The sequence below is a fragment of the Coloeus monedula genome (genome assembly GCF_965178545.1).
Source record: "Coloeus monedula genome assembly, chromosome: 3".
NCBI classification, from domain to species: domain Eukaryota; kingdom Metazoa; phylum Chordata; class Aves; order Passeriformes; family Corvidae; genus Coloeus; species Coloeus monedula.
In genome coordinates, this window is record NC_138783.1 from 29,032,894 (window position 1) to 29,161,367 (window position 128,474).

A 128,474-nucleotide genomic window follows, 5' to 3' on the forward strand; every position below is an offset into this window, starting at 1 on the left:
AACAGTCATGATGATTAGCAGAAGCTGGAATGGAAGATGAATAAGAGAAAATAAATTATAGTGGAGAAGAAATGTACTATTGCAAAAGAAAAAAAAACCTCTGTGCTAATTGCAGGGAGAAAGAGGTTGACAGGAGACTGGATAAAAAAAATACTAATTTGCTAAGAACTGCTTTCAGTTTCTGTTTTCCCACTTCACTCTCCATACTTTTTTTCTGATTTTCTGTGTTTCCTTCCTTCCATCTGTCAGAGCAGAACTCGTTTTTTTCATGTCTTGATCTAACATGGGTTAATGTTGCTCTTGCTGTTTCTAGCAGAAGAGGAAAAAAGCCGCTAACCTTTACCCAACTTTCAATAAGAGAAAGTAATGTTTCCCCAGGCCCAACATCAGTTAGAGCACATACATTTTCTTTTCAACCAGTCTGATGTTGTAACTTTTCAGCAGATATGACTGCATTTAAAAGCATGTAACAGATGTTAAAGAGTTGTTTTCTCTTAATGTATTTCTCTCTTAGTACTCATGAAACTGTTTAGACCAAGAATTTATTTTCAATAATTATTCAGTCTTTATAGAGCATGCAAAATCACATATTATTCACTTTTTCTCCCTGAACTAGGTAGATGAGGTGTTTCAACTAGAAAGAAACAGTAGTAAATAAATTCTGTAGGTCTTTAGTTCTACTATTACAGAACAGGTGTGGACTTTGAGACAAATAATTGTGTGATGTTCTTGAGCCATTTGATGCTGCCATCTGCCAGAACAGTATTCAGCCTGGACAAGAGAAAGCTCCTAGGAGACCTTATAGCACCTTCCAGTACCTAAAGGGGGCCTGAAAGCTGGACAGGGACATTTTACAAGGGCATGGAGGGATAGCACCAGGGGCAGTGGCTTCAGAATGGAAGAGGGTTGGTTTAAATTCGATAATAAGAAGAAATTCTTTACTGTGAGGGTGGCGAGGCACTGGCACAGGTTGCCCAGAGAAGCTGTGGAGGTCCCATCCCTGGAAGTGTTCAAGGCCAGGTTGGATGAGGCTCTGAGCAAACCTGGCCTAGTGAAAGGTGTCCTTGTCTGTGGCAGGGGGGGTGAAACTAGATGATTTTTAAGGTCCCTTCCAACCCAAACCATTGTGTGGTTCTATGAATATTTTCCATATTCTAACACTCCAAGGAAACCATCAGTGGGCTTGTGGCATTGAGAGCAGAGGCTGAGTGTCATTTGCTGAACTTTGAGGCTGTCAAGTCACTTGTGCTGAGCAGGAGGCTCCTCCTTCTTTGGCTGGGGTGGAGGTGTCTTTGCAGTGCATGCCCAGAATGGTGCTGCAGCCTGTTTGCAATGTGGGCCAGGGTGTCTCTAGACTTACAGAAGGGCCACAGCATTATGCTCAGAAAGAGCTGAGAGTACAGGAGGAAGGCTTCAGGTAAACGGAGATGAAACAGGCGTGACACTGTTACCTGCACTGAAGAGTTCTGAGAAGCTGCCTTCTGCTCTGGAGGGGTGACATCTCTCCTGCCTCTCCAGCATCCCTGTCTTGTTCATCTCTGTGGCAGCAATGCCCCAGCTCTCCCCTTCTAGTGTGAAGGGTTGCAGGTGGCGGGAAGGAGCACAGACAGGAAGAGGCAGCTGGATCCCAGCATGCAGGGGCAGGCTCCCACCCTGCTCTTTGCACCAGTTTTTTCCTCCCTCTGACCTGTGCTGGTCCTTCAGCTCACCCTTGTAACAGTCAACCCCTCTACTCCTTCCTCTCCAGGTTTGCACTTGCCAGTAGTGCTCCCTCCTTCTTCCCTTTGCCCCTTCCCTGTTCAGGGGGACTGAGTACGAGATATTCCATTCCAAGCCACAGCCAAACCTTACAGCTGGTGCACCTGGCACTGTCAGCTGGGCTTTCACAGCTCTGCCTGCAGCTTCCCTTTGCCAGAGATGATTCTAGTCCTAGAAGGTTTGCTTGGACCCCAGATATAAGAGGTTCCCAGCCATGGTGGTAACAGGCAACTCACATGTGGCCCATTAAGCCGTTGCTCCTCTTGCTTGAGTACAGAAATCCCCAAATCTCCCTCTCTTGCTTTGCTGGACTGAAGGTTGCCAGTCCAGTCGGTGGCAGTGAAGCCAGCAAGAGCTATGTGAGGCCCAATACGTGCATGTGCTTGTCAGGAAAACCAGTTAGGAGGATCACAGCCCTGGAGGGTGGTGTTTGTCATGCTCATCATAGCCATGTCCTGCCTCCTCCTGAAGTCTGGCTGTGTCTGACCTCTGTGCTCACCTTTGTAGCATACAGTACAGGAATCCTTTTTCTTTTGAGTTCCCTGAGTTGCGAGGAACTGCAACTCAGAGAACAGCAGCTTTACTCAGCCTGCTTAGAAGCCTGTGGAGGATGCTGTTAAAGCACTTGGTTCTAATGATCCTGATGAGCAGAAACGTACTTTGGATGTGAAGGAAAAAACATCCCTTCGTTCTTTCAGAAAGGGATCTTCCTGCACAGCATAAATTTGAGATGTGAAGGTGTGGTGGACCCCACAGTATGCAAATAGCATTGTCTTTCTGATGTTTTTTGTATTGCTATGTTTAGCCTTTTTAAGGGACAAAATCAGGATTTTTGCATTTTGAATTCTAGCTGATGAATGCCTCAGGCTTCCCACCCTTAAGTGCCTCCATGGCTCTTGCAGGCCTCTGTGGGGTGGAGTGCAGCATCTCTCACTTGTCAGAAGATTTCTACCTGGGAAGTGCAGTGATGAGCACTCTATAAATGTGCCAGAGCTGCTAGAATGAGCGAGGGGCTTTGCATATGCCTGTGGAGGAGAAATTTGCTATAAAGAGTAAAAACAAGTTAGAAGATGATGAAAGTAGAACCATTTACATTCAATCCAAACAGAGCAGACACAGCTGAATTGATCCCAGGAAGAGATGATCATTTGGGGGTTACATTTCTTGACAGATTCTAGGAGCTTCAGGTGTAAGGACAGTACAATTGTTCCTCTGTGACATGGGAGCAAATAACTTTAAACCTAGTTTGAGGATGGCACCCAGGCTGAAGGCACAGTAAATTGCTGATTGCACAGAGCCGTCCTGGTTACCTGGCTATCGATATTTAAAATTTGAAGTGTATTAAAAAGGTCTTTAATCTTGCTGAGAATGGCAAAGCAAAAGAGCCAGCAGCTCTAAGCTGATGTCAACCAATTCAAACCATAACAAATGTCTTTTTAAGGGATGATGGTTTGATATTGAAAGGGGATATTAAAGGAATTGGTTCTTTCCCAGTCACGCATCATGACTGGATGAATCTGTACTTTAGCCAAGCATACATCATGCTTGAGAAAAACACAAGTGACTGGTCTTCATATGGAGATATCTGTGTGAAATATAATTGTTGATGATGTATAGGTGGTCTGATTAAAAACGGAATGTCTGATTTAAGTCTGTTGTGGCCTTAAACTCAATGATTCTCCTGCTTGCTTAGCTGAGTTGGCTTAAGACTGCTAGAACAAATTGTAGTGGCATTAAGAAGCCTGACCAGATGTGTTCCCACAGGAAACGAGGTGATTGCAGTAGACTGGAAGGGACTGAAAGATGTGGACCAAATCAATATGGACAGCACGAGTTCACTGCATGGCAGCAGCTTCCATCGACCTTCCACTGAGGTGAGTGTGTGGCCCAGAGCTACTTGGCCAAGGGGATCAGGAAGTTTGAATTCTGAGTTCAGAAATGGGTGTTGTGCATCATCTGCGAGTGGATCAGAATGCCAGCGAGCTCCTGAGGATCATACCTGTGTAGTTTGGCTTGCTCTGAACAGAGCTGAGTCAGTCCCTTCACATGATCCATAGTGAGCGAGAATTTGCAAATGAAAGTACTTTTTAACCACTCATGAAGGGAGTGGAACACAACATGAGAAAAACAGTGACAGTTCTGAGAAGCCTGTAGTCTGCATTCCTTGAACAAGGGATTTGCACTGGGATGTCCAGCACTGTGTCTGTCCCAGCTTCAGCAGCACATCCATGAAATCTTTTGAAGAAGCACATTTGTCTTCATGTTGAATTTTAGAGCTGCATTCACCTGTAACTCACTGCCAATTGACTTACCATGCAGTATCTTAAGGGCTGATTCATTGAATTATTGCAGCTTCTGCATTCTTAGATACCTGAATTTTCAGCTTTGTAAGGTTCAGGGTATGCAATGATGTTTAATTAAAAAAAGTCTATTTTGAATGCGTAGTATTTGAAGAATCACAAATAATGTTCACAAATAACCTTAACAAATGACATACAGTTTGCAAAACCTTGGAAAACGTTCATAGGTGTGTATATATATATATATAGGTATTTTTATTTTGTTTGTCTACCTTGCTGGCTTGGAATGTAACTTCAAGACACTTAGAGTTTCATGGAGTCTTGGCAGAAATTGTTGGGCCTGATCTTGTATGGAGAATTCAGTCAAATCAAAGCAGATCTAAAAGTCAATGAGCATAAGCTACACCTCAGTGAACATTTTGATTTATATGAATGGATACCATAGGTATAACATGAGTCATCTAAATTTCCTTGAGTGTCTCCATCCCCAAACTCAAGATGCTGAGATGTGAGTCCTCCCAGCTGAGGGAAACACACTGGGAGTTGGTACTGTGATGGCTGATATGGGAAATATTTCTGGTTTGCAAGGGGAGGGGTGAGCCAGAATGGACAAACCGAAACACTGCAGGAGGAAATAATTTCAGCAGAATTCTGTTGCTTGCTGTAGGACACTCAAAATTCAAAGGTGGTGTAGCTCCTCCTTGTGTTAACCTCAAAGTGGTGCAACCCACACTTGGGAGCCTTGTGAAAAGGTGCTTTTCTCTTTCTTACTCTGTCACTATTCCACCCATTCACTATTCCACCTTCAAACACCGTGACGCCTACAGGGCACCATAATCACCAGCATGGAATGAAACCAGCCTGAAAGACACACGTTTTTTTATAACATACCATAAAGCAGTGCCTGTTGGTTATGGCAAACTAGTGGAGTTGAATGGCTGCTTGCAAGTTCTTCGTTACACTAATGTGGTGCCATTCTTTGCTTTCTTTAGCAAACACGGACAGATTTCTCCTGGGATGGTATCAATGTGAGTATGCACTGTGTCACTTGTCAAATTTTTAGTCACAGGAAGACCAGGATTTGTCTGACATTGGATACAGTGGAGGCCAGAATGGGAACATGACTTGAAGTCCTTAGTGCCACTGAAATTCTGGGAGTTGTCTACGATTCAGAGGATGGTGATAGATTTTTGTTTGCTTCTGAGTCTTTTGCTGTCTGGCAGGTATTTCAGTCTGCAGTTGGCTATTGAATTGCTTTCATCCTTTTTGGGGCAAATGTGTGCCATTTTGTATGTTCTGTTCTTGAGATTTCTGGGCACTGCTACATAAGAAAGGTGTCTGCCCAGCATGTTTTAAAAAATCAGTAGTCCTTGATAAGAGCATCATTTGATCTTCTCCAGTAGTATGGGAGAAATGTCTCCCTCATTTTCAGTTGCACACAGAGGTAAAAGTATTCTTAATGTCTCCTAGGGTAGATGGTGAGTACCAGTTAACTTCAGTTAAAAAGCAGATGAGAAACAATCAAACATTTTAATTATACGTGTTCCTTTTGCTCTTAATACCTGTGCCATGAAAAAAAATTTTTTTTTTCTTTTTCACTAATGCAGAAACAGCATCCTGAGAAAGGATTAATAAATATTTGTTCTACTGGACTTTTTTTAAGGGTACTTAAAAAATACTTTCACGTAAGTTAACTTTATAGTTTTGTACACTTAAGGGCAGGATTAGCAGCTCCATTTTGAGTAGGATAAATATTTTCTAATTCCAGATACTTTGAAAACTTTTAAAATACCTGTACTTTTCTGGTTCTTTGTGATTTGAAAGCACTTGGGACACTGAATATCAAGGGGACATATTTTTAACTAATTCTCACCCTGCTGATATCTCTGTCTTTGTGGCACTTACAGCTTGGAATCTTTTGCCTAGGATCAATTATAGGAACAAGTTGTGTGGGATAATAATGGTGCATGCAGCAACTGTCTGGAAGAAATTTGTCATTTGTTTTTTCCTCGCTGCACCTCTGTCTAGCTGAAAGCAAAGTACACAAGGTCATATTTCCTTAAAGAAAGTAGAAGACAGTTTCCTTACTTGCAGTTTCCCATTTTCCAACCCATACAGAATCCATGGAGCTCTTTCATAATGCAGCTCTTACCCAGTGTAATTCCATAGATCTTCTTTGGTACAGAAGCTGGGTCATGAGTTTCCTTCCCTTCCCATTCATTCCTGCCTTCATGTCACAGCTCTCCAACCTTGCAGTAGTAGGAACCCTCTGCAATTTACTTTCTTTTTTGGATGGGTTCCATGAAGCAGCTCACAGCACAGCCCCCAGGCCATCTTGGAACAAGTGGGTGGATACTGAGCAGCAGCACCCAGACAGGAATAACCAGTGGGGGCACAGATGGATTTTCTCCAATGAGCTTCATCACCAAAGGAAATGCATCATGGAACAAGGGCTGTGTTCTCACTTTTTACTGTTCTTCCTCTGCTTTCTGATTTCTTCAGCTCACGTTACACATGGCACATTCCTGGCTCCACAGTTACAGGAGCCTTAGCTGCTGCATTTATACAGTTTCCAGAAAAAAGCACCTCTCATATTTTGGCAATTGACTGGAATTCTATGCAGTTCAACATCTTTACAATGCCTTCCTTTGCCTCCAATTATTTCACTGCCCAGTTATTGCTCCACGCGCTTTTTATGAAGTGTGCGCCTCTGACCAAATGCTTGCTTTGTGTCAGGATTTAAAATTTCCAGTGTCATAGTCACGACTTTGGAGTAACTTTGTGTTTGAAACATTCTGGCCTTGATTTTCAGAGAGGTTGAAATGAAGAGCAGAAGCAATGCTTATTTAGCCATTGTGAAAATTAAGCCTCATATGCAATGCCTGGCATCTCTGAAGAAACCTGATGAATTCATCTTGAGAGATTATTTTTGTGATGATGTTTGTGATGGCTGCCTGTCCCAGTAGTGCCCTCTCCTTGTGATTCAGGCTCTGAGGATAAACACAGAGAAGACAGTCAAGAAAATTAAGCAGAGCTGTAGACCGCATTTCTTTGCAGATGTAGGTGCTTGAAACAGGGCCCATCACTGATATAGTCATGTTCATTTTACTAAGAGCATATAGGAAGAACAAAAACCCCAAAGTGACATAAAAAGATTGGTAGTATGATGCATATATGATACATTGCTGTGTCTTGCCTATTGCACTGACAACTCCCCACTGTAAGATCCCTGAATTGTCCCTCAGCCATGCCTTGCATCTCTAACAAAGAGTTGGGAATGGTGCAGCATGTCTGTGGAGGACGGGCAGCTGCCCATGGGAGGCTTCTCACAGTCTCTTTCTGCCTCTCCCTCTGTCCTTGCCTCAGTCCCAATGCTGTGCAATACCCAGTCCTGGTTAAATAGCCTCTAATTTTTCCTTTCTTTCTTTTGTTCTTGTTGCTTGCTTCTGCTCCTCATCTTCCAACTACCTACTGTTTTCTCACTTCAATTCACTTCCTTTTCTCCTTCCTGTATATCATTTCTTCATATTCTCTCTCTTTTCAGCTCTCCATGGAAGATACGACCTCCATCCTCCCCAAGCTGAAACGCAACTCCAATGCTTATGGGATTGGGGCTTTGGCTAAATCATCTTTCTCTGGTGAGGTCCTCAAAATTTGACTTTATCCTTGGCAGCTTCTCTCCACAGGCCTTTGTGCCTCTTCCCATATCTCTCTGTTGCTCTCACAACTGCTCCTTTCTGGCTCTCGCCTTTTCATGGCCTTAGAGGAGTCTCCACCACCATGGTTCTAAATACAGAAATCTCACAGTTGTTGCCCTTTCAAAGAACAGATTTGTCTTACTCCTGTTGGCTTCTCACTGTGCACCCCTGCTCAGACATCTTCAGTTGCTTCCCCTCAGTCTTGGGTTTAACCCCATTTTCTTAGTTTGTTCACTTCCAGGCTTCATCCTTCATGCCCAACTCTAACCTAAATGGATTCTAGGCAAGGAAGGAAATGGTCTTTCATATTTAGGGTTCCCCTTTTTCCCCCTTCTGAGAGTTTGTCCAAGGAAAGATGGAGAAACTCCCCTGGAGAGTGATGCAGTGAAGGGTAGGAGATACCCAGCCCTAGTCATGCATCCTGCCCAGGAAAGGAGGGGAAAAGCTCCACTTCTAAGAGAGGTAAAGAGCATGGCAGAAAGCGCTGGAGCTGTGTAATAGCCCTCCCTTGTTTTCCAATGTCTGGTCCCTTAGGGATATCTCGCAGCATGAAGGACCACGTCACGAAGCCGACGGCGATGGGCCAGGGCCGCGTGGCGCACATGATTGAGTGGCAGGGCTGGGGCAAAGCCCACAGCCAGCAGCAGCAGCACACGCACGAGACCGCGCGCAAGGACGCCGACGCCTACTCGGACCTCAGCGACGGCGAGAAGGAGGCCCGCTTCCTTGCAGGTAGCGATGCCTTTGTGTTGGCACGTGGATTGGATTGGGTTGGGATGCCCCGGAGTGGAGAGACCAAAGTGCAGAAGCTTGGAAAAAACCACCCAGGAGAGGCTATGGGTGCTTCAGGTGGCCGAAGTAGAGGGAGACTTTGATGGTTGGAGTATTGCCAGTGGAATGCAAAGTGGAAAGGGTGAGGGCCAGTTGTGGGTGATGGGTGTTGCTGAGACAGGACCAGAGTGGGACAGTGTAACCAGAAGATGGGGTAAAGGACGATGGTGAGAAGTGGAGACTTTAACACATCTCTGCTTCCCTTCCCTGTCTCCTTTGGCACAGGAGTGATGGAGCAATTTGCTATTTCTGAAGCGACTCTCATGGCCTGGTCCTCCATGGATGGTGAGGATGTGAGTGTAAACTCAAATCAGGACAATCCAGCAGGCAACTACTCTGAGAACTATCAGGAGCTGATGGAGAGCCAAGGTGAGCTCCAGTGCTTCTTGCTAATCTTAAGACACCCCTTTCCTGCTCTTGTTGTCATGTTGCTCTCTTTTGTTCTGCCCTGTTTTATTCTGTAGTCCCAGTCAGATCTGTTAGAGTCATCCCAGTTTGTGGAGCTGTCCAGGGAATCTAATCTTAACACTGTGGCTCCGAAGCCCAGTTCCTTTTGCCTTTTTAGAGCACAACTAAAGCTACCAGCTCTTACAGTCAGTTGTGGGTATAATCCAGGTCACCCGCCTACTGCCCAGAACTGTGTTTTCTCTTTGCCCTCCTTCCCTGTAAAGGCTTCATCTGCCCTGTGCAGTACAGTGCCTTGAACAGGCACACAGGCTACCTGGATGAGGCAGCTCGGCCTAGGGAGAGTGTGTGACTGTGTGTTGTTTGTCTCCTTTGCTTGCAGAGCATATGGCCCAGACGCAGTATGATAGCTGGCCTCACTCCTACGTCTCGCAGGGCATGTATTGCTTAGGTTCATCCGACGCCTGGGAGGCCAGTGACCAGTCCCTCATCGCCTCCCCAGCAACCGGCTCCTACCTAGGCCAGAATTTCGATGAGTCCCAGACAAACCTTCAGGAAAGCATTTTGCTTCAGAGCAGCTTTCTCCAGCAGCAACAGCTGCAGCAACAGCGGCAGGAGCAGAACTTCATCCAGAGCACGGGGCTGGTCCACGTGTGGCCCCTGCAGACTGCTCAGAGTGGGGGTGGAGCTGAGTCCAGCACGTACATGGAGGACCACATTGAGGATGAAGGGAACCCACGGCTGGAGAAGGCTCCTCTCCTAAACAAGAAGCCCTCTCCAGAGGAGGATGATGCAGTGTGCCGGGACCTGGAATCTTTGTCTCCTCGAGAGGAGGTGGAACATGCTGCACTGAGCCGCAAAGTCTCAGATGTCACCTCCTCTGGGGTGCAGTCCTTTGATGAGGAAGAGGGAGAAACAAACAACTGATGCTTTCTGTGAAGTTCTCATCATTGCTGAACAAAGAGAGGGGTGGCAAGGAATGCAATTACAGGGATTCTTCTCTCCATCTCCCCATGTTTCAAAGCAGACACACCTTCCATACCTGACATTTAATTATTTTTTTAAACAAGAGGAAAATCTCAAAGTGATTGAGACATAAAAACCTTTTCTTCCCCTCCCCCATGGACACATATTTTGGATTTTCATTGCTCTGGGCAACATGTGATGTGCTTGGAGAGATCTGGATTGGTAAATAATTTCTAAATCTTTTTAATACAAAGTCTTGGCTGTGGATACAAACTCTTCTGGTACTGGGGATGTGGCTGATGCGACAGGCTTGGTGTAGGGAGCAGCTTTGTGGCTAGAATTCATCTTGGCAGAATGGATGTTGCTCTGTGGACATGACCCCCTTTGATAGAATATATGAATATAAACTGGTTTAAAATGAAGATGTGGCTTTGCAAATCTAGCTTGCACTAGTATTGCCATTGTGGCTGCTGCAGAGGAGCAGGCCGTGTTCGATACAGATCGTACTGAGATGAGAGATGTGCTGTGTAACCAGATCCTCAATAGCACCCCGATACAAAGCTGTAGGTTTGATGGATACGAACTGTGCTCCGTGGGCCCGGGCTGTGCTGCCAGTGTGGCTCTGTGGGCATGGCTCTGCTGTGGTCTGGAAGAATGGATACAGATACGAATCTAACCCTGCTCTCAGATATTCATGCTTTAGTCTCTTTCATTTATTTGTTTCTCTCTTTGACATTTCTACCTTCCCAGGAGCTGGCACGAGTGGTGTGTCTTTTTGGCAGTGGGCACTGGAGGCCAGTGGAAAGCGCATTTTCAGCTACGGAGACAGTCAAAAAAGCTGACTCTTGCAGGGGGCTTGAGAACATGTCCATATTGGTGCATCTTGGTGCTGCTGCTGTGTCCTGTCTTTTTCTTGCCAGCAGTATGGGGAGACCCAGAGAGTAGGCAGCAGATCCAGGAACAGTGTGTACAGCTATGAGATCACAGATACGTAGTTTACATTAGGGTTTTCAGTTTTTGTGCTTTTTTTTTAACCTTTTTATATGCTGGATAAGTGTTCATAACAAAGCAGTTAGTGATGGGAAAGGCCTGTACTCCAGTCATGACTTAACAGAAATACTGCACCTTTCCCATTTCTGCCACTCCTGCAGTGCCAAATAGAGCTGGAGGAAAAGGGGTGAGAGGAAATTTTCTCCTCCTATTTTTCTTCTTCTTCCTGCCTATGTTTTCTTCTTTCGTTTTCCTACCCCCAAGCAGTGTAAATAACGCTCAGTACTTGATCTGTTTGTTTTTCCCTCCCATCTCTTTTTCAGGTGTGGAGAAGGCTGATTTCAGGAGTTTTCCCTATTTGTACGGGTTATATATTTTTTGTTAAAAAAAACATGATTCTCTGATTAGGGGGAATTTGGTCTCTTGCAATTCCTCGCCTTTTTTTACAGACCTCCTTTTGGGAGGGAGAAGTTTTGAAAGGAAATTGTTTCCTTTCGGCTCTCACCAGAAAATAAACAGGGACAAAAGCAAAAACTGTATAAGGTTATTGATTTTGCTGGAGGACTGAATAGAACCAGCAGAGATTACCCAAGTGCAGAGTTTTAATTGCAAGACCTCTTGCAAGGAAACATCAGCAAAGCTGATGTAGATCAGATGCTGGATCTGATGAGCTAGAGAAAGGAATTTGCCTGGACACTGCCATACTGTTCCAGGAGCAACTCTTTCTCACTTACTCTGACTCATATTTGCTCTGTTTAATTCATGATACATTTGTATCTTCTTTGCCTCCTCTTCAGGCTTGGTGTGGTTTTTGGATGACAGGAGAGTGGTACGTGCTCCTTTCCTGCTTCAGGTTTAGTTCCTGCATATTTTCAGGGAAGAATGTCTAAGGAGAATAAAATGTGACTGAAGGAATATCATCAAGTCTCAGAGTTCAGACAGCTCCTGGCAAGCAAAGCAAACGATGTCCAGGAATTGTGAAAAGTAGGAATGGGACTCTCAGGAAGAACTTCACCCCACTCAGCTTTTTCCCACTGACACAGCTGCATAAAGAGGGACTCCTTTTTCAATACCCAAGTCTTTCTAGCCAAGTCTGCTTCAAGCAGATATGTCTTCCCTGTCCATTGCACCTCTAAATGAAGGACCTTTGGGATGTTTTAAGTAAGACTTGTAATTTGGTGTAGGTAAGCGAGAAAAGTTTTTGAGACCCATCTTTTTTTACGCATTTCCTTGGTCTTGCTTACATCTCTCTAAGGAGGTGGCTCTTCTCCTGAATGATGGCATTTCAATATCCCTTCAGAGATGTTTGCACGTTCAGGTACTAACCTCCCCTGGGCAGCAGGACTTGATAAAAATGATCTCCTATAGTTCTTGCAGGGCCAGTGGGGCTCATTGTCCTGGACTGGCTTGGGTCTAGCCATGGAGCAGGGCCTGGGAAATCACACTAGCCAGAAAAGGGAGATGAGGCAAGTGCCAAGAGCACCTCAGCAGATGAGTAAATGAGTAAGTTTAAAGCTATTTCTTTTCAAAGAGGTCTTCAGGGAAACAAAAATGGTTGGGGTGTGTACCTTTGTGGAAGATTTGGGTGACTTGTTTCTTTCTCCAAACCGTTTTGTTCCCATGTGCCTCTCCAGGACCAATCTGGATGTTTACAGTAACTTTCAGAGTAGCTTCTAATGATCCCTCTGTGTTGTTTACAGGACTGGGACAAGTAGGTCAACTTGTCCAGGGCTTCTTTTTCTTTAATATGGACGTATGGTACATTTACTAAGATGTCTGATTGATGTCTAAAAGATATTCCTTATCTCCATGGAAGGCAGTGATAGGGGGTTACCTACATAGAGAAAAGTGTGAAAAAATTGACCTTATAGAAAATTCTCTGGAGTCCAATAGGAAGAGAAAACCTATCTGTAGATTCTTCTAGCTTCTGTGGAACTGGGATAGAGAATTATACCCTGCTGTATAGTTCCATGACCTGCTGTCTAGAAACCTGTAGATAGCCTCATTCTCTGTGAATACAGACTGGTTTGAACACTCTGTAATAACTTTCCAGCTTACTAAATTCTGTAATTTTTTTTTCATAAATGTCTTAACTTTCTGTGAATAATAAAATCTCAGCCTTTTCCTGAAACAAAGAAAAAGGCTGTTTTCCATACCTCTCCACAATCCAAAAGAGCTATTTGCTAGGAGTTTGACCAGAGAGAGCAGGTCTTCCTGTCCACACTTGCTGAGTGAGCAGCCTGAGCTGAACTGGAGAGGCAGTTTGAATCTCTTTGAAAGTGCAAAATTGTTTGTATAATCTGGCCTTTTCTTATGTAACAGGCCTGCTGCATGTGTGTATCCAGTATCAGAGAGAGAGACTTGGAACCTACTGTACGTTTCCCAGAAAAGCTGTTATTATATAGATACACCTATTCAAGCGTATGGGAGGCACAGGTGCTCTGTGAGCAAAATTTGGCCTGCAGTCCCTTTATCCTGGTGAGGAGGGATGAGTTGGACAGAGTCCAGCCAAATAGTCAGAGCCCAAATTGTGTTTGAGAGGCTGTAAATAAGGAAGGGTAAGCTCAGTATCCCTGATCTGCAGTTACTAAGAAACTGAGCTCTGCTGTTTGTTTCCACAAACCCTGTATAAAACAAAGCTTCACTACAGAAAATTTTGGATATTCTTGAAGTAGTGGAGGTGGAAGATTCCCATCTTTACCCCAAACCTTTGTCTTCGGTAGGAACTTGTCGACATTATTGTGCTAAACATCAAAGAAGGCTTATACAGAAGTGACCCTAATTTAAAATCTTCCACTGCAAGAAAATTCTCTCTTGTTCCTTTTCCCATGATTGCTCATACCTGATTAGTTATACTATTGAATAAGTTTTTCTTTTATATAAATCTGATGCTTTCTTTACAAGCCTTCTGAGTTCTCTCCAATTTCATTACCTCAGGCTCTGGGACAGAAAAGTTAATCTGCTTCTTTCAGTTTCTGTGCCTCTAAATCATCATCTTCTGGAAAGCTGCTGACAAGTCATCTACTTGCTTTCCCCCTTGAAAAAACTGTAAGATCACCTTTCAGGACAGGCTTGCAGCAGAGAACAGTTTAGCCATGCTTCTAAGCTGATCCAGTGGTGAACTGCTTTGAAGGAGGAGGAGCTCTGCTCTGACCGTGCTCACCTTCCACAACCCTTGTGCAGGTGCTAATGCTCAGCTGACCCACACCAAGCCGGGGACTTTACCCTGCTATAAAAGTGAAGAGGGAAGAGTTGTGAGCAGAGGGAGAGAGAGTGCTGTTCTCAGCAGCTGGCCCTCCTTTATATCAGGTTAGAGAAACTGGGAAAGTGCGCTTTGAAATAGCATCTTCATGATGAGTCTAAGCTGCTCAGAGGAGCTGTCCTGCCTGCCTTCTTCCACCACCACCAGCTCTGTACTTCTACTGCCTAAAAAGCACCAGCACTAACATTCATTTGGCTGCTCAGGAACTGGCCCCACTGAAAACTAACCCAGTCCCCTACCTAAATAAAACTTTCAGAGGGATGAGCTCTTCATATTGCTTCACTTGGTGAGGCAGGCATCTCTGAGGGCTGGTGAAACATGTAGATGGTCATGTGGAAGACTGGTTGCAGATGCAACTTGAATTGGCTTAAGCTGGTTTTGATATGTCTGTCTGAAAAGAATAAGTCCTGCTGGGGTACCAGGAAGGACATGTTCCCCATATTCTTCCTTAGTGTTTTCCTTGGAATTTCTAGTATGCTCTTATCCAATTTGGTCTTCGTTATTTGTGCCCTGTTGTTTCCCTCACTGCTGCCTTCCATGGGCCTCTTTGAGGTAAACCCTGGAAATTGGGCAGGACGACATGAGTAACTTGATATATGCATGAAATTAATAAAATTAGCATGCACAAATCGTGTATGCACTCAGTGATTACACTCTGTGGCAGCTAAAGATACTGATAAGTCTTATCCTGTAACTGCAAGAGGGGAGACTTTTTCAAGAGTGAAGCATAGCTGTTGGAAGTGATGTTTATCCCTATTTTCAGGCCAGCTCCAGTCTAGTGTGAGACCCAGAAGAGTACTTCACACCTAGGCAGAGTCTGTGCATGCTGTACTGTGTACAGCAACAATGAGAAATGTTAATTGCAGCCTCGGAGAAGAGAACTGGAGAACAAAACTGATCTCTTTGTTTGACGGAGGTGGGTGGGATGGTGGTGAGGCAAGGTAGTGTGCAACAGTACGGGCTTGTGGACAACTGTGTGTGCCAGAGAGGGAAAGACGTGGTGAGAAAAGCTTGGAAAAAGGTCAAGAAAAGCTTCATGCCTTTTGTTTACACAACACAGGTGAGAAGCTTCATGGCAGAGTCCCAGCAGATTGAGGTACAGAATTGCTAAACAAGCTGTAGATCCAGGATTGTTGCAGCTTATGGTACTCCTTAGTCCAAGCCACGCATTTTTTGGGTTTTTTTTAAGACAGTGATAGGAAAGAGACCTCCCTGAATTTGGGTACCTGCTAGCTTCTTTTTCATTGTGAAAAAACAGTTCACAGTGTGCTTAGTTCTTCAGGGAAATCAAATGAGAAATACACCAAATAAGAACTTACTCCGTGCCCAAATGAAGTTAATGTGAGTTCTGATCTCACTGGAAACCCAAAGTACCTAAATTCAGCTTAGTTTGCCTTAACTGTTATATTGATAATTGCCTAGAAGGAGAAGGAAACTCAGATAATCTGCCTCTAAATGCTATAAAAAGCAGAGCAACATTGGCAAAGTCTAAGCTCTTCCTTCTAATTTCTCCCAGGTGGATTTTCCAGTGTTCCTTGTGCAGACAACTCTGGCATATCTTTTTAACTAAATGTTTGACTTTTTCTAAAAGAAAAACAAGAAAAGAAAGGAAAGAAAAAATAATTAAGTCCAATACAGAGATTATCAGCATTTTACAACTAGGAAAATGTAAATAAGTAAGACTTTCATCTTTGATTTTCCTCCCCTGTATCAATCTGACAGGGAAAGATTTCTATGCCATGGCTCAGGGAAAGGAAAAATAAACAGGGAAAATGTGAGTAAAATAGTGCCTATTAGAACTAAATGTATGTGTAGGACAGCCTACAGTCATTAAAGCACAGTCCCAAATATGATTGCAAGCTGTAAAGTTAATGTCAGGTGCCTCTTTTGTACCACAGGTTTTTCCCAGGCTAAGTCATAGTGAGCCTGTGCAGAAGCAGAACAGCTGGACTTCTGTGCCAGATCAGTGTCTCTCTCTGTCTCAGAATATGTCATGGAGCCTGGGGACACTGTCCTCTCTCAGCAGCACAGCCAGCTCCATGAATTGACTGGGGTAAGGCATGAAGGTTGTTTTGTTAACAAATGGCCGTGGAAGATCTGCACTTGGAACATCAGGGTCTGTTTACACTTGCACTGACATTTTTTCCCAGCATAGGCAGATCAAAGTGTTATTTTTTCCTTGGAAATGAAAAGCTCTATGATTGTCAGTGTTGGTCTGCACAAAAGAAAATAAATATATGATGTATTTTTTCAGTGCAGGTACAAATTGTTGGAAGAGGAAAAATTTAGTCAGTCTGTGATCCTGAGAAAGTGTGTGTTTACTAAAACTGTAAAGACCTGTTCAAGAATGTTCTCAGTGCAGATACCACAGAATCACAGAATGTTTGGAAGGGACCTTAAAGATCATCAAATCCAACCCCTCTGCCATGGGCAGGAGTTACCTACTGATATGTAGTAGCTGCTGTCTTCTAGGAAGAGAGGGGTTGCAGTGTTCTGTGGAAAGAATGCTCCTGCTAGGATCTTCCTCATCTCCTTCAGCTGGGGACATTTTAAATGCCCTCTGAAACCTAGTCTTGTTTTTGCTTTCCCATGAGGGATCAAATGTCCATGCTTGCAAGACAAAAACATCTAAAAAGGCTTTTGTCCATTATGGAAACAAGATTGTGCATCAAGATTTGCTTCTAATAAGATAAAGGCATGTAGTCCAGATTCATTGGCCTTCTGGATTCATTTTCATTGGGCATGGAAATCTAGTCGTGATTGGATTGGAGGCCACAAGGTTAAGAACCTTCTTCCAGAGCTCTGCCACGTTCCCATGAAGCAGGTGTAGGTGGACTTCCCTTCCCTTCAGACACTGCATGCTTGAGCAATGTAGCAAGCCAGAAGCTCTTTTGCAGGTATATATTCTTGTTTGGCTTTAATTTTTCTTCTCTGATTTGTGGATGTTGTGCATGATTGGAGGTCTTTGGGAATCCCTACACTATAAAATTGGGACTTCATGGTACTTTTACAGGGAACAGGATTTCTCTTGTTTCAGCTCTTTTCAGGTGTGGGTGGGTACAGGCAGAGGATTTGGGAGGTACAAGGGTGGTGGATGGGAGTCTCAGGGGTGGCATGTGGAATGGATTCCTGAAGCATGTGTAAAAATAACTAAAGGCTTGGCTCTTCAGACGTTGTATTCTCAGTATCTGAAACTACTTTAGCATAAGCGTATGGGACAATGGAGGTTGCTGCAAAGCAATTTTCAAGGGCTTCCCCCAAGCCTGTATGTGTTTTCTGTAGTGGGGAGGCTGCATGATTATATGTATTCTTTCAAGCTAGTGTTTGCAGGGGTGCATTGATGTTTGGGGAGAAGGTACTGAACGGAAGTAAAACAAAAAGGGAAAGGGACCCACTACTGAAAGCTTTCATCCTTACATTGTCCCACACTAGCCCTTAATAACTAAAATAAGTCTGATTTGCCTTTGGTCTTCCAGCTCCTCCAAAACATGTTTGCCTGAAAATTTTTGTTGGATATACTTCGCATGTTTTGATAATGTGACTTACGAGATAACACTTCTACAAAGATATATATAAATACATACACGTGCAACCACCTACATCCACGTGCACACATTACATTTAGACTTAGAGAACTATATGGCACTACACACCTCCATGCCTGTATGTGGCAGCAACCACAGTAAAGGAGGGGAGGTAGCTCAAAATAGCATGTACAGTCCTTTATGGAGTTGTTATTAAACAGAATGTGGTCTTGCCCTCCTGGCTGGTGGAAGTGTTTTATTTCTGTGGGACTGGTTCCAGGGGAGCTGCGTCTGAGGAAGGAGGATCCTAGGAAGAGGGGGTGGGTTTCAAGGAGATAGTCTGATGGAGCACATCGAAAAGGATCCACGGTGGCTTGGAGAGGCACCCCAGAGTAGGAAATATCTGATTTCCCATTAAGAAGATGAGAACATCACCTGTTTGACTTTACAAGGCTAAAATCTGAAGTGTGTCTGTGACTACCAGGACATGAATCCCAGGGCAGATTTGAGGATAGAAAGCATCACATCAACAGAATCCTCTAGTTTAGGACAGAGTGAGTTTCCCTGTTCTACGGAATAAGCATTTTCCAGGTGATACATACAAGTTTCGTCCCAATACTGGTGAGATGCAAACACATCTGGCACAGAGTTGGACAGAAATTCCACAAAAGCCCTTTAGGACAGTACACAGAAAGGCATCTGATGCTTAGGTTGTAAAAGGCACTGACATTGGGTAGCACGACTCTGGGTTCACATTTCAGTTTTAAATGCTTCTCAGCCTGCTGTCCTCGTAGCAGAGTGGGGAATTGGTTCACCAAGAGGGAAAGAAACATCTCTGCACTTCCAACATTGTTGTGTCATCTGCTTCTGATGTAGGACATTAGGCAGATCCAGTAGCTGTTTGTTTGCCATATGATTCTTAAATTCTAGCCATAAAAGGTGTTATTTCCTTGTCAAGATACTTTTGCTTTTCAAGCTCTGGTTTTTCCAGGAGCTAAGCAGTGTCTCTTGCCCTGCTTAAGGCATAACGTATTTTACAAACAGAGCTATTTGACTGATCTTTGCTTTCTGTGTTCTATTTGAAGTTAATTTGCTTCTTTCCGGTTTAGCTGCTTTTCCTACTGAGTAGATTGCCACCCACCACTTGGTATGTATGTCTGCATAACTATGTTCATATAATTAATTGTGACTTGCGTAAGACACACTTACTTAACTCCTTCAGGTTTTTGGTTGGCTGTTTTTTGAGGTTTCTTTTAATTTTATTTTTGTCAATCCTTGTAAGTCCCCCCTTTACTCTCTCCTTGGTTTGTTTGTGGTTTTTTTTGTTTTGTTTTTGGGGTTTTTTGATTGTTTGCTGGTTTTTTGTTCAGCTTTTTTGTTGGGTTTTTTTGTTTTGTTTTGTTTGCTTGTTTGGTTTTTGTTCGGGTTTTTTGGTTGTGTTGTTGTAGGTTTTTTTCTAAATGGCCTCTAAACTGTCACTACTTTCTTTTTGAAATGTAGTGTGTCAAATGAAATCAGTTATTCTGCATATGTTTAAGACTTGAGTCCCTGGGGGAATGAAATGTCTCTGGGCCTGGAAGCCATACTGATGCCTTTTCTTGGTCTTAAAATCAAGAGTCAGACACGGTTGGAAGGGAAAAAGGGGTTTTACCTTGGTATTTATTTTAAGGATCCTTAGGTGCACACATCTAGGTCGAATGCACCTCAATGCACACCACAATGCACCCCCCCCAAAAGATTGGGTATAACATTTTAGGTCTTACTAATTAGCATATCTATCAAAAATTCCCCAATGAGAGGCTCAAATGAGTCCCCCTCCCCAAGGAATCTTCCCTTGGATGGTTCTATCTTAGTTTACAAATGTGTTCTGGAGGGGACCTTGGGGTCTGGGGCACACTGATCCCTAGCTATGAAGCTTCTAAAATGTTTAGTCTCCTAGCTGAACAAACAAGGCCAAGAATGTAGGCAAAAAGCACTAAGAATACAGAAGTTGTAAAAAGGTATAGCAGGGGTATAAAAGAAAAGGCAAAAATCATCATGGCATCAATACCTCTGCATAGGAAAAATGTCTTTTTTTCTTAATTTCACATTATGCTGCAAAGGTGGTGTCCAGCTGCTGAGTGCTTCTCCTAAAAGCACTCTTTTGTCATCATACTAGGCTAGACTTACCCCTCAGTTAAATTCATCTCCACTGGATTTAGCTGCTTAGCCCCAGCATGAACCTCGTTCTATGGTATCTGCCTGAGGCTCTGATCTCCACTTTGTGCTTATTTCTCTGTTTAGACTAGATGGCAAACCTGCCATATGTTTCTCTCATGTTACTGTTCTACAATTTCTCATATGTTACTTCTAAGTGATTAATGAAAACAGTAACTAAAAAGGGCATAAGAGCATTCTTGCTGCACACCTCACTGGATCTGCACTTTGCCAGCTGCAAGGGTATTTTCTACACAGTTCCTCAGACAGCTCCTATCTTCTGTGCCGGAGAAATTGCAAATTTGAGTTAAGCATAAGATTCTGTGACATGTTTGGTCATAATCCAGCCATCTCAGTTCCCATTTCTTTTCACAGCCTGTTTGCTTAAGTGCACTACAGAAAGGGAGAGAAAAGCAGATTTTTTTTTCTTTTAATGTATTTCTCATCAACCTTCCATTACTGTCTTTTGCATTTGTTTCTGTGTGGAAAAAACTGAAAAGCTTCTAACTTTATGTGACTTTATGTGACTTTAATTATGAATATATCTCAGTATGCCTTGTAGCTTTACCTTCTGTTCTTCACACTGAGTAGCCATTCAGTAAATAGTCAGATACTAGCAGTGCTTCGATTGTTGTTCATATAAAGTAGGCAATTCACATTTTAATTTCTCTACATTCTGTGTCCGTCATGAATTTGCTACTGGACTTCCCTCAGCTGGACATTGTCCTCCATATCAGGTGCAATTCTTCAAGTTGTTTAGATACGTTTCAGTAACTGGTTTTACTACAGAGCACAAGATATTTGCACTAGCAGCACACTACAAAAAGCTGGAATGGGAGCAGATGCTCATTTGAAATGCTGCTGCTTGAACTAGTAATAGGTTTGGGTGAGATTGCCTCATTTAGCCATCACACTAATCCCAGCAGTGTCCACAGCAGTGTCCACAGCAGTGTCTTTAGTTGTTTGTCTTACCATGAGGCTGCACTGGGACTTGGTGACATCCAGCAAGCTGTGGGAAGGGGAGATGTGGCTCAAGACACAGGAAACTGAGTTGGAGGGTTTTCTGCTACTGCACAGCGTGATTTGCCTGAGGTGATGTTTGTGTGTGTGAGTGCACGTGCACAGGGTTGTCTGTCCAGTGGTGGGGGGGACAGACAAGAACAGCCTGTGGCTCATGGTCAGGACCAGTTTAAGCTTGTCTCCCACAAACTGAGCATTAAAAAGTTTTGCATCACATGTCTGAAGACCCTAACCCTAATGCTCAGGCATGGCTTTTATGTGCAAATTTTAATTATTGGTCTCTAGTGTTGATTAAATTTTTATGAGAGCTGTGCCCAGACATCTGCTTATGTGGCCGTGAATAACTTAGTGCTTGCTGTGACCATATATTTAATGGCGTGTTTTTAATTATACCCTTCCTGGGTTTGGATTAGTTTGGCAAAGAGGGATCTTTACTTGCTTGGCTGGTTATTGCTGGTCTTACACTTCTTTGGCCACAAAACACACACTTCTATATGGTGTTTGCATAAGTGGGGAGAAGGGGGATGTTAAGTTTATGAGCTCTAGCTGTCTCTCTATTTCTGCCTGTACTAATTGGGTTTTGTCCATAGGCTTAGAAAACGAGATTTTTTTTAGTCTCAAATAATTTGGCAACCAAAAACATTACTTTGTTGAGGCAGATTTTTCTTGTTCAGTAGTCCATCTCCATGTGTTTTCTCCTTTATGCAGCTCATGGCCAAGTCTCTTAGCCTTGTCATCACTACCTAAAGCCCTACTTGTCGTCTCACCAACCTTAAGTCTTCCCTATTTTTTCAATTCTTTATATTGATGCATTTAAAAATAAGATTCTGCTTTCACCCCTAAGTGCCATGTGAAAGGAAGAATTCAATTTTTTGCTAGGTGTGAATTTCTATCTGAAAGGGACGGCTTCACGGCTGATACAAATTCTAGGGATATTTTGGGCTGTGAAAAAATGATTTTTCCCTGTAGGTAATCAAGTCTGTGCTGTTTGGATAGGATGGGAGATGCAGGCTTTAGAGTGACAGATCAGTGTGATTTTGTTTGCTGGACAAAGGTTTCAAGTTTAAACTTTGAGGGGGTGTAGTGGGATAGCCTGAGAGGGCACAAACTTTAAGTTCCCTTGACAAAGGTAGGTTTAGTATTATTTTACTGCACATTTTGCACCTATTAATGTACTTGGCATCAGCTCAGTGAAGATTTTATTGAGAAGATGGAAGTGGAAACAATTCAGCCTTTGCAAACCGTCTTTGCAGAGTGTTTTTTTGTCCCATCCTGCTCCCTGTGCATTTTCATGTATGAGTACAGGTGAGAAAATGGTGCAGATGAACACTGCTTCTGTTTCATGGGTGGAGGCAATACCTGGAATGGATCTTGAGTAGTGTCTACAAAGAGCAGCAGTTGCCCCACCTTTCAGCTGCCCTCCAGAGAGCAGTCCAGCTCCTCACAGTAACCCTGGGAAAGCTAAAGGCAATAGGAATGGAGAGATGCCTGTGTGTGCATGTATGGGCACACGTGTTTTCTTGTAATCTCAAGTGACGAGCCTCAAGAAGCTTTGCAGGTTAGCCAGTGTTTCACTCCAAGCTCCCCAAGCCTCTCCATGTGCATCATTTTTGTTCCAGCTTCATCTCCCCCAGCTCACAATCTGTCTGTCGTGACTCACACGCTCGCTGGCTTTGATTTAGACTCCCATCTGCTTTCTCAGCCAGTCACTTCCCAGTTCTTCTGTAACACACCGTAGGAGAAGTGTGGGACTGGAGGAGAGTATTCAGGAGAGAGGAGGGGGAGGTGTACCAACTCCAGCCTTAAAGTTTCTCCTTGTCTCATCTGTCTCAGTGGAAGCATGTGGTTAAGCTGTAAAATGTAAGTCTGCACAGTAAGGCTGGGGATGACTTGGAGAAACTCATCCTTCTTGAGTGTGCTTGGACCCTCAGATCAGATTTGGTCTCAGTGTTGTCACTCACTGCATATTTATGCTTTTGTAAAAGGAATGTCCTTTCTCCTCTGCTTATATAAGGGACTACCACAGTTCCCCAGGAAAAAAAAAAAAAAAAAAGCAGTTGTTTTGCCTCTTCCCTGCAGTCAGCAGAAGGTGACACAAAGGTAGTGGGGAGGCTGTGCTGATGCCTGGCAGACACAAACGTGCCCCTCTGGTGGAGGCAAGCAGCTGTCGTGTGCAAGAGACTTGCCCTCAGATCAGCACTGTCTCCTCACAAGGACAGGGTGGCTCCTGGAGGACCGACGATCATGAAGGCAGGGAAAGGCTGTCCCCAGTTCGCTTATAAAGGGGGATCATGTGCCAAAAACAGAACAGACCTGGTGGGCTCTGAATTCCAGACAGCAAAAATAAATTTCTCTCTCTTCAAGAGACTAGCGGGGAAGATTTCCTTCTACTATAAGCTTGTCACAGATTCTCCCGCCCATAAGCATCATCAGAGAGGAACTGGTGCAAGGTCAATCCTTGGAATTAAAGCCAGGAGGGAATTTTCCTTTGGTGACTGGGTTAGAGGTAATGATATTTTTGACTTGCTCGTGAGACAGTTTATGGAAAATTACGTGTTGAAGTGAAACTGGTCACTCTAAGTTAGATAATGATTTACTAATACCAGGAAAGGGAATGAGAATACCCCCAAGAACGTATTTTCAGAGCCTGGATTTCTTCTCTCTTGCTGTTAAGTGGAAACACATCTAATAGGCTGCTTGGGACTGCATCTAAGTGCCATGAGACACCAAAAATATGGTAGAAAGAGATGTAGACTGTTAGAAGAAGCTGTAGAATACACAGAATTTGGTTTTGCCTGTTTACTGAGAAAACCTCACAAGAGCGGTGAATTAAACAAAGCAGCATCTTATCTTTGGATGCCAAGGTTTTGCATGCATGACACGAACTGACAAGATGTCTTTTTGCAAGATGCAGATCTGCTCCAGATTTAGAACTGGAATACAGAGGGATGCTGCAGACAAGGGTTGAGGTCTCTGCTGTTAGTCACAACAGAGACAAGCTGGCAAAAGTGAGAGCTGGAATTCTCAGATCTGAGGTATGCAGAAATATGTGGAAAGTAGGCAGGGTAGAATTACCAGAGAAGAGAGCAGGAGTTTTCAGAAAGAAACCTGTTTTCAAAGTGTAGAAAATGTGTCTTCCCTCTGCTGTATTTCTTGGCAGCCTGCTAATACTCCATAATTATTTTTTTTCTTGAGTTCTTATATTTTAAGACTATAGCTGTGGAAAATTGTGAACAGTGATTCAGAGAGACAAACACAGTTATTTGAAATATAGGTACATATATATGCTATTTTACTCCTCTTCCCCCAGCACTGAGGATGCCCTCACTTAAGATTTTCCCATTCTGCTTAAAAAACCCAAAGATGATGGGAAAACAAACAAGCTTTTCTCCCTTCCAGTGTTTTCTAAAGTCTTGGCTGAATTCAAGACATGAGCCATATACCAAATATTTTCCTGCCATCTGTTTTTAGGGCATGGCTCAGCTACAGGACAGAGGAGAAGCTCCTAACTGCATCCCCATCCAGGAAAATCCCAGAGTAAAAATTGAGAAAGAATAAAAATGTTCTACATGGGAATGTTTTGGGGGGGGTGCAAGATAAGGGGCAGTGAAAAGGAGCTGCAGCAACGTGGACAGGGTGGCAGGTAGAAGCAGCAGTATGCTTCTAGGCTGGAGGTCTGGCTGTGTTACACTGCTGCGTGCAGGCCTGGTGTGACTGGAAGGATGGCACCAGTGAGCAAGTGAGAGCTGATCCCCCTCCACTTTCCACATGGCACATTGATCCTGACTGTGTCCAGCAGTGTCCATGTCCTGTTACAGTGCACGCCACAGGCACCTTGCAGTCCACATCTGACACCTGCACACGCCCAAATAGTCCAGCAGCCTAACAGTCTGCACAGAGAGAAAGCAGCAGAAGGGCTCAGTCTGATGTCCCTCCTCCCAGCTGAATCATCCCTCTGTGGGGATTGCAAAGAACATCCAAAAGCTTCTCTTTGAGGAGCGAACACAAGAAGACTGGCTCACTGAAGAGTGTGATGGACTACTACCCTCACACCAGCTATAAGGGAACATCCTCATCCTCATCCTCATCTTCATCCAGGTCAGTGGTGCGTAGGTTTATGTCCTTGAGGATGTCTGAGATGTTTTCAGCGACTGGCCCTGTCAGCTCCATCTCTTCCAACTCAGTATCCGTGGCGTAAGCGGAGCTGGGGACTTCCCCCTCTTCCTGTGAGTGTGAGGGCTGTGGGGAGTGCGAGCAGGGAGGCAGAGGGCTCTCAGTGCCCAGGTTTGCTGCTGGCTGTGCTGCCACCGTGCCGTTCTCCTCCCGGCTCCACGCCTGAGGGCCCTGCCCGGTCTGATTGTTGGTGGAAGTCCGGTTGATGTCACGGAAACTGGCCAGGGGTGGTCGGAGACGAACGCCAGAGCGGGTGGAACCCTCTATTGCCTTCTGGAGCTGGAAAAGGAGTAAAATTTCAGAAAAAAAATGAAAGGGAGGCTGGCCCAGCCCTACCCAGGAGAAGTTCGTCTACTTCCCATGTTAAAGGGATCACAAATAGAGTCACAGCTCTACTGCTGGGGCCTCTGGAGATAATCTTTTACGCTGGTGATGTAATGAAAAATTCCATGGTAAATAACAAATTCCACACCAATTTCAGAAGCAGTAATAGTCACTCAGTTAAGAGTGGCTATTAAGCCTCAGTTAAGAGCCCTACACTCATGATAAAGATGAACCTTCTAACATCCCTGTAAACAACACCTGCTGCCTCCTCTGAAATGCAGTCATCCATTCCCCTACAAAGCTTCCAAAGAGCTGACTCAGAATTCAACCCTGGATTGAAAATGTAGCACTTGCAGTTATATATATTCCCAGCTGGAACTTGCAGCACCTGTGAGTTACTGCAGTGATCCACAGGACACTTGCAGTTATTTAAGAGGCTGGCAAAGGATCTGTACTCACCTCTTCCAAAGCCAGCACTCCCCTCAGCTTCCCCATGCTGGTTACGTAGGCATGGCTGAGGCCCAGTAGCGAGAACAATGTGTGCGTCTAGGAGCAAAACCACAAAAGATCATTGCAGGGACTTTGGAAAATGGTAACACAGTACTTGGTGCTGGAGCTGGGACTTGGGATTAGGAAATGGAAATCAGAAAGACACACAACTGTGCAGTTATGCCAGTGAGAAATTACGCCTTCCCTTCCTTCCCTTTTGTATCTGCCAAATACTATGCTTTGCACCTTCTGCTGTGCAGCTGTAGTTGTGAGTGTGTTGGTGATGGAGAGCACATTCTCAAGGTCATTCTCATCCTGCATCTGGTGGAGGATCCCATACAGCACCCTGTGTTGTGCATTTGGAGGCCTATGCAGATCCTATTTCATTTTGGTGCTGAAAACTGAACTATCGTATAGTAATATGTAAAGTCAAAAACCACTTAGGTTATTTATTCCAGTGCTTTCCTTAGCAATAGAAGATTCCTTTTTTCCTGTCCCAGAATATTTTCTGTGAAAACTTAAGCTTGTTGCTGCCTATCCAGTGCAGTGAGAACACTAAGAACAAGTTATTCCCTTTCTCTTACAAAGTCTCCTTGAAAGGACAGATATCACACTGCTATCAGTCTTCTTTTCTTCAGCCTAAATATACCCCATTATTTTACTATTATTCACAGATCTGGCTTTCTAAAACTTTCCACATTCTCAGTGCTCATCTCTGGTGTATTTCCAGACTTTAAGTTCTTGAAGCCAAGCTCTAGCTGGACTTTTACCTGTGGCCTTACATGAAATCATTCTGTCACAGCTAGTGTTTGACCTTTTTTTTAGCATCATTTGAGATACTGAATGTCATGTTCAAGTGTAAACTAGGAGAAATCTGATTTCTCATGAACAAGACATTTTACTCTAGTGTAAAAGAAAACCAGACTGGTTAAATATGGTTTGGTCACCATAAACTGTGATATTCTTGCCATTGGCAGTAGTCTCACATTTAGCTCTAACTGTTCATACTTCAGATAGTTTGATTATTTATTCCTGGGGTTTTTGCGCATTCAAGTTAAGTTGATTTGTCTGCTATTTTAGAGTTTCTCACTTACTCTTTTGTATGATAAGTACAAAACTTTCCCCATGAGCAGCCTTCAGGTATGATTTCTTGTAGGCCTATATTCTCAAAGATAAATGCTAGTGGTTTTCAGATTACTTCAGCCACCCCTTTAGAAAACTCATCTGGACTATATGCTAATCTGTTCTCATTTTGCTCAAGGCTGATATCTTAACAGTAATTAATTATTTTAATGTAAGGCCTGTGCTGACCATTCACATTAAATGAGTATTGATAAAAGCATGCACTCTGCACTTTTGCTTCAGGAGACTGCTTTCCCTTTCCAGTGAGTGAAAGCCCAGTCCTATCTTCCTCCTGATATACGATTGCTTTAATTCCCAGTCATCCTGTGCCGACTCTAGATGTTGTATGATCCAGCTTCCTCTTTCCTTGTGCTTCACTTCAATGAAGAGCCTATGCTACAGGCAGATTCTACACCCTGACAGAACACCCTGAGAAATCCAGGAGTGCTCATTCCAGTGCTGCACACTGACAGGGCAGAGTGTAAATCTCAGTGTAATGCCCCAGCAGCAAGGCACACAGTGCTACTTTTAATGCAGCAGATTTTTTTGTCTCAGACGTCTTATCACAAAGCCTTTCATTTTGCAGGAGATTGGAGGTACACACAGAAGATTACCGGAACAAGCTCACTTCTGTAGCTGGATGGTGATAGTAGTTGTAGGTGGAGACAAGGGGAAGAAATAAGTCATAGACTGAACTTGGAATGATAGAGTGGAGAAAAATGATGTATACCTCAGGGAGACATCTGCACTCACCTTGTGAAGGGAAGTTCTCTCCACCAGTTGGAAAGGGGAGGGATCTACGCGGCAGCTGTCAAAGCACACGTTCTTGTTCAGCTCCTCCTGTTCCCAAGCATCTATCTGACACAGGAAAGAAGAGCAATCACTCTTACAGCTACCTGCAGGGTTGCTATCTTGTGTACCCAAACTAGTCCCCTCCTCCTGTTAATGCTTCTTCCTTCCTGTGTACATCATTCATCTCATCCATTATGTCTCACCCCTCAGGTATCCCATCCCTTTCTTGCCAGATTTCCAGTCCCTGTGGAAACAGGGCAATTCAGAGATTTTCTGAGAAGGTGGGGTTTTGCTGCTTCTTAAAGAGGGAGTGAACATCTTTAGCTTTCCTTTCTGAGTGCATCTTCCCCTTGTTGTTGCAAGATAATTGATCCTTTGTGTAAGAAATGAAGAAACAACATGGGCTCAGAGAAAGATTAAGATGAGGGGGCACCTGTGGAGGTCTCTAGTCCAAAACCCTGCTGCAGCAGGGCTGACTTCAAAGCTAGATCAGATTAGTCAGAGTCTTATCAGCACATCTAGCCAAACAATCTCTTCTCTTATGGGTGAGACTTGCCCACTGTGCCACTCCAAGAAGAAAATGGATTTGGCTATGGCTTTACGTGGCAATCACTGCGGTTCCTGGAGTATTGCAAGTGATAGGAAATGGGTAAAAGAAGCACTTACTTGACCTGACTCCCTTTTTGCACTTGGTCTTACCTCTTCTGGTGTCATTGTCTCAATGACCTCCACAGGCTCCTGTAGGAGAAAACACTGTTCAGGACAGCCAAACACCCACAGTTTCACAGAGTACAGAAGGGGAAAATCTGCACAGCCTCCTCACCCCATGCAGTCCCCTTTTTGTTCCAGATAGTGTATTACCAAGGGCCTAGATTTCCTTTATACTCATCCACAGCCCTTGCTGTGCTTCCCTTGCCAGTGACAATTCACCATGGAGTTCTGGTGGAGCAATTCAGGTGCCTAAACATGGCCATCTAATAGTGATTTAGATGCTCTCAGGGTATCCCACATGGGGTCCAACCACTGCCCTGGAGTGGATGGGTCTCCCATAAGCTCTGTCTGTTATCCCCAAACCTTGTGCAGATGTGTCAGATAACCAAGGGCATTTAACATGGCAAGAGCCAAAAGCATTTTTTTCCTTTTTATCCATCTGTCCAAAACTGTTTGCCAAATGGAATAGAACTGCTCTTTATTACATCTTAGCCAAAATATCAGTAATTTTTTTCACTGAGAAAAGGTGCCCAAACTCAGTCATGGTGGTAGCCTGACAACTGAGCACAGGTGACTCTTTAGGAAGATGCACACTCCCTTACAGTAATCACACACTTTCTCCTTGGAGGGAGTTCCCCACTGATGCTGTCAGAGTTCGTAATTATGTCCATGCTTTAGCCAAATACTGAATGTCTTGAGTAGTAGTTTCTATTTCCAGTGCATTCCCTTCCTTCTTCAGGGTACTACCAGGCTCTCTGTAGCCCTAACCTGGATGGTGCTCTCTGTCTCATGTGGACGGCTGCAGTGGCACAAGAGGTGCTGAATCAGTTGCCTCAGACTCCTGAAACTGCCTGAAAGATGAGAACAAACACATGGATAAGAAAGAACAAGTGAGAGACAAAAATACAAAGCCCCACACCTATCCCATCCTCTTACTTGAGGCAGGCTGGGAAATACTATGAGGGACACAATAGAACTGAGCCAGTTTGTAAGATGGTGTCTGGGACATTCCAGAATGAATATTCCCATGCAACAAAACATATCAACAAACTGGGTGTGACAGGTGCCAAGGGGTGAGGAGTCCATGGGTTCTGCCAGCAGTGGAATGATGGGAATAGAAGAGACCAGAATTATACTCCCAGGCAGGGAGTTAGCAAAGAGGAGGAGACAGAGCCTGGTGCTGTTGTGAAGAAGGCTCTGGAGGAAGTTTGATCAGAAACAATGATAGCTGGATAGCTGTGAGCCAAACTGAAAAAGAAGGGAAGGTCTCATGAATTCATTCCTGTTTCACTTCCTCTTGTCATTCCTGGGTCACTCAGTTCTAGCTTCACATAAAATGTTTCACATACCGTCCTTGTTTTCATATGTGGTTCTTTTTCTGCTTTGGTAAGATAGGTGGATGGCTGCCCCACCACCCCACTGCTCTGGAAGCATAAAGTGGATTTTTTTATGCCTTAGAGGTTTACAGTCATACATACATGAGAGGTGTTAGTGGACCAGAATGTGCTATATGCTCTGTTACATGTAAGCTTTGGGTGCCTAAAAGCATGAGCTAAAGCCCTCATTCTCAAGACTGGGCTACATCTCTGTGCTTACTCACTCTCTGCATATTTCAGGATGCATAAAGGACAAAACCAACCCACCATCCTGCCTCAAATATACTTATGAATCAGAAATGAGCTATGAGTACGGTCTTGAAAGCAAAGCTAATACAGACTGGGGTGTGACACAAAAGAACACAATACATCAGTGTTTGTCCATCACATTAATGCAGCTGAATCAAAGACATGCGTGTCCAAGGGAGGAGCCCTTCAGTTTTGGAGATGGCTGAGCTAAGCCTAAGCTACTCAAAAACTTAGTGCAGATGTTTAGCTTTCAGATACTGGGCTTTCTTCCCCAGGGAAATTCATTCATGTGGTGAAGGAGCCAAGAGATGGAACCCTTTCATGCAGACTCTCCAGAAAATGTCCAAGGAGTTGTTATTGCAAAGAATGGAGCGGGGAGACAGAGAGAGACCATCCTTAGTGGGCCTAGTTTTGCCATGCTCTCTGAGGGATCGTGACAGAAGGTATTTCCAGGTACATTACACTAATGCTGAGGTGCACTAACAAAGTGTCTTTCATACAGGAACAGCAGAGAAAGCTCCCTCTCTCAGTCTCTGGGAAACCAGCACCTCACAGGGGCAGGTACACAGAGTTAGCATGAAAGCTTCCCCAGGCTGGCTAGGATGTGGTTGAGCCATGACAGAAGTTAACCATACCTGAGTGTTGCTGGGGCTCCAAAGTTTCAGACATTTGTTTAAGAGGACTTGTTGGGCCGTTTGGCTCTTCTGGGTAACTGGGAGTGGGACTTGGGGGCCGAGGCAGCTGTTATGGAAAGGAGAGAAAATAAAGTCCACCTTAATGCCATTTATTTCTCAGCCTCCTCGAATGCCCGACTGCTTCTAAGCAGTCTCCGTGTTGCAGTCTGCCCACTTCTCTCCCTCACCTCTCCCTTCTCATCTGTATCCTCATCCTCATCAACATAAGCGAAAGATTCGTGCTTCAGCTTTGGCAGGTTTGCCCAGGGTCCATCGTAGGGTGCCTCATTCAGCTTCTGCTGCGTTTCTCTGTTGAGGAGCCGTCGCCGCTCTGGGCTGATGTGCGTCTGGAGGAGAGCCTGCAGTTCCGATCGCTCCACAGACCCCAGGAGGATCATGGTCTCTGCACAACACAGAGCAGGGAAGCCATCAAGCCACCTCAAGGTTTTGAAGGTCCCCTTCCACACACCACACCTTCCTCCTTCCAGCCTCTTCTGAGTGCTTGGGCTCGTACTGTCTAATGCTGTACAAGAGTCATTGACCAGCCCTGTGGTGGCTCCTAGGCTGGGGGAAGGGAGCTCACTGTCCTGAGCTGTGCCACCCCTCAGTGTCACAGCAGAGGCATGCTCTTGGCTCATGCAGGATCCCAGGAGGGCCCTGCTGTCACAGTTCAGCCTACAGACTTCCCACACACCTCCCTTATGTGCTGGATCTGCTTCACTGCCCATGCTACAGCTTACCTGTCTGGCCAGCTGAAACAGCCTTCTGCCATACATCATCCACAGCAGGAGATTTTTAGGAATTATTTTTTTATGTGGCAGGTCACACTGCCTGCTTCACGCCGTGCAATTTGAAAGCTAGTTTCTCCAAGATGAGGCAGTCTTCAGGAAGGACCAGTTTCTCCACATTGCTTACCTGGCGAGTCCACCAAAGGCAAAGATTTCACTGTGGTGCTTTGGAGTACCGCTTGCAAGTCTCGGTATTTACAGTTGGAGGAAACAAATTTCACATCTTGGACCATAATATCCTCAACAAAGATATTGTATTTGCTGTGAATTTATGGACGATAAGAGGAAGAGTTAACATATTAAAAATGTCAAGCAGATAAATTCCCTAAAGAAATACATAAATGACCACTTTTTAAAAAACTGTTCAAAATACAGCTGCCAAATGATCTCCTGTGAGAGTAACCAGAGGACTTTCCAAGAGTATAAACAGAGATTAACTGGATTTCCATTACAGATGTATTCCACTCCATTACCCCTCACCGTAAAATACACACCTGTATAGATGGTTTTTGTATACATACCTATGTGTGTGATGTATACTAGAGAGAGGAAGACATATATAGGAATAACTGAATTTTGCTTCAAGCAAAATATCCAAATAAAGTGTTTAAAACATTTGCTGGGGAAAAAATATCCAAACCCCACTGAATTTAGATAAATGAGATTACTGATTTTTAAATTTTTAAGCTGAAGCAAGTTGGAAATATTAATACAAATTCAGTAACATTGCTGGTCATTCAAACTTGTGCTTTCAGTGAAAAAAAAAAGAAGAGGACTTTTCTCCATTTTTGTGTATGAAACCCAATTCTACTCCAATACCTTTTTTTTTGTTACTACAGGCCTTTTCTGCCTTCTTAATTCCTTTGTAATACTGTCTCCTTTTCATAACCTTTTATTCCCCTGAGGTCTTAACCCTCTCCTGCTTTATTTCTTTGCCACTCCCTGTTTCCACCTACTATACCTTATGTGATTCCAGCCCAGGTCTGGCAGGTAGGGCAACTTCTTCACCTGGATGATGCTGTCGTAGAGGCTGGGCTGCAAGCTCTGGGCCACCATGTTGGCAAGAATGACAGCCACCATCATGGGCAGGATGTGAGAGATCTGGCCCGTCAGCTCAAAGCAGATAACAGCAGTGGAGACAGTGTGGCTCACCGCTCCTGTCAAAGCTGCTGCACCTTTCCCAGGTAGGAGAAGGAATAGGGAGAGGAGGAGACTGTCATATAGAAACAGCATGTCATGTCAACCAGGACAATTACAGCCGTGGGACCAGGTGAAGAAAAGGGAAGACATGGAGGCTCACCAATGACAGCATATCCTCCAGGTAAGATTTGATAAAGAATATCATCAAAGAGGATCCCGTTGGGAAAAAGCAATGCCATGATTTCCCCAATGAGACGTCCAAATGCAGCACCTGAAAAATATCGCTGACAGTTATGGAGTCCACATTTAAGGAACATCCAGTCTGTGCTGTGCAGATGTGCTGGGCAATCACTTGGATATTTTCTTACAGAAACGAAGCCAAAACTTATGTCAAAATGAAACCAGGGACTAAAGAGTAGTTCTCAGTTACAAAACACAGGAGTTAGACTCCAAGAGGAAGAAAGGGTACTAAGGTAAATACAGTTGACCCCTCATTCATTCACTTGGGAACACCAGGCACAGCAGTACTTGTGATTCCCAGGCTGGAAGACATATTTTCAGACTGGGTACCGTCTCCCCAGGTGTGGCTTTCCTTATGTAAAAGGATAGGGATTTCCTACTTGGCATTTGGTTATGGGGGGTTGGGGAAATGTTAAAAGCAGAGACCCAGAGGCCGGTCTGTGGACTGCTAATCAGGTTTTCACAGACATCAAGAGATGACTCTTCATACACCAGATGAACCCTACTGGGTGTGTAGGCAGTGTCTCTCCTGTTCTCTCCACCTGCCAGATGGATATGCTGCAACGCAAAACTGAAACTCACCTAGTACGAAAACAGGCATGAAGCCTCCACAGGGGATTGGCATCGTGGTGGCAATAACAGCCATGCAGAACTAGAACAGAGGCAGAGGGTGCAGTTGTTACTGAACAGCAATAGCATTTCTTGCTGCCCCACTCTGTGCCCAGCCTGGCTACAGATACCAGAAAGCTGCAGAGGCATAGTCCTGCTAACCAAGCTCTGTCTCTGCAGTACCAAACCTGGCCAAATACAGCTGAAAACTGACTATACTGCAGTGGAGAATCAGGCCAAGCCTTTGCCCAGAGTAAAAACAGCAGTTTCTTGTTGATGTGGCCTATCCCAATGCTGAATATATGCTGAAGAAAACTGACTGCTCCGAGCAGTTATCTAGTGAGTAGGGAATGCCTTTAGTTAGGACAATGCCAATGCATCTAGTGACTGAGGATACAGCTCTCCCAAAGGCAAACAGATGGACTCAGGCCAGACACAACATCTAGTCCACCCCTCTTCCCTTCAAGTAAACAAGACCTTTTCTGCTTGGTACACTGTAATAAGAATTATCACAGAAGGAGAACCCTTAACTACCTGTCAGAAATTTGATAGTGTTTTACTTTAGGTGGAAATAGTTGTGTCAATCAGTCATTGGCAGCCATTCTTCATCTACTGAAATGTTCAACTGACCTTGCAAGATGGCATCAGCTCTTGTGCTCCCTTGCAATAAATAAATAATAAAAGAATTAGCACCTATTCTGTGATATTTTTATCCTTTTATATATAGATTTTTTTCATCTTAGGAAAACCTCTTTCTTGCTACATGGAATATGACGGGTTTTTTTCTTTCAAATGTCTTTTTTTCTTTCTCTGTCCTGTGTCAGTTACACAGATGATCCTTTCAGAGGCTGAGCAGTTGCACAGACCATGAACTCCCATAGACCATGTCAGGTCAGAACTTTTAATCTGCTGTTGCTTTCTGAGAAGTGAGCAAAACTGTTTCCAGCTGCATTTCTCCATCAAGTTTTGATGTACTGCTAGCAAATCCTTAAGCATCACACTACTATAGATTGTGCTTGCATATTCCTATTTGTCTCCTATCTGAAGTCAGGAATATCAAATAGACTGTATCAGACTTCATTTAGATCAAACAAATTATTGGAGAGCTTTTTAGTCAAGTATTTGTTTTTGTGGAACTTGAGAAATCTTTCACAATTTAGTCCTCCCTACCAGCTACTATACTGTAAATACCAAAGGTCATTCAGCAGGAGGCTTGAGGAGGATCACCTAGGGAGCAGAAAAGGAGGCCACTAAATTAAGGAAGCTATTCCCTAATAATTTTGGTAATGTTGCATTGAAGGTAGACAGACATCACATCAAAAGATGTAGGAATCCATTGCAGCTGTAGTGCTTCATTCAATACCCAGCAACTCCTCATTGGCACTTCACAAACTGTTTTACAGAAGGGCAAGAACATTCAGTCTGAGTGGAGAAGGGCTATGGTGAGCTGGGCTTCCTACCTTCACGAGGAAGAAGAGCAGGATGGTGACTAAGACGCTGACTTTAGGATGGATCCAGGCAGCAGATTTCCCTAGGATCTCGGTGTCCCCTCTGTGTTTGATCCAGGTGTAGTTATCAAAGAGAGTGCTGATGGCTTCCCGTGGCATCAACTAAACAGTAAAAAAACAGGTATGAGTCATAAGATTAGATGGAGTAAATATTCTACTTCTGTTACAAGGAAACAGAGGAGATTTTTACTGTGGTATTTCATGACTATGGGACTTAATCCACATTTTAAATCTTCAGGAAGACAGAGGCAACTTTACTCAAGCAGGTGAAAAGATAACTGCTTTTACACATGGGGTAACATCTTCCTTATTATTTTCTTAGAAGAGTGGATCTTTTTCAAGTTTTCTATGAAGGAGGTAGCAGAGATCATATAGTGCCTCCTCAATCCAAACTCCTTCCATCTCATTCTTCCCTTTTCCATGACACAAGGTTATTGGGGCTCAGGATAAGGAGATAATGTTCCACAGAACTGAAAAGAGTTGGTAATATGCTTTCCAGTCTCACCTCTCCTGCCATGAACTGCCCAAATCCATGAGGAAATGTCACAGACGCTATACAGAAGGTTATAACCGCAGGGTAGATCAGTCGGCTGTAAAGAAGGAAAAAGTTGTATCAGTACGGCCTCACGTTCTGTTCTTGTAACACCATCAATCCAGGACTAGGAATGCTATCACTGTGAAGCCTCTCTGTATTTGTACCCATGGCTTTGGAGTGCTGTTCCTGGCATTTTAATGCCCTGCTCCACTGATCATCATAATTCATAAAGTTCACCTGTCAGCAAAGCCCTCTTTCCTATCAGAAGGAATATAATGGGAGGGATGGAGGAAGAGAGGGATGTACAACGTGCACAAACTTGAATATTTGGGAGGAATGTGTGTTTGCAGTGATGTGTTGACCTATTGCCAAAAGCCTCTACTTTCCCCATTTGTCCTGATTGTGACAGTCTTCACCCTCCATGCAACGTATCCTGTCCTAGTGGATTTAAATGTAGGGATTTTTCATACATTTCTGCAGGCACCCCCTGTTGGATTAATTCTTATGGGAAAAACTGCTTCTCTTCCCACTGAATTCCTGGCTGTCACAATTTTGGAGAAGGTGTCCTTGGTAGCCAGTGAGTCTAGCAGTGCCAGGCCAGTGGGACACAGCTGGACAGAGGCTGAAGCCATCTGTGTTTTCCTGCTGCTGTGTCCAGTCCCAGGATGGGTTTCTCGGTAAACTGTGACACTTCACAAGCACTAAGACAACATGAGCCTAAACTGCTTCCACATGCTGGGCTAATCCTGTCATGTGTCACTTGGCAAGTTACTGTTTCCTACAGGAAGTGTTGGCTGAGGTTTAGGAAGACAAAATATAATGTTTGTTTCAGTCTAAGGACTTAAAAAATTCTGAGAAATAAGTGAAAAGTAAATTCCCACTTTTTAGGCTTTGCTCCACTTCTCTATTAAATCGATTTGATAGCACTGCTGGTGCTTGTGGGTAAGGCTACATGATGAAGAAAGACAATTTTTCTTCCACATAAGAAACTAAGTTAGTTTGAACTTCTTTTTATCTAGTGGTTTTCTTCTGCTCAGGTCTGCAACTTGATAAGAAATAAGGTCCTCCACACCTCTCAACATCAAAAATTCTCATAGCATCAGATCTTTTTCTGTAAAGAGACTGAAGACACTTACAGTTATCCACCACTTCGGGTTATAAAGTTTGGAGGCTAGGACTTTATTAGAGAGGGGAAAACAGTATCTTCAAGTGTCCTGTGAAAACTTCATTGTCAAGACTTTGATTTTATTTTGCATTTCTCTTCCATGCTGCATTTCACACCATTTGGTTACTATGTTTCAGGTTTTGGTTCATAAGTATGCAGCACATTCCTTACATTTTTGCCAAGACTTTGGTGAAAAAACAAATATATAGATTTTAAATACATAGTTAGATTTCAGCTGTAATTAATTTTCCTGAAATATAAATGATGTAGAATTTTTCACAGATCCTAAAAAACCCAAACAAGCCATAAACATCAGGATTTTAAGAAGCATGATCATTGACTTTCTAATTAAAAACATCTTCTGTCCAATGAATAGTTTCCCTTGTCCTCCTAACAAATATTGCAGAGTATTCCTTCTAAATCAAGAAGCCATTTGAAACTATTGAGGCTGATCAAAAAGAAAATACAGTGTGAGAAAAATTCTCTTGATGGTTGCAGAGATCTTACTCTGATATAGGAGCAGTTTCTCATATTTTTACGATCTTACACTTGAAATAGTTCTACTATCTCCCAGAAAGCATTTGTTACTATGCAACACCAGTGGAGTGTAAGGATCTGGTCCCTAAAGAGAGTATCTTCACAAGCACTCACTATTTGGTGAGAAACTGGCTCAGAGCTTTATGACGTCGGATGCCCAGGACCACTTGGCGGTTGAGATAAACAAAAAAGGCTCCAAGGAATCCAGAACATATGCTAAAATGGAGAAAAAGAAGTAAAAGCATGACAAACAACATCAACCAAGCAAATGAGTTTAAGTGGTTTAATCTTCAGCTGTTTGTGAAGCCTTTAAAATGTCACCTAGAGGATTACTCCTACAGCAGCTCCTTTGAAGATATTCCCTATCTAATGAAAGGGGAGAAATTGTTTTGGACCTCTTTGTCATACACACTACCATTTTACCAATTTTCTCTTGCTGAGAGGGGGAAATCTCATCTATAAAAATCTGTTAAAAAATCCATAAAAAGAGACTGACAGTTCTCAGTGGGGGCTCGTGAAAAGCAACTGGGCAAAGACCAGTATTGTCAGTACTTAAACATCAGGTTGGAAGAGCAAATAGTAAAAATGAAGACAGTTATAAGTCTGATTCAGTAAAATTATATGCCTACAATAAATACTAGTAGTAATAGGAATTCTTGTGCCTAAAGCAAAGTATATCATCTCTATGATCCTAATCACTTAGGCTTATGTTCCTGATCTTAATAAAGTAAGAAAAAAAGTGTAGTTGTCTAAGAATTGGCGTGATCCTTAGGCTCTGTAGCTTAATAAGACTTGGATAAATAGGGCCTAATACTCGAATGTGAAATAAAAAAAAAGGAAGAGTGAAAAAAGACTGCATTTAGAATTGGTAAGGGGAAGCCTTATTGTATGTGGCAAGTAATTAACCCACATAATACAGAGGATAAACTGTTAATGTTTTCATTCTATTAATTTCTAAAATTAATGGACTTTTGCTTTGTTATATGTCATGCATGTTTTTGCCAAATCTCATTAAATGATTAATTTAGTGTACTTAAAACATTGTATGTTGAAAATTATCCTGCTTTATAATTTAAAAATTGCAGAGAAACATGCTTAAACTAAATAGAAAGCTTTTCACAGAAAAACATGTCCAATGAATTACTCTTAAGTATTTTGATTAGAACAGTGTCTAAAATAGACCAGTCCCTTAGGCAATATAAGCCTAAAGACTGCACCGTGAACTGAATTGCTTTGTAATACTTTATATTAAAATATAGATCTCTCCATTCATGTCTATCAATTTATCAATAAACTGGAAGTGCTCCTCTTGTATAGATTATGCAAATTAACATTTGCTGACACAGAAAAACAAGATCTACCTATTGGCAGTGCTTGCCCTACCTGAAAGTGAAAAAATATGTTGGGTAGAAGCAGAGTTCAACTTTGAGACTTAATGTTAAGAGAATTTGGAGCATTCCAAGTTGGCATCGGGACTTTATCCAAGACTATCCAAGTCTTTAGGGTTGTTTTTTATTTTAAATACCATGTTGGACATGCAGGCATTTGAAAGCATTTTGCAGTTGTCATATATTCCTTTCCCAGCCTATGTGCAGGGCTGAAAAATGCCAGCTCTGTCAACTCTGTCCAAAACATGGTGACAAGAAGTTTTGCATTCTAACAACCAGCTGTAAATCACAAGGATTACATTTTTTTCCTTGCAAATCTAAACCAATAGATTCTGCCAAGTTCATTAGGCAAGTCTGTTTAAGGGGAAAAACTAAGTGAATACTTGTTACTAGCAAAAACTCCTGTGTATTCATAGACTTTTCAATATATCTGATGTCTTCAAAAAATCCCACTTGAGTTCATAGTCAAGTAAATTAATAGGAGGGCAGCCTACTAAAAGAAGCTAAAACCCCACAAATATATTTCTGGTCTTGAATGCAGGTCTTGCAACAGAGTATGTTCACAACACCAGCACAGGCTTTTGTTCCTATAGTGTTTTCCTTTCATTATGCTCTGCAGTGACTTCCCTGGGGCCTCTCTCAAGCTCTAACCAAAGATGTTTCCTCACAGTAATTCCATACTCATCTTTTCTCTAGTATTTCCCAATTTTCATTTTTTTAAAGTTCATTCTTTCATTTCCTCCAAATTAACCATTGTTCTTACTGAGTCCAATTACGGTTGGCTACCCTTGTCACCATGTTGGGTGTACCAACCTCTCTCAAAAAGGATAATAATTCTGACCTTGTGAAAAGGAAACTTCAGGTTAAATCTTTTGTCCCATTTTGGTCATGTGAAAAGGGTACCTGTTGGATCTGTTCTTTTGGGGATAATGTCAAAACAGTTAAAGGGCCATTCAGTAAGTCTATTCCCAGTACTTTGACCAACTTAGACTTACTTTTTTTTTTTTTTACCTCCAAGCTTAATTTCTGAAAAAGATGCATGGAAAGGAAATAACAAACAGCTTGATAACACCTGTATTTCCTTCCTTAGCTGTTGTGATACGTGGGCACCATTTCTGAAGGAAGAATTCCAACAAACAGAAACCCACTTTGTTACAACCAAAGTGACTAAAAGTGATGTATGGAAACTTTTTGGCAGAAGAATTCCTAACACAGATCGTACTATAACCTTTGTAGAGCAAGGAGTCAGTTTCCTGGGAACTTACCCTATTATAGCAAATGCTGGCAGCTCTTGCAGATCAAAGGGGAAATCCATACGGAAGTTTGTTCTGAACAGCGCTGTGATGGTAACTGTGAGAGAAGAAAGGTAGAGGAGGAAAGAAAACAATGAGCTGAGAAGTTAAAGATAATAAAAGCTAGGGGTAGGGACAAGGAAACTAGTTCATACATGCTCCTGTGTGGTTTCCTGACATTATATACATTATTACAGATTGGCAGACTGCTCCGATTTAGTAGGTCCTATTTTTGAGCACTTGCAATCCTGGCACTCTAGATGGCCTAGGTTTGTTTTCAGAAAATTTATGCTTTTTTTTTTAGCTACAATCCCTGATTTTTTAAAGGGTTTTCTTTTCTTTCTTGTCTTCTACCATCCATTCCCTATTAAAAAAAAAGCTCTTCCCAGTATCCTTACTGAATGAGAGGTCTCTTTGCCGAGGTGGGCAGTGCCTGCACATCTGAAGAAGCTGTGTCACTTCTCATAGTTGTGATTGCCTTCCAGAAACAAAACACAGATCCTCTCTGAAGTTACAGCTTCAAAATTTTTGACTGGTACCAAAACAATGAAAGGCTTAGAAATCAGAGATGGAAAAGATCAGCTAAGCCCCATCTTCTCCAGCTCACCTCTCCTGGTAATGCTGCCCTGCTACAATGAAACGTTAAAACCTGTCCTGCTTTTCTCTGTAGGTGCATTATTGTGTGGAAACAGTAAACACCTGTATGCCAACAGGTGAAGGATAAATTAGCAATTTAATACAGGGTGGAAGTGCAGCTGGATGAGGATGGATATAAATCCCAAATTGCCCTTGCTGAAGGAATTATTTGTTCAATGAGGAAATAAAAGAAGCAGTGAAAATCTAGCATTATATGATAATAACAGGAGGCATTGACTACTCGTTATTTGGTCATACAGAACTAGGTTTAGAGTAATGATTTAATGAGGTCTCAGTATCTTACATTACCTAAGATAGCTAAGCCTAAAACTACATTCTACTATCCAAATTGGGATGATCTTGCTCCCTGTCTCTTTCCCCTGTTCCTTCCCTCCCGGCTGTACTATTGTTCTCCTCTCCCGTTAGGCCCACTCTGGCACATCACAGCCTTCTCTGAGTTCCTTTGCCTCATTAAAACCTGCCAGAAAACCTATCTGCTCTTTCCCTGGGTTACTCCTCTGCCAAGGAAGTGAGTTGAATCAAAGGGAACAACAAACGCAGAGATGGTACAAGGCAGGGGTAGAAGAACAGTCAGGGATGGAAGATGATGAAAAGCAGGATGTCCTCTTTTTTGTTAGATCAGCCCAAGAAAGGGATCATCTCAATTTAGTTTAAGGAAACAGATAGTCCAAGCCACTAAATGGCAGAGCATTAAAAAAATGTAGTAGGGCCCATTTTCAAAGAGTTTTGCCACAGGGCAGCATAGATGACCAGAGCAAAGGGAAACAGTCACAGTGCTTAGTCTGAGTCTTTCTAGGTTCCCCCTCTACTCCCACAGGACAGAAAAAGATTTCCACAGAAAGATTCATCCCACCTATCTTCATCCTCTTTCCCCAGTGACTAAGCCATTCTGAAACTGAATGTCTAAGCCCTTTTCTCTCCATTGGCTACAAACTGTACTAGAGTATCTGTCCAATTCTTACAAGGTTAGAAGTAGAAAGGAGTGGGAAAGTCTTCTTAATGGGGAAGTCTACTTAAAAATAGATTTGAACTTTAAGATAACAATGAGCCATGTGTAGGAGAGATCAGAAGGAGCAGGAGGAAGGCAAGGCATGAAACCCTATGGCAAATAAGATGAAAGTCCAGGACATGGTAAAACAAGAATCCTGCAAATTGCAGAACTCGAGCCTTCCATGACTGGCAAAGAAGGGCTCAAGCTGCAGCAACCAACCAGAGTGGTTTGGCAAATAACCAGATGTTATTTGGAAAGTACAGATAATGGTGTAATGCCAGCTGACAAAGCCATGAGTAACAAGAAGCCAGTAAAGATTATGTGGGTCTAAGAAATAAAAGAATTTTGGTGAGATACTACACAACTTATTTGCATCTGTCACTCTGATGTGATCACTTCCCTACCTGCTTCTTCCTGGTAGCAGGCAATAATAGAAGAACCTTGCATAATAAAAGACTGAAAAGACCAGGTGTGTAACTTTCCAAGGGAAATAAATGAGCAAGAAAAGACATGAAAGACAAGTTAGAGCAGAAATGATAAAAGATCATAAAATAATGAATGACTTAGCTAGGTAAACGTTTCTAGTTCCTTAATGCAAGGACAAGGAGACTGACAACACAAAGAAAATACAGAACTGTGAAAAGGAACAATTTTTCATAGCCAATTGAATCATGGAAGTTTTTAACCTAGACTGTCAATGAAGAAGAACTTGAGGAGCCATTAATATCGGTATTAAAGCTGTCTGGATGATTTTGAAGAAGGGACAGGAGTCAAGAAGTTTCAGGATTAAGCGAATTTCTAGTCATTTGAAATTAAACTAATTTCTAGTGATTTCTAGTGATTTGAGAGATCAACGAGGGAGTCAGAAAAGACAAAGTGAAGGAAGTTATCTCCTGTTATGTCTTTGAGTTTCTTATATTTTTCTCTGGAAAGAACAGACAGATATGGGGTTTGGGTTTTTTGTGACAGACCTAATGGTTAAATACCCCAGATTTACTTTTAGGCAGTGCTACATAAAGAAAGATGTAGCCACTTTCTACATTCAGGTAGAAGGTGTAGTCATTTTCTATATTCCAGAGAATATTCAACCCCCCAAAAAATCCATCCCTCTGAAGTCAAGAGAGACATGTTATAGCAGTTTTAAGTAAGTAAACTGCTCACATGGAGCTCAATAAAATAGATGCAAGGATAAAAGATAAAGGTATTACAAGGAAGAAGTTTACAAAGAAATGGCAGCCTTCTGCACCAGAGTTCTATTCCCACAGTGTTTGAGATGCTCTACTGAACAAGCCTGACTTGTGCTCTTTCTGTCTGCACAAATGTCACTCTTACGCTTTTCAGTCACTTGAGACACTTTATTTTTTCAGGACCTTCAGTCAGATCCTACCAAACCTGTAGCCTCCTAATCATTTAATCATCTCAATTTTCTTGACTATCTGTTTTAACATTTTCAGTCAAGAGGTGACCAAAGCAGACCATGGCTTTTCCAGCAAGGACTACATCCTCTGTGAGAGGATATCTCTGTGTTTGCAGCCTGGACACTATCCTGAGCAGAAGCAAAAAAATCCCACCTCAGGGTCCCTTTTGCTTGCTGAGGACTCATATTCTGTCATTTGTCAGTTAGATACATCCCAGAACTCCTAGGAATAGGTTGGGCTAGACAAGAGACGAGATGACAAGACACTTCCCTTTCTCCTTCCTTCTGTGCTGCTGGCAGTCACATGTTGTGGCAGACGTTTCAAGCATCATAAAAATATCGTGGTTTTGAGGAAGATGGAAAATAATGCATTAACAGAGGAACTTTCGTACAAAGAGAGCAGGAACAGCTCTTAGCTTACCTGCATCCTTGTTCCAGACAGCAAGGACTCGGAACACGAAGGCACTAAAGGTAGCTGCAAAGAAGCCTCTCCAATAATTGCGCACAGCAAAGTAGGTAGAGGTGACCTCGATGCTGAAAAGAACCCCTAGAAAGAGTTGGAAAGGGAGCAAAGTTAAAATAAGAAGTGTAATGTTAGAAGCATGAGAGAGGATTCTAACTAGCTTTCTAGAGCAGTGGTCTCCACACTTCTTTGATCACACACCCCTACCCATAAAAGGTTTTTGAGCATGTACCCTCTCCCCTCTATGTGTATTTATTTAAATATAATACGCATGTACTACTGTACTAAAATATTGTGTACAATATAAAACATGCACAAAAATAGAAATTAAACAAGGATGAGATAAAGATGAAATAAACATAATTTTAAAGATTATTTGTTTTATTTATTAATGGAACAAAAAAAATTGTTCTCACTGAAATAGTAATATACTTTATTTTTTAAAATCTGGGTTTAGCGCTTTGTGACACGGTGATTCAAAGGTCTGGTTCTATGTTCAATTTATTTTGATGCTTGGTCTTAATGGCTGTCATATCTAAAAAGAGGATCTCACAAAGACACATAGATCCAAATGCAAGAAATGTATCACTGGCTGTGCTGGCTAAATCATGATACTATTTTTTCAATCCCACCCACCACCTATGCAAAGAATTTTGTGAAAGTTGGATAGTAAATTTTCATCCTCCCTGATGTCAATCAGTTGTTCTTGCAAAATGATCAGAAGATGTTGAATTTTTATATTTTTAACAAGTGGGTTTAAAACCCACTAAAAATCATAATCTTGATGATTTTTAAACAGGTAGAAATTCTTGTTTTCAAGTTTTTTGAGTATATCTATAATGAGAGCATTTTTGTAGCCAAGACACTTACATTGTATTTGGCAACAGAGTCACAAAACCTCCACAAGTTTCTTTTGAAAAGCAGTTTCTCACCCACTGCTAGAACATCACTTTCACCTTGAAGTACATCAAGTATGTCTACTTTTTCAGAAATAACTACTAGGTAGCAATCTACTGACAGAGACTTGTCATCACAGAAAAAACCAGCAAATTCAGAACACTTGTCTTTTTGTAAAAGAAAAATGTGCAACTGGACATTAAATTCAGTGGCTATGAGATAACCAGCAAATGCCTGTAGGATTTTCTTGGTCACTTCCCATCTCATTATGAAGTACTGTAAAGATTCTACTGTTTCAGGGTGTTGTTTTTACAAAATGAACCACATCAATGACATCCTGTAGCACTTTGTGCATGTCTGGATCCCACTTCTTTGCTGCGATAGCTCGTCTGTGAACACTGCAGTGCACGAATCCCAGGTGTAGTTTTGTCTAGGTAACCTTACCACCCAGTCCTTCTCTTATTCTGCTCCACCAGTTGTTACACTTGCACAGCTCTTCTATAGAACATTTTTTATTGAAGAAGTAATTCACTGTTGAGAATACAGCTTCTGTGATAGAGCTTCCTTTCAGTGTCTCACAGAAAGAAGTTCTGCCTTTCACTATTGAAACAGAATCTGGAAAATACCATCATCTGAGGCATTTTAGAAACATCTGTGCTTAATCCAGCTGCACAGGAAGCCGCTCCCACTGTGTAATTTGTACAGATGCTGGTTTCTTCAAACCTTAAGCAATGTCTGCTAGGTGTCTTCCAGCAGTGTTTACATTTTAATTTGCTGCTCTCTTGCTTTCTGTGCTTTATTGTTATGTTTAATGGCAGGAAGTACAAGTGTTTCTCCTGTGGGATGTGGCATTTTCTCTTTTGCTGTGAAGCAAGAGACCTCAAAGGAGGCTTCTACACGTTTGTCATTAGGTCCAGTGAAATTTTGTAAAGTACTGAATTGAATGTCACATGGCTTGAAACATCGCTGAAAAAACGTAGAGGTTTGTCTTCATGTTCTGGGTGCCTGGATTTTAAATGTCTTGCTAATTCTGATAGCTTAATACCATCATTCTACTCAAAGCATGATACACACATAGGGTGAGGTTCATCGTTAATGATAGCAGATATAGATCCATATTTAAAATAGCCTTTGATAATTTTAATTTTTTTTTTTTGTCCAACTTCCTCTCAGATCTCATTAGCTGGCCGTTATTTGTACTGTATTATTTGTAATGGGACTGAATAAGGGCCTGTACTAGAAGTGTCAGCTCTGCCACTTTCTTGTCATTTCTCTCGCTCACATTATTAGTATTATCTTCAATCCATAGCCTCTTTGCAGGAACCTTTTTAAGCCACTTTTCCTATTTGTGAGGATTAGTGTAGTTAGCACTAGATAATATAATCCATAAATCCACTTAATCCAGCGTGGGCACATATTGATTGCAATTCATTGGAATATGCTGAAAGAGAGGAAATGATTGAGGGCACCATGGTCAACCCTCTGCATTGGGAGTACCTCTACACCTCATGCACTGCATGTGACAAGTGGCCATGTGACATATTAGGGCCCCACTGCCAATACATATACTTAATACTAGTGAAGCTCAATTTATTTACTTTTTTATATAAAAAAAAAATAGAAATTTATATTAAAAAAAAAAAAAAGTATTTCCTTCCCACACCAAATAGATCACCTTGTGTATCCCATAGGGTACCCCCACCCCAGTTTGGAGACCACTGCTCTAGAGAGCCTTCTCCTCTTGCTTCCAGAAAGTGGACAACATGTGGAAAAAAGACTGTCAGAGATGCCGGGGAGGTTGAAAATGCTAGAGGTAGGTGTCTCTGTCCAAAGTAAATGTCACATCAAAAATGTGGTGCAGGAGAGTGGGAGAGGAGAAGAGGACTAGGCAGGAGAGGATTTAGATACCTGGGGAAAAGGAAACAGAACAGCCACTTGCCTCCAAGTGGTGTCCCAAAGCAGCAGCCAACACCCACAGCGCACCCCACAGTCAGGACATCCGTGTAATAATAGGGCTGCTACTGGTGAAAGAGACAAAGAGAGACAGACAAACAGAAGAAAGAAGGAAAGAAAGCAGAGAGTGAGTAACAAAATTGGCATGTAAGACTGCATGATGTCACCCAGCTCTGGCACCAGTCTCAGAGTTATAGCTAGGTTTATCTTACTTCTGGATGGCTTCAAAATATTGAAAAGGCAAGACCTGGCACAGGACAGGCATATACCTGGAATCACACATTCAAGACATGTGAAGAAGGCAGCATCTCATTTTCCTTTGAAACATACACATTCCTGTCACTGTAAATGAAATGTCTCATGGAAATTCCTCCAGAGGGTGGAAGGAGCATAAGTAGGTTTCGCTCCATCTCTTTTACTTTGGCAGGCAATCTCAGGATGCACATGTGCCACAGAATGCCTCCAAAAACCTCCCTGTGAGTCAGTGTGCACAAGGCACATGCATGTCCAGAGCAGAGTGTGGACTGGTCCTGAAGGTCCTTCCACGCTGGGTGGGTGAGTGGGTGACAGATCACCCAGTAAAGCGTTGTGCTGTCCTGGTGAAAACTGTTATTATAAAAGTAATTGGAAGGTATAAAAGGGAGAGTCTTTCTCAGAGGCTGGGCACCATTTGCTTGTCAAGGGCTAAACTGGCTTTTCAAATCCATCCTTCTTAATACAGAGGGTGGTGTTTACCTGCAACAACACCCAGAAATTATGCACCAGGGCAATATGATGTGAAACTGTGAGCTATATCTGGGACCAAGGTCAGATGAAGATCACAAGACTTCCAGGTAATGGAAACCACGTTTGGCAATTTGGTGTAAATCCAATAGAGGAACTAGGGCTACAGAAACTATGATAATTTTCTGTTCCCACACTACAATGTTATCACAGACTCACAGCAAGTTTTAGTCCTGTGTCTCTGAATGCTTCTCTATCTCTTTGTTCAGAGCTGGGCTAAATCCAAGGTTAGATCAAGGGCAGAAAGATCAGAGTGCTCAGGATCAGGGTACTAGGGCAGCCCTGAACACTTCCTAGGGCAAAAATTCCCCAGCCTCTCCTGACACCTGTGCCACCCTGAACCACTTTTGGGACAAGGGGAGAAATTCTTTTCATGCATAGACAGAATTTCTCTTGTTTCAAGTTGTGGCTGTTGTCTCTTTGTCCTTTCACTGTTCTCTGAGAAGACTTTGGCTATTTTGTCTGACATCTCCTTCAGCTCCCAAAGGCAGCAGCTAGATCACTCCCTGTTTACCCTTCTCTTTTCTTCTCTAGCATCTCCCAGTGAACTGTGTATGATGAATCCTGCAGTCTCTGAGACTATGTTAATTCCAGGTACAGAGAAGGGAACAAGTAGCACAGACTTCCACAGAGGTCTTTGGGTTTGGGGTTTTTTTTGCTTTAATTTTTTACCATTAAAACAGATACCATTCTCCTGTATACTACCAATGGTTCCACCTGACTCTGGTCTGATCCTTGGTTCTGAAACTGCTTTCTCTCAAGGCTTTTGGCAGACTGACAAATTTTGCCTTGAAGCCTCAGGCTTCAGCTCAGGCTGTCTACATCTTGCTAGACTGCCCACATACGCACAGTTCTCAGCCTCTCTCTTGCTTAGCCTGATTTTCTTCCTGGCATCTTTTCTCAAGTTACCAGCTGAAGAACCTCTAATCTGTAGCTGACAAACTATGTTCCTTCCTTGTTGTTTTTTTTTTTTTAATAGTCACCCACAACAAAGATCAGTATTACTGTTGATGCTAGACCATGTTACAGTTGTCAGCTAACTCATCCATTTGAAGGCTAACAGGAAAGTAGGGCATGGAAGAACTAAAGCCAGCTTAGAAAAAAAACCCACAGAATTTTAAAACTCCTTACCCTTTTGGGCACAATAACCATGCAAAGAGGTTCAGGGCAGCATATGGGGAGAGAGGGAAGTGAAATGAAAGACAAATTAATTATGAATATATTTCCACTGCTTTAGGAAGAAGTTATCATGTGCCCTTGTTTAAAGAAATTCTGTGAATCACAAGACTAGTATAAGTGCATGGGGGACACATAAATTTCCAGATTTCTCCTCCGGGTGGGATCATGGAAAGTTTTGAAGGAACCACTGAAGTTGTCTCCCTGCTCAGAGAGCTGTTAATTCTGCTAATTCCAAGGCTAGATCAGGTTCTTGTCCAGGTGAGTCTTGCACATTTCCAAGGGTGGAAATTCTCTGGACACTCTGAACACCTATGCCACTTCTGGACCACCCTTGGGGAGAAGAACATAATTTCCTTGAACAGAGTCAAAATTTCCCTTGTTGCAATCTGCGCCTGTTGCCTCTTGCAAGGTTTTTTTTTTTTTTTTACTTCTGTTCTCTACTTGATCCTTATTGACTTTGTGGACAGTGTTTGGTACTCTCCAGGTGGAACAATGTTCATGGCTGGCAGGGATGAACAAGCTGCATCATTAGAAACCTGCACTTCAACAGATGTCACTTTTCCTGTAACCTTCCCTTCCTTTCGCTGCCACCAGTTACACATGAAAAGAAAGAACTCGTGTTGCTAAAGTGGAGAGGTATCTGTGGAGAACCTTCCATGGCAGCAGGAAGTCTCCCAGCAAGAGGCTAAAGGAACTGTACATTAAATGTCACATATAGGAAGACACTTGCCTCCAAGAGGGGCCTTGAAGCAACATCCGACTCCAACTGCGCAAGCCGGCACCGGGAGGTCGAGCTGCCTATGCACATTCTGGAACAGGGAGTGCAGCCAGCGCCGGGCATGCTGGGGTTAGAGGGAGCAAAGCCGGGGGTTAGGACCCAGAACAATGAAAATAAGCAACAGCCAGCAGCACAGTCAGCCATTGCTATTACAAATAGCAGGCTCTAGACACTTTAGTGCAGTCTTTAGTACTGTCAGCTGGTCTTCAGCAGTGACATCTGGTCCTTGTGCACAGACAGGATCCCCTCAAGTAAAACAGCACCTTCAGTTGTATTACACAGTCATTTTCTGCTAAGAGCCTGCACATGAAGGAGTTCCTACATTTATCTATATGTGCAGTTAATAGATTTTTTATACAACCAGTCAATACAGTGATCAGCCTGCAGAGGCTGTTCTGCGATAGCAAGAGCGTAGGCGTCAGTGTCTATAATTAGCAATGCTGTATAAACTTGGCTTAAAGACAAATTGATCTTTGTCTGCAGCTATTTTTTTATACAGTCAATGATCACAGTGCAAAGATACCAATCATGAGATTGAAAACTTGCCAAACACATACTCCTAACCAGTCTCTGTGTACTTGCTGGGTAAACACTGGTGGTCCTGACCAGTTATTTGGACTGTATGTCTGGCCTTGCACTACTTTTGTTCAGCTTGTATTTTACTGCGCTGTAGCAGTATAGTGAACTTCAAACCATGTGTTTCCTCTGTGTTCTGTGGCCTATCCATACTATCCTGTGTGACTTAGGAGCTCAGCCTGTGGAAGAGCTGTGTGCAGAGACATGTGCCTTACCTCATACACCCCACAGAAGATTGACATGAACTTGCTGAGTACCACAGCACAGATACTGGCAATATGCACAAAAGGACCCTGCAAGAGAAGAGGAGAAAATCAGAGAGGGTTGCCTGCTGGTTACTGACAACCATTTAACTACTGCAGGCCTCATGATTTCTCTTTGGCCATCTCAGTTTGCAATAGAATCATTAAGATTGGAAAAGACCTCTGAGATCATTGGGCCAAACCTTTAATGCAGCATCACCGTGTTCACCACTAAACCAGGTCCCCAGGTGCCACAATCACACACACCTTTTGAACACTTCCAGGGATAGTGATTCCACCACTTGCCTGTTCCAATACCTGTGTCTTGGAACCTGACCACCAACCTGACCATTGAAGAAATTTTTCCTAATATCCAATCTAAACCTCCCCAGGTGCAACTTGAGGCCATTTCCTCTTGTCTTGTCCCTGGTTACCTGGGAGAACTGACTAATTCCCACCTGGCTACAACCTCCTGTCAGGAAGTTGTAGAGAGTGAGAAGGTCTCCCCTGAGCCTGCTTTTCTCCAGACTAAACAACCCTTTTTCCCTCAGCTGCTCCTCGTAAGACTTGTGCTCCAGACCCTCCAATCTTCCTCAGTTCTCTGATCTCCATTTAATTTTTTCCCTCTCAAAGACTACCTGACTTGAGTTCTTTGATGTTTCCTATATCATGTCTTTGAAAGTGGAAGGAAAATGGCCAGTGAAAGATAGGTGTTGCTGGAAAAAGCAGAGTTTTGAGAAGAGGAATGGTGATGAAAGTAAGAAAACATTTATAGATTCTTGTTCCACAGACAACTCCCACCTTCCAGACCCTGGTCACTACTGCACATGGAATCAGCAATATTTACCTCTTTCCCCACAGGCATGCCACTTCCAAGCCCAGCTGTGAGGGCCACAACTTTGGCCACAAAAGCTTTGAGAGTGAGATACTCCTTGAGGACCACTCCCCTCATAATGGTCTTGAGCTCTGGGATCCCAGACCCTGAAAACAACAGCAGAGCCGAGGATGAACAAAACCCGCAGGCAAATGGAACAAGAAAAACAAGACAGACAGAAACAGATCTTGCCATGCCTTCTGCCCTCACCAACAGCCTGTGGAGAGACGAAGTGGCAGAAACTGGCCGCAAACAGAATAAGACCAAGAGGGAATGCAACCCACACCACGTACTGCAGAGGGACATTCGGGTGCAGTTCTCTGTATGTCCACTTGTAGGCTGTAAACATATGAACAAAGAACTTGTCAGGAACCACAGCTGCTCCAAACTGGCTGGTAGACATCGGAGAATCACACACTTGCTAAACGTGCCCATGCTAAATCTCCTTCAGAAATGCTACCCTGATGCTCCTTTCCTAAGACAGCCCTTGTTACGTTTTTGAGTACGAGTTCCCCAGTAAAGCAGGTATTCTGCAGGAATGGATAGAAGACACTACTAATACCTGTGCACAAGCATGGCATAAAAAGAGGTGTGTTACATGCACTTGTGAGGACAAATCACTGTGCAGTGTCTTTTCATTTGGCAGTCTGAGGGTCTTGTGTGGGTCCTGGAGGACAATAAAGTGGTCCACCAAACATTTCTTCATAAAAACTAGTTTAAAAGCTCTGATTGTGATTTCCCCTCTAGAGCAGCAGCATGAAGGGAGCTGTGCCAGCAGCTTTTAAAACAGCAGCGGTACCATTGCTCAGACAGGTACAACAGCACTAGCTGCTGAGAATCCAAACTGAACTGCAGCTCCTCTGCAAGTGCATCTTCCCTGCCTGGGCTGGCTCCCCACACAGCCTCAGCAGAGGCTGAGACTTGGCAAAGGAAAAAAAACCCAAAGGACTCAGCTGCAGGGAGCATAAAGGACAGGAAACCTTCGAGTAGGTTATGCCAGTAGACTGGTAGATGGGGAAGCTCTAGAGGGAGGAACGCTGGGCTGAAGGAATGCTGGGGGCTGTGAGGAATTGCAGTGTCTGGTGGACATCAGCAGCCAAGAGGAAAAGGTTGGTGTATGTGTCTGCCAGTCAGGACTGGGACACTGAGGGTAAGGACAGGGGAACAGTGCAGTTAACAGGATGTGGCAGTGGGGGGTGTATGTGTGCACGCTGGGATGGGGGAATGAAAGATCTTGTAATTTTTATAGCTGGCAAAGGGAGACAGCTCACAGTAAAAATGCAGGGAAGGGATATAAAACAGGGAATATGAGATCTTTGTGAAAAGGGCAAAAAGAAAGAGCACTATGTGCCCAGGTAGCAGAAAAATTCAGGGCAGTGTATAAGTAAAAATTGGAAGAGAAAAAATGAGGTAAAAAGTAGAAACAGTGTCAGGAGGGCATATAAGAGCCCCTTCCTCTCCCCATCCCCCATGTTCTTAGTATTCCTGTGGAGAAAGGGAAGCAATATAACAGGAAAGGCCACAGTATAATTTCCCTGTGCTCCTCTATATTCAAGGAAGAAGAAAGGAAAGGGATTCAAAATAATTGTTTGCCTTTGACTCATCATACACATATCCCTTGTTTCTGCCCACTTACTTCTAAATTTTCCCCTGCCATCCCTTTAAAGAACCTCTCCCTAGCTAACCTTTGCTCTACTGTGTTGCCAGAACTTCAAACTTCCCAAGCAGCAAGGGTTGAGGATGGGACACTGATATTAAAGGATGAGCGACACTGGTCACTGGGCTTTGTAAAACATTTGTATCATTTACTGGCTGCTTTTGCAACATCTGAATGGGACCCACCCTGTACGGTCTTTGCACTGGCATAATCCACTCCCCAGCTCACCAACGCCATGACCAGACCCAACAGAACCAAGAAAATCCAGTCCTCTCCAAGCTTCTTGGTAATGTATTTCTGGACACGTTTAGCACAGTCTGTGGAGGGAAAAGTGGACCAGAAACATGGAGTGAGCATAGATAAAGTTGTGTCTGTCTCTCCTATGCTGAGGACTGATTACAACAAAGATTTATTTGGAAGCATCATGGGCTTCATGTTGAAGGCTTGGTACCCATCCCTCTCTTACACAGTTCTGTAACATCTTCTGTGGTTTAAAAAACATTTTAAAAAGGGGGTGGGTGTGTTTGCAGGACACACAGGGTGGAATTCAACATCTTGTACACTAGCAGCAAAAGTCTGACATAAGGAGGTCCTTTTCCTCCCATTACAGAGATCTGTTGTGGAAAAAATTATTTACTTGGGGTTGTTTTTTATTCCAAACATATCTTTTCTCTTTCTAGGATCAAAGTTCATTTAGAAAAGATTTTTCAACCCAATGAGGTTTGATTCCTTTTGCTTCCCTCTCTGCATCTCCCCAGTCACAATTGCTTAAATTCCTCCTCTCTTGCTGGCCTACCCAATATCTTGTCATAGGGTAATGAAAGATGAATTGTCCGTACCTTGACATTTGGAATAGTGCTCTTCTTTGATCTGGACTTGACTGTCACGTTTCAGGGCTCTTCCATTGTTCCTTTGGGCCTGTTTCTCCAGTAGTTTTGCTGCTTCCTTCTCTGAAATGTTATCCGTTATCTGATCTGTGTATCGGCCATAAAGCTGGAGGAGCAGAAAACAAGAGAGATCACAAGGAAAAGGTAAGGCAAATGCTCCTTCACAAACAGCATTAAGGATGACAAGGCAGATCTACCAACAGTCCGAGGTACAGACCCAAATGTACCCAAACAGGGAGCTTGAGACACAGAAAATCTCAGACAGATGCAGCTCATTTATTTTTTCTTTCTAGTTCCTTCTTTCCTAATCTCCCCAAAACCTTTTCACCTCCTTTTTTGGAGTACAAGATATGACCACAGAACATTCATTATTTTCTAATGTCCTGGGAAAAAAAAGGGAGATTGAACATTAAGAGACAGCATTTGAACATTAAGAGACAGCTCTCTGGAGGTACAAAAGAAGGTCAAAGTAGTTCACATGAGGCCACCATCCTCAGGGCTGTCTCACAGATTTCAGCAGCACTGTAAAACATCTCTGAAGGTTTTGAGAGGCATTACACTCTCAAACAGGCTGCAGGAATGTCCTGCATCTGTTCCTCCTGCTGCCAAGGAATGCTTAACTGGGCACACAGCCACTGATGGTGCCTGTGGAGGAAAAGAAGCAGCATCATCTCAGAAATATCACAGGCTGCTGCACACCTCCAACCATTATTTACCCAAATCAGCATTTTAAGCCCTCATGTATCTCCAATTCCTCTGAATTTCCTAATTGCTTAATCTAGTCTTTTTCTTCAGATACTAAACACAGTTGATTATATGCAATTCACAACCAGCTGCACATGCTTACCAAGGACATTTCTTACATGGGTCTGCAGTAAACTGGGCAGTTGTGCTGTCTTGTCAACATCTTAAGGGAGTTTGAAGAACCCTGACTGTGCCCCATGTTTGTTTACCAGATTCCCTTAAGAGCAGCTATCACACCTCACTCTTTCAGAGTATAGGTGGGGAAGACGTGCGTTTGAGAAGCAGAGAATAAGCCTCTCTTCCTTGCATGTCCTTCAGTGAACCCCAGTTTTGGCTTTACTTCAGACCAGGTTACCACCTGATGCCCTTCCCACCTGTGAGAAGGTGACCCTTTGCTCCCTCTGCAGTACAACATCTGCTTCTCTGAGATTTTCTGAGTGGCAGGAGGAGAATGAGCCATGTTTAGATCAGTAAAATCAGACACTTTAGCTGGAGAATGACGGGACGCATGACAGAGATAAAGCACTACCACACACTTAGGAGACATTTCTATTTGACAGTTCCTGCCTCCACCTTTCAAGGTAGCAAAAGTGATGTTCCCGTTCCCTTGAGATAAAATAGATACAGAGACTCACAGAAAGATTTACACTGGAAGGCACCTCTGGAAGTTTCTAGTCCAAGCCTCTGCCCACAGCATGCAAACTCCAAAGCCAGGTAAGCCAGATTAGGCTACTCAAGACCTTGTCCAGGCAACTCCTAAACGTCTCCAGGGGGTAGAAATTACCCAGCTTCTCTGAGCACCTGTTACAGTGCTCTACCAATTAATATTTCAACATAACAAATATGACTGAAGGTCCTAAGTATTTTATTTATTTGCACACATTCCTCAAGAGACACCTGAGCCATGTGACATAGCTCCCTTTGGAAATCCTAGTGATTTTTTTTTTCCACAGAACACGTATCTATGCTTTTTAAAATCATCCTGTTCTAAAGATGGCTCACCTGCTGCCTCTTAAACAGATTGACCCTATCTGAACAGCTGAAAGTATTCTTCCATTCATCACTGTATTGGGAAGATACACAAATTTAATGTAATTGTTAACCACATGATTACCAATACATTCTAGGTGAATTAAGCAGTGCAGACTCTTTGCAGTGAATAATGGCCATGCTCTGACCCCCTTAAAACAGACAGGACAGAGAAACATCAGGCTGAAGAATTTAATCTACAGGGTAAGCTGCCACATACAGAATGCACTCCTACCCAGCAAACTGCTCATTTCTTCTTTTCCTGTGTCTTTCAGACAAAAATGCCAAGTACTAGCAGATTTTAGACAAATACACCTTCACATCACCTTAGGCAGTGTTTCATTGCTGTTAAATGGTCATGACGGATGGGTTTATGTCAAATACAGCTAAAACCCATGTCAAGTATGAGATTCAAATTAGAATCTTCCATCTGCCAGATAGAACAGTGTGACAGTATAATAGCATGAATGTTGAAAGCCCTCCTATGGTATCCTAGTTCACTGCTTCTGCCTGGCTGGAAAATGGTGCACTCAGGATATGGGAGGAGTAAAAAAGGAATTAGCCCACAGACATAAAAAAGAAGTTGCTGTCCTGGCAAACCAGGTAGTCTCAAAGCATTTAAAGAATGCTTCACACATGTGCTTTGCTTCTCCAGGATTCTGGAAGTATCTAAAATGGTAGGAGATTGTGGGACAGAAAGAATCCAGAACTCAGCAGATAACCTTGCAGCAAAATTAGGTTAGGCAAGAAATATCCACTCCACTAGAAGATGTAAATCTAAAAATATAACACAGTAGGACTCTGACTGTTCCTTCTTCTGCTGCTCCCTTACACAAGGAGCACAGGATTTCTGAGCACCAGAAAAAATGAAGGCAATTTTATAAGTTCTCAGTTACCACCTAAGGATTGAACCAGAAAAGGTACTGTCATGCCTACTTGGCTAAATGATGAGAGAGAGCATCAAAATGGTGCAAAAACAGCTGAAGGTATAAATACCACTGAGGATAGACTGGAGGAACATATAGTTATCATGTCATTCCCCCCCCCCCCCCGCCTCACCCCGCCGAAACCCAAAAAAACCCCCCAGAAAAACCAACAAAAAAAACCCACCAAAAAACCAACCAAACCATCCAGGGAGAAAGCACAACCAGGTAAAGCTCATTTTCAGAGAAGAAGCATTTATCAATGCAGAGTTTGTCTTTCCAAAAATTGGGGAAATTTCATTGTTTGAGTAACAGAGGAAAAGCTGCACAGAATCTCAGGGGAAAAAATACACCACAATCTCAAGACGTTTCTGGGAGCTATTTTCTGAGGGGTCAGCACCTGTATGAGACTGCCCTCCTCCCACAGTCCAAAGCCTAGGATATTTCCCATGCCATTCAGACTGAACAATACATTCCCTACAGAACACTCCAGTCCTTAAATCCTCATTCTCAGCTCGGCCAGTGCATCCTGTTTATGATCCGCTGCTCCTGGCCATTGAGGCCACCTTGGCATGTACTTCTCATCCCTCTCACTCCTGCCTTGTAGATGTCTTGCTATTCCTGAAATTGTCTTCCTTAGGTGATTTTTTTTCTGATGGACCACCAAAGAGAAACCATATTTGACCTCAAAGGTGAAACCTCCCAAAATGCACTCTGTAAGTAAATTTAAATGTCAGTGAAATGTCTTGGTCAACGGCTTAGACATAAAGCCAATGAGGCTTAAGTAAGGGACAGGGGACAGCAAGAAAATAATAGTTGTTCCGGAAGAAAAGATGGCCAAGGGGAAATTTAACAGCATTTCCTCTACCTGAAGGGAGAGAGGGCTTGGAGGGAAACATCAGAGTGAGATATCTTGGAGGGGCACAGTGACAGACGAAAGGGAAAAAGCACAACTTGCAAGAAAGGAAAGCCCGTGCAAAGGAAAACGTCCCCATCCAACCCTACTTGAGGGTAGTTCAGCACAGGAGCAGGTGCTCAGTGGGGCTGGGGAATTCTCAGTCTTGCAGAGGTTCAGAACAGAAAAAGCTCTGGACAAGGTGACCTTCCTTTGGAGCCAGCCCTGCTGTGAGCAGGGGCTTGGGCTGGAAAGCTCCAGAGGCCCTCCCACCTACCTCTCGCTGTGAGCCTGCTCTTCTGTGTTCCTGCATTGCCTGATTTCTTATTGCACATCCCTCCCACTACACCCATCTGTGTATTGCTGAGTGAGCTCCCTGCCAGGAGCACCCTTTCTATAGTCACAAATAGCACAGCTTTTAAATACTTCACCAGCTGTAGCTTCTTTCTCATGCAGGAAGAAAACAATACAAAATCCTAGAGTGTATGATAATGCATATTTTTATCAAGGTAAATTACATCATCTATCATATGTCTACTATCTGTTATATTAATTGTAAAAAATATATGTGTATTATTATTATTATCCTACTACTATTATGTTATTATCTAATAACGACTATATGTTTCTTGACTATCAATTATCTGAGGGTCCCAGGCCAAAGACCAAGATTTCACTATTCTGGGCCCTGTGTAAACCAAACCAAATCCTGTGTACAACAGAAGGCAACACCTAGCAAAAGAAAAGAGCAAAACAGAATCAGAATCTCTGTCAAATGTTTTTTCACGTGACAGTGGGGAAAGAAATCTTAATGATTACTCTGCTTGGAAGTGGATGAAAACATGTGCAACAGGTTGTTCTTCATGCTAATAACATGCTAATAAGTGTGCATGTTTGTACAAAGTAGGCATGCATATTTATAATTTATCTGCATGTGCATGAATGACTAGCAAAATATACACATCCACAGCAAGCCTGGCTCAGCCAGAATATGTCTACATGCAAAGTTCCATGATAAATGTACATGCAGATGTGTACACGACTGTTTAAACAAAATATTTCTAGGACATATTTTTCAGTAAAACTATAAATACAACTGTCTGATTTTTAGATTGCAAATTACCTTCACAAATGCTTGCTTGCTTTCTTGGGGATGTTTCTGCCTGAAGATATGCATGGGAATGGGTTTGATGGCCTTCTTGTTTGTATGTGAGATCATCTATCTACATGCACTGACCATCACGCCTCTGGAACTGAGCACAGAGACACTCTGGTGTCAGGAACCACGAGCACAGAGCTGATGGTGTTGCCTCACTGTGTCATCTGTGCTGCTGGAGAGTGGTTTTAGGTGTGTGGGACTGGCATATCTGGTGAATATGTGCGAACTGGGATGTTTCTGTGCATGGATGTGCTCTATTGGAGAAAGGGTTTGCATCTTGCAGCTCCCCACACCCCAGATCCCTACTGGTTCATGGCACACGCACAAAGGTGCATTTCCTTCACCCACCTCAGCTCTCCAGCCCTATTTGCACCCCATGGGGCAGGTGTGACCCCAGTGGAGCTCAGCCCCAGGTGGGCATACCTACCTCTCCACCCCATCCCACCCCCACGCTCACCCTCTTGGCGTGGCTGCTGCAGCCAAAGCACTGCCTGCGTTGGTGCAGATAAAGCCTAAACTGCTCCAGTCAGACCTCTGTCCATCTGGGCTGCTGCTTTCAAACCTGCCAGTGGGGTGGTGTTGGAAGACTTTAGTGTAGGACACATGCAAACTCTCATATATTCTAGGCAGTTTCCGAAGAGAAACCCCTGAATATGGCCATGGAACTGATTCTCTGATCTTTTGCAGTGTGACACATAACAATCCTCATTGGGATGCTTATCTACTGGAAGAGATTGAATTGGTGGCAAATATGGTTTTTTGCCTATCACTACATCACGAGATCTTTAGGAGACAATTAATGCAATCTCCTTCATTCACCATCCATGTAAGAGGATTTGTATTCATTTAAGGAGAAACATCCACTTTACGAATTTCACATTCACATGCTCTCTTCCTCATAATTTGACTGGATTACACCACAGCTCTCTTAGGTCAGCTTAGTCAGGGCAGAGTGGTAGGAAATAAGACACCAGGACTCTGCTGTAAACCCTCTCCTTCACAGGAGGCTGTCCCAAAAGAAGAGGTAAAGGAGATACAGAGCATAGTGGAACAAAAAGCCATAACCAGAGTACATCTATGCCCCAGACATTTTTCTGAACCAGTGCTTATACGAACCAGAGCAAGAGTCAGGTCAAGTTTAAGGATTAGGAAATCCCTCACTTACAGCTCCACTAAGAGTTACCAAAAATACGAATATACCTGTATGGGTCTATGACCATGAAGTGCTTTATGGTCAGAGAAAAGTCACAAGAGAGCTTTACTTCATCTATACAGCTGTGCAGACAGATACCCATCTATACACCTCACTGTTCTCTTTGATTTTACTCACTCTTCTGCTCTACTTAATATCACTATGCAGCCAAAGGCAGCTGCAGCTGCTCCTTGCTGTTACAAACACATTAATGCTCTGGCTAATTTTCCCCATCCCAGCTTGCCCATTCCAAGTCTCATTGCATCCATGGCAGGTGACAATAACTCGGACTTGAATTACTGGTAGGCTCCTAGGTAGAAGTACAGCCATGAATGTCAAAGCCTGACCTGGGAGTCAGCAAGCGAAGGGGAGAGCCGGTAGGACTGGGGATGGACAGGGATGTGTGCTCGGCCAGTGCTGCTCTCAGAGCCCCAGAGCCTGTGTGATCCCAGGGAGACCTGTCTTGCCACAAATATCCCGTTGTCCAGCCCTACCTGTGGGTAGCTGAGGGAGTTCTCCGGGGAGCGCAGGTCGTCCCCTGTCGCCCCGGCCTCGTGTCCTGCCTCCACAGGTATCCCGTACCGGGTGCATCTCTCAAAGCAGACATAGTCGTATTGCGGTGTGCCCCCCCACAAAGCTGGCTTCGAGCTGCGCTGCTGCGTCCTGCTCTCTGAGCTCTCCATTCCTCTGCTCCTCCTCACGCTCATCTGAAACTGAGCTGCTGCTCTGGGCCTTACCTAGAACCACCTCGTGTTCTGGCAGAGAGCATGGCCTCCGCATTCTCTGCTGAGCCTTCCTTTCTCTCTCTCCTCAGACCACTCCAACTTGTCCTGTTCCTGTACTCTCTTTCTCTCTGCCCCTCCTCCTTGTCCTTGTGCCTCTCTCACTTTCTTCCCTTCCTGCCCAAAGGGTTCAACTATATTTATAGCAACCTTCCCCTGCCACATGATTCCCCAGTGCCGTGTTTGATCTCAGCAAAAGGCAATAACTCTGCTGGGATTGAATATCAGGTGTGAGCAACAGGGGAACTCCTGAAGGAGAGGGAGGGGGCAGGGGGAAGGAGGTGGTATGACAGACAGAGCTACAAGCACAGAGACAGAAAGCAGACAGGAGGAAGCAGAAATTATTATCCAGGATATCTCTTCTTTCACAGCTCCCCATCCCACGCACTCCCTGTTTGCAATGAGAACAAAGGTCAGTGGGCTTCCTCATTTTCTCCCGAGATACCAGGTGTCCGAAAGACTGAGCAACAATCATAAAAATGCCAGCAGCTATGGTGAGATGGAATGACATGGGTGTTCACTCTGTGTCCCAAGACAATTTTTCCAAGTCCACAGTCCACATCAGCAAGCCCTAATGGAGAAGTCAGGCATCCCTGTGAACTGCTGAATGTTGCAGTCTAATCTCAGCTTTCCCACGTGTCCTTATGTGGAACACTTTGCACTTTGAAGAATGTCACCAAACAACTCTGTGGGTACTCAATTATAGGTGTATGCACAAACGTAATTCTTCTTGATGCTCACTTTTCCACAGACTAGAGCATTCAACAGCTTCTCCTCTCCACTCTGCCACTTGTTGCTCAGCCAACACCAGTGAGCTACCAGCCAGCGACAGGAATGAGAAGCACGTTACAGCAACTTGGCCTAGAGACACCTCCCAGTACTGTCAGTGTGCTGCCTGTAACTATATGTCTTCTGAGGGCTATTAAGGAGGAGCAGAGAGTTCAAGATCCCAGAAACTGTATACAAGAAAAAAGAACTCACATGCCAAGCTACTCATACTGAGTAAGAGATTTGCAGGCAGGATGGGGTGGAGAGAAGGGCAAAACACCCTTTTTTGGGTCCAGAATAGCGGTCTCCTTATTTCATTTTGCAGACCCTTGTAAAACATTTCTTCTTTTGCTTTTTTTTAGTCTGCGTGGAACCTGAGAGTAAGGTAGAAAGAAAGTCTCCAAGAGGAAGACACACTTAATTTCTTCCACAAACCACCTTCTCCAATGTTCCTGCTAAGATATGGATATCCATTAGCAGTAATATCCATGTGGATAAGGTTAGTCTGTACAACCCACAACTGGTATCAGGCCAGGCAAGCACTGAATATTTACAAAAGCAACATCAGTGCTGCCCCAAAATTTACCAGCTGTCCTGTTTCATTCTCACCAGCACTCACTTTACTGTCAACAAGGACTATTTTCTGGGGGAAGACTGTGCCCCATAGGTAGGACAAAACTTGTAATGAATCACCTTAAAGATGAGTTTCTAAGTGACTGTGCCTATGAAATCAGAAAAACACATTTGGATACCCTCACAGGTTACCATCACACAGGCATTAATTGCTCCCAACCTATCGAGATGCTTTTGGAAGACCATTGCCACTGTGGCTTATATAAAAAATGATGCATTGCTCATAGTATATAGTGTATAAAATATAAAAAACTGTCTAAAATGTAAGGTACATCATGTATAGGAAGCCTAAAGACTGAACACAGTATGGCCCAGCAAACATCAAAGCTGTAATACAGCACCAGATCTTCAGTCACTATTATATGTACTGAGGAGAACACTCATCACAGCCACTGCAGAAAACTAATGAGAACCTTTATCTGAAAGTGCACTCCTCTTCTAGCTCTTGTTTTTCAAGAGGCAAAAGAATGGCACATTAGAAATTGCTGCAGTATGAAAATGAACCCTCTACTGCCAGCTAATCAAACACTACTGTCTGTCTTGCATGATATTGTTTGGCATTTCCATGGGAAATAATGATATAATAATAGCCTAAAATAGGATGATTCTACCCTGAAAGGCTTTTTCCAAGAACTGTCCCTCTCATCTTCCAAACTGGCCCCAGCCTCACTCACCTTATCAATAAAAGCATGAAGGACCCCAAGGCCAACATTCACCAAGCGACTCCAGATGCTACTTGAACGAGACACCTTTACTATCCTCATTAGCAAGACATCCTACAAACCTTCTGAGCCCTCACTCGTGCTTCCCACAGTGTAATACACTTCAGCCAGTGCATGGGATGGTAGAGTGATAACTACACAGCTGAACCTGAACAATCACTGTGTGCGTGGTGGTACCTATGCACTAGGAAAGACCTAGCTCATCTCTTGCTAAGGACCTAGTATTCAACTAATTCCCACTTCTCATCAAACAATATCTCTGCCTCTAGTCTCTGTACCCAGATATTGTCTACCAGGGAAAAGAAATTCATCATTTCAGTGCATGACAAAATATATGCAATCTGTAGAGATACTGGATTTATGTCACAGTATATCATGTGTCCTGAACACTAATCTTACTGTGCTACTCAGCTTATAAATCATCTGTCTCCCTAATTCCCCTAGGAGGTGAAAGTGCTTTGTGAGCTCTCTGGAAATTATTAACAATCCTTGCTATTTCATAATGTACCAATAATCTCTGTCACAGCCTCTAGCCTCACTAACACTACTCTAGTTAAATTCAAAGCAGCTATTCTCAACTTGTACTTGCTCTGAGATCTGCTGCTTCTATTTCACACTCAAAGAAGAACTTGTGGAACCAACAGCTTGTCCACTTTTTCCAGCTGGCACAGCTGACCTAATGAAAGGTAAAGTTCTGGCTCTGCTCATCATCTTTTCCATGTTTTCAGATCTGCAGAGTCCCATAAACACAGAATACAGAGCACATCCTGAAAAAAAATCTGCCTTTCTGCACTGCTGCTGCCCAGTAACTGCTGTCAAATCTCCCCTATCACTCTTCCTGTAATTTCCTGCTACAGCTCTTCTTTCTGTATTTTCTTTATTGCCTCTCTGTCTTGCTTACCATTTCCTTGCTTTGCACTTCCACCAGGACTCATCAATGGAGTACTGCTGTTGCTTCAGAGGTTACCAGCAGACTCGGGAGATTAGCACTGAGCTGGAGGAAGATGTGAAAATAAGAGGAAGATGTTGTAACCATCTTGCACTAGCCACAAACACAGATGAGTTGTACACATGGCTTCACTCCTCAGGTCCACCTAAGCCTCTTCTAAAAGCTCACAAAAGTTTCTAGGCTCCCCCATGGCATGCAAGAGGAAAGGTACGCCACCTGCTCATACACCTTTTCCTTTTCCTTTGCCCTAGTAGGACTCCAAAGTTGTGTTTCAAGAAGGACATGGTTGTGATAGATGAAAATACAGCTTTAGTCCAAATTAGGTTACTAAGTGACAGTAAAGGAAAGAACAGAAGTAGGAAGAACTGTCACCCAAGATGGGTTCTCCTCCAGTCAGCCATCTATTTTTCTCCCTCCTCTTCCCAGTTTTCTCTCAGGTCTCCCTTAATTAGCATTTATTTATTTCTCCTGAATGCTTTTCAGGATGCAGAAATATAATTCCTAGCCTTCCCATCCTACTGCCTTTATAGTGAAAGCTCTGAGAGGCTGGCAGGGAGGGGGGTAAGGATAACTGAAGACGCACATTTCCCCCCATGATCTGGTCCCAGGAGATTTATCACCTGAAATCCCAGTGCTATTGATCAACAGTGACAATCTCAATGCTCCCTATGCCCTGCCCACACAATTATCAGACACCATATTAACTTCTGGGACTTCTGCTTATGCTAGAGCTTTTTTTTGGTTTGTTCTGTAACAGGTTCATCCTGAAAGATCTAGACCACTTCATGACCTCAGTGTATACAAGCCTTACGGCCCACCAGCAGATTTCAGCTCCTCTGGAGCAAAGCACCACATCTATTTTTCAGCTGCCCCCAATACTGCATATGCAGACATTACAGCAGATGATCATGCAGAGCCCTCTGCCACCCCAGACTGACAGGAGTGGAATTTGCTGAGGCAGAGTTATTGTTACTTAGAACCCTGCATGCAGAATAGGGAAACAGTCATTTTAAGAACAAAGCAAAAATTATATTCTGTGCTTAAGAAAGCCCAGCCCAAGAGGTCCACATGTCTGCAAAGAAGATAATATAAAAGATAGTCTATGGGACAAAAGGAACTGTAAAGGTGAAAAAGGGAGTTTTAAAGGAGGAAGAGGAGAAAGGTGACAAAAGGATGACTACTTAACAGTAACAGTCTCCAAGAGAGAAACACAGAAGCAATAAGAAAAGCACTGAAGGGCATGAGGGGATAGGAATCTGGAAAGGAAAAGGATACAGCAAGCATATTTTGCTTCAAGCAATACCTTTAGATGGAGCAAAAAAGAGTGAAAAGGCAGGAAAAATACTTCAGTAGATGTCAGATAAGGCAGTGGCTTCTAGATGAGAACAAAGCTCTTGACTAGGACATTTTATTAGACAAGATACCCATGAAGGCTTCAAAGAGCTACAGGAGGCAATTAGAGCTTTGGGAGAGAAAGAATGCTGTGGAAAGGGTTAGGAAGAGGGAGGGAGGCTGGAAGAAAAGACAGCTTTTATAGTAAAAAAAAAAGAAACAGATCATGGACTGATGCTTTACCAGTAGCAAAAGATAGAAATTTAAGCTGTGCAGGGGCACATAGTAAGCCAGGCTGAATATGGAGACACAATGACAGAGAACTCTCAGAGGACACTTGAAAGAAGGGTTGAGTTCACAGTAAAAAGTAAAAGAAAAAGACCAGAAAGTTTAAGGGCTTTCATCATGGAGAAATAACAAGATAATATGATGATATTCAAGTGGACATGTACTGACTAATACTAGACTGAGTGGAGCAGAATTGACAGAAACAGGGCAGATTTTGAGAATCATCAGCTTTTGATAACTCAACTAGAAAGAGGCAGAATGGGGGAAAAAATCTCACAACTGAGATCAGATAAATACTTACAGGAACACAAGGACCTGAAGGAGTCATTGAAGTAGATGTTGGAATAGATGCATTCAGAAGGAAACTTGAAGAGATCAGGGTAGGGGATGATGGCAGTGCAGTATGACATGATATGACAATATGATATGCCATGACTTGTCAAAAACCAAATGAGCTTTAAAGGGGCAGGGTTATGTCCCAGTTGCAGAAACAACCCAACTGTGGCAGCGTGCACAGAGCACCATATCCCTGTCGATGATGCCACCTCAGGTAAGTTACTCGTTAACTTGAGATTCTCTTGTCCTACACCACAATGTGGTCACAGGTTAGACCTGAGAGCAAAAATAACAAGCAGAGAGAATTTAAACAAACCCAGCAACAAGAGTAAGACACAGAAAATCACAGATTTCACAGATGAAAGAGAAGACAGCAAAATTAGGTTTTATAAATGGATCCAAACATTCAGAGCTTTAAAGTGAATCTGACTGTCCTGGTGAGCTCTCAGGTAAAGACCATCAGGCTTCAAAACTCAAAACAGAAGAGCCCTTAGTAGAATAAAAATAAGATTATTTGATTCTTTTAAATAGAGAAAACTTCCCAGCATGTAAGTCAGGAAGCACAGAAATAAATATATAGTCTATACACAACTCTCCCTCACCCACTGTGACCTTGGTTGCAATTAAGTTGATGACCTTCTGAGCTGCTAAAATTTTGTGCTTACACTCTATTGCCTAGGAGATTGTTTCCATATCTCCTCAGCTTGGATGCCTCCTCCCCTACAGCTGCCCCTCTTCTTAAATTGCAGACCTCAATTCCCTTGGTGATTCTTTACCCTACAGCACCCCATAGCTTCTATTAAATAATTTCTTCTTCTCATCTGCTGCAAGGCTTTCCAAATGAAGAAGTGTATTACTGGTGGGGTAGAAAAGTGAATGTCTTGTCTTAGGACAAACAAGAACAAGTCAAACAGGCAGTGTGTATACAAGTACCAAAAGAAGAAAAAAAGTAATTACAAAAAAGTAGTATTAGACTGCTGAGAAGAAGAAAACATTTTCTAACTGGATTGTGCATCCAAAAGCAGCTAAATTCAGTGAGAGCTAGCAAACACTCAATTAACTGAAGTGAATTTGTGGATTTCTTATTTTCTAGGAGAATAATTTTGCATCACAAACATTCTCTGATGTAGTCAGCTTGAAGACATTTTTAGCAGAGAGGACCAAGGAACATCTAGGAAATACAGACTTACTTCTAATGATCAAAACTTATTAAGGATGCCTCTAAGACAGTGAATTTGTTATTATTCCAGCACAGAGAATCTGCAGCTTGTGCCTTTCTTCCCCTTCTCCCTGTAGATTGCTTGTTGCACAGGTAAAATGAATAATTGCTCATTAGATCTGTCAATCATGCCATGACAAAGAGCCTGACCAACACCATGAGGGTGGAAAGAAAGTGCAGTGATGAGCTGTGCAGAGCTGGCCTGCCACAGGCTCCTGGGCTTGAACTGTATTTGGCTAATTTCAAGTGGAGAATGATGATTCTTGCATGAAACGTGGCCAACTGTGAAGATGTGTGGTCATAGTTGAAAGGTTTAGGAGGAGGAACTGGCTCGCAAATGAAATTATTTGGGGAAGTTTCGAGGACATGTTTGTGGTGTGCTTGAGCTGGAGTTGGTTAAGAAGAAGGAACCATGACTATGGACAGAGTATCTCCAGGAGGCCATGACTAGAATTAGATGTATGCAAGAAAAATTATTTTATTTTCCTGGTATATGGTCAACTTTCAAATGCCTGGAAAGTAATTTCTCTGAAGCCCTATGATCTATAGATCTCTATGAAAGAGTGATCACATTACCTAATTTAGGGCACTTGAGGAGCAGACTGGTTGAAAAGGACAGTCCTAATTTTTTATGTACTGGAACTAGTGATCAAGAAGCTTGATGCAAGGAAAAAAAGTAATTTTCAGCCAGCTCAGCTCTCCATTCCTGCTGATGGATGACCATGTGAATGTCAGTAAAGAAGGGATCAGGAACACACCTAGAAATGAGGAAAGGGACTGTGTTTTCTGATTGCAGCAGAGATATAATCCACCATAAACCTTTTCTCAGCAACACTAGGGTCTTGTTTACATTTCAGACTTTTGTCATGATTAGAGCAAATGCTATGACCTGCTTGCATGAACCATGGTTGCTAAGTACTAGTTGTTGGCAGTGCTGGTTTGTCCCATTCTGTCTCAGATAACTGAGATACAGGATGTCAATAGAAGGGTTGTAGCATAGATGTGTTACCACTACCACTGAAGATTTTTTACATACCTTATTTACCAGGACAGTTATACTAGTAAATCCTGAAAAGTTTTGACTAAGCTTCCTCTTTTCCTTCTCCTTTCCCCATCTAAATGCAAATACCCATACAAAACCACCTAACCCTCCAGCATAGCTGGGGTCTTGCCTGTTTTCCATAAAACAATCCCTGGTGGTAATATGAGATAAAGACTAAGGTAAACAGAGGGAAGATAGTGTTTCTCTTGGCAGCCTGAATAATAAATCCATCACAAATGAGGGCAAAGAAATTCCCCTGCAGCAATAACCTTTGCTGTTATCACTGGCTCCTGATACAGGGATGATAGTGAGAATCAGCATGACATTCACTGGATTCCCTCCCTCTTCTATCAGCCCCTTGCTTTGACTTGTAGGAAAGTGTTGGGGGGAGGGAAGAAAAATTGCATCAAGTACATGCATCCAGGCTGAAGTACTGGGCCACTCTTTGGCATGAAGACTGCAAAAAGTCTTTTCTCTGCCAAACTTTTTAAAGTAGAGCTGCTACACACCTACTAGCATGAGCCAATTTTGATTATCACAAGGGAAAAAAGGTGCAAGAAGTACCCCATACCATGAGGGGAAACAATCTCCAGATGCCAAAGTGACAGGTAGCTTAGTATATTAATCCTAGGACAAGATAAAGCAGCAGAAGAAACTGCAGGAAGTTCCCCATAAACGACGTTGTGTCCCAGGGCTGGCATTTAATGTCTGTGCCATCTAAAAATATTAAACCTGGAACAGGAGTCCAGGAAGGGACTGTAGGTCGACACTGGAAACTATTGACCAAGGACAGGAATGGTGGAGAGAGAAATGAAAAAGAAGGTGCTGAGAATAAATGGTGGAAACTATTCTGACTTTCACTTAAGTTGGGAACTGAAATTAGTTCTATGAGCTGCTAAACTCAGTCTGTTTATGAGAAATTACAGATTTTTGGATGCTGTGATTGTTCAAGAGCATTGCTCACAGTCCTGCTCTTCCATTATTAGGTGTTCAGAATCAGCAGTAATGCCTAGGAGCACTTGTGGTACCTGGTTCAAGCACTGCCCTTGGTCTGGGGTGTATATCAAGTTTTTCCTGCCTATAGCAGAGCAAGATTCTATTCCACATTATGTCTATAGCATATTTTCACAGGAATGAGTCAGAAAAGAAAAAAAAAAAAAAGCAGAGATAGCCTTTGTGAAATATTTCAAATTCCACTCACTCTGATGCTTTTTCTTGCATCAGAAAGAGTTGCTCTCTTGCAGGTGCACTGGCTGGGCTGGGGACCTTTACTTAGGAGGAGAAGGACAGAAATGCCCCAGACCACTGGTTTTTGGGCACCATGAGGACCATGAGCTCACACAAGTCTGCAGGTTCCTCAGACCCATCATGCTGAGGGACAAGCTATGCTGCTTGCTGAAGACTCATTGCTCCAAGAAGAAGATGCAGCTGACACTTGCCATGGCAGCTTTCAACCTCATCTTCATCAAGGAGGAAAAGCATGCAAAGGGTGTCGCTTTGATGCTTCCCTGTACCACAGGGACCACAGCTCTGGCTACAGAACTTGCTGGTAGAAAGCACAGCTGGTACAAGTGCCACTGCCACTGCCAGCCAACAGGTTCCTTACCCCCCTTTCTTCTCCCTCTAAATAAAACTGCTCCAAATGCCATAATTAAATCCCATGGGATAGAGTTGAGGTCTCTGTAGGGGCAGAGTATTCTCCTTGCTTTGAGCAGGAGGGTTCTCCATTGTCTTCCTGCAGGAGATCTTCACCAATCTAACTGTACTTTGTGGTAGGACCACTTGGACAGACATGTCTATCTGTACAATTTCATATTGAGTTTTGCCACACTGATCTTTACAGTCCTGTCCTCTCTTGACCTATAGTCTTGTATGCTGGGGAACATGATCATTGCCCTGAATCAGCAGCTGAGTATTCAGATCTGCTTAGGAGTGCATTAATGTCTTTAATATCTGTGTTCTGATACCAGGTCTGAAATGCCATTTTTATCAAGATGTCTTCCTCTGCAGTCCGCAGTCCACAGGAGGGTCTGGACCCAGCTTTGAATTTTTCTTACAGAGCTGCATTGGAAATAAGAGGCAGATATCATTGAGAAGACAGGAGGTCAGCACTCCCTAAAGGATTCCTGGTACACCCTCCAACCAGATAATATCACCTGCATCCTGGCAGAGGACAGCACTCATGTCAAGGATCTGAAGTAGACTAAAGAAGGGCTGAGGCCTTTTTGTGTGGACCTGTTCTCTTTAGATACCAATATTGTGTCCTTCAGTAACCTCCATGTCTTCTGGAAATGTTTCACTTTTTTGGTCACATCTCTTAACAGATTAAAAAGCTTCTTTTTTTCAATGTGGTTTTCCATTTGATCCATTCCAGCAGATGTTTTGACCCTTGTTGCTTCCATGGGAGTATTGACTCCAAGCACATTGTGATCACCATGAAGGAGTGGTTTTAGATAAGATGTTGAATTGTTTAGCATGGTATATCAGGTTCAGCTGATGTATGGTTATGGAATCAGTTGTGTCAGTCTTCCATATCCAGTAGCAAAATGTCATCAGCTGATGATTGTTCATCAGCTTCAGAGATGATCCATTTACTACAGAACCAAACATACTGATCTGGGAAAGTAGAAAGAAGAAGAAAGAAGCCTCCACATATAAAAAAGAGTTGGGCTGGAAGTGAAAACCACTAAAGGTTCTGAGAGTGAAAAATCTTTGTGGAAGGATTTGGAAAGGGTGTTCCAGAGTCTCTTAGCATGTTCTGTTAATCCACTACATTATTATTACACTACCTATTTGCCACGTAGCATTCAAGCGGTTTCCCACAGTGATGGAACAGTAAAAGTAGAGAATAAAGGTGACATACAGCAACTCAGGGCTAGAACTAATCAGGAGTGAGAAGTCCCATGGGGAAGGACTACTTCTTGTAGATATTCTGACTCTTTCTGAGGGCTTGCATTGAGGGGATACTAGTCAGGATGGAACAAGATGCTGTACCTGAGCTCTGCATGGAAAAGGCTGCCTGTCACACTGTGCACCTGCCTAATCAAAAGCCAGTGATGCATCAGACCCTGACCTTCTTAGTCTCCCTTGTTCCACATTTCCAGACAAATTGTCAAGCCTGGTCTTTTATCTTTTGGTATAAGGCAATTATAAGAAAAAAAAAAAAAGCACTTTCCTGGGGTCATGGCATAAGAGTACTTGATACTGCTTTTGAAATATAGCTGGGTTAAAGAAGAGAGAACACACAGAAATTCAAGATTTTTCAGCGTTGGTCTGAACCGTCACAGCTGTCCCAAAACTGTGAGTGGCATAATGAAAGGATGGTCATATTCCCTTCCTTACACCAGCTCTGATATGTCTGTCCTGAGCACTGTGAAAGGTAAACCGATGGAAAACACTCACGTCGTCACGCAGTTAACTGCTCGGAGTCGTGCTTTGAGCGAGTCCACCGCAGGTCAGGGAAGCAGCATTTAAGTACAAAGCTGTTCGTGTGGCTGTCAATAGATCATGTCAGCCACAATGTACATGCTCACATGCAGCACTAAAACACATGTGTAGGCAAGAGATCTCTGCTTAGCCCTTGCTTCATTTTCCCAAGAGTAAGACTTCCATGTATCTGTGGAATAAAGTTCCTACACCACACTGACTGTTTCTTCTTCACTACCCTGGTGCACAGCTGCCATATGTTTAATCCTGCTTTTGCCTTTACCATTCCTGGAAAGCTTAGGTGAACCTGCAGCTCTTTTGCCCTTTGAGCCTGGAGCATTATGGACTTCAAACTAATGGAAATCAGGTTTCCAACATGCCCTATTTCTATATGGAATTGGAACTAAAAGCAGCCTGCCCTCAGTACCATGTCCTCTACGGCTGATAACAAACTTGGTGCCAAGCAGAATTAATATCAAATACCTCTCTGGTCTGGATAGGGGCTCACAGGCTGTTAGTAAGTTATTCAGAGGAATAAAAACAGACTGACTGAAGAATTCTACAGGGCTTTAACAGGATGATTGAGCAACAAAATTACAGATGAAACAGTCACAATAAATCTGAAGTGATTAAGGAGGAACACGCATTCTAGCTTTGCATACACAAGAACTGTTCAACTATTTAAGCTCCTGGTACATAAGAATAAGATATTGGGGTTACACAGAATGATCATAATGACCTCTTTAGCATTTATTTAGAACTATGATTAAGAAGTAGGAAAATAATACCTAATTAAATAAAAAGTACAAGTACATCTGAGTAATGTTTGCCTTTCTGTTTCCCTAGTCTCAAAAAGAATATAGTAGAACTTGAAGCGTTTCAGAGGATGGTCAAATTATGGAGTAGCTGCTGTATGAGGAACAGTTAAGTGGACTGGAACCTCCCAGGCTGGAAAGGACAATGAGGTCGGGACACAATATTGAGCGATATGAGGAAAATTAACTGAGAAGGTTAATTTGGCTGTATCTCAGCCAGGGTCTTGTTCTATTGAAGTCACAACTCCTTGGAATATAGATGCAGGCAAACAGTTTTAACTTGCTTTTCTGTAATAGAAGCAAATGACAGGTTTGTGTGAGTCATTTAACAACAAGCGTAGATAAGAGAGTTCATTACAGGCAAGTAATTAAAAATACATTCTGTGTCATATTTAGAAGACAATCTTGTAGACTAGTAGGTAATTTGCACTGCTGTTCCTCTGTGTACTTTAGCTAATTACAAAATTTGAGCTTTGGTTGGGACACCTGCTGTCTTGTCCAATACCATGTTCAAGCAGTGTCAGCAGGAGAAAGTTGCCTTAGGCTGTGTCCAGACAGCTTTTGGGTGTCTCCAAGGATGCAACAACCACTCCAGGTAAACCTGTGACAGTGCTCAGTCATGCAAAAGACTCCTTCTTTATGTTCAGACAAAAATTCCTGTATTTCAATTTGTGCCCTTTCAGTCTTGTCCTGTGACTAGGCTCTACTGAGAAGAGAATGGCTCCATTATCAGATAACAAGACCTCCCCTGAGCCTTTGCTGAACAATCCCAGCTCTTTCAGCCTTTCCTCAGATGTGAGATGCTCCTATTCTGTCATCATCTTTCTGGCCTTTTGCAGAACCCTCTCTGATAGCTCTGTAAATTTTATGAACTGTGGAGCTCAGACCTGGGCATGGGATTCCAGGTATAGCCTTATCAGAGTTAAGCAGAAGGATGTGCTGCTGATCACAACCTTTGGAGCCCTGCAGTTCAGCCAGTTTTCAATCCACTCTGAGGTCCACTTGTCCAGCCTGTACTTAATCAGCTTACTATGAGGATGTGGTGGGAGACAAAAGCATTGCTAAAGTAAAGATAAACATATTCCACTGTTCTTCCTTCATCCACCAGGCTCTCTCACCTGATCACTGAACTATAGGTTGGTTAAGTGTGATTTTCCCTTAACAATTCCATGCTGGCTACTCCCAATTGTCTTTCTGTCCTTCGTGTGTCTGGAAATGATTGCCAAGATGAGTTGCTCTATCACCTTTATGGGGATTGAGCTGAAGTGGGTCAGCCTGCAGTTTGCTGGACTTCTTGCTCCTTTTGAAGATAGGAGTGACATTTGTTTTCTTCCTGTCCTCAGTTACCACTCCAAATCCCAATGACCTTTGAAAGATAATAAAGAGTGGCCTTGCAATGACATTGATGAACTCCCTCACACTGGGGGGTGCATCCCATCAGCTTCCATGGATTTGTGCATGCCCAGTTTGTTTAAATGTTCTCTGACCTCATCCTCCTCTAATGACAGTCCCTGCTCTTCATCATTTTCTTTAGAATCAATGTGCCTTGATTCTTTAGAAGAGGGCCCACATTTTCCATTGCTTTAATTTCGATGCTGATACACCTGTGGAAGCCTTTTTTGTTGCCGTTCCTGTCCCTCACCAGATTAAACTCCAGATGAGCTTTGGCTTTCTTAACCTCATCCTTGCACACGTGGCTGGTGTCCCTAGATTCCTCCCAGGTCACCTGTAGGAGTTTAGTCAGCAGCTCCTTCCTAATTCATGCAGGACTCCTTCTGCCTTTGCTTGATTTCCTGCTCATCAGGATGGATCATTGCTGAGCTTGGAGGAGATGATTCCTGTACCACAACCAGCTCTCTCAGACCCCTCTTCCCTTCAGGGCCATTTCCTGTGGGATTCTTCCAAGAAGATCTCTGAAGAGTCAAGGACTTCTCTCCTGAATTCAAGGATTGAGATCTTATTTTGAGCCCTTCTCCCTCCTCAGATCCAGAGGCTGTCCGGGATGTTCACACCCCTAACCAGTCCTTCCTCTGTAAGTATCAGGTCCAGCAGAGCACCTCCTCCTGCTATCTCCTTGATTATCTTGTTATGAACTTGTTGGCAATGCACTCCAGAAATATCCTGGATTGTTTGTGCCCTGCTCTAACTGCTGCAGCAGGCTGCTTCCAGGGACTGTGAAATGACCTCTTCCAACTGTCTGAAGAAAGCAACATCTAATTCTGAAATCTGTTTGCAGGACGTGGTCAGTCCTGCAAAGCCTTCCTAGGCTGACCACATACTCAAAAATAGATTCTGTAGCTGTTAAAAGCCATATGTTCCTCCTCACAGTTAAATACTTTGTCAGCTTCTGTGACTGGTCTTCAGGCAAATTCTCTTCTCTTCAGTGTCCCAGTAGAGATTTGGGTAACTCCAGGTCTCAGGATATAGACATCCATAGACAATCCAGCAGTTTACACACAATCAAAGGATGTGTATGCTCGACTATGCACAGATAAGACTAGATGGACAGCCTTTAATCTGAAAAAAACTTGGAGGTGTACAAGGTAATGTTTCTTCACAGCACCAAACCAGAAAACAACATACTGCATGTAATTTGTCGGAGTTTTTAGAGCTACAGGTATTTGACTTCCTTTGAAAAAGTGTAGGTGCCACTCACTTGCAATAGCACTGTGCAATAGATGAAGGTGCTTCGTATTTTTATGTGCTTTTAGAATCCACTCTCAATGCTGATAGATGATAGGCAAACATTCCTGATGCATGACCATTTACAAATATGTTGTGGAAATGGATGACTGTCAATACCAACAGCCACTTGGTTCCTTTAAGAACAAATAAGAATCAATTTCTTCACCAAGAGGCAGGAATTTTTTGTAGACAGAAATGGCTGAGTTTTAAAAACATGAGCAAATCCTTTAACCCTGCCTATGTCCTTACCAAGGTCCAAAGACTGAAGCGTTTTTTGCAGTCACAGCTTGTGGAGGATCTCTTTGCTGCCTCTATGTTCAGTGCTGAGAATTGTATGATTAACAAATACAAAAATATTATATGCCTTCCCATGCAAAGAAACAGCAATGAAATCTGGTCCTCCCAAGAAGTTCTTTGCCACTTCACAGTAAATATGAACACTTAAAATAAGCAGGTTCCATCCAATGAGGTAGTGTCCAGCATTATAAAACTTACATCTGTCCTGCCTCTCCATCAACAAGTTAACAGTGACCATTGTATCATACAGGTATGTGGAAGCTGTTCCATCAATACTGAGAGCAGCAACTTCCTGCTACTTTGCTAAAGTAAACATTGACAAAATAACTTATTTTTTATGTGGTGTTTACTGCCAGCTTCTCTTCTGCATGCCGAGGTTCTCTGCTGTGATTTTGGGGAGATCCACAACAGTAGCTGACTTTACCTTGAGGATTATTATTTGCTGTACATTTCTGTATTGATAAATTATTTCTCATCTATCAGACTTTGTATGCCACCTGCTGTACAGCTGGGGCAGTAATCTCTGTACTCCAGTTCCACCTCTACTACCATTGTTGAGAATTATACTAGCAACAGGTCTATCTTTTTTTAATGTCAGGAATTCTGGTCTTTCCACACATATATCCCCGGCCCCAAACTTGCCTGAAATAATTTAATCTGCTATGTTTCCAAAGTAGTACACACCAGATGTCAAAACAATCATGTATTTTCTTTGTCCATGTAAAAAAGCTTATAGCATGCAGCTACCCTATTAGTTTTCACACAAATGTGGGATATCCCCATATGCCATTTACACATGAACAAGTTTTTTTTTACTTTTTACATCACAAGATCAATGGCAAGGTTTTGACTGATTGGCATGCTGCCAGCCCTTGGAATTTATTTCTTTGGGCAGGAGGCCTGTACAATTAATGGAAAAGATTAAAACATGTAATTCTGGATACCTTCACAACAGAACCCAATACCTGAATAATGCTGGAAATGGGTGAAGAAAAATACTTTCCTGCAAGTAGCAGAGAAGGTCCCCTTGCATCCCCTATCCATCCCCATGGTGTCTGCAGGCAACCTGCTCCCGTGGGGCTGTAACTGCTCCCATAGTTCAATACAAGGACAACGTGGGCAGCAGCCAGGCAAGGTAAAATCTTTGGTACCGCTTCTGTTGCATGTGCAAAAGTTAAATTAAACCAAACTTTCTCCATGGGAAAAGTGTTTAGGTCAGGAATGTGCAGCACTTGTGTGCAGCTGTAGGTGCCACCTCAGGAAGTCTTGCCTGGATGATTGATTGGAGAGGCTGAAGGAGCAGGGTTTATTCACCCCAGAGAAGAGGCTGATTTGCAAACAGCAAATGGAAATACTCTCAGAGGGAGGGTGTAGACAAGACAGCGCCAGGCACTCCTCAGAGCAGCACAAGGAAGATGCAAGAGGCAACAGCCATGACTTAAACCAAGGGAAATTCAGGACCAAGCAGGGGGCTGGACTGGATACTGTCAGTGCTCCCTTCCATTCTAGATACTTTTGTGATTCTTGGATTTTTTGCTTTGATGGCAACAAACCAGAATACTGTCAGGCAAACTTCAATTATTAATAGAACTATGGAGAGCAGGCCTGCTAACAATACAAACTGGAAATGACAAAATTTCCTCAAGAAGCTGCTAGGTCTCACAGCAAAGCTTATGACCACAGCATACTATAGCAAAAATTCCTATCCCCCATCTTTTAAACAGGTAGGGCAGCCCTGAACATCTCTCCCATGCAGAGATGGACTGAGGAAAGAATTCCTTTTTTTCTTTTCCATTGTCATTGTCAGCAGCCTACATCTTGCCATGTACAACTTGGCCCCGTGTTCATCTTCATCTTTTGTCCTCTCCAGCTTTGGAACTGGCAATACAAATCTGCACAAGTGATCTTTCTCATGACCTCAGCTCCCCAGGTCTCTTCTGCTTTCTAACATTACTTTCTGTATGATTGACAACACCTTCAAAAATAAAAAGAGGAGAGGGGAGCTGTGGAGAATCCCCCCTCTGCCTTGGGACAGCGTAGGGAAAGGGTCACATGGGATATTTTTAGAACAGAATCCAATGGCAGTGATGTGAGGAAGGCGCAGAGAAAAACACAGCTGTGAAACCTAACACTTGGCCTCATCTATACTGAGAGCAAGAGCAGCAGAGAAACAAATTGAGGAGATGCAGCAGAACACAAGAGTGAGGAGAAGGTATGTGAGGATAACAAGGGAATGGTAAGAGAGTAAGTGACAAAGAGGCAAGGAACACCTGGGAAACAAATAGCTAAAAGACATTATTGGAAATGGCAAAAAAAAAAAAAAAAAAAAAAAAAGAAGCCAGGAGCAGAAAAAAATTAATAAAGTGGCCATACTATTTAAACAGAGATACTTCAATCATAGAAGGGATTTAAGGACAAGAAATTGTCAGCTGACTCATCAGCACACTCATGTAGATGACCTGTGACCTTGAAGGCTGACCAGCAGCTACCTTATCTACCATCTCTCCTCATCCCAAGGTGTAAGGGTTTCATAAGTGACTTGGCCTGTGGATTGTGACACTGCGATAGATTTTCTAAATCAGAGGATAATAGCAGTCATTCCTACAGTCTTTGGAGCCAGGCAATGACCTGCTGTCTCTCTTTTTCGACTGACCAGCATGCCCGGAGAGCAGTGGTTGTTTTATGTCTGAAAACTGATGTATGCAGCATTAGTTCAGAAGCGCTCTCTGCTTCTGTTCACTCACTAAACAAGAAAGAGCTAACATGACTGAGTACATGGAGTGAACAGATGTAATGGTGATACTTGAGAGGAGCCTGCTCCTAAAGATAGCATTTTAAGGTGTAAATTGCTAAGATACTCAAGTCCTGAAAGTGTCTGGCAAAAACACTTCAGGCAACAACATCCAGAACTACAGTCCCTTTTTCATTTTCTACATAATCCTCATAAATGTTCTTCATTTTGCTTCTTTTGAGAAATAATTTATCTTCAATTGAGATGAGTGATTCAGTGCCTTCTTAGCACTAATGCCTGGATTAGATCCAGCAACTAGCTGCTCCAGTAACTAGCTGCTACTCTGCCTATGATCCCTAAGGACTCGAGCATATATGGTCATTTTGTAAGAATTCCTAACTTAAGAGCCATCTCTAATGAAATGGGTCATAGCATGGCTGCCCCCTTATCATAAATCTTATCAGGGATGGGGGTGACTTGAATTCAACAAAAAACTAGTCCTTTGGGGTTTACCTATGCAGGTACTTGAAGAATCAAACAGATACCATTTATTACACAATCCTGTCCTGTCCAGGAGCCTAGAAGAGCTCTCAAGGGCAAGTATTTGAGATAAATTTATGAATAGATTAATATAATGCAATACAGTGTATTTCTTTCTCTCACAGATAGCTATTTAGTAATGGACAAATATTTTGTCAAAGATTTCCCTTAGCTCAAGTTATATAAATGACACTCTTTGAACTCAAGAAATATGATACTAGTTGTGTCTTCCCACAAGCTTTCAACAAAACTCTTATTAGTCTATTTACTCTGACTAGCCTAGTTCTACACTAAGAACCTAAAAGTGAAAACTGAACATGAGTTTGTTGTAGCTGCAGAAGAAATACAGCCATTTTATCCAAGTAGCACACTTGCTATTTCTGCATCTTGTGCTGTCTCATGCTCTCTTCCCTACCGCTGCTTTTGTTTGGGTTCATAGTATTTCCTTACAGTTCAGTACCTCATGCAATCATTACTTGTTTGTTTATAGTACAAACAGGTCATGGCAATCCCTTTACATCCCACATAAGGCTCAGTCTCGATGTTTTACTGTTGATGCTACTCACTGCTGACACTGAGGATGCTTCTTTTTTATATTTGACGGCAGAAAGTCAGGCCAAGAGAGATGAAATACATCCTGATCCAGCCCTTCCACTGTAGTGATTGGCTTCTTCAGCAATGTTAATACTTAATACGTGATAAATAGTGTTCTTAATAAAACACTGTCAACTTAAGGACATGTGCTTGTGATGTGCCTACATGGAACACTAAGAAATTTACATTCATTATGTAAGTCTGGATTTGAAACCAAGATTTCAGTCAGAAAGAGCTACATGGCCATGCTAAAACTCATACAGTCTTCATTCATCTGTAAGGTACTCTGTCATACACATGAGCAGTGTTCAGCAGCAGAAAATTTTGGACTGAAAACCACTCTCCAGTTCTTCACCTCAGCTTACTGCTCCCAAAGACAACCACACCTTCTCCTTACTAAACTGAGTGCTCCAGAAACAGAAACCAGAAAGTGTGGCAACAGCCTGTATCCAAATACTTATAAAACAATGCAGTGCAAGACCCTGCTCAGATGTGCTCAAGAGATGCCAGAGAGCAACATGTAAAAAAGTCTCCATCTTTCTTTGCAGTAGCTCAAAGAAGATGAGATGTCATTTTTTCCTCAGCCCCAACAGTCTTATTTCTCTCTAAACACTGCTACCAAAACTTTGCATGCTCATGTACAAACAGGCCACTATTCATTTTTAAAGGCTGGGATTTCATTCATGCTGTTCCTTAGTCTGGACTGTATGATGCTAATTCTCACTTCAAAAGTGAAACCAAAGCAAGAGGCTTTTTAGGCACAGGACAAACTGCTACCTCTACTTGTCCAGTAAAGTGTGAGGATTCATGAGATGCAATGAATCTTAGTTCTCCTAGTTGGCAATAACCCTTTAAAATAGTTAAAGCAGAAAGAGGCTCAACAGTCTGCATCCAAATACCTATAAAACAAAGCAGTGCAAGACCCCACTGGGATGTTCCCAAAGGATGCCATAGAGAAATATGCTGCATGTTCTCACAGCACCCGTAAACACCACTGTGGCAGAATCCTAACCACATCTTCTGGGAGCTGTAACAAGGGGCAGGGAATGGTTTCAGTGCCTTATCTGTGGCTGTCTGGAAAGGAGAAACCCATTCACAACCAGCAGTTGCATTTCTGTGCAGCTCTGCAGACTCAGCTCTGACTCAGTCCCGCATTTTTTCTAACCTGCCTGGTGATGTAAATTTTTCACCCATGGGGATTAGGAATTCAAGGAGAATATGGTCACATTCTCTCTTGGAGGAAGCCACTATTGGAGCATGTGCTCGGGCAGATCTCTCACAGACTTTGTCTAACACAAACAGGGAAGGATATTTGTTGGCAAAGAAAACATTCAGCCCCTTAAGCAGAGAGGGAAGCCAGCTCCCACGTAGGAAACATTCTGTGCTGCTGCAGGTATCATACTCACCAGAGTTTCTTGGTATCGGAATGCTTTCGTTGGAGAGGCATCCCCAGTCATATCCCCAGAGACAATGTCCTGTGGAGTAGGGGTTGTTCAGGGCAGTGTCTTCCTGTCTGCCCTCCCCAGCAAAATCATGGAGTGAAACAGGCGCAAGGCTTCAGCTAAAATCCCTGAGCACCCTGAGAGAGAAGGTTGCTGGTGAGGGAAAAACAGAGAGGGAGAGTGTAACCAGAGACTCCCTGCCCCCTCCTGTTCTGTCTGCTTCCCTGCTTTAATCTCTCTCTGCTGTCCTGGCAATGGGACAGCTCAGTAAATTAACAGGAGGAACGTTTCCTCCTCCTCTCTCAGGCAGTGTCATTCTTCACTCCATTTGGAAAGGGTGGGGAACCACAGAAAGCAATGGGTACTGGTGGCAGAGAGAGACTAAGGAAGAAAAGGGTGAAAATGACAAATTACCAAAATTAGAGACAAGAGAACCATCCTGCAACTTGAGGAGGATTATTCCCACAACCTGTTTCAGGGACAATTTTGTGAAGTGTCAGTATCTGAGAGGGGAAGTTCTCTAGTAGGCCTTGGAAGACTATTCCTCATAAGAGTTACTGTTATGCTGTCCTCACATTTCACATGGTTTTTCTTCAAGCATACCCATTATTGCTGGTTACCTCACCACAAATAAACAGCCTTCCTTGCAGTCTTTGTACCTTTGTGAACCTTCATTCACTGGCATAACTCTCAGTACCTTGTCCATCCAGAATCACAGAATGGCTGATGTTGGAAGGGAGCTCTGGAAGTCATCGGGCCCATTTTCCCTGCTCAGCCAGGGCCTTCTAGAGCCAGTTGCTCAGGACCATATTCAGATGGCTTTTGAGTATCTCCAACCATGGAGACTCTGCAACCTCTCTGGGCAACTGCCTCCAGTTCTCAGGCACCCTCATGGTGAAAAAGTGTTTCCTGATGTTCAGATGGAGCCTCCTGGGTTTCAGTTTGTGCCTTAACCAAATTTCTTATAGCTAAAAGGAATTAAAGCTGCTCGACAGCATAGTCAGGAAGGGTTTGTGGGCTGTTGGAGGATCCTGGAACATCTGTAGGGGTGCAAAGTAGGGAGGTGCTGCCTCCTGTCCTGGGTGTCCTGGGCCTTTGCCACAAGAAAAGCAAGGAGGAACTAATAGTGTAGAAAGGACAAAATCAGGGTGCTGCTGTGGGTTGCTGCTTTGAGAAACAGAGCACTGAGCAGCTGTGCTAGCAGCTACATTCTCAGCTGAGTCACAGCTACTGTCTGCTGTACCCTGAGGCAGCAGCAAGAACAGAAGTTTGTGGGGAATGGAGCAGATAATATAGGCCACAGTCCCTTTCACAGACAACTGCTTTTTTTTTTTTTAATCATCTGCTATCTGTAAGGATTTTCATTGAGGGATAAAGAAAAATTCTGTATCTAGGAAAGCAGTTACTTAGAGTAATATCATGACTTCCTGAGCTGTTTCTCCCACTAAATAAAAATTACTTACATGAGAGGATGTGAAAGGTGAATGTGTCACCTTTATTAAGGCTATCCAGTCAAGGAGCTTTTCAATGCAGAAGATAGGAAGCCAAAAATAAAACTACCCAGAACTTAGAGACAATGGGGAGCAGAGATCATGCAAAAGACCAAATGTCTACAGTCACTATTTGACAGGCCACTAAGAAGGTACATGCACAGCTTTGGAGAGGGCCAGCCTGGAGTTTGTAATTATTACAAAGGGGGAAACAAGGAACGTAAGGATTTGAACTAGGTCTGTGGGACTATGCAAAACTTGTTAAGGAGGATGGTTGGGCAGGAATAAAGAGGGGAATAGATGGAAAAGGACAGCTTTCACGAAAACCAAGGCTGGTCAGTGTCTGTCCTATCTTCATATTAATTGCTTTCTTAACTATCTTTCCATGAAATCTTATTACCCCACATACATGAGTGCTGTAAGTTTGAAGTGCCAGCAGCTGGTAAGACTGGCATGAGTGAATTTGGGTCAGCAACTGCAGTCAGATCGGGTTTCTGGGGACAGGAGCTGAAGCAAGTGGGGTCTCAGCAACAGTAGCTGGAGCAGCCACGGCACTCTGGTCCAACTCAATGGGAGCCTGGAGAGCTACAGTTCAGACCTCTGTGAGGGGGCTTGGCACTAGGAACTGGTCACACCATGGGTGCTGGCAGCCCAGGTTTGTGGTCTTAGCAACAGGAGTGGAGGAGTGTCTGCTCCAGCCTCTAGGATGGGACATGCACACGTCCTGGGTGTAGCTGCTAAGGCACGGAGCCCAGGGTTTCTGGGCTGGGCAGGAGGAATAACCAAGCCAGGCTTGCAAGAGGCAGTGGCAGTTTATAAAATTCCTTAACTGTTTATTTCTGAGTGAATCCATTTAGAAAATTTAAGCCTATGCTCAGTGTGACCTTTTCCTCTCATCCTTTAAGTCACTTTACAAGTGACTGAATACCAACAGCTAGCAGTTTGTGTTTTTCTTTACCACCTGTACCTAACAAATCCAAATATTTTATCAATACAGCGTCAACCTTACCTTTGTCAAAGCACGGTTTCTATGGCAGGTGTTACTGTTGCTCCTTATTTTGCAGCTGCAAATAAAAACTTTTAGGAGTGCCAAAGGAAAATAAAATAATAAAAAAAAATTCAGCCTAAACCACAGCAATTCCAGCTACTTTTCTAAGTCAGAGAAATCTGAGTGCGACTCTGAGCTCTTTGAAAGATCTAGTAAATTACACAGATGTCATCTAAAGAATTTCTGCATGCAGGCAAAACAGTTTATGCAAAAATAGAGTCTAAAGACCAAGTTATACATAGCCATTCCCATAAACAAGTAACAAATGCAGATGAATAGAAACAAAAGAATATCAAACTTTAACAGAAAAGAATTCTATGAGAAGTGGCAAAATCAGCAACAGCAGGCCAAATTGAACTGAGTAGGACATAGCACTCATTCCTAGTGAAACAGACTCACCAAGGCTGCTGATCCTGTGACAACAGTTGATTGTAACTTCTCTGGAGATTTCAATTTCATTCCCTTCCTTTTAAAGAAACTGTTCTCTGTATGCATACACTGATGACATAATCTATTACATAACAGTATCTTCCTGCATTTCCTTCTCCTAACTTAATAATTTAGTGTTGTGATGTAGTGAAGAATTCTCATACCCTGAAGGGAAGGGTGAGAGCAAATTATACAACACAGGTACAGTGCACGTTAAGAGTCTCAGCTTGGCATAAATTTTTTGTTTTATAGATGTTCAGCCAAACTTTTTGATGTTTTGGAGTCATATACTCTCTTTCAGTACCATTCTGTACATCCTAATTTTTAAGGGGACCAATGACTATTTTTACAGAATCAAACCCTTTGACTATGCATTAATTTTAATAATTATAAATAGGGGAAAAAAAACACTTTAGAATTAAAATTGTATTAATTTACTGAATTGTTTTGTTAATGATTCTCATGCAACTCGAGATTTTTTAAATATCTCGTCTACATTGGGTTCACTGTTTTCACTCCCCATCTCAAACAAAAACCTTTGATCTTATTCTTCTGGTTTCAAGACAAAATGTGAACTAGTTAACATTGCCCTGCTTTCCCAGCTATTAAAAGTAATTCCTTAAACTATGCTAGTAGCTCAAAACTTACCTATGAAAATACAAACATCTTGTTGACTTCATCTTCTGGACTACTAGAATCATTTTCTGCACAGGTAGATGTTGGTAATTTCTGTGTTAATATCAGTACTAAATTTCCTTTATCAGAATTTGGCATTTTTAATAAACCAATATACTCTTTCACTAAAAAGAGATCTCAGAAGACACGAAACAACTCTTCGAGGTGTCACGGATGAAACAGGGTAAAGGGCAACCTCTAGTGGATCTGGATACTGGGGATTATTTTTACAACTAACAAGAACACGGCTTTTACCTTCTTATTTCACACTAACTCACTTTCTCCCAGGTGCATTGCTTTGATCTCAGCTTCCCTGCCCAGCAGTAAAATCATGGCTCATTTGTGAAGGTGGAACAGAAAGTTCTGTTAGTTCTATGGTGTACAGCTGCTCCCAGTTACAAGTCTTGGGCATTATGCATCAAGCCTCCAAGCATTCCCTGGCATTCCTTCCCATGCAGCTCTCTGAGCCCCTGAACCTTCCTCCACTTCCAGAATCTTTCTGACAGCTGGTATTTTCACTTTCTTCTTCCTTCCAAGACTCCTTTTTTCCAGGAATCCTTCATTTCGACATCAACTTTTCTTTCAAAAACACCAAGCCCAAAATTTTCCTAATGTAAAATATTTCATGTGCTGAAGCACAACATCAGTCTCCCACTTGCTGGTTCTGTCTCTTATCTCTTTATTAATTTATCAGTCTTTGTTTGGCCCAGGTGTTATCAAAATTTACAAGCAGCTCATAGTGGTTGCAGCTATAAGTAGCAGGCTTCTGCCTGAGAGTTCAAAAGCCCCTCTGGGATGTGCTACCTCAAGAAATTACACAAAATTCTCTTTATATAGAACCTCCATTTCTGCAAAGGTCTAACTCTCCAAATGGAAGACACTTCACCTATTAATCAAACAAAAATTCTTTATTTTGACACGTCAAGGCAGTCAAATACAAGTATACAAAAAGATATACAAAAGTGGCAGTGATCATGCAACTTGATGCAATCCTACAGAAATTCAATCCATCACAATGGACTGCTTCATCAATAAACCTATCTGTAAACTATTGCACCATTTCATAGAGGGAGCACTCAGGAAGACAGTGTTTATACTCCAGGGAGGTACAGGAGCCCCCAGACTGGTATATTAGACTTCAGAGTAAGGCACCAATTGGCAAGTATGATTCTTGTTCTGCTCATCACATTGTGTGTAGGATAAATGCAAGATACATGTTAATGCTGCACCTTTGTCAGCTGGAAGAAACACAGCCTTCATTTTCTAGGCAGAATAATATAAAGAGCACATGCCTAGTTTTCCAGCCTCCCTCCATATCCCTTTGTGCTTCCTATACATAATTCTGTCCTGAAAAATATATTTTAAGAGCCTACTTACATTAAAAAAAAAGCCAGGAACTATGCTAACTTAATGCTACAAAATGGAGAAGATGGAGACTGAAGTGAGCAGCCTGTAGTCCATATGTAATCCAGTATCTCAGGATTTAGGCTCTACCACAAAAAGAGAACAATGCCCATCTCCCATGTCACATCAAGTGGGAGTAACTGCAGTTGGGACACAGCAAGACACAAATTACAGCATGAAGAGACTGTGCAGGAAATTTCCAAAAGAAGTGATTGATTATGCTTTTAAATTATCGTGGCAAAGGAAAGAAAACTCACAGAACAAGTTAATAATGTAAAACTCTTCCCTCTCATTTAAAAGGGAAAAACACTGCAGTGATAAATAATCCAAGCACCACGCTTAGACTGTAAAGAGCTGCCTTGAATATTTTTGTTAATTAAAAAGACAGAAGATTCTTTTGTACAAGGCCATAGAGTTTCAGGGCTTCAGTTGTACAGTGCAATTTATAAACTCCTGAGAAGTTGGTGGACTGAATAGACTGAATGTCTATTGTGACATATAAGTACTACAGCAAACAAATTCCTCAAAAGGAATATTCCATGCAATTGCTTGCTCTTGGGACTAAGGGGAGTTAATCTAGAGTTTCTAGATTCAAAACTATTTCTGGGGCAGTTTATGCAGGCATATTTGCCTGGGTCTCTATATGTTTTGCTGATAATCTGGGATGTCTTGTAGTTCTCTTGGTAACTTGGCTATAGAAGCAATGTAGAAAAATAGACTTTTAAGTGATCAAAATGGAAGGTGTTGAGTACTGAGAACAATAACATTCCATTTTAGAGAAGAGGGGATTCTCCTTCACAAGGGAGCCCTTTTCTAATGTGCACAGGAGTCGACTGTCCTGTATGAAGAACCATGCAGAAAGTATTTAAAATTTTAAAAGTACAAGCATAAGATAAGTAGCATCTTTTGAATGATTGTCCTTTCAGAAAGGCTTAACTTAGAAATTGTACAAGTAGTCCATTTCCATTTTCACATTCACTTTGTTTACAAATGTCCTTATGTCTCCTTCCAAAGGATGTTCCCACGTCTTTCCAGTTCCGATGCTGATCCTCTTTCCATGAATTTCTATACATACAGAGTTAATTGGGATATTAGAATTTTAAACCCTGAACTGAGTCAGATTACAAGGAGAGTTGCCAGTTTATTTTAGAAAAAGACAAAGAATTAGACTGGCATTCCTTGCTTGCACATCTGATGTCACAGCTCATGAGAGTGAAAACAGATATCCACAGTCAAAGTTCAGCTTTGGCAGTACCTCTCTCCAAACAGAGCTGGCAAGGTTATTTTCCTGGTAGATAGCCAGGAAACAGGTAAAGGTCCCGACAGAGTGTGCTACAATATTCTGACATTTCCTTGCAGCGGTGAAATTCTGTGCCTGGGGCATAACCTTCTCGTTGCTTGATTTGCCTATTCACCTAGATGTGAGATTAAAAAAACCAATTAAAATAACTGGAAGGATTAGAAGGACAGAAGGAAGAAAAATGAAATTTCTTTCTGTACTCACAGATTATTCTATTTAATGCATTAAGTAGTCCCCTAACTATAAGAAGGATCAAGAACTAGGCTGCAGTTCCACAGCAGCTCAAGCTGCCGTGGTCACACCACGTTTTTCACTCCTTCTTCCTCCGTTTTCTCAATCTTTACCTTATATGACTACTGGTGCTTTTGCAGCTGTGTGGTGTGAATGTTTAGGGAATGAATTCACCTGAAAAAAAGCTATTTCTATAGAAGAAAAGTGATTCTTGGCGAGCAATATTAACTCTTCTTGCAAGTTCACCATGTGACTGCACAAATGAAACAGGAGTCAAAGAAACAGCATCTTTACTTGGGTTAAACTGCTATGCAACTGTATATAAACAAATAAGAATGGGGAAAATTATAATTTTGCTACAAACAAGGCAAGAACAAGTGCTTTAATAGGACTAGATTAATCCTAGCACTTTGAAGCAATGGAAGGCCCTTCAAAAACCAAGTAGAAGTGGGAGAGTAAATGCACTTGTGCTTTACCTTCACCAGCATGTCAGCCACGTGAGTGTGTCGGGAGTCCTCAGCAAACACCGAGGTGAGAGCCTCGACGTACCAGGACCCGCGCTTGGTGTTTCGCATGGCTGCAGTGCCTGGAGAGAGAGACTACCATGAACACTTTTGGGGGACACAGACACATAAAACCTCCTTATGCCCAAACAATTAGGGCCCAGTACCTTTCAGACAAGCGTATCCACAGATCATATCCGAGCATGTTGGCAGACGTAGCTTCAGACTTTCTTCCTTGTTCGCATCACTCTCCTCACAGCCAGGGGAATCTGACCATCCTTTGCCATCTCTTTGGTCCACTCCTCGGTCCAACTCATCTGGGGTGGCAATAAACAAGGAGAGGGAGAAGGGGAGAAGAAATTATCCTGAATTACTGGATTTAGCTTTCCTGTACTTTCTTAGTTGACACTTAACCGTGCCATAAATCAAGTCTCTCCTGATGGGAGAGAATTTGCTGAAAGTCCTTGCAAGGAGTTTGAGAGATAAACTGAGATGTCTCTTTTAGTTTCAATGCTTCCAGATAGCTGTTTATTAAGTCTTATCAGAGGAACAGAGCCACTAGCGTGACCCAGGTACAGAATAGAAGGAGGAAAAGTAGGAGAGACCAATTATCAAGATTTACATGGCCTTTTAAAGATATTTTAACCAACAGTTACTAAAAACGTACATTATTTTTACTTTCCTACCAATTATTCAGAAACACTGCTAGGAATTGCGGAATTCTCTATCCAATCATCCCAGACCACTTTTACTGCAGAATATGGAGCAGTAGAAGAAGGTCCAGAGAACAACAACAATCCTCCATTTTTTTATATTTTTTACTCTTATCTATTTACTACAAAGAGAAACCTAAAACCGCTAAATTTTTCACCCTGTGACAATCTTCCATAGTAGTCTATCGCCTAAGTCACACCACTGTATTTTCTAGTTCTTGTCTGACTGTTGGTAATTTTTTTCCAAGCTTGGAGGTTAAAACAGTGTTGTTCAGGAGGGTAAGAACCCTTAAAAACAGGCAGAGAAATATTCTAGCACTCTGGGCTCCTACACTTAGTTTTGGGCTCTGGTCAGTGACACCACAACTACCATCAAGCAGAAAGTTTTTGCACTAACTTTACACTTTTTCAGCTGTTTTAAACTCATCTGAAAGTTCTTCTGCACAAACTAACGCAGATACCAACAACTGCTCCACCTGCTTAACCTAACCTGACTTGGTTTGCATGCTGATTTCTGCTCCCACCCCTTCCTGTGCAGACCGTGGGATAACCACGAAAGCAGGGAAGTTTCTGGTAGTTCTCCACCATTCATGGAAGGATCTGATGCCTAGCCATGAAGTTTTTATTTTCCACTCATAACTACCTTAGAAATATCCAGAAATGTCTAGAGCACTTTGCAATGATAACTATCTATTTACCACAGAACTCAAACAAGGGCTGTAATTTTGGTTGCTAAGGTCTATGTCCAAGACAACTAGAAAACATGGACCAACTATCTCATCTAGTTCTAAAATCTGATTACAATACTGCTTGTTTCAATTAAAAGCATAAATTGTACTGCAGAAAAATGCCAAATAATCTGACCCCAAACATGAGAGAGAACTTTAGTCCATGCAGATTAGTTTAAAACCTGAAGAGCATTTAATGCCCTCTCCAGGATTCATTAGTATGTACTATGCAAGTGTACATATTCTCAATTGGTTTTCTACATGATGCAGAGTTTCCATTATAATCTCGACTAATTGCTTAGTGGTGGTAACTTTGATAGTCCAGCTGTGTTGCAAGAAAATTCAAATTACATTTTATAGATTTTTTCATATAATTTTGCCTTTTTGTTTTCTTTTGCTCTGAGAATCTATTTTTCTCCTTACTTCCTAACAGCACAATCAGAGTCTAGTGTTAGGATGCTTAAGTGTCCACTTCAGAGACCTTCCTCTTAAGATGTTTCTCAATTTTTGTTGCTAGCTCATGCCCTAATACATTTGGATTTCTAACCCTTTAACAGGCAGTAGCACAGATGGCATCTCATAATTATGCTCAGAAAGTGGTCAGTTCATAAGTCAGCAACATTGCTCTTTTCCTCCAAAAAGAAAACAGCACTTGGAGGGGTGTGATTGTCTGAAACAGCCTAGAATTAAAGTCTCCATAGCTCAAAACTTCCTGACGGTTTCCATTAAGTTCCTTTCTCATCTCTTTAAGGTAGCAATGCAAATTTTTTTCATTTTTAACCACACTTTTTTCACGTCTTTTATCCTTTAATCCTTCCAGTTCTCTATGTTTTAAAAAATTTAGTGTACTGTTCACTGTGCATTTTATTTCAGAAAAGACTCAGGTAATTTTACCGTCAAGCTCTATTATTCACACTGTCATCACCCCATTATGTATAAAGTCAAAACTATTTTGATTAAAGCTTCAGAATTACACATCTTCCTCATACATTTGTCTTCAAACACCACTCCAATCCACTTAACTAAAATGTGTAAAGCACTAACCCGTTGCATACTTAACTACTAACATACTCCTAATTTATAGAACCACTGCCAGCGATTGAGCTAGTCTGTTTCAATTGTATTGAAGCTCCCAGATAGCTGTTTTGCCAATTGATTTAAACAACTGCTAACTAGCCATTTGTCATTACTTAGTCCAGTTTTTCACTCTTTTGGATCTACTACATTGAAGCTGCTTAATATCTGTGTTTAAAGTATCATTTCATGCCACACTGAAACTTTTCTCATTGTTTTCTGTTGCCACAGGTTTTTGATCCATGACTGTAGGTGGACTACTTCACTTCCTTAGTAGACTCCTGCCAAAAGTTCTCTGGAAATTAAGACTGTACCAACATTTCTTTATCTACATTTTTAAAATGTGTCATTAATAGAAGATAGAGCATGCCTACTATGTAAGGTTAGGAAAGAAGAGTAATTTATGCATTTCTCATCTTGTTTCAACTAGTTCCAGCTAACTTGCATGGCACAGATAGATTGACTACTATTTCAATTATGACAATACAGTCTTTTGAATACTGTTTAAAGAATACACATTTTTGTTGACAGTTCAATTACTCTGTAACTGGCTCTCCCCTCCAACTATTAATCAAGGTTAAAAGAGGTTAGACAAGGCAGAGTTTTGCCTTGTTTGATATTTTTTTTAACTGAGATTTTCCTTTCAGTTTTTCAAGTACCTCAATCCTTTGTCTATTGCAATATCCTAGTTCTAAAGCATTGTTCATAGCAAGCTTTACCACTCTTCCTTAACTGCAACTTTTTGGGGAATACAAAGGCCAAGCATGATTCTTTAGTCTTAACACATTCATTATGGTAACACTACAGTCAAATAAACCTAATTACCTAATGAGGTCAGCTGACAATTCTGGCTTATTACACTTATATCTGCACTGAGTTTGCGCGCTCATGTTTGCTCAAGAGTGTCTAAATGTTCATTCCCATAAGGAAAGCAATCAGATTCAATTCATATTGTAAGCATGCATGTTACAGTGTTCCCAAATGCTTAGAAGGACCAAGTATTTCTGATCACCGAAATACTTCATGTAGACTTTGGGCTTTTCCCTGAACTGGGATTAAACAAGAGTAGAGACTAGAGGACAAACTATAAAGCTTGCTAAAACTGAGAAAGAAGGGAGACAACTGCGAGGAACAAGGGAAAAGCAGGGGGGAAAGCATACACACTAGAAAAACTTCTCCATCACAAGGGAAAAAAGAAACTATAAGACAGCTTCACTTTGGAATATCAGCAATTTCACAGAGTCCAAACACTTGAGGGAAAAATGTGGTCATTAGCACATCTGAAAGGTAGTTAGTTACAAATGTGTTTGTTTAGTTACAAAAGGAAGGAAAAGGAATAGCAGAGTTGAAAAAAAAAAAGTATATAAAGCACAGAAAAAGAACAAGGCTGTAAGAATCATGAAAAGAGTTCTGTACAACAGCATGTAAGAATTCAACAACAGCATGTGGAAAAGGGTGCAAGGAAAGGTCATTTTGAGGTTGAAAATAGGCTAAGGTAAAGGAAAAAGACAAAACCCCAAAAATAATTGGAACCAACTCAGAGAGCTCAAGAGACAACCACAAGAGACACAACACATCGAGGACCAAGAGAAAGACAGGACCTCAGCAAGACTCCAATGCTAGTGTACTGCTCCATGCTGTGCTGCAATTTGTGCACCATGTGCCCCACTCCCCCTACTGCAGGCACAGCACGAGGAAGCCCCCAGGTATGAGTGGGATATGATGGAGCTTGATGTCACTAAGGTGCTCTGGGGTCTGCAAGTCAATGCACACACCTCATGCAGAGCTAAAGACACTTACAGAGCAACAGATGCAGTGGCAGCAGCAGGGCAGAGGGAGGTGAATATGGGTCCCACTTACACCTGAGAGAAGCAAAGAGGAGAGTTGACAGCAAGTTGAATGTGAGGGTGTGCATGTGTGTAAAATGAGCCTTAATGGCATGCCAAGTACATGGCTTTTAGAGTTCGGGCACTCACCTCCCCGGCAGGCCTGAATAAAGAACATTTTGGGCTTATTCTGGAGATTTGGGCAGTTTGCATTATCAAAGAGCCGGAAAGCCTCCTGCAACTGAGAGAAGAAAGAAGAGAAATTTCTTTATTGTAGCCTTCTGTAAGCCAAACCCAGTCTCACCTTGCTTCCCTCTATTTTGGTTATTATCCCACCAGTCTTGGTATTTTCTCCTTTATCTGCAAACTCAGTGTGTGACAAACACATCCCTTTCTCCATCCTCTCCCCAGGTTCCTACTTGCTTGGGTTCATGCACTCTACACCTAGTATCTATACAGAGACATAACTTCCTCTACTTGCCATTTTTCATCTTCCAGACCTCTCACAGACAGCCCCTTGCCCTTTTCTTCCCTCCAGCCCTTATTTTTTTTAATTTTAAAAAACGTGAATCCTCAGCCTTCCATCACTTTTTTTTTTTGAACACTGTTACTTTCCTAGAGACAACCTAAAACAACAGGTCAGGACTCAGCAATATACCTCTAGTAGTTTGCCATCACTGCCATAAACTCCACCCTCCACACCATGGGAAAGCAGAGCTATAATGCAAGAATCCACATCTCGATGATCTCGCAGCTTGGAGAATCTCTCCAATGCATTCTGCATCTCCTAAACCAGAGGGGGGAAAAAAAAAGAAAAAAAAAGTTCAATGCTTTCTAGACTTCCACAGGGAAAGTGAATCAATATTCAAGGAAAAACACAAATGGCCTTCCTGTTACAAAGAAAACCCCTACATACATCAAATGTACATAGAAAAGATGTGTTCTGGAAAAAAAAAAAAGGCAAAGTATTCTTGTTCTTTTATGCAGCATTCAGTCTGAAGTATAACACTGTGAAGCAGGAATCACTTAGGCCAGCAGGGGAAACCAAGTGATATTTTGAAGAGGTTTTACACTGACACTGGAGTCTGGCTGGGATATTTGAGCAACTTAACAGATACATACTCTGGGACTTGAGGCATTCAGACACTAGTGGTCAATTAAAAATTTAAACTGGAAAACTTTAGGAACTCTGACAACATGGCAGATGCAAAAGTTTTATATCAATGTTGCAAAAGCTCTGTTCTTGAATAAAAGACTCTTTAACAGGTCCTGTATCACTTAGATTCATAGGGATTTAAAAGGACTAAGATCAAATGGTGCTGGAGAAGGCAGCAACTGCATTCCTATGGAGAGTGGCTTGATTAAGTTAGTCATGGAACACAACCAACTTTCCTAAGTGAAGCACAGCCACTGTTTTTAGCAAAGACTGGAAGAGTAGAACTGAACTGCACAGATAGTGGAAGACTGATAATTAGGTACTGACAACTGACCTTCATCATAGGATGTTTACATAGGACATGAAAACATCATAATTGCAAAGACTACATCAAATATTTGCAAAGTTTAACTTTTAGGAGAATATTACTCTAGATAGACTTTGCCAATGTTAACTGGAGACTTTATTCATTTGTGTTTTCAACACACATGCCAAGAGCGGTCTCAAAATTCTTGACCCTTGCACTAGAGTCCAGCTAGAGTAGTACCTCTTCTAGTCCTTTGTGATACTACTTTCCATTGGAAGAGCTCAGCCTTCCAAGCTTTCTCATGTTGATCAGTAGGAGAGGAGACATCATCCCATTCCTAAGCGATAATTCACATCTTCAAAGCTTAGCTACATAACCAAAGGGAACCTCTTAAGACAATTATGAAACAAACTCTCATCCACACCAGCTGTGAAGTACTGGGATCACCCCCTTACCTGTGCAGTTTGATCACGAAGAACAGTGACTCGATAGCCGAGCTGCTTGAAAAGCATCTCCAGGGAGGCACAGTCCACATCTCCCCCTGCGCGGTATTCCAGGTCCTTCTCGCTGCTGAAACGGACATTGCTGAGGATAAGTGCTAAGCCTCGGGGCTCTGATGTCAGCTTGTATGCCTGAAAAGCAGATTAAATATGGGTACACTTAGGCTACACAAGGAAATAATGGCGTGTTAGAATAGGACAGCAGTCATTCCACACCAACTTGATACTCCTGTGCTTGCCAGCCCCCACAACTGGCAATCCTACAGTACTATTACTAATAGGTTAGACTGGCTTGCCTTATTCTTCATTTTAAAAGAAACACAGCTTATCCATTTCAATTAGGTATTGCTAAATTTTTTCCCTTTCCCACCCTCACGCCAGCAGGGCCCCATATATCTGGGTCACCTCCATCAAAGGACAACACCATGTAAAATTTAGCTAACATTTCTTAGTTGCTGTTGGGAGCAGACAGATGTAAAATAGCAGTGAGTGTAATTGTAACAGCAGGCGACTGTCAGTCATTGATCTTTAAAACTGTGCAACTGGCAAAAAAGGTTAACAGGAAAAGAACTAATTTAAGAGGGGTGTCTTCAAATTAAGTTCCCTCTCTGTCCCTACCACTCTAACAACAACAAATCAATAGTAATTCACTTACTAACACGCCTGTAAATTGGAAGTAAAATTTAATACCAAAGGACAATATCAAATAAGGTGTATCCATGCACAGATGCAAAAGGAGCCTAGTCAAGCTCACGCTGGCACTGCTAATTTATCAGGTCACCCCAACAGACAGTTTCAAAAAAACCCACAACAACAACAAAATCCCCCAAAAATGCAAACTCAACCCAAACAAAAACCAACACACAAACAAAAACTCTGTTTTGCTATACACAGAGCCTCTGACATTGTGTAACCCTAATGAAGTGTTTACCCCACAACACAAACTTAACTTTTCCTTAAGCCTACCCCACCACAATCTACGCTTTACAGACAGAATAAGCAAAAAGTAATTAGATTACACACATTACTTCAAGCACTGCAGCAGAAGATTAGAAATTCACATTGCTCTATCCAGCCTAGAATCCTGACCAGGTTCTTAAGCCTAAGGACTCTTGTGTAGAGTTGACAATTAGCCCAACTTATGAGTTGAAAACACAGTTCTACTATCTTACAGTCATTTACAGGGTTTGTCATCTTACAGAAGATGAGGACACAGTCAAATAAATTTGAGGCAAAAATACTGACTCACAGAGAACAATAAAACAGAAGTCATTTCACAAAGCTATTCATGATCAAAGAAACACAGGCAGAGATTTGTACAGTTACAGAACTTCTCAGGATTTCTTGACACTTGTAAATGAGAACCACATCAAATAGAGCACGACTGGTAACACCTTTCAGTTACACAAATAGCACAACCCTGATCTGCATTCCAATTAAGCCTTTCAACTCAATTTTAAGTGGCACACGTTTAGCTGATAGATCCAAACATTTCACATCTCTCACATCTTAACACTTTCTCTGCCAACAACTTACCAAGTGCTGATGATTGTGATAAAATTCAGGACTGCAATACTTCACTGGAGGAATTGAGGGACCATCTCCGTTATCCAAAGAATGTTCCATTGGTTCTGTGCAAAACCGAATACATCAATAATAATAAAAAATTCCAGACTCTGCATTAAGGTAGTAACTTGCAAATTCTGAACTATATTATCTTATGCATATTTCATACCTCTAAAAATTTTGTTTGATCAGGGACTACTGACACAAAATGAAACACAGAAGAGAAAAAAAACGACTGTAAAGGTATACTTATTTATTTTATTTTAACTGGCAGCTTTTATTTTTGCTTGTATGTGGGTTATCCTCATCTAAGGCCTAGTCTAGAGTATGAAAACAGAATTCTCAACTAATATTAGATCCTTGTGCTTTCTGCTGTTTTGCAAAGTATGTTCTTACTTTCAGAGTTTGGCTGACAAAATGCTGCTAAAAAATTTCAAATAGAATAGTTCTTTCCTTTCATAAAAGGCCTCCCATGCTGAACACATGCATAAGTGATCAAACGAGACAATTCTAACTTTCATGAAGTGCAAAGCCCTCTTCTTTTTTTATCTGCTTCTGAACACTTTCCTCTGGATAACAGCAGATGAGGGGAATGATAATCAACTATTTGCCATTTGCAGACAAACACTCACTCCTCTGTACCGAAGGAACTGAGCTAATGACATTCACGATCTCTTCTGAAATCCTCTTTCAGCCTTTTGAGGCATGGCTCTCCTGGTTGGAGGAACATATGCTCTAAAAAATCAAAACAACCCAACCTAAAACCCTTGCAAATAAATAAAAAGTTTACAAAAATTAGACACTTGTTCTTTAACACCAGAGAGAGCTCCTAGTAACCAGCATACAGATAAACCTGTGGAAAAAGTACTCCAGGCATTACCAGAGGCAACATAGAAAGTACCAAGGAGATTCATTCCAACAACTGGTTATTAGACCAGTCCCCTGTTCTAAGTCACAAATGTATGCTAATGAAAAGCTGATTTGCTGCACCTAACAGAAGCTACAGAAAACCAAGTTGGACCCACATAACACATATAAGGCTTTAAACTAATCTTTTAAGAAGGAAGTCTAAGTTAAGGAACGCCGCCTAAAATGAGTATCTTATCAGAGTTGTAGCTCAATGAAATTCTATTGCAAATCTTACAGAAAATCTTTGCAAAATCTAGGATTTTACTGACACGTACTGTTTTAAGCAACAAAGTGTCCCATAAGAATAAACGAAGCTGACAAGAAACTGTTTTGGTTGTCTCTTCCCATATGCTATAAATTACCCTCTTTGATCATAATATAGTCAGTTTACTGTCAGGTTTGTATGCCTGGGATGAGCAAAGTGGTGGCAAGCTTATTTCTAGAATTGAAGTAACAGGGCATCAAGAAATTGAAAGGAGCCAACCAGGTAGCAAATCATGTGCAACTCACCAAGCCAACGGGGTCTCTTTGAATTACAGGACTCACTGGCAGGGTATGGAAGATCTGACTCATGACAGTGCTCAAGCTACAAGACATCAATAAATCCATGAAAAGGAGTAGCAGAGAATAGCTATGTTTTTTCTCTATAGTACAAAGCTGAAGGTATCATGAAGGAAAAGATACATGCATTTATATACACATAAAAATGGTTGAAATACAAGATTATGGTTCACATCCAAAATAAACATCATGACAAGACAGCAGCAGCACTTTCTCACAATGCAAAACCCCTTCTTTGCTCATCTCTACTTCTACCCAAATCCTCAGTTTAGAATCTTTACACTGGGGTCATCCCAGCCTCCTTGGTTTTACCAAAAACTTGATTTGTCTGGTGATTCCTGTATTTTTGTTTGCTGTCAAGATTTCATAGTTTGTATAATACAGCAAAATCAAAAACAAAAAATTAAAAGGGTAGGCTAATAAATTTTACATTTTAATACAGGAACATCTGTTCAAAAGTATTTGTTCTCCCTTCCTTTGCATAAGATATGTTTACTGAGAGTTTCCATCCTTGCCAATGCACTAAGAACCTTTGCAACATTCTTCCTTTAGTACAACACTAACAACTACATATAGTGAAAAGGTGAAAAAAAATAACAAAAGAAAAATAAAAGTATTTGTTTCCTTAAGAGTCTACTCAGACAACCACTGAATATTAAACCAAAAAAATTCAGAGAAAAAAATACACTCTTTTCAGGTTTTGGATTATTGATTACACACCCATTAAGAACACGTTGGATGCAAGAACATTACAGGAACCTTGTACAGTTCAACAAAAAGAAATGCAAAGTCCTGTGCCTGGGGAGGATCACTCCGAAGTACCAATACATCCTGGGGACCACCCAGCTGGGAAGTGGCTTGGCAGAAAAGGAGTTGGTGTTGCCAAGTCAAACAGGAGCCAGCAATGTATCCCTGGCACAAAAGCAAATGGTACCCTGGGCTGCATTAGGAGGAGCGATGCCAGCAAAAGAGATGAAGGGAGGAGTTCCCTCATGGGGAACTTATCATATGAGCACCTGGAGAGAGGGTGCAAAGAGGACAGAGCCAGGCTCTTTTCAGTGGTGCCCAGTGACAGACCCAGAGGCCATGGGGACAAAGAGAGACACAGGAGGCGCCCTCTGAACATCAGGAAATGCTTTTTTATTGTGAGGGTGCCTGAGCACTGGAAGAGGTTGCCCAGAGAAGTTGCAGTCTCCATCCTTGCAGATATTCAGAAACTGCCTGGACGTGTCCCTGGAAGCCTACTGAAGGTAATACTTGTGCAGGGAAGTTAGAAGAGATGACCTTCAGAGGTACCTTCCAGACTCTACTACCTTGTGATTCTTTATGAAAATTCTATTCTTCCCAAGTTTCTTCCTCTCTGCTTTTACTAAGGCTACTGCAAGTTTCAACTTGCAACAAAAATCCATTCTATCCTTTGTAAACAATTGGGTTTTTCCCATTTGATAAAGATCCTTTTGTGCCCAAACCCAGTTTGAAATGCAAGCCATCCATCTTATTTTTTTAAAACTGCTGTACCCTTGCAATCTCATGGCTCAGGTTGGACACTGTCTTCAGGATCATTGCCTCCAGATGCTGCTGTTGGGTTTCTCGCAGAGCTTCACAGAAGGCTGAGAAGGCATTAGGACCTCTCTTGGGTAGCAAATTGAGGAATTCCACATTTCGGTCAAAGCTCCCAGACTTGGCCTGAACCCAGAGGAAAAAAACCAAAATCCATACTCAAGTTAACACCCAACATAATTAACTTTCAATGAATCACCTGCACAACTATTTTTTTTTAATTTCAGAAAAACATTCCACCACTACGCTTAGCTGTGCTAGATCCTTTATTATACTCTTCCTAGTTGATTTCATTCACACTCCTCTGTTCCTATTTGCCTGAGAGTATAGGACAACACAACAAACCAACAATTCATACATGACCACACACAGTAATACACCGTATTCGCTCTAAAATTTTACTTCCAGTTACCGTTGCAATAGTACGTACTTCTACTCACTGAGTATACAAAGTCAAGAACATACTTCCACTACTATCCAATAATTTATGGCCTCATGTAGATAGTCAAATTCTCCAGAAAACATGAAGCAAAATTCTTCCTATACTCAGTCAATTTCAGAATGTTATTTCGTACATACAGACTAATACTTAGACCAATGAAGCAATATATGCTAATATATGTGGAAAAGTAACCATCAAAAAATGAAATTCATGTGTTTGCAAAACATTGTCAAGAAGCTCTAATTGTTAGAATATTAACGGATATTTGCCAACAAAATATGTAATTTATACAATAATACCCTTCCCTGTGAAATCTAAACCACACCAAGCATCGCATACCAAAATACTGGGTATCAGAAATAAATTCTGGGTTTTTTTCCATTCATCCCATATTTTTTAAATTATTGCTTAGATTTGAGATCTCTCCTTTTGGTGGACAATTGAGAATAGCTGACAAGTTATACAGAATTAAGGCCTAACAATACAGCAATCACAGGAAAATCAGAAAAAAAAAAAAAAGAAGCTTTGAGGTAGATGTATAAATCCTCTGCTACAGAAGATATCACATCATCTGGCTTCATTCGTAAAAATTATCAAGCTCAGTGTTAAAAGGAGTTTGGTTTTGCCCCAACACATTGTTTGGGGGATATTGCAAAATCTTGTTGATCCAATGTTTATGAACCAATTTACAGTTTCATATCTATATTCATTCATGACTGACTAAAAGCATTTTATTTTTTTATCAATAGTATTCCTTGACTTCAGTGTTCTGTCCTTTCCCTTATTTATCAAACTTCTTTCTATAAATTGGCCTTGATTTGCTCCAGTAAACAAGCCACTTTCTTTCATAAATGGCCTCTTTCCCTTAACAGTGAAAGTACCTTTTTCTATTCCCAAAGGATCCTGAATTTTCAGAGTACTGTTGACTAAAAGTCCCTATAATGATGTCTTAGTTGTGTATTCCCAGAAGTATAAAGGTGCCTTTCTCCTGGTAACACTGCAACACTAGTCCATCGAAAATAACCAGCTCCATATATTTGTATCTTGCTGTAAGCTAAGTTTTATTGTAACTAATAAAGTAATTGAGACTTGATTTCTAAAGTATCTAATGAATTTTTTTCCTTTCTAGCAGACCTGCAGCTGTTTTGAGACAAGCTAAAGGTCATTCATCTTCTTCACAGTCTATGACTCTAAGCCATAAATGATAGTTAAGAACACAAGCTCACCTCAAGAAGCAGAGCCTAAGTTTTATTGAAAAGTCAAGAAATTTCCATAATGTTCATATTCTGCACTTTGTATGTACAGCAGTCAGCTTTTGGCTGACTTCTTCCTCAGTGCTTCCTTAAATACTCAAAGGGCTGTTACCTCCTGATATGACTTCCTCTTCAACACCACATTTAGGTTACACTAAATAATGTTCAGCAAACATTCAGAAGTAAAACTTTTATAGGACACATTTCTTTCATTTTATTTTCCAATACATCCTTAATTTATTTCTTTCCCCTTACAGATGAGTTTGATAATCTGCATAACAGAAACTAGCTGTAAATAAACTCCAAATTCCTGCCAATTCCATATTAGTCTTATTAAGCCTGAACATACCTGCAGAATCTGTGGAAAAAGCATATATAATTGACAGACATCCTAATCAAATTTGTGTCACTTGTCAAAACCAGTGATCCCTTCATTTCTGTCTAGTGATCAACAGGGTATTTAAATCTCTGTATCTATACAATCTCAGTCTTTTATTACAGTACAGAGTATTCAACCTGTTTAAAAAGCAGGAAAGCTCTTGCTACCATATTTGCAGTTTTAGAAGTCCACCCCAGAGCTCTGGAAAAACATCTGATGCTCTGACAAGAAGCTATTTATGCAAGTAGATTTTGAAGCTTGCCTTAAAAACAGCTGTTTCCCGTGTCCCACTTTATTTCCACCATAACATTCCCCTGTGTTTGAAACCCCCCTCTTCTGCGTTTTCATCTACAGAATTATAACATCATTTTCACTACAAAGGAAACAAAATTTTTTTCTTTACTCTTTATTGAAAGTATATACAGTGGAAAAAAAACCACACATGGTTTAGTATCTTTCTGAATGACCCAATTTTTCAATCCTGTCAGATCCTACTATCTCACCACATTTCAGACATCAAAGGAACCTGCTTCTACTTAATAATTCCTCTCCAAGGTACATCTATAACCCCTTTACTTATCTTCATATTCCTTGTGAGCTCCTCATCCAGTTCAACCACCTTTGTCTTCAGTGGCTCTTCTTGCAACATGCTCCCTCTCCCATATTTTTCTTACTTATGGTAAAGTTTCAGTACTAGTTTGACATCTCACACTTGGAAAAAATGTCATGCCTCAACTCCCTGAGCTCCTTGATTTATTACACTTCCCTTGGATTACAGAAGTTTATTTAAGTGCTCTATTTCCAGAACCATTTTCTTCTTTTGTTTAGCTCAAATCAAGCCAACAGGACCAGTGTAACTGTTGTGTTTTTAAGAAAAGACGATTTAGAACCTAACTATTTATCCAGATCTTGATTTCCTGACTTACTGGAGGAGCAGGAGCATAAATATATAGAACCAGTCAGTTATTACATCCAGGAGAATCTATTCTCTTTCATCAGACAATGGCATTTGGCTCCTCCTGTTTCCATTAAGGTACCTGATGATCAGCATCACAATACATTTTCAGTAACAGGCTATTTAACAGCACTTCCGAGACCTGTGCTCACATTTGCCAGAGACAGGAAGAGTATTAAAAATTCACAGACCTACTCGAGGAAAACGAAAGATAAGACAAAGTGTTTTCTACACAAGTCATTTTTTTAAATGCACTTTACTTTTTCTCCATTGCACCGTTATGACTAAGATTATCCAGTAAATGCTCCATTCATTTCTATCCTTCTAGTACAATGCATACTTTGCAGTTCCAGCTGTGAATGCTTTCCTTCTGCCTCTGCCATGTTTCTATTTTCGTTGCAATTTCCAGATCAATACCCTGCAACAGTAGTTCAAGTCACTCTGTTCTCTTGCCCAGGCTGCTACTGCTATTTATACACATTTAATCTCTTAGTTACGAGTGTTTATTGTATTAGGCATAATTTTTCCACTAAGCTATTACTCTTTACCTGACTTATCCATCATAACACCTTTTTTCTTACTGACAATCCATTACTAAGTATTGTTGCATTCCCTTTTAACTCAATTACATCTGTAGGGGAAGATTCCTTTAGGCTTCTTCCCTTCGGTCTCAGTTTAATACTTTTTAACTACAACAGCATCTTGCCAAGAAGAGTATTTTCTCTGGCACTACTTTAAGTTTGAAAGGATTTTTTCCCCCTTTTCCCCCTTGAGTGACAAACTGCAGGCCATCAAAAGAACACCCCTACTCACCATCCACACTTCAGCAATGCTGTTGCTTAGCCCTTGTGGGCTGCTAAGCACCAGATGCTCAGTTGTTTCCTCCCCAAGTGGAATAGTGGGGAGAATCCAAAGAACAGAAATGAGAAAAGCTGAGACAGAGGTGGTTTAATAGGTAAAGCAAAAACCACACACACAAAGCAAAACAAAGAATTCATCCACTTCCTGTTGGCAGACAAGTGTTCAGCCATTCCAAGGACAGTGGGGCTCCATCACTCACAATGGTGACTTAGAAACACAGAATATTCTGAGTGGAAAGGAACCCACAAGGATCGAGTCTTACTGTTAAGTGAATGGCCCATACAGGGATCAAACCCAAGACCTCGGCATCATTAGCACCATGCTCTGACACTCAGTTTGCCCCTTCCTTCTTCTTCCCCTAGCTTTACATGCTGACCATGACACCAAATGGAGCGGGATATCCCTTGGGTCAGCTGTCTTGGATGTCCCCTCCCACATTCTTGTGCACCTCCAGCATTGCTGGTGGGCTGGGGTGAGAGGAAAAGGCCTTGGCTCTGGGTCAGCACTGCTCAGCAATAAGTAAAACACCTCTACATTAACAAGACTGTTTCCAGCACAAATCCAAGATATAGCCCCCACACCAGCAGCTATGAAGAAATTAACTACTCCAGCCCAAACCAGTACAAGAAGTCCTTGATTCAGCCTCCGGCTTGCACTGTTTCACTGTATCTTTATTCTCTTCCACTAGGGGTTGGAGCTATTTCAGGTGAGACGGCCTGGAGCTCCCACAATTCAGCACTGATATCCTTGACAGGCCCCATGAGGCATCTAATACTACCTTTGTTGCTGAGTCAAAGTATGCAAAGTGATTCACATTATCTTTGACAATGACTCAAAATTAATCAGGAAGTTATTTATTCATTGCTATCAAAACCTTATCAGTCTCAGGTTTACACTTTCTACACTCATGCTCAGAAAACAGTTCATAATCCTATTTTTCAGCGTCTATTCTTATCATGAGACCATGAAGTTTGCCAGGGGACTAAGACCTCCCTCAGTTCCTTACTTGAGCTGTGAGATGCACTTGACATGCAGCTTCAGCCACTTCCTTTCCAGCCTGCTTTCTTTGAAGGCCTGCATGTCCATCCCGCACAGTGTTCTGTGCGTTACCATCCCTCTGGGAGAAATCCCAAGCTACTTCCCATGACTTCTCTCCACAGAATCCACTGCACAAGGTAAGCAACACAAGCCTACAAACAAATAGCATTTGTTATCTGACAGTGAGCCTTGAACCCTGCAAGGCACTTCACACAATTTACAAAAACATATATGAAACACAAATTCTTTATATGGAGGATGCCACAACAAAGTAGTATATAACATATTCATTTACTTATTTTCACAGTATTTTTTTGGAAACAGATCTTATTCCCGCTTCTGCGTGTGGACAAAAATAAGATAAGCACAAAGTGACAACAAAGGACTGGAAGGTACCACCCGACCCGCAAAGCGCAGCCTGCGGCACCTGCACACCAGAACGCAGGGAATCTCAGAGGAAATGCACTTTTTCTTTCTACAAAAGCACCTTACAGTTCTCCTGCACGCTGCTACCAAACTCGCGCAGGTCATCTGAACGCAATCACACTGAAATATGCATGCAGCACACAGGTGAGTTTATTCCATGCTGCCACTGCAAGGAACGACACCGAGCTCAGCCAGAAATAAAAGCTCACGGCGCAGGCGACAACCCGCGTACCTGTATCATTTCCACCATCTCCGTGGTGATGATATCCTTCTCCACCATGTGCTCCACCAGCACATTCAACACCAATTGCTTGGCCAGCATCACCCGGTTCTTCTTGAGCGCTTCCTGGTGACACCGCTGCATGCCGCACGCCGCCAGCATCCTGGGAGGAGCGGGGACACCAGCGGCGAGCGCCGCGGCAAAGACCCTGCCGTGCCCCCTCCCGACTTTTGGCTCGGGAGGAACGGGCGCGACCCCGCGGGCCGCGGCCGCCGCCTGACGACGGGGCGGAAAGAAAGCCCGTCCCGCCTTTTCCCGGCGGCCCCCGCCATTCAAACCGCTTCCCGCCGTCACGTGACCGCCGCTGGAGCGGGAGCGCTTTCCCGCCTCTTCCTGCCCGCGCTCGCGCTGGAGCGCGGCCCCTCAGGGGTGCGGCGGGGCGGGGCCGGGGCAGTGGTCGGGCCTGCCGGGAGGATTAGCGGAGGCGCCGCTTCCCTTGGAAACGTACCGGCTCTGCGTTTGGTTTCTTTACCTATGCTGACATGGGTTTCTGCGGAAATCAGCTGCAATCAGAAGCGATAACGTGCTGTAATGAAGAGGGAGGGAGGGAGCCCACGGGATGTGCAGAGAAATACGAAGGGAAATACATAAGGAAAATCAAGTGAGCATCCTAGCAAAAGCAAATTCACAGCTCTCATTACAGAATCACAGAATCAATTGGAAAAATCAGTTGGAAAAGACCTCTGAGATCACCAAGTCCAAACTTATGGACGCCACCATGTCACTTAGACCATAGCACTGAGTGCCACGTCCAGTCTTTCCTTAAACACCTCCAGGGAGGGTTACTTCACCACCTCCCTGGGCAGCCCATTCCAATGCTTGACAACTCTTCTGTGAAGAAATTCCTCCTGAAACCCAGCCTGAACCTCCCCCGGCACAGCTTGAGGCCAGTTCCTTTGGTCCTGTCGCTGGTTGACTGGGGGAGGAGAGCAAACCCCACCTGGCTATAATCTCCTTTCAGGGAGTTGTAGAGAGCAATAAGGTCTCTCCTGAGCCTTCTCCAGGCTAAACAACCCCAGCTCCCTCAGCTGCTCCTCATACAACTTACAAAAAGTCACACAAAGCTTCAGATGGCTGCTCCCTGGTGCACAGGAATTCGACTTGCTAAAGCTTAACACAAGTCCAAAGGCTTGGCAACCTTTACAAATGTTGAAGACAAAATTGTACTGATCATAACTGGTGACATTTTTGACCTTTGTTTTGGCTAGTGTTTAGTTTGTGCTGGTCACCTGAATTTCTTCCTGACTCCTGGCAATTTGGTGCACTCAGACAGGTCCTGAGTTGCCCAGTGTAAGACTCAAAGGTTCTATGCCTGCGTCACACACCTGTGATACCTTCTGGTGACCTTTATTTCATTTCTGTTCGCAGACACAGGAGGGAAATGCAAGTAGTGATTGCCATTAAAGAAATCATGTTGCCTTTATCAGCAAGTTTGTCTCTCATAATACTTCCATGATAGAGGTATCATAATTGCTTCATCAATAATAATAAAGTAATTCAGCTGTAGATTCAGAAATTGAAAACTCCTCTCTTTTTTCTAAGCCAAGATTATCAAATAAGAAGAATATAAGCAAAAGAATGGCTTTGTGGAGTGCTTCTTTTGGGAGGAAAAATTAATGATGCCACCAGGAATTTTTAATGCAGTCCTGTTTATTTATAAACAACATAAAAGATCTTTTTTTTTCTTTGAACTATAAAGAATCAAACAATAAGAAATAATTTATTTGCTTCTACCCTATGGTTTGATGGTTCCTCATATGAATAAAGATGCAGTCATGTGAGCAAGGCTGTGATGACTGCTGCTCTCCTTCACAGGAGGCTCAGACCACCATTTTTATTTTTTAATTTGGACATTCACCAGACGCAAATGCATCTCTTTTCATGCTGGAGACCACTTTGACACTGCAGAGCTGATCGGTTTAGCTCACCCATTTAAAAAGGCACAGCATCACTGATCAGTGACTGCTAGAACCTGCCTGCAGCCTAGAACCGTCATGATGAAGGCCAAATGTGCCTTGGGACTGTTGTCCTCAGGTGCTCTGTGCTGCAGCTGTGACCCTGGCAGACACACTGGACCTTTCCAGAGCCCACAGAGAACTGGAGGAGCTTTGGCCTTTCTGTGCAAGTGCTCGCCATGATGACAATAAAGTGTCTCATGTGTTAGAGTACATCTGTAGTACAGCAGAGACATACACCCTGCTGTAGAGCCATGAAGGCTAGTGGTCCATGCAGAGAATGCTTACATGTGTATGTATCCCATTGCTGGCCTCTCTTGCAAGGGGAAAGCTTATCTCCCTCTTGTCCACCACTGGCTGTGTGGGATGAGATCTTCGTGAACAACCAAAGTCATTTAATGCATACTATCAACCTTTCAACCCTAAGTGACAGGTATCAGGTGGTACCAGCTTCCAGATGCAGTCAGCCACTCTCCCCTCAGTTACAGTCCCATGTAGCACAGTTGAGGATGTGGAGCAGGTGTGGCAGAGGGACAGTAACAAACAGCTTAGACCATAAATTTGTGTTGCTGCAAAACAGCAACTTGGGGACTGCAGGCTTGTTCTCTCTGTAGGGATTTCAGGGTGGCTGATGACCACACAGCACTCAGCAATATTGCTGTTTGCAATGCACAGGCAGATCCTGCTTAGCGTTGTTTCTATTCCTCGCCTTTTTCAGGCAGATTCTACTGGCTGCATCCTACAGTCCTTCTTCAGAGGTCTTTTGGCAACCTTTTCTCTTCTCATGATTTACTTCTCCTCTCCCATAAAGGTGTATCTCCAGTTTGAGAATGCTGCCATATATAACACAACTTTCCTTACAGTGGTTTTAGGTATCTGCCAGGACAAAGCAGTGTGGTATTGCATTGATTTATATTTCGTGCAAAAAGATTCTAGTAACAACAGAAGCTGGGTCTGTAGTTCAACTCTGGTTCAAAGAATGGTGAAACAAACATTTACATTTTCAGGCAAAGCAATCTCAGCCGTTTACCTGCCCTCTAGGAGCACCCTGTATTGGAGTGAGGGTTTGGTTCTGTATTCATAGAAGGTGAAATCAATCCTAACGCAGAGGGCTGGTGAGCATCTTCAAAGACCTCATCACTGATGGCAATCTCGTAAGCAGGTGGTGGAGTGAGTGGCTCCACTGGTTCGAACCTGTCTTCAATATCTTTCTCCTCATGGATGTCCGAAACAAACCGCTGCAGTCTTGGAGGCAGCACCAGCTGCAGCTGCATCCTGGAGCCCGTGTCTGTCTCAGGAGTGTGCATTGTGTCTGGTGGCAGTGGCCCCCGGAGAGCCTCCTCCATCATCTCCTGTTGGGCAGAGGATTCAATAACTACATTGTATGGGGGCGGCTCACTCAGCGGCAAGGGCATAGAGCCTGGGTTGGATGTAATTGTCCATATTGCTGGAGCTGACATGGTCATCACCTCCTCGTAGGTGGGCGCTTCGTAGGCAGCGTTCACCCTGTGCCAGAGAGCAAGGCCAGATACACTCGTTATTTTACTGCTTAGTTTATGTTTATAGTACAGATCATGGACTGTAGGGACCATGCTACAATCAAAAAATGGGACTGAGGATATCTCATGTGGTATTGCTGTGTAGGATATTCTGCCTCTGAATCAGCTCACCTCTCCAGCCAACTTAATGTCTTTCTTACTGGTATAGCAAATAGCTCATCCGATCATTTTCCCACACTCCCCAGAGTAAGTGAAGCTACCCACACTGTTCAGTTCAGTGTCCTAGGCTTAACCTGGTGTCCTCCTACCAGTTAAAATTTATTACTAAGGATTGCTAGTTATCTCATAGAATAAAACAGGACCTAATTTTTTTAATACATTAGCTCAATGTTCATCCATTTTTAAGAAGTGAAGAAAATTAAGTACTTTCTTTTAGTTTAAACAAGGACTAATTATTCTGTCTTTAAAAGAATTATCTGCAAAGAAAAAATGTTACTTTAGAGACATTTTTCTTTTCAGGTCATATTTTTAAATAAAAAGATACTAGTTTTCTTCAAGTATGCCCCCAAACTAGCAAAGCCCAATATAGACTTTTTTAATATGGTCTTTCTAAAAATAAACACTGTATTTAGGAATATCAAGTCATTTATGCATGTGGATAGTGATTATCTGGATTATACAAGGAAGCAAGGCTACAAATAAAGTCCAACTCTTCAAGGACAATAGGCAAACCGGGGTTAGATTAGGCAATGCTGAGAACCTGCAAATGCACATGAAGCCAAAAAGAAGTAGAAATATTCAGAGCATCTAAAAATCAGGGGGTTTATTACTGCCAAGCTGGGATTTTAAGAGTGGAAACACACCCAGTTGCAGGTTTCTCTTAAAGTTTGCCGAGAAACAGTTGCTCTAGAGATAAGGTTTATAGAGCTAAACCCAAATAAGATTTGGTATTGCTTCAGCATTTTTTCTTTTTCCTTGTCTGACTCATTGTTTGGAAAGCCTCGATTACTCAAAGAAAAATAAAATGGGCCTGGATTGGTTTAACACTGACAAGTTTTAGCAAATCAGTTCCCAGGGGGAAGAAAATATGTAATATCATAAAAGGTACAGGACATGTGTGGCACTGACATTTGCAACCTCCACGTCAATAATGAGGGAAAACCACCTGAAAAGAACTTTGGTCTTTGGGAACGGAGTCTGCGTTTGGTGCCTCAGAGGAAGGGCTGCAAAAGGGTGTGTAAAATGGCCAAGAGCGAGGTGAGAAAGAGGAGTAACCAGGTTGCTGCTTACCCTGCTTGGCTTTGCCTGTTTGGAGGTATTTCATTTGCGTCATGCTGGTGTTGATTCCTCAGGTAACACTCGACAAACATACTCAGCAAATAGCCGACCAGGCACACTCCCCCTACCCCGAGGAAGAAATAGCCTACGGGGTTGATGTTAGAGGAAATGGCCAGCATGGTGACCCCGATGAGAAGAGCAGCAGTGAACAGAAGCAGCAAGGTTTGGCGGATGTTCTTCCAGCGTGTCTCTAACCACATGGCAGAAGGGATGGTGGTAGCAGGCACTTGAGAACAGATGGGCACTTAAAGGGACAGACATCTGTGGAAGATGGAACAGTTTTTTCAACATGAAACATGAGCATTTAAATAGATTTATAAGCATTGTGACTGAAGTAAGAACATACACGCTCGAGTACATGCACGTATATCATAAGCCTGGGAAATCTGTGCACACCAATGTAAACATACTAGAATTTCCTGTGTGCGTGCATATTGAATAGCTGGAATACTTGGACACAATTGCAAAACATAAAATGCAGAAATAGACCATCAGCACTTATTACCAGGCATATCTAAAAAGCTCTGGCTTAACAGGGATGCAGATTGAGGTTACTGCAAAAGCAAGACACAGAATAACTTTAAGGGTTAATTCTAGGACATTTGTGCCTTGCATAATGAACATTCAAATACTCATTCAGGTCCCGGAAAAAAAGCAGCATTATTTAATGGGCCTGTCTGCCCTGGTAAATTGAGCATCTAACTTCAGTGTAGCATTAGAGTAGTAATGTAACTTTAGGTTCTGGATATAGCTGGGTACGTGTGCTTTTGTAAAATGTAGGCATTTATTTTGCGTATTTGCCTGTATCCTCAGTTCTTTCTCTGCTGATGTGCTTTTTTTTGCTCTGTTCTTAGACACAAGAGCCTTTCCTGACCCCCATTCCAAACCCCATTTCTGTGAAAGAGACAGCAGTTGCCACTGTGTGCAGTCAATATGGAATGAATACCAGGGATCTGTGGCACTCAAGAATACCGTAATTAAGGAGCTGTCTTGCATGTGTTATACTAATCTACATCTATCTGGCTGTTTTGGTGAAGACCTCTTTGAAGGAAAAAAGCATGACGCAATGGGCATATTTTTTATGAATATGCATCTCCAAACAAATACACAGTTTTTTATAGCTCCATGTTACATTGTGCGCTTTCCCCTCATTACAGCAAAAATAGTTAAGTGTATATACACAAAAGAAACACATTTTTTCTACTTACCAGAAAGAGGTTTTGGTAGGTACGAGCAGTCATGTTTTAACTTCTCTCCTCATCACAAGGAAAAATGTGCACTGCTGCTTCCCGTTCTGACCCGAGAATAGAACACCAGTTAAAACTCTCCCTTCCTTCTTCTGAGTTTTTCGGTAGGGAAAACAATGAAGATTTCTTTGGAAAATAAAAGTCAGAAACTAGTGAATATGGGAAGATACCAACTGATGAGAAGATCTCATTGTATGAATTTTGTGTGGGAAAGTAGAATCTCCGTTTTCCAGGTTCTGAATCCAAAGCAGTTTCTAGACGATCACATACCTCCTACTCCTTTGCAGCTCTTCTCGGTCTGTCCCACAAAAGCAGGAAACTCATTAGGAAAGAGGGCGGAGTGAGCAGTGGGGGAGTGCTTACCTGTGTCGTATCTGTTTGGTCTGCTTTACTTCAATGAGAGAAACTGCCCTGAAAATTCCGGGTTTTTCCCCACGTAGCAAAGGAATCTTGATCTCTGCCTCACAAAGCAGGAACAACTGCCTGCCCAGCCCACATCATGTGGCCCACGCATAAATCTATTTATGACTTCTGTAAAATGTAAATTCATATGCTTGTCCTGATCAAGTGCTGTTTGTCAAATGTTGTTTTATGCCCTCTTTGATTTTACAACCAAAAGGGGAAAAAAACGGGGCAAGAGGGTATTATTTCACAGAAGGCTGAGTTAAAAACATTTTTACTCCCTGATGTATCTGGGAATGAGAGGTAATGATAAGCAGCAGAACTGAATTAGGTACTGAATTACTTCTGTTATCTGAACCTTTAGTGTGTGTCTGAAAATTAGAATAGAATAGAATAGAATAGAATAGAATAATTTCAGTTGGAAGGGACCTACATCTACCCCAACTCCCCACCTGCTTCAGGGCTAACCAGAAGCTAAAGCATGTTATTAAGGGCGTTGTCCAAATGCCTCTTGAACACTGCCAGGCTTGAAGTATTGACCATCTCTCTAGGAAGCCTGTTCCAGTGTCTGACCACACTCTAGGTAAAGAAATGCTTCCTAATGTCCCCTGACACAGCTTTGAGCCATCTCTACTCGTCCTGTCACTGGATCCCTGGGAGAAGGGATCAGCACCTCCCTCTCCCTTTCCCCTCCTCAGGGAGCTGCAGAGAGCAAGGGGGCCGCCCCTTATCCTCTCTTTTCTCCAAACTGGACAAACCCAGAGCCCTTAGCCACTCCTCACAGGACACACCTTCCAGCCATTCACCAGCTTTGTTGCCCTCCTCTGCACACATTCAAAGACTTTCACACCCCTCTGAAGTGGCGGGGTCCAGAACTGCTGCCAGCACTCCGGGTGAGGCTGCACCAATGCTCCCATGAGTCCTTCTCTATCCACAAATAGCAAGTCTAGGAGGGCATCTTTATTAGTTGTCTCACTGAGTATCTGTGACAAGAAGTTATTTCCTGCAAACTTCAGGAATTTTCTAGATGTGCTCACCTAAGCAATTTGTTATTCCCAGCTGATGTCTGGGAAGTTGGAATCTTCCATAGGGGTAAGGGCTGCTGATCCAGAGATTTCTCTTAAATGTCCTTAGAACTCATCAGTGCTTACCTCACTGTAAGTTCTTGAACACTACAGGATGAATTATCTCCAGGAGCAGGCTGGAGCTCATGGTTGGGTGTCTGTAACAGGAAGATGCCCGACTGTAAAATGTTTATTAATAGTATTTAGTTTGGAAGTTTAGATCAACAAGAATCACATGAGGTTTAACAAAGATAAATGTAAAGTCATGCAGGGACAGAATAATCCCAAGCAGCAGTACAGGCTGGGGCCAGACTGACTGGGATGCAGCTCTGCTGGAATAAACTTGGTGGACATGATGAAAGGGAAGCTCAACAGGAGTCAGCAGTGTGCCCTTGAAGCAATGAAGGCAAACTGTGTCCTGGGCGGCATCAGTATGAGGGTAATGAACAGATTAAGGGGTGGGATTATTCTACGCAGCACTTGTTAGGACACACCTGAAATATTGTGCACAGTTTTGGTCCCCCCAGTTTGGATGTGATCTGAAAAACTGGATATGATCTGGTGAATGCTTTGAGGGTTGGAGAACTTTGACAACTTAAAGAGATTGGATTTGTACAGCCAAGAGGAGAGAAGGCTTGGGCAGGTGGTGAGTGTCTACTCAGAGTTTTCTAAGAGTAGTAGGTAGTTGCAGAGAGGAGGGAGGGAGTCTTCATGAGGGTACATGGTGACAGCATAAGAGGCAACAGGAAAAAGGGTAAGTGCCTCTAGATATAATAAAAACAGTCTTTAATGTGAAGACAGCAAAATGCTATTACTTGCCCAGAGAAATGGAGGAATCCTCTTGACTGGAAATACTCAAGACAGAGCTGAGTCCAGGGCCCAGCTTTCAGTAAGAGGTTGGATCAGATCATCTGCCCTTCCAGCCTAGACTTGTCAATGTTTCTATGTTTTGAATATTTTCTCCTTATAATTGCCTTTTTGGCTGCTGACAGATAAAGGACCTTTAGCTTTGATTGTTATCCATTCTTTGCTTTCAAGAGAATTCTTTCGAAGATGGCAGACTTAACACCCACATAAAGGGGAGAAAGTCAGGTTTCTGGTGTGTAGCATGTCATTTTGCAAGGCTATTATTTAGATGGAAATTATGATTTCCATTTTGGGTTGGCTGGTGTTGAGAACACCTTAACTGCTAAGGAAGATTTGAGAAAACTGTTTTGACGGCCTCTTTACACAGGCATCATGACTGACCCATGGTGGAATCTGCACGTGTCGGTACAAACAGCAACTACCTTCTAATCAGTGTAGCTGGTGGTTGTTGGAAACATTCCTCAGAGAGAAAAGATTTATATCCTACTGATTTGAGGAGGTAATTAAAGTTATTCCTCCTGCCTGTTCTCTATTTCCTCCTGTCCTCCTTGCAGTGATTCAGTGCTCAGGTGATCTCTTGCTGAACCAGCCCAGCCATCTCAGCTAGTGGGAAAGTACTTACATTTTTCCAAAGTGAATTTACTTGACTTAATCTACTCGTTGTATCATCTAACCATTAGTTCCCCATTAAAGGGAAGCAATAGGAATGAATAGCCAGAGTGGTGGAGGAGAAGGGAGGAAGAGTGGGAATAATTTCCAGGGCTGTAGTGGCTGTCATTTGATTGACTTGACCCAAACCATTGGAGTAGAAGGAAATTCCTCCTTTTTGGATGGAGTAAGCCCACAGAAAGTTGTAGAATCTAAGACTCATTTTTTACTCAGCAAAGCCTGTTAGATATATCATGGATTACCAGCTCAGCCTGATGACTTTAGACAACTCCTAGCTCTGGTATGTACACTGACTACTGTCCAAAGGCCCCAACAATCTGACCATTGTTGAATCCCCCTTGTTAGTTCCTATGGAAGGCACTTCAGCTGTGTGGAGGGAGCTGAGGCACTTTGCTTGTCTTCACATTCTCCTGTGGGGAGTAGGCACTGCTTTGGGGCTAGATCTTTTTGCTAAGTTAATAGAAAGTCAGAAAGGTGAATAAATGCTTCATTATTTGGTGGAAAACTGCTTCTGTGATTGGAAAGGCTGTATTTGATTTGTGGATAGATAGAAAGATGTTGGTTTTGCTGACAATCTGTATAGTAGTTTTGATAAGTGCACAATTTTTAAAAATACTCTCAGTTATGAAATATCAGGATGAAAAAGGCTAGAAATGGTAGGTCTTTGTTGAATTGGTTGTTGTTCGTATTGATTGCATCAGTTTATTTCTGTTGAAGTTCAGAGTTCAGTAACTCCTGTAGAGTTTACCCATGCAGTTCATGGATGACTGTGCTGAATCTTTAGGAATTATTTCTATTTATTTACAAGCACGCACAAAACAACAGTATTTATGATGCAGCTGTGTGTGCATTAGTTGAACATGTTTATAATGTGACACATACTGCTTTATTGGTCTGAGGATACAAAGCAGGATAAATTCCTGTTAACTAACCTTTGCAATATGTTTTCTAGCAGAAAAGTGCTTCTACATGAGGCCTTTTAGCATTTCTGAAGGACTTCGGAAATTTTTATCTGTCTGCTGTTATGGTTCTCTCCATAGTCTGGTTCAGACTGTCACTGGGATCCCTAACAAAGAAAAATTGATCACACAGCTGCATCAAGAAGTCTCTGGTGATTAAAAGGCACAGAAAATGTAGTGGGGCTTGGGTAAGGCCTGAGAGATATCACTCTGCAGGGTTTGTTAAACAAGGTGTTGAAGCCTGGGAGAGTAAACAAGGACATTTATCCTGCCATCCTAAACTGTCTCCCTTGCATGTGCAGTAGAGATTTTTTTTTTTCAGAAAGCTTTCTGTTCTTTGTTGTTTGGTCATACTGTGGGAACCTTCATTTAACAGTATATTTCTTCAGTTAGGATCATGAATTTATTTTTTTTATTCCTTCTTTGTTTCTTCCAGTATCTTGTTGTCAGCCTCTAGGAAGCATTTCACCTTTCCCCTGTTTCATCTCACTATCTACTCAACCTCCTGCCCCAACTGCTACTAATTAACTTAGTACCTACAGTAAGCTCAGTTATCAGCTTGGTATGCAGAGAAGCTTGCTTTATTCCCAAGGGCTTGTGACGTGCACGATTAATCTGACTGTAATCGCTAAGTCTGTTCTTCCCCATAACCTTGTCCTGAGCAATTTCTGAGAACCTGAGCAAGTACTGGGGACAAAGTGTTACTGAACCACCTTTTCCAGTCTTGTCTGTCTATTCTTTTGTCCCCCAGGTTTTGCATAGTCACTTTTGTGACTAAGCAAATTGCATCACTGCATTTTATCTAGAGAGATCATGGGGCAGTCATAAACTCTGGTTGATGTTTCTGGTCAGTTTAATGTTTTAGGCAGGAGAAAGCAAAACCCCAAGGAAAGCGAAATGCCTATGCTTGGATATTCAAAATATGTATGTAACTTTGGAAAAACTATTTGTGTTTGACCTGCCAGTGCGTAATGGTCATACACTTCTTGGGAACTGCCAATCTCTGTTTCCTTCCAGCTTATTCCAGTTCTTACAGGACAGTGATTGGAAGTTATATGCGTAGTCACTGTGTGCTGGGGATTTTTGGCATGGCTGTCTTCTACCTGCAGTGGCTTTTCTCTGTAGATCAGGGATGAGATGTGGTCACAGAAAAACTGATATTACACAAAGAGCTTCTACTGCTACTATTAATTCCTCACCTGTCTTAAGGATGCCTGAAAAGCATAAATGTACAGAGATTTATTACCACCGTCCTAGGCCCTAGGGTATATCACCGTGTCCCGCAGCCATAGGGCGGAGGAGGAGAGAAGATCCAGCAGGCAGGAATTGTGCAGCAAGATTGATTTATTTAATTATTTTACAAACTCTTTTATAGACTTTTTTCTTCATAGTCTAATTGGACAAAGGATCAGCCACCCCTTGGGTGATTGGCTAAAATCCTAAAACATCCATTGTCAAAATACTTTCCTACTGTACTATAAACAAGACTTTTCGAGGTTGCAGGTGTTTGATTGTTTACATAACTCTGCTCCTCTTCTGTGAGAGAGAAAAGTCTCTCACGGGCTTAGAAAATAGCAAGAAAATCCTTGCTAGCAGAATTCTTGTATCCACAGAGATTGAGTCAGAGACAATTGTTATGTTGTGCAGAACTAAAGGATTTCTCTTTTCTGAAAGTGGGGAGTCACATTTAAGATGTGAAGTGTTTTCAGGGCTGTCTGCACACCTTACATTCCTAAGTATTTAAAATTAACAAAGCAGCACCTCCTTTTCCTGCTGGGAGAGGAACAGAAAAGAAACAAGCATTTACCAAGATGATATGAGGGGTTTTATATCCTCTTACAGACTTTTAAACTCACTCACATCAGGTTTTGCTTTTTCTCTGGGGAAAAAAAAAAAGTGAAGTCTAGAAACTTCCTCATCTTTTTGTTCTGAGTTCTCCTTAGGGCAAGCACTTTAAAATTGCGAGGTTTCATTAGCACTGGTAAAACTTTCTGCAGCTGGTTTAGTTTAATGATAGAGCCCAGGCTGGTCTAAATTATTTACTTTTTGCTGGAAGACTTTCTACACTTGTGTAGAATCTGCACACTGCAGTACTTCTACTGAGATGTTACTGTATGTGGGATTTAAATTAGCAGTACGCACTTCTCTGAAGAATTCCACCCTGGTGACTGAAATGCTACTAAATGGAACACTACAGTGACCTCTCCTCTCTTGCTAATTTAGAGATCCTAATGTGGATCAGACAGAGGACAAAATGGCTGTGACTAAATGTCAAGAAGGAGGGCATTTAAAATCCTACTGCCACAATATGGTGAAAGAATCACGTGGAATACTGTGGAAATTTCCATAGCGTGGAAAGAGCAAGTGAGCAGAAAGAAATAGTTGTAAGATGAAACTAATGACTCAATTGAGAACAGTTAAAAGAACACAGGAAGATAATTTGCTGTCATTCTAGACTGTACTAGGTGTCTCTGGAAAGAAGAGAAAATAAAACCTGTGTGTGCTGAGCAGCTTTACTGTGGAACATTCCTTTTCTCCAGACGTAATTTCACCATTCTAAAATAGGAAAGTTTTCAGCCAAAGGACATGAGATGCAGTGAGAAAAGTTAATGTGTAATTGCCGCAGAGTTTCTGTTCCTTATCTTCCTCCCTGGTCCTGGCGACATGTTCTTGCTGCTTATGTTGCCAAACCTGTTATACGCTGGAGCCCTCCCTGACATGTTCGGAATTGCTAACAGGGCATAAACAAGTAAAAAGGGAAAAAATGCTATTTTCTCTTGTGTCAATACACTAACAGTCACAAAAACATGCAGGAAGCACCAGAATGGCCACAGGAGAGGAGAAAGGACCTCATAGCCTATTTCTGTGTTGAAGAAAGGGGGATGCCCTTTTCCTTTCAACAGCATTAGATGGTTTTGCTAGGGAATCACACACAAAATATTTGGGAATTACCACCCAACAGTAAAATACAGTATACTTGGGTTGGAATTCAGCGACTATGCAACTCACTGTGGACTAAAACATAATAGACATGAGAAGATGAGAAAGAGGTTGAAGTGCCTGTTGCAGAATGTAGATTCCTGAACAGGAATTTGGCATAGTTTCCTGTCACTAGTGGGGCCCACAGTGTCTCTCCATAAGGTGCTCCTACATTCCTATTTTATAATGTTGCACTTTCTTCAGATTTTTTCAGTGAATAGTGGGGTGGGAGAATGGGGAAAGTGTTGCCAGACAGAGAAATCACTTAACTATTTTATTGATGAGTTGTGCTTTGGAGAAGAAGAGTACACTGCTGTTATTGGTACTGGTCCCTCTCTGAGTGCTGTGCTTTGTAGCAAATGTAGCACAGAATCCCACATGCTCCTTGATGCCTGTTCTCAGCCTAAGGTGCTCATAGTCTAAAGCAAGTGTGACAAAGCCACAGAATAATTTACCTATGGAAGACCAGACAAAGATTACTTAGTATGAAAAGAAACTCTAAGAAAGAAAAGAAAAATGAATAAAATCTATTTTAGTAAAGATAGGTTTTGCCTGAAAACTAGATCTATAACTGGGATCCTTTTTTTTTCTTCATTAGCTATTCTCCACTCAAAAGCAACACTGTTTCAGCCTAGTTTTACCACTAGTTTTCACTGCACTTCGCTCCAGCCACGTACCATAAAGGCAGCACACCTCAGAGAGAGGAAACTCAATCTGGTTCCTTTTTCTGCCTCAGGAAAAATGGCTGTTATATTTCAGTTACATCCCTGCAAATAGGCATTCACAGGGATCAGTGAAAGAGCAAATATGTAATTTTATGAAAGTAAATAGTCACATGAGCTGAAAGGAACATAGTTTTTATCTTGGCATGGTTCCTCATTCTGAGCTGTCAGTTTATTTAGTGATACAGCCAGGTTTTGTCCAGTTCTGGCATGGATTTGCATTCCTAATGGACACTGCCAAATTAGCAAGAGCACATGATAATGCATTTCTGGTATGTGCCATTGTCATGCCTTGTAGTGTTGCAGTTTGTATGGCATCTGCATTGTCACTCTGGTACATTCTAGAATGTCATTGTGACAATGTTTCAGATGTTTGTTCCTGTGGGGGCAAACGACTGTTTCCAAGGTCAACCATCAGCTGCAGGGACAGCATCATAAAAGCAGCACACCACATCACTGCCAGTCCAGCCTGCTCCTTGTAAATTAGCACTGTGAAAGCAAGACACCACCTTTTGCTTTCTCCTGAGGCGGCAGCAGTAGTGATCCTGCAACTCCTATTGTTTGTGAAGGGGAACTCTGCATTATCAAGGCTTCTGTTGCTGAGAGATAGCTTTCTAGTTCACTGTAGGCAACAAAAAACCAGGACACTCAATATGCGGAATCAACTGTATATCTGGTTGAAGTGACGGCTTTGAGAATTTATTAATGGTGATGAGTGTGCAAGTCTGCTTGTTCCACACTGTACCGGTTTCATGAGAAAGCGTTGACTGGTTGCAAAGGGTCTTTCTGTGAAAATGAGAAGATTGCCATGGAAGGGAGAATTTCAGGGTGGAGTGGTCATAGTTTGTGGACATTTGTGTTGAAGCGAAGTCATATTTGATGCTGAAGATGATACTTGTGATGGTGCCTCTGTTTCTTGAGAAGAGTTGCTAGTTTACTGGCTATTGGCAACCTCTGATTCATAGAACTATTCTGTGAAATCCCTTGCAGATGAAAGATGTCAGAGTGAGTCATGAGAAGGTGTTTATTTGAAAAGCTCTCATTGACACTTGGTGTATGAGAGATCATAGTCTTGGCTGAAGAGATTTCTTTGACTATATTGGCAGTACTGATGAGGTATATATTCTCCTTCACTGCCTGCTCTGTTCCTCCCTGCTTCCTCCAAATATTGTCTTCTTTGATTAAAAAAAAAAGGATAATAGTCTTTTATCAGTATCACCATTATATGACCCTTTACTTCTCACATTTGAATGTGTGCCAGTATGTGACACCCAGAGCTCTCACAAGTTTCCAGCCTACACCTGCTTGAGATCCATTGATATTGACAAAATCTCCAGGTTTCCATTAATATTGATGAAGTTTCCAAGTTTCTGATACATGGTGGTGCTCCTTTTACTCAGATTCTCCTGCTGATGAAGCTACTCAGCAACAACTTTCACCATCACCAAGACTTCCTAAATTTGTACTTCAGGCACTGTTACGGCATGAATATTTGGCCATCTGAAGAAAAGATAAAGGGCCTCCATGATGAGAGCTGACTCCTCTGCTTCCTTGGCAATATTAAGTTCACCTGCTGTTTTTAAGTGATATTTGCAAATTAGGGGACAGGGCAGAATGAGGATTGTATGGAGATGAACTGATTTTCAATTTCCTATGAGCACTGTAAAGGCCAGATGATTTTTATTTATGCAAAATCCCTGAAAATTGTTTGCTTGTATTGAGGACTGCATGTCTTGCTTCTGCTTGCTGCTTTCCTCTTGCAATCCTACCCTGAAGTGTCGTTCCATGGCAGCCCAGCTACAGTGAACTTCATTAAGTCTGCCTCACAATTTCTAAAATTCTGAACCTCAAGTACATGAAACTGGCACCATCAGTATCTGCCATGTCAACACACTTCCATTATGGGGCTGGAGAAGGCAGAGATATGTTCATTTCCAAAGAAAGGCTTGGTACAGAGATTATTTTTATGCTCCTATTTTATATTTCGTTAATTTGGAGGGCGAATATTTTTTCTTACAAGTTGTGCTGAAACTAATAGGTCAAACAAGCAGTGTGGAATTTGGCTGTAAACATGTTTCCAAACAAAACAAAGACAAAATCAAGGCTTCTTGTGAATTGTGGTTCTCTAAATGGAGACGTTTTGGCTAGAAATTGCCATAGTAAGAGGTTTTTGTGGTAGGTCAGCAAGAAACAGTGGAAATGGAACAGCTTGAAGAACATATACAAAATGGTGAAAAATCAAACCTGACACTCTCCAGATTAATACTGGATGTATGCTCTTGAATGAGCCAAAGGGAAAAGAAATTACTGTTTTGGGGTGATAGATGAGAGACTGGTATTAAAAACAACAAGGCTGTGGTTAGGTGATCTCCAACATTTGACATGCTTATGCAAAACTCTTCAGGATGAGAGAGTTGTTGTTGCTGATCCTAAACTCTCTGGTCTGGCTGTTGACCCTTCCGAGTTATCTCCATACCATTCACACCAAGCCAGCTGGGCTGGTTAGTTGAGCACTAACAAAATGTAAATATTTACTGCCTAACAAATCTAACTTCTCTCTTTTTGGTAGAGTCCCACAATTGATTATAGCTCTGCATTTCACTCCACAAATATATTTAGATCAGTATATATAAATATATTTATCAATTCTTAATATTCTTTGAGAAGGAAGGAAACATCTTCCCCTCCTTTCATTACATTTTAGTTTGTGCAGCTCTACTTGCTGTTAAAAGATTGCTGTATTTTCCCTGTTCCCATTTTTCTGTCACCAAAGCATTGCTGGCATTCTTTATTTCAGGTCTACAATTTATTGGAGACCACTTGCTCGCTGAGAATGCCTGAATGCCTTTTATCCCATGCTCTGCTGGTTTGGGCTGTGGTAGAGTTAATTTTCTTCAAAGTAACCATGACACATGATGGAGCCTGCTGTCCTGGGAATGGTTGAACACCTGCTTGCCCATGGAAAGCAGTGAATTAATTCCTTTTTTTGCTTTGCTTGTGTGTGCAGACTCTTTACCTATTAACTGTCTTTATCTCAACCCATGTGTTTTCTCACTCTTACCCTTTTGATTCTCTCCCCCATCCTGCCACAGGGAAGTAAGTAAGCTGATTTCACTGCAATCTACTAGGATTATTTTTACTGTAGCAGTTCAGCTCCCTGCAGTCTGGGAATTCTACTGGATTCTTACTGACCAAGGTGCTCTATGCAGGCTGATTTTCCAGTGGTGCTTGTCCTCTTAGTGCTATCCAGGCCACTGACGTGCTTAACAAACTGGCCATAGAATATATATATATATTTTTTTTTTTTTTTGTCATTTAAGTTTGATGTGGAAACACTGTTTTGTGAGACATGTTGTTTGATAGTACTCCTAAATGTTTAGGGGACACTTGTCTGTAACAACTAAACTTGAAGCCATAGATTCCATTTTTACTGCTTGGCTGACACACAGAATATATGTATTTGATAAATGTATGTGTACCTATAATGCACAGCCCACACACGTCACATAGAACTGTATCCTAGTGTGATATGTACTTTGCAAACACATTAGGACACATACTTAACCATTCACAGAAGCAAAATGTCCCCCACATTCCTAATTAATAGATTTTCTAGGTATTTAGGGTTAGTGTATGGTTCCTAAATGTAGACACTTTCTTACTGCATCTCATGAAGTGATTCTTTTTAAGTTGTTACATATTCCAAGTATTTGTCAAAGCAAGTATCACCTGTTCTCTGCTGTTGTACATGCTTACACTACTGGACCCTCCTTATTCTCTGTGTGTCCTTATTGATTAAGAAATAAACGATCCATTATTTTGTGTCCTAATGCTCTGCATAAACCACCCTCACTGCTTTCCAGGTGGCTTGTTGATGTGGAATAATTGCTAGGTGCTTTCCAGTGAAATTCTAGTTAGTAATTAATTGTGAACAGTCTGCACTTTGTTTGTTTACTGTCCTGATTCCTGTAAGTAACGATGTCCTTCCCTTGCCCTGACTGGAGAAAGGCACTGTATCGAAGGCTTTTCTTTGATTGTCGAATAGTGGGAAGGAAGAGGGAAACAAGGAGATTGTTCGTAACTGGCACTGACTTCTGATTCGGGTAACCTCAGATCAAATTCCAGTTGCTACAAAGCCTTCAGCCGTGACTTTATGCAAATCCTTTCATTCATTGCAGGTCTCTCGGAGAATGTACTCTTTTAAAATGGGGACTGACTCTTATTTTGTGCCTTGGAAATAGGGCCAAGATTTTCCTGAGCTAGCTCGCATCCTCCTTCAATGAAAAAAAAAAAAAAAAAAGAACAGAAATGTTTCACTGAAGTACAAATGTTTCACTGAAATAGATAATTTCTCGGTATTTCAGGTGTTGATCATGTCTGAGAAATTGTCAGCACGACCCCCGCCTGTATAAATGCGCCGGGGGTGTAAGTCCTGTTGAGCGTCCCTGTTAGGGCACAGCAGCCTGCTGGCGGGCGCCCCGCTCCCGCTCCCGCTCCCGCTCCCGCTCCCGCTCCCGCTCCCGCTCCGCAGTGGATCGTGCCGTCCACACTAATCAGCACCGGCTCCCGTTATTAAAGGGGCCGCCGCACCGTTCTCATTTCCCAGAGGAGGGGGCCCGGGTGTTCTGTCCCCGGGGATTCCGCAGCTCGACTTGGTCTGACGGGGCTGCTCCCGCCACCCTTTGTGCTGCAGGCAGCTTTAACCCCTTCTGCGCCCTTCAGAATTGCAGGAGATGTTTGTGGGGAATAATCCCAGCTGGTCCAGATTATCTGGACAGAGGGAAATTGCACCTTTATCCCTAATTCTGCAAAAGAAGCATATTTGTCTGATTGCCTTTTCATGCAGGCATTCCTCTGTTGTCCTCATCTGCACTGCATCCCGTTCTGACCTCCCTTCCTTCTCATCCTATGTATCTTTCTAACAGTCAGTGCCACAAAAAAATCTTTGTCTGTGCTTCCTGTCCTTTTGTTTGGATTAAGCAGCTCTTATTCCCCATGTTTGAATACCATTTCATCACTGCAAATTGTTAAACTTGTTGATCCAACCCAGGCAAGGCCCGTATCTTCACCCTTGTGCTTTCCAGCCTTTCCTTGGTCTAATGACTTGCCTCTCTGCTGTCCATCAATTGGTTTTAACATGACCTTGGCAATTCTTTCACTTCTCTGCCTTGATTTCACATGTAATTCACGGATGTGAACTGTCTTTGTATATTCAGATATCACTGCTTTTGAAGGACTGGGCTTACTGAGAGTGTAGAGAGTTTTCCTTTGTTAAATTTATTAGTTAAAGCCAATTACGAAGTTAATGGTGCAGTAAAGCCTAGAAGTAAGTCCTTTCTCTTAACCATGATTATTATATAGATACTGCAGTACTGTTTGCAAAATATGGTCTTTAATTAGAGTGCGTTCCTCTGCTAGAGCTGTCCTCACATCTTGTGTTTTCCATCTCCCTGAGTTATCCTCTTGTTGCGTCCCTGTGATAGATGTCCAGGGGAAGACTTGCTGGATGATACAAACTCTGATTATCCAAGTACTTTCACATATGCCAAGAAAATTTTTACCTGCTGAATGATTAGAGAACTTGATTTCTGGGTGGAAGACATTGGTGAAGAATTTTGACTTGGTTACGATCTGATACACTGCAGAACTTGAAGCTCTAATATATTGCGCTGAAATGATGAACTTTGAGCTTTTGAACACTTTATGCCATGGATTTTCTAACATGCAGTGAATAAAACCATAGAATAAATTAGTATGAAAAGGTCTCATTTAGGTCAGTTACTGTGCACAAAATGGTCAACTTCAAAGCTAGAAGGGCCTTGTATATACATTTCCTGAAGATCTCCAAGAATGATATTACTCAGTCTCTCTCAGCACTTCTCGGTACTGAATCAACCTCATAGGAAGAACAAAAGTTTCCTTGAATACAGCTGAAATTTTCCTTGGTGCAACCTGAATGTTGTCACTTGTCTTTCTGCTGTGCCTACAGTGATGAACGTAGATGTCACTTCTGTGGAGGAGCTGTTTCATCTTTTCTGAATTGTGGCCATTCCAGTCATCTCTGAAATCAGCAAGTAATCCCATAATTTCCTTCCTAATGAATTTTCCCTGTTGATAAATATCCAAAGTTATACTGTCAAAATCCCCCCAATTCATACAGTACTGACAGACAGATAAACTGATAAATATTTCTCATATAATTAAGTTTTACTAGCAGGCAACTTTGCTCAAAGCTTGAAAATAAACTGAGTTGTTATCTAAGGGCTCTGCTGAGAGATTGACGCTGCAAATTCAGGTTGCTTGCAAAGGAGTCCTGCCATATCTCTTTTCCATCACTGGGCACTTGTTCCAGTCCCCTTAATTGCACCAGCACTGGCATTCAGGATGTCTTCTGGATCCACTGGCTGATCAGAGTGGGCCTCTCCTCTGTCAGCATGGCATGCAGGCAGCTCAAGCTGTTTATACAACTGTACTGATGGACTCAGAGCTCTGTTTCCTTTTTCTGACCCTGGGCGATAGTGAGGGTCAGTATCTCTGTGCCAGTTTATTCTCATGGGGAACACTGGTAATAACGGGAACCAATATCAGTAATGTATTGTGAGATACTCAAATAAAGGTGGCAAGGAAATGTGAAGTGTTAGTATTTATATGGAAACAATTTATTCTACAGTCTTTACAGACATATGGGAAGACCCAGTCAGTTTATAATCTAAGGGTGACTTAAAGATTTGTATAAATGGCAGGATGTTATAATTGTATTGATTAGGTTATGAATAATACTAATTTTGAGTATATAATACTAATAATACTAAATCATATATAGTACATAAATTGTATATATATAATATATAAATTGTATATTGTATATAATACAAATAATACTAAATTGTAAGATACCAAAATAGTCATACAATTAGTCCAAATATGAGTCTAATATTCAGAAAAAAGTGTGTAAATCTATGTTCCTATATCTGTAGGTAGATGCACAGGTATTGATATTTGCTGCTTACTGAAAAGCCAAAAATGACTGCTTTTCTAATATTTACAATGCTGATTTTCTTTTATTGAGTTTTACCATGTCTTGTTCTTAGTCTACTTTTCTGGAAATAAAGCACACTTTAGACAGTCTGTCTGTGCATGTATAACATTATCCCTTTGTAACTTCCAGAATAGTTACCGTCTACCAAAATGAGGGTATCAAGGTCTCAAAGATAATCTGTTGATTTGATTTTTCTTAAAATTATGTTCTGATAATTTGATAATTATCTCTTTGATAATTATATCAGAGAGATTTTTTTTCCTGTTACTTCGGATAAAAGGTTCCTATAAATTTAATTAAAATAGTCAACTGGGAAAAAAGATCCAAAGGAGGTAAAGGTATCAAAGTGAACCTCATCAAAGATTCAGCACAAGAGAAGGGTCTTGTAAGTGCTCCAGCAGACTGAATTAGAGTTCTTGGACCTGGAACAACTGCACAAAACAAATCTTTGGAAAATTTGTTGTTGTTCCATCTGTAGAACTTGGTGGTTCCAATGCTCACATGAAAACAAAAAGGTGATGACTTTATCTAAAATTAAATATTTCCAGCCTGCAGAATTGCGGAGAAATGCTTGACAAAGCTTGATCTGTAGAGTTTCGAAAACAAGAAGATAATTTAAAACAATCCCAGTGCCCTCTTAAAAAGAGTTGCTGGTTTTCAGGAGTTTTACTCACAATTGTGGTTGCAATACCAACATTTTCTATTAGGCATTTTATTTTTAATGCAATTTCAGGAAACTCTTTACTACTTCTGTTAAAATTCCTGCAGACATTTTTTTTCAAAAGATGGGAAAAGTTAAATAGGGCAGAAAAGCCTTGATGACCTACTATTTGAGCATCCTAGTGTGGTGGGGTTTTTATTTGTGGTGATTCTGCCACAGCTATGGTCGTGGGAAGAACTGACAGAACAAATTACTGTGATGTTTGAGATGACACAGCAGGAGGGTGCCCCAGCAGACTGATGGGACCAGGATGATTCAGGGTGAGTTACTCCTGTGCAAAATGGAGTGGTTAATTTGTCCTGGGACTTGAACCTAATTTTGCTGTGAGTCAGATCTAGAACATTCACCCAGTTGTGGGTAGTAGCCCTCTACAAAGGCAAAATGCTTTAAACACCTTGACCTAGGTCTGCCAGAACTCATCTTACCTTTGCCGAAGACTGGTACCACATAAGAATCCTTTAATTATCAACAACAATTGTGACTGAACAATCATTCCAACCCACAGGTCCGTCTCATGACTCATGATTTCCAAAAGCATTTACAGAAAGTACCATGTCATCCTGTCCCCTTAAATTATCCTCTCCCAGTGCCTTTGCTATGGGACTACATCAGTACTACGTAATCATGTTTCAGATTTTTCCAGTCTTCTACTTTCCCTTCCTACTCTGATCTTATACACATGAATTCGCATAACCCAGTTCACTGTCACCAAATAACTGTCATTATACTTGAGAGGACTAGAAAAATGTGCTTTTCTATGGTAAAAAAAAGCAAAAACCCTCTCTCATTTGTAAAGGTCATCCCTGCAGGTCTGGGATTAGAAGCACAGGGAGCAGGATGTGGATGTACAGAGCTGCCTGTCTTCCACCTCTGGAGCTGCCAGTCTGTCCCCTTCTGCCAGGGCAAATCTTCTCTGCTTAAGAGCACAGCTGCTCCACAGGCTGGCTGTTCAGTCGACAATGATCTCTAGTTTCAAGTGTGACAGCACCGACCTGCTCGATCTCCATTCAGCTGCAGGTGGGGGCAGCGGAAGAGAAAGGGAGGGAGGGAGGGAGGGAGAGGGAGGACACTGCAACCTACGTGAATAATTGATAGTGCAAGGAAAGGAGAGCAGCTGGGTTCCCTGTCTCCATCTGCTCACCAGCTGGGGATGAGAGATCCTTGCTCAGGTAGGGGATGAACAGCTTAGCTGCTTTTATTCTCATCTTGCTTGCAATGCCAATTAAAAATATTTTGCATCTAGAAGGAATGGGAGCAAAGATAGGTGGGGGAGGGTTGATCCAGATCTTCTCTGCTGCTTGCGTGGCGTTGTGTAATGGATAGAGTTTGGGGCAGTTTCAGCCTCATCAGGGAAAGTGTCTGTGTGCTTTTTAAAAGATATTGTGCTATTCTGCATTGTGTAGAGAAGCAGTTGCAGAGAGAGAAAGGGAGAGTGGAGGTGGGGAGAGCGGATGTCTGTGTAGGAAATGAAACAAACTAAAGGGATAGAGGTGCATGAAACAGGGTCTGCCCAGACTCAAAGGAATCCCACCCTGATTATGTCAGTCCTGGACATAAAATGAGGAGTCCAAGTGCACTGCGGGAGGTGCTGTCTGTGCACACCCGGTGCTATATTTAGAAGCTGTGTGCACAGATCTGTGGAAACAGCTGATGTGAAAACATGTATGTTTCTGTCTGTGGATGCAACTATGAGTTTGTGTAATATTGAAATAAAACTTAAAAAATTACAGGTTTTGCCCTGAAGAGTTTACCCTTGAAGGATATACTGCTGTGTTTATGTGGTACTGCGCAGCTTCCATGGAGCTGCTGATGTTCTTACAATGACTCAATTAACAGAATTGCAGGGACCAGTTTCTGTGTTACAGCTAAGACAGACTTTTCCTATGAGAGCAAGATAAAATGCTAATAAAATTAAACGCATGGAAAAAATCTGCTAACAAAATTTGGGAAAATACATAGCAAAAGGTATAGACACCAATTACTGTGATACATATATTAACGTGCCTACAAGGATACCTGAAAGAACAAAAACTTATATGCCAGTCCCTGAAACATTCAATAACTATAAAATGCATCATGATCTATGCAAGTATGGACACATATAGGGATTAAAATCTGAGACTGTGAGTACACTGGATTAGTCATATAAAAATGCAAGTATCAATAGGAGCTGATTCTACTTAGTACAACTCCAGGCTTACATTAGGTGATATTTTTGCATCAGCAGGGTAAATAGTAACAGTCGTTACCTTGATTGTAAGTTGAGGAACAGAAAGGGGTCCTGTGACTTGCCTACATATGATTTATTCATATTGTTATTGCTAAAGGAGGCTAATTAGAGCAGCAATTAGGGTATTTAATAATTGTTTGCTGTTTTGCTTATGCATGTTGAGGGCTTTGTACACAACTGGAGTTAGACAGAAGGTTAGGTAAAGCTGTGAGACAGTTAAATGAAAGCTGAGCTCAGTGTGGTTTTGTATGTGAACAAAGTTGGCTCTTGTCTGTCGTGGCAAGCTGCCGAAGAATAAGAATGGCAGAAAGACCTGAGCCTCTCTGTATGCTTTGATTTCACCATGGCCAGGCTTGATAGTGCTGCTGATAATGACCCTGAGATGGGGGAGGGCAGTAGTTACTGCTGGCAGCTCTCTCTAACAGCAAAAAATAATGTCTCTTCCTCCTTCCTAGATGCAGCAGAAATGGCAAGCTTGGCTCTTTGCCTTGGTCCAGTCACATCTCTGCTCAGAGATTCAGGTGAATGAGTAAGACCTGCTTGCTCAGAGGGCAGCTGCTGTATTCAGTGCTCTGAGCCCATCTGTGAGGCATTTGGGTTGGAGTGAGGATGTATTAATTGGCCCATGCTCCAGCATCAGATCTTCTGGGGAATTAAAAGAGGTAGACAAGAGGAAATTGAGTCACCTGGACTTCATGCAAGTTACTAAAAACAGCAAGCGGGCCCTTTCTTTGTCCATTCAAAGTTGTGACCTATTTTGATTCCTTGCTCCTTACAGTCTCTTTGCCCACCCACAGACCCTTGGAGTCCTCATAATCATTTCTATGCAGGTCTTTCATGAGTACAATTTATAGGAAGCATTATGATAAAAATGCTGCATTCATCCCTAAAACTTTGATATAACTCCTTGCTCTCTGCATTTTCATTTTCTTCCCCATCTCTATCTGCTATCTCATATTTTCTGTCTGGTCTGTCTGCATACTGTTTGCACTCTTCTTTTGCATCTTTCCTAGCTTTCTGGCAAATTCTGCCTCCTGTTCTGTGTTTCCTTATGTCCCCTTCATGAGTTAGAACAAACCCAGTGCGAGGCTGACATTTGGCGTAAGGTTGTAGCTGCTGCTTTTTTAGGTCTTGATGTAAAGAGAAAACATGACATCATCCTGTGGAATGAAACTGACAAGCACAGGAAAAAATACGTGTCCAGAAGAAC

The 128,474-nt window shown here is 42.2% G+C and overlaps 4 protein-coding genes across 6 annotated transcripts; 1 reads left to right on the top strand and 3 right to left on the bottom strand.

The window, feature by feature from the left end:
• Nucleotides 1-3,527: 3,527 nt before the first annotated feature.
• Nucleotides 3,528-9,919, top strand: FAM131B (family with sequence similarity 131 member B; the record flags this gene model as incomplete). The annotated part of the gene is made up of 6 exons (XM_082277634.1): nt 3,528-3,632; nt 5,051-5,086; nt 7,603-7,696; nt 8,291-8,488; nt 8,813-8,956; nt 9,375-9,919. Exons 1-6 carry the CDS (start codon nt 3,579-3,581, stop codon nt 9,917-9,919), a joined length of 1,071 nt encoding a protein of 356 aa, XP_082133760.1. The 5' UTR covers nt 3,528-3,578.
• A 13,834-nt stretch (nt 9,920-23,753) lies between these two features.
• On the bottom strand, nt 23,754-80,082 carry CLCN1 (chloride voltage-gated channel 1). 3 transcript variants are annotated; one of them, XM_082278154.1, is made up of 23 exons: nt 79,924-80,082; nt 53,369-53,522; nt 52,715-52,846; nt 51,083-51,211; nt 50,846-50,979; nt 49,972-50,049; nt 46,427-46,505; nt 43,549-43,674; nt 40,036-40,120; nt 37,497-37,598; nt 35,651-35,735; nt 35,098-35,247; nt 33,611-33,680; nt 32,949-33,059; nt 32,610-32,823; nt 31,776-31,909; nt 31,049-31,263; nt 30,822-30,927; nt 29,330-29,412; nt 28,550-28,588; nt 27,812-27,916; nt 25,907-25,993; nt 23,754-25,402 (listed from the first exon to the last, which is right to left on the bottom strand). In XM_082278154.1, the coding sequence occupies exons 1-23, from the start codon at nt 79,972-79,974 to the stop codon at nt 25,007-25,009; spliced, it is 2,865 nt and encodes a 954-aa protein (XP_082134280.1). In that variant the 5' UTR covers nt 79,975-80,082; the 3' UTR covers nt 23,754-25,006. The 3 variants fall into 3 exon arrangements, with proteins under 3 accessions (XP_082134280.1, XP_082134281.1, XP_082134279.1); XM_082278155.1 differs by lacking the exon at nt 79,924-80,082 and adding an exon at nt 60,096-60,218; XM_082278153.1 differs by lacking the exon at nt 79,924-80,082 and adding an exon at nt 59,853-60,211.
• A 4,562-nt stretch (nt 80,083-84,644) lies between these two features.
• Nucleotides 84,645-103,708, bottom strand: CASP2 (caspase 2). The gene is made up of 10 exons (XM_082278115.1): nt 103,526-103,708; nt 97,898-98,065; nt 96,329-96,404; nt 94,880-94,974; nt 93,299-93,475; nt 92,039-92,167; nt 91,531-91,621; nt 87,207-87,356; nt 87,013-87,122; nt 84,645-86,420 (listed from the first exon to the last, which is right to left on the bottom strand). The coding sequence occupies exons 1-10, from the start codon at nt 103,673-103,675 to the stop codon at nt 86,286-86,288; spliced, it is 1,281 nt and encodes a 426-aa protein (XP_082134241.1). The 5' UTR covers nt 103,676-103,708; the 3' UTR covers nt 84,645-86,285.
• A 2,857-nt stretch (nt 103,709-106,565) lies between these two features.
• On the bottom strand, nt 106,566-108,565 carry TMEM139 (transmembrane protein 139; the record flags this gene model as incomplete). Its single annotated transcript, XM_082278046.1, has 2 exons — nt 106,566-107,034; nt 108,318-108,565. 2 exons carry the CDS (start codon nt 108,563-108,565, stop codon nt 106,566-106,568), a joined length of 717 nt encoding a protein of 238 aa, XP_082134172.1.
• Nucleotides 108,566-128,474: the final 19,909 nt, after the last annotated feature.

What these genes read in the sequence shown, in the direction of transcription:
- CLCN1 (XM_082278153.1), bottom strand. Translation starts at nt 60,065, where the DNA reads ATGAGCGTGAGGAGGAGCAGAGGAATGGAGAGCTCAGAGAGCAGGACG. An exon ending in GGCAGTTCATGGCAGGAGAG is followed by an intron (nt 35,248 to 35,650) that starts GTGAGACTGGAA and finishes TTTACTGTTTAG; the next exon opens with TTGATGCCACGGGAAGCCAT. An exon ending in CATGCCTGTTTTCGTACTAG is followed by an intron (nt 33,060 to 33,610) that starts GTGAGTTTCAGT and finishes GATATTTTTCAG; the next exon opens with GTGCTGCATTTGGACGTCTC.
- CASP2 (XM_082278115.1), bottom strand. Translation starts at nt 103,675, where the DNA reads ATGCTGGCGGCGTGCGGCATGCAGCGGTGTCACCAGGAAGCGCTCAAG. An exon ending in GTGATGGCAAACTACTAGAG is followed by an intron (nt 91,622 to 92,038) that starts GTATATTGCTGA and finishes TTCTTCTCTCAG; the next exon opens with TTGCAGGAGGCTTTCCGGCT. An exon ending in TGGCTGACATGCTGGTGAAG is followed by an intron (nt 86,421 to 87,012) that starts GTAAAGCACAAG and finishes TCTCACATCTAG; the next exon opens with GTGAATAGGCAAATCAAGCA.